Source organism: Pongo pygmaeus, chromosome 6, assembly GCF_028885625.2.
Source record: "Pongo pygmaeus isolate AG05252 chromosome 6, NHGRI_mPonPyg2-v2.0_pri, whole genome shotgun sequence".
NCBI lineage: Eukaryota > Metazoa > Chordata > Mammalia > Primates > Hominidae > Pongo > Pongo pygmaeus.
Genome location: NC_072379.2, coordinates 148,863,307 through 148,997,053, shown reverse-complemented (window position 1 = coordinate 148,997,053; position 133,747 = coordinate 148,863,307). Strand labels below are relative to the sequence as shown.

General features: G+C 44.3%; 1 protein-coding gene and 9 non-coding genes across 11 annotated transcripts; 4 read left to right on the top strand and 6 right to left on the bottom strand.

Annotated features, from left to right (window-relative positions):
* Positions 1–9,989: 9,989 nt before the first annotated feature.
* TRNAC-GCA (transfer RNA cysteine (anticodon GCA)) lies at positions 9,990–10,061 on the bottom strand. Its single transcript has one exon. It is a non-coding gene; the product is annotated as a tRNA-Cys (tRNA).
* An 18,097-nt stretch (positions 10,062–28,158) lies between these two features.
* TRNAC-GCA (transfer RNA cysteine (anticodon GCA)) lies at positions 28,159–28,230 on the top strand. The gene has a single exon. It is a non-coding gene; the product is annotated as a tRNA-Cys (tRNA).
* A 9,748-nt stretch (positions 28,231–37,978) lies between these two features.
* On the bottom strand, positions 37,979–38,050 carry TRNAC-GCA (transfer RNA cysteine (anticodon GCA)). Its single transcript has one exon. It is a non-coding gene; the product is annotated as a tRNA-Cys (tRNA).
* An 11,003-nt stretch (positions 38,051–49,053) lies between these two features.
* Positions 49,054–122,621, top strand: LOC129040104 (uncharacterized). Of its 2 annotated transcripts, XM_063667964.1 has the most exons (7): positions 49,054–49,284; positions 52,261–52,561; positions 52,649–52,775; positions 53,771–53,884; positions 105,992–106,220; positions 109,311–109,525; positions 118,373–122,621. In XM_063667964.1, exons 3-7 carry the CDS (start codon positions 52,742–52,744, stop codon positions 118,417–118,419), a joined length of 639 nt encoding a protein of 212 aa, XP_063524034.1. In that variant the 5' UTR covers positions 49,054–49,284; positions 52,261–52,561; positions 52,649–52,741; the 3' UTR covers positions 118,420–122,621. The 2 variants fall into 2 exon arrangements, 1 of the variants encoding a protein (XP_063524034.1); XR_010127014.1 differs by lacking the exons at positions 52,649–52,775; positions 109,311–109,525; positions 118,373–122,621 and having other exon boundaries at positions 105,992–106,003.
* Positions 60,634–60,705, top strand: TRNAC-GCA (transfer RNA cysteine (anticodon GCA)). Its single transcript has one exon. It is a non-coding gene; the product is annotated as a tRNA-Cys (tRNA).
* Positions 73,550–73,621, bottom strand: TRNAC-GCA (transfer RNA cysteine (anticodon GCA)). The gene has a single exon. It is a non-coding gene; the product is annotated as a tRNA-Cys (tRNA).
* Positions 81,741–81,812, top strand: TRNAC-GCA (transfer RNA cysteine (anticodon GCA)). Its single transcript has one exon. It is a non-coding gene; the product is annotated as a tRNA-Cys (tRNA).
* On the bottom strand, positions 83,373–83,444 carry TRNAY-GUA (transfer RNA tyrosine (anticodon GUA)). The gene has a single exon. It is a non-coding gene; the product is annotated as a tRNA-Tyr (tRNA).
* On the bottom strand, positions 108,050–108,121 carry TRNAC-GCA (transfer RNA cysteine (anticodon GCA)). Its single transcript has one exon. It is a non-coding gene; the product is annotated as a tRNA-Cys (tRNA).
* On the bottom strand, positions 115,736–115,807 carry TRNAC-GCA (transfer RNA cysteine (anticodon GCA)). Its single transcript has one exon. It is a non-coding gene; the product is annotated as a tRNA-Cys (tRNA).
* Positions 122,622–133,747: the final 11,126 nt, after the last annotated feature.

Sequence of the window (133,747 nt, the reverse complement as noted above, 5' to 3'; positions counted from 1 at the left end):
TTTCTTTCCCTGTGTTATAGTGGACATCATTGAGTAATTCATAGGCTTCTTCCTAGTTTTCCTCAGTCCTTCCAGCATGCAAGTTAGCAAATGTCTGCGGCACCAATCTCCATGTTCTGATTCTGCATCCCAGTGAGGGTCTACACTGGGAACTGCCTGCTGGCCTGTAGGGAATTGTTCTCTTTCCTGTGTTGTCATCTTATCCTTGACCTGACTGAGATACCAGAGATCGCCAAACTCTTGGGCTGCAGTTTTGGCGGCACTTTTCTCATTTGGGGTTAGTGTCTGATCTAGCAGTAACATTATATCTCGCCATGTCAGATCAAAGGATTGTCCTAACCCTTGTAAAACATCAATATAGCCATCAGGGTTATCTGAGAATTTACCTAGGTCTATTTTAATTTGCCTCAAGTCTGACAGGGAAAAAGTTACATGCACTCTGACTGGGCCGAATTCTCCAGAATGCATCTTAGGGGCGTTTTTCTTTTCAGGGGAATGTTTCCCATCTGAAAAAAGAACATAGGGATGCCAGCACCCCTAGTCATTTTCTGATGAGCATTAGTCCTATAGCATCCTCTGTGGTCCTAATGCTTATTCCTTTCCAGGGTGCGTAACCACCCATGGACCTCTGCTTATCAGATTAGTTACGCTCACTGATGTAGCAGTCTGCACCCCTTTTCTTGCCTTTCTTGACCACAAAGAAAGGGGTCCGGGCTGCTGGATTCTAGTGATCCTTAACCAGCGTGCCCAACGTTGCCTTTGTGCTCAGGGGTGAGTCCTAGAGCTGGGCTGGGTTCCTGAGTATTTTGTAACAACCCAGCTGCCCCATCAAGATGCATTCCCATAAACAACAGTTCTTATGCAAATTCATTTCAGGAGGATTTAGGTAACCTTTTGAGTCAGGATTGAGAGAGTTTTTTTGATTCTGTAAGTACTTTAAGGCTAGGCTGAGTGCAAACAGCTTGCACAGACCAATTATTGGGCAATTCTCCTAACTCTGCTTCCACAAGCATCTCCTTATCAATTACTGAATACCCATTGTGGTTTTTTTCTCAATCACCCGGGAGAAACCATCTATCATCCTGTCCTGAAGGGAGTTCCTCCTAGGTCTGGTTGGAGCTTTGTATGGTAATTAAGATTTAAATCCTCTGTTAGGAAATCTTCTGGGTTAAGGGAATTTTCAGTGGTTAGTGTTAAATCGCCTTTTTCTAACAGAATAGCCCCATACTTTAAGATTTTTGAGTTAGTAAGCTACCTTTTTGCTTTTTTGACTTAGGATAGCTCTGAACTGGTGAGGTGTGCTCACAATGAGGTTTCCTCTAAAGGTTATTTTTCTACTTTTAACAATGCAGTTGCCGCTACCAACTGAAAGCATTTGGCCCATCTGCGGGTTACTGGGTTAAGGATTTTTGATGGGAAGGCTACGGGTTGTCAGCGGCCTCAGTGCTTTTGAGCTATGCCCTTGTTTACACTGACAACAAGGTGGTATTGGAGTGTTATAGGGTCACCGAGAAGACCTTCAATTATTAACTATAGGTTTTAAATTTACCCTGGCTTTTAAAGGAATAGGGTACACTGGTTTTTTTTTCTTTACTACTTCTATTTTTCTCTTTGTTTCTCTCTTTGACTTTCTGTCTCTCTGACTTTCTGTCTCTCTCTTTGACTTTCTCTCTTTGACTCCCTCTCTCTTTCTTTGTCTCTCTCCTCTGTCTCTCTCTTCTCTTTCCTCTCTCTTTCTCTCCTCTCTGTCTTTGTAGATGGATTTTGGAAACACAGTGGAAGGACATTTGCTCATTGCCCCCATTTGCCACTATAGGAATATGTGCCTCCCTTTAATTTACTCAATTCATTTTCATCCTGATCTATTATGTTGTTGTAGATCCAGTTCCAGTTGTTAAAGTACTGGGTTATCAGTTCTAAGGCCCTGGAAAGGGTGGTGGGGAATGGGTCCCACATAACTGCCCATGTCAAGAGCTGTATGCCTAAATTGGGAGGGACACCAGGGACAAGACTCCCTGGGTTCATAGCGTAGGTTCCTAAGGACACAGCCTAGAGCTTCCTTGGATCCCTTTGGAGATAAAACCTGCTCTAATACTTGGGAGAGGAAGTGAAAGTCTGAAGCATTGGTATCTAGGAGGCAGGGATTGGAGGAAGTAGAATCAGAGGTAAGAAGAATTTTGGGGCTACACTTTCAAGAAAGTCATGGTCAGGACCCAGGAGGTATGGGTCAGAAGGAGAGATAGGGGCACATGCATGGGCAATTGTTGAGTAGAGACTTCTGGCTGCACCGTGATCTCGATTGGCCAATACCAGGAGTTTGGGATGACAGCTTTCTGCCTCTAGTCGACCCTCGGCTTCCCCAGGAAAATTGTGAAAGCAGAAGCTGGTTCCAGGCAGACCAATGCTCCCAACCCATAAGGGTTGGGGGTTGTTAGAAAGCCTTTTCCCAGGAAGCCTCACACCTGAGTCTTTAGTCTGGTGGCCACGCTAATTGTTTTTAACTGGCCAACAGGTGCCTGGCATTTTCCTCCAATTCTAAGGAAGGATAGGATGGAATAGCAAGCAAAAGTGGTCTGATATTACTCACCACTTTGGAGAATCCCCGTACAGGCCACCAAATGTTACCGGCGGATCTTTGTTCTTAGAGCTCCCAAGATGGGGCAGGCTGCTCCCAAGATGGCAGCAAGCCTTTTGTTCTCTGACCTGGGGTCCTTGGCCTCACAGATTCCAAGGAATGGAACCCTGGGCCATGTGATGAGTGTTATAGCTCTATTAGAAGCCATGGGTCACGGAGGAGAATGTGGAACCCAGCGAGTAATGTTCAGCTTGATTAGGATGAACCCGGGCACTTAGACATGAAGGAACAATGGCGAGCCTTTAGCCCAGTCGGGAGTGGCAATGGGTGCCTTGCTGGATCAGGAACGTAGCAGATACCCTGCCAGATCCGGAGGGGTGGAAGTCAGCAGCAGGTCTGCGATGGTGGCAAACAGCAGCGGTGGACGGCAAGTGGAAGCTCAGCTCGAGCCATAACAAACACGGACCAGAAGAGTGTGCAGTTGCAAGATTTAATAGGGTGAAAACAGAGCTCCTATATGATGGGAGGGGACCCAAAGGGGGTTGCCCCCCAAAGGGGTTTTGCCCTGGAGTGTTTTATTCTTGGGGGAATAATTTATTATTTGGATTATCAAGGAAATATACTTTCAATGTAAATACTAATAACATAACTTCTTTGAATCTCTCTAATGTGCCTCACAGGATTTAACAATATGTAAAATTACATATTACAAAGATTAAAAACTTAGGAAACACAAATAAGCATCAAGAAAAAAGTAAAATTACCTGTAATGCCACAAGCTAAACAAGTGTTTATATTTTGATGCCTATTCATCCAAACTTATAGTTAAGAACCAAATCTCTTCCTGGGGGAAAAGTTCAGCTAATCACTAGCTGCTTGGTGGTCTCCTGTCAGGCTTTCCATCTCTTTGTCCTCCTGTATTCACTTAGAAATAATCCTACTCCTTTCCTAAAAATAAAAAAGGAAATAGGAGCTAAGGAATTCAGTTTTATCATCAGACATTTTCACTTGTTGCTTTCCTATTTCTACCCAAAATAATTCTTAAAACCACATTTGTATAATTTTCTTTCAGGTTGGATGAAGGAGTTTGTGTCATGCCAAAGAAAGCTAGAAAAGCCAGTTTAAAAAGGCAATTCACATTTTAAAAGCATCAGAGAGTTGCAGAAGCAGCAAGGACTAGAAGAACTAAAATTCCAGAGAGGGGAGAACCTTTTGGAAGTGAGTTGTTGGACTGCAGTCACATTTTACCTGGGAACATTTTCCAATCTTGGGTGCAGGCTGATAATCTGCCTTAGTTCCAAGCATAGGGCTGCTGCTGAGGTACTGGAAACCCAATGAAACTTTTGTTGGTCACTCAGCGTTGCTGTGACAAGACTGTAGACTTGGGGGACATTAAACATATAGCTGTTTTTTTTTACCTCTAGACATTTTCAGAATTCTAAAACTATGTGGGACAAGGGGTTATAAAATTAAGGAAAATCTCTGGTAAAAAGAACAGAATTTATAACAATTTCATGGTACTAAGAAGATGAAAATTCCTGGGGTAGAGAAAGGGGAAAGAACACACCAGGAGAGAATGAAAGTCCTGAAGAAAGTAGTGAATTGACACTGAGGATCTGCAGCCACTGTTTTCTCTGGGACACTTGCCAATTCTAAGCCCAGCTAGAGGCTCAGCTCCCAATGTTGGCACCAGCATACAGGTATCAGGAAATAGGAACACCAAAGGAGCTTTTGAACAGATGTACAATGCTGGAGCATAAAAATGGAGACTTTAGAGTCCTTAAATACGTAGCTGGTTTCACTCCTCAAGAAAATTGCTGAGTTGTGAAGCTCCATGAAGCAAGAATCTAGAAATATAAGCCCAAACTCTCTAAAAACAAGAGTGGATTTCTCTCTATTTGAGGGTTGAGAAGACAAAGACCTGCCAGGTTTTTTATTGCAAACCTGGTAGGGCAACACTCAAAAAGTGGGACAAGTCACAGATAGAAGGAGCATTACCAAAATTACATATTCATTTTTCTTAGCAGGAGAGACCACCATTTCCTTACTGGTTTAAAATCATCAGCCCTCCACTCTACCTTCTTTCAGAAAAGAAGAAGCAGAAGCAGAAGAAGGAGGAGGAGGAGGGAGCAGGAGGAGCAGGAAGAGAAGGAGGAGGAGGAGGGTGAATTTTGTCTAGTAGACAATTTTATTGAGAGCCTTTATTCTTTTAATACACAATGTCTGGCATTCAATAAAGATTACTAGGTATATCAAGAGTCAGAGAAATATGAACAAAACCAAGAGAAAAACAGACAGTAGAAGCAAGTGATCTAGATATCATAGAATTTAAAATAACTTTGATAATATATTTAGGAAAACAAGAACATAGAAAAAATGTGAGAAAAGTGTGAATTTCATGTTCTAATCTGTAAAAAAAATATTCAAAGGAAATTCTAAAACAAAAATTACAATATTTAACATTAAAATTTTAATACGTGCATTTCACAGAAACTTAGTCACAGTGGACCACTGGATTAGTGAACAGAAAAACAAATCAACAGAAAAATATCTAAACTGAAGCACAGAAAGGTAAAGAATGGATGAAAAGAAAAGGAAAATAGGATATAAATGGGAAACAGTTAAAAGTTCTTACATGTCACTGAAATTCCAAAAGGAGGTAAGAAAGTGAATGAAGCAAAACCAAGATGTGAAAGGATAATTGACAAGCATTTTCCAAAACTAATGAAAAATATCAACACACTTATTTAAGAAATTCAGTTAGCCAAAAGGAAATAAAAACAAAGGAGAATATTAACACTGTCTGTAGGTGATGGAGGAAAAGACAGAAGACAAAACATACAAACAAAACCAAAAGAAACCATGTCTAGATATGTTTTAAAAACCGATTTTTAAAAAGAGAGGAAGACGCCAGGCGCGGTGGCTCACTTCTGTAATCCTAGCATTTTGGTAGGGCCGAGGTGGGCAGATCACTTGAGGTCAGGAGTTCAAGACCAGCCTGGCCAACATGGTGAAACCGCATCTCTACTAAAAATACAAAAATTAGCCAGGCCTAGCATTTTGGTAGGGCCGAGGTGGGCGGATCACTTGAGGTCAGGAGTTCAAGACCAGCCTGGCCAACATGGTGAAACCCCATCTCTACTAAAAATACAAAAATTAGCCAGGCCTGGTCGCACGTGCCTGTAATCCCTGCTACTTGAGAGGCTGAGGCAGGAGAATCACTCGAACACAGGAGGTGGAAGTTGCAGTGAGCCAAGATTGTGCCACTGCACTCCAGCCTGGGTGACAGAACGAGACTTCCTCTCAACGAAAAATTTAAAAAAAAAAAAAGAGAGAGAAGAAGAGAAATCTGAAAAAGCAGTCTGTAGGGAAAAAAAATCAAATTTTACAATTAACAGATGATTTGCCAAAAGAAATTATGGGAGCCAGGTGACATGAAACAATATTTTTACAGTGCTGAAAGTAAATAACCCAATTACTTTAAATAATATAAAAGTATTTAAAACTCCAATTAAAATATAAAATTTTCAGACTGAATGAGAAAACAAAACCACACTGTAAGTTGCTTAGATGAAGCTTAAGTGTAGGGTCACATATAGCAGAAAGTGAAAGTATAAATAAAAATATACCATAAAAACAATAACCAAAGAGGCTAGTATAGCAATATTAATATGATGCAAAATAGACTTTAACTTGATAAGAGTTTCTACAGACAAAGGGGATATTTAAAAATGATAAGGAGGTCAATCTAGCAGGAAGCTATTATAATCCCAAATCTGAATGCACCTAAAAATATAGTGTGAAAATAAATAAAACAAAAATGGATAGAACTAAAAATAGAAATAGACATATCCTTAATCATAGTGGCAGATTTTAATGCACCTTTTTCTGTAGCTAATAGGACAGGCAAATAGAATGTTGCTAAGCATATGAAGAATCTGAATAACACAACCAGAAAATATGACCTATTTGATATATAATGAACAGTGCACCATACAATAGCACATTTTATATTTTTTAATGCACACAGAACATTTATCAAAATTAACAATATTTGGTGATATAAAGTAAGTTGCCACAAATTTGAGGACTGAAATCATAGAGAATGTTTTCAGACCATATTGTAGCTGAATTAGGCTAAGTTATGAGAAACAGAAATAACTAGAAATCCCCAGCCTCTTGGAAGCCAAACAATACACTTCCAAATAACCTATAAACAAAAGAAGAGATCAAAATAGAAATTAGAAAGTATCTTGAACCAAATGTTAACAAAGATATAACAAATCAAAATTCATGTGGTACAGGTAAAGTCATGAATTCATGCTCTTTTTTGTTTGTTTGTTTGTTTGTTTTTTGAGATGGAGTCTCACTCCCATCGTGCAGTGGTGTGATCTTGGCTCACTGCAACCTCCACCTCCTGGGTTTAAGTGATTTTCCTTCCTCAGCCTCCTGAGTAGCTGGGATTACAGGCATGTGCCACCATGCCAGGCTAATTTTTGTATTTTTAGTAGAGACAGGGGTTTCGCCATGTTGGCCAGGATGGTCTCAAACTCCTGACCTCAGGTGATTCACCTGCCTCAGCCTCCCAAAGTGCTAGGATTACAGGCATGAGCCACCACACCCGGCCAAAACTCATACTCTTAACTGATCAGATTATCTGATATTTAGCCTTATTTTTCTTATATCAGATAACCGATAACTGAGTATCGGATATCTGATATTCAGCCTTTTTTCTTTTCTTATATCTTCAACTAATAGTATAATTTTTAACAAGCATTATATCTATGCTTATATCTAAATATCAAGAAGAAACCCAGCAATTTAACCTTAAATTAAAAAAAAATACATAGCAAACATCAGAGGAGACATCAATGGAATAAAAAACAATCATACAATCAGAGAAAAGCAACAAAGCCAAAAGTTGATTTATTGGAAATAATAAAACCAATAAACTCTAGAAACACTTAGTGCCAAGGCTGTTTCTCTTATCACAAAGTTCAACTTATTTTGGATAACAAGCAGAAAGGATAGGCCACCATAGGCACTCAAAATGAGAAATATGAAATGTGTGTGTGTGCACATGGGTTAAGTCTTAGAAAAAAACTTTCTGGATTATTGGAAATATAGAAATATATATATATATATACATGTAGGTAGAATTTGTTAAGTAGAACCCATTCCCTAGTGTTCTTGTTAACTAATCAGGGAGAACCATTGAACTTCAGCATTTTATCCTCCCTGGCACGATTATCTCAGGAACAGAAAAATATCCCAACAAAGGCTAATGTGAGAGTAGATTGTGGCAACTTCTTCCAAGTTTGAGAAGTTCTCCTGACATCTTCCAAAAATTCCCTGCAGCTATCACTGAAGTAGCAATTCATAACACAAGAGATGCGGAAATGTGAAACCAACAAGAATTGCAGATTGGCAATTCTGCCTTTTCATTTTTCAGCAATCTCAGTTACTCAGCAGCAAGAGCTGAGTGTTTTGGTGTAGTCGTGGGGACATCTGCACATTCCATCTGTGTCTGGAGAATGCTTTGTAGACATCTGAGCTTTCCATTGTATGTCTTTGAGCTTCCTAACGTTGTCAGACTTGGCTGGGCCCTTCTCACTGCTCTGTAACAACAGCTGGTCTCTAAAAGTTTTGTCCTTCAGTGGAACTTTATTCCAAGAAGAAATGACCCTTGAAATATTTAACAACAGCTACAGCAGAGACACTGACCAATCAGAATGAATGCCAGCCATAAGCAACCATTGAATGCCTACCAGGTGAGTAAGCAGCCTTGAATCCAGGTGATCAATTACTAAGTTACTTTATCCCTGAGACCCTTGGGCTCCCAGATTGTCAAACCTGAACAATCAACTAGGTTTCTACTTTCTGCAATCCCAATAATGACAGAAAGTCCATCCTACACTCACCCCATTTTCTTTAGGATCCTTTTTCTGCAACCCTCTCCAATTGCAATTTTTATATCTGTCTAGGTACATCGTTACAGAAACTGGTTCTGTCCAGTGAAACAGATGAGATGGCCATTGTCCATGTGTCAGGGAGCCTGGGCTTCTGAAGCAGGGGGGATCCAAGGGGACCCAGGCAGCCTGGCTCTCAGGAAGTCGCACTGGTTAGGAAACTGTCTGACTGTGCCTGAGCTCTGCCAGCCCAGGAATGAATGCTAAACTGTCTCTGCCTGTACAAGTCACTCAGTCTGCATGCATTGTGCCAGTTGGTGGCACTGGGTGGCCGGAAGTGCCAGGAAGACAGAGAGAAAGTGGCTTTTTCCTTCAGCTTCGGGTGCTGCAAGCAGAGCCATGTCTTCCACTGTGCCTCACACAACTGGGGATCCTCAAAATGTGGACAAAGGGTTCACAGGGTGGGGAAGAATAGGAAGAAAAAAAAGAAAACACAAGAGAAATGCTCACCAAAGAAAAGCAAGACAAGACTGATCAGGCCTGCAGAGCAGATCTGGGCAAGTCACATGGGGCAGCAGGAAAGTAGAGAGGAGCATGGGACAAACCGACCTCCTTACCCTCTTGTCCTCCTTGCAGGCAGAGTCAACTGCAGGGGCCTCAGGAGGTGAAAGGAAACTGTTTTTGAATACTCTGGTCAGTATGGGAAGAAATTAGTGTAGGTAGGGAACATATGAATTTGAGTCAGGGACCTGTGGATCATCAATCAAATTCTTTACTCAAAAACAACTACTGAAGCCTGAGTAAACTTCAATTCTGAACTTTAATGCAGGGAGTCGAGTAATCACTCATGGCCCGCCACCACCCCTAGCTGACTGTGCCACTGCAATTGGTCACCCTCCTACCATGCCCACAGCTTCATTCTGACTTCCCCCACCTTCCCACCCTCTCCCACCTCTACACACCTGGCCACTGCCTATGCCTGCAGCTCAGCAGCCCACATGCCCTCAGTGATGGGCTGAAGGCAGGCACTAGCTTGAACATCACTGATGCTTCCCACTGGGATGTGGTTTAGAATGATAAGTTGTTGTAAGTTCCAAAACAATTTTCCAGCCACTTAGAATTATTGGATGTTAGAACAGGTATTAACAGGGGATTATGGCCCAAATGACCCCCAAAAGTAGAAGTTCTCTGATTCCTCCTCAGTCCTACTAAATTGGAATTTCTAGGAAGTAATCTGTATTTTTGATATGTTCTGTCAGTAATTCTGATGCAAAGTCAGACTGGGTGACCTCTAATTCATGCTGTCCTGCCATAATATAAACTTGAAAGAAGAGCAGCTAATTAGAACTTCTGAAACACATGCAGATTATTAGTGACTTGAGCATGACTTGTGCCAGAAAAATGAAGTCACCTGAGAAAATGGACACAAGCTACACGAAGGACAGTGGTGAGGATAACAAGCAAGCCTAACATCAGGAAAAGAGAACCCACAGCTAAGTGGCAGCAGGGGGCACCCAGATTTGAACTGGGGACCTCTTGATCTGCAGTCAAATGCTCTACCCCTGAGCTATACCCCCTTGCCTGGTAGACATTCCTCCTTAGCATATTTCGCCTGTGTCACCACACCCAAGGATTCTGTAGTGCACTGTAAATTGTATTAATTCCTGGCCAGCTTATGGAAATTGGCAGCCCTACCACAAATGACTAGAGACTGCTCTTCAGGCCATGAGTTCACTCCACTCCCCAAAGAACCTCCTGTCACTTGTCTAATGGCATCTTTCTACCTTGTAGCCACAACCTGAACTCCTTCAACTGAGGTCTCCTCCCATTCCCTTACTCAGTACCTGATGGGAGTAGGGGTTGGGGGAGAGACAGGTGTAAGAATCAAGGCTATTTTCACAACAATATGTCATAATAAATCATCCCAAAATTGGCTGCATGAAACAATAAGCATGTATTCTCATGCTCATAGGTCAGCAGCATGGATGCCAATCAGCTGATATAGGCTGTGCTTGACCTGGTGTATCTGCTTCAAGCTGTGGGTCCATCTGTGCTTGGTTTCTGTCTGAGCTGGGCTCAGATCTGCTCCATGTGTGTTCCTTCTATGATCCCGGGTGGAGGAGTAGCAGCTAGCAAGGGGACACTTTTCTTATGATGACAGCAGAAATGCAAAGGGGTAGGCCCAACTATGAAAGCAGCTTTCAAGCCCCTATTTACATTACATGTGAGAACATCTCAATGATCAAGGCCAGTCACAAGACCAAGCTGTAACTCAAGAGCAAGAAAGCATCTTTCACCTCCAGTGGGAAGATCTGAAAAGAAGGTGAAGGCCACAGATGCAGAAATAAGTCAACATTCAGGGCCAACAGTTTCATCTACCATGAACTGCCCTCTTGGTCATAATTACTTACATCTCTCCCACATGCAAAATATACTCACCTCTATCCCAAGGTTCTCAAAGCCTCATTCAATTAGACAAAGTCCAAGCTCTTGTGATCTACATTAAATCAGATGAGGCTTCTCTTGACTCAAAGATCTATGAACTCAAAAGAGAAAATTTCTACCCATTGAACGCCTCAAGTACAATGATGGTAGAAGAACAGAATTATTGCAATAAACATTTACATTCAAAGATCGGACAAAATGGAAAGCATACACAGTCACAGAAACTGGTTCATGGAAACTAAAATGCTGAGAGTGTAGAAAATGGTGGATGGAAGACCAATGTGCAGCTCCCACTTGGACAAAGAGAACAGCATGTGGAAATTCACATCATGAACTTTTGCTCCAAGAACCACAATAGGATCACACCAGGAAAACCAAAAGAACTCACAGACCCTTTTAAAGAAGCAGCTTGCTGCTGAAAACTATGAGATAGACAAAAAACTGTGAGTTCCCAATATATGAGTGGGGAAGGTCTGCCTCTGAACACACATCTCCACTGTGGAACCTAAAAACGCAGATCATGGGAGTAGGATTTAACCTTACATAGAGCTGAAATGGATTTAGGGAGCTGAGCAAAATATAAAAGTAGAAGAAGCAGTAAGAAGGGCCCTGTAGGTACTCCCAGACTCCAGCTCAAGCCCAGGGAAGCCATTCTTGACTTTATCTTACAGGGGTCCTTGGGGAAGGCAGAGAGCAGAATTAGGGAGGGGCTACAGGGTGAAAGAAGCTTCTAGTTGAGCTTTGTAATAATTTCAACTGAGCACGAATTTTCCTGAGCAGAATCCAGTGGATGAATGAGATGTGTTGGTATGAGTACAGGAGCTGCAGCTGACATCATGGGCAGACAGGGAGGGATGAGGCCTGAAAGCCCTGCTTGCTTTCTCAGTGGGGAGGCGTGTAGCCTGAAGCAGGATCGCAGCCCTGTGTCAGCTGCCTGGATATAAACTCGGTGCTGTTGGCGGGGCATGGAGGGAGTGAGACTGGCCTTGCTGACTGCATGGGATCTGGGTGAGGCCTGTCACTGCTGACTTTCTCCCACTTCCCTGGCAACCTGTATAATGCAGCAGAGACAGCCATAATCCCCCTTGGAACATAACTCCGTAGGCCTGAGAACCACTCACCCTATGCCCTACAGTGACTGCAGCAAGCCCCGCCCAAGGAGTATCAGAGCTCAGACCCGCTTAACACTGCCCCCACCTGGTGGTTTTCCTTTACCCACCCTGGTAGCCGAAGACAAAAGACATAAGCTCTTGGGAGCTCTATAGTCCCACCAATCACTGGGAAACTTGAATACTTATCCTGGCCAATTTAGGGCAAGCTTATATTTGCCTTCTACTATCACAACTGGTGCTCTGTTGAAAGCACCACCTCCTGGCTAAATGCCAAACAACTCAAGCCATTACAGTAATGTATAACAGAGCATCCCTCACCAAAGGAGAAAACAACAGTTAATTCCACTGCCAGTAACACCCTGCCTAACCAGAGGTCCTGAGTCTGTCCACATGACAGCTTTACTGCTAGCACAACCAACATTTAAGAAAATCAGTGCATTAAATGAAACTACGACCAAGGACTCTCACAGAGTCCATTTCATTCCTCTGCCACCTCTACGAGAGCAGGGTGCTGGTATTTGCAGCTGGGAGACCTGAAGATGGCTCGCATCACAGGACTCTTTGCAGACATTCCTCAGCACCAGCCCAGAGCCTGGTAGCCCCACTGGGTGGCTAGACCCAGAAGGGCAATAACAATCACTGCAGTCCAGCTCTCAGGAAACCCCATCCGTAGGGAGAGGGGGAGAGCACCACATCAAGGGATCACCCCATGGGACAAAAAAATCTGGACAGAAGCCCTTGAATTCCAAATCTTTCCACTGAAACAGTCTATCCAAATGAAAAGTAATTCTGGGAATATGACAAAACAAGGTTGTATAACACCCTCCAAAGATCACACTAGCTCTCCAGCAATGGATCTAAACCAAGAATAAATCTATGAATTGCCAAGTAAAGAATTCAGAAGATTAATTATTAAGCTACTCAAGGAGGTACCAGAGAAAGGTAAAAACCAACTTAAAGAAATTAAAAAAAAAAAACCTACAGGATAAGAATGAAAAAGTCTCCAAGAGAAATAGGTATCATGAAGAAAAAATAATGACAACTTCTGAAAATGAAAGACACACTTAGAGAAATAGGTATGATGAAGAAAAAATAATGACAACTTCTGAAAATGAAAGACACACCTAGAGAAATACAAAATACCCTGGGAAGTTTCAACAGTAGACTAGAACAAGTAGAAGAAAGAACTTCAGAGGTCAAAGACAAGGCTTTGGAATTAACCCACTATGACAAAGACAAAGAAAAAAGTATTTTAAAATATGAACAGTCTAGGCATGGTGGTTCATGCCTGTAATCCCAGCACATTGGGAGGCTGAGGCAGGTGGATTACCTGAGGTCAGGAGTGAAACATGGTGAAACCCCACCTCTACTAAAAATACAAAAATTAGCTGGGTGTGGTGGTGTGCATCTGTAGACCCAGCTACTCAGGAGGCTGAGGAAGGAGAATCGCTTGAACCTGGGAGGCAGAGGTTGCAGTGAGCCAAGATCATGCCACTGCACTCCAGCCAGCCTGAGTGACAAAGTGAGACTCCATCTCAAAAAAAAAGGAAAGAAAAGAACAAAACTTCCAAGAAAGTTAGGATTATGTTAAACAACCAAGCTTAAGAATAATTGGTGTTCCTGAGGAAGAGAAATCTAAAAGATTGGAAAACTGATTTGAGGGAATAATCAGGGAAAACTTTCCTGGCCTTGCTAGAGATCTAGACATCCAAATACAAGAGGCTCAAGTAGCACCCAGGAAATTCATCACAGAAAAATCATCACCAAGGCACATATCTAAAGTCTTGACTTATCTAAAGTCAAGACAAAGGAAAGAATCTTAAGAGCTGTGAGGCAAAAGCATCAGGTAAACTGTAAAGGAAAGCCTATCAGATTAACAGCAGATTTCTCAGCAGGAACCTTGCAAAACAGAGGGATTGGGGTCCTATCTTTAGCCTCATTAAACAAAAGAAGAATTTTGTGGCCGGGTATGGTGGCTCACGCTTGTAATCCCAGCACTTTGGGAGGCCGAGGCGGGCGGATCATGAGGTCAGGAGATCGAGACCATGGTGAAACCCTGTCTCTACTAAAAATACAAAAAATTAGCTGGGTGTGGTGGTGGGTGCCTGTAGTCCCAGCTACTCGGGAGAGGCTGAGGCAGGAGAATGGCGTGAACCTGGTAGGCGGAGCTTGCAGTGAGCCGAGATTGCACCACTGCAATCCAGCCTGGGTGACAGAGCGAGACTCCGTCTCAAAAAAAAAAAAAAAAAAAAAATTTTGTATCCAGCAAAACTAAGCTCCATACATGAAGGAGTGATAAAGTCTTTTTCGGACAAACAAATGCTGAATGAATTTGTTGCTACCAAGCCAGCACTACAAGAAATGCTAAAAGGAGTTCTAAATCTTGAAACAAAACCTTGAAATACACATCAAAATAGAACCTCCTGAAAGCATACATCTCACAGGTCCTATAAAACAATAACACAATGAAAAAAAAAAGGTATTCAGGCAACAACTAACACAATGAATAGAACAGTACCTCACATCTCAGTACTAGTGTTGAATATAAATGACCTAAATGCTCCACTTAAAAGATACAGAATGGCAGAATGGATCAAAAATCCACAAACCAAGTATCTGCTGTCTTCAAGAGACTCGCCTGACACATAAGGATTCACATAAGCTTAAGGTAAAGGGTGGAATGGTCCATTCCATGCAAATGGACACCGAACGCAAGCAGGAGTGGCTGTTCTTATATCAGACAAAACAGACCTTAAAGAAACAATGGTTAAAAAAGACAAAGAAGGACATTATATAATGATAAAAGGACTAGTCCAACAGGAAAATATCACAATCCTAATTATATATGCACCTAACACCAGAGCTCCCAAATGTACAAAACATTACTACTAGACCTAAGAAATGAGATAGATGGTAACACAATAATAGTGGGGGACTTCAATACTCCACTGACAGCACTAGACCAGTCATCAAGAGAGAAAGTCAGCAAAGAAACAATAGACTTAAACTATACCCTACAACAAATGAACTTAACAGATATTTACAGAACATTCTACCCAACAACTGCAGAATATACATTCTTTTCATCAGCACATGGAACATTCTCCAAGATAGACCATATGATAGGCCACAAAACAAGTCTGAATAAATTTAAGAAAATTGAAATTGTATCAGTCAAGTACTCGCTCAGGTCACAGTGGAATAAAATTGGAAATTAACTCCAAAAGGAACCCCCAAAACTGTACAGATACATGGAAATTAAACATCTGCTCCTGAATGATCATTGGATGAACAATGAAATCAAGATAGAAATTAAAAATTCTTTGAATTGAATGATGATAGTGACTTATGAAATCCTCTGGAATACAGAAAAAGTGGTGCTAAGAAGAAAATTCATAGCATTAAATATCTACATCAAAAAGTCTGAAAGAGCACAAATAGACAATCTAAGGTCACGCCTCAAGGAACTAGAGAAACAAGAATAAACCAAAGACAAACCCAGCAGAAGAAAATAAATAACAAAGATCATAGCAGAACTAAATGAAATCAAAACAAACAAACAAAAAAATACAAAAGATAAATGAAGCTGGGTGCAGTGGCTCACATCTGTAATCCCAACACTTTGAAAGGCCAAGGTAGGTGGATCACATGAGGTCAAAAGTTCAAAGCCAGCCTGGCCAACATGGTGAATCTCCGTCTCTACTAAAAATACAAAAATTAGCTGGGCATGGTGGCACATGCCTGTAATCCCCGCCACACAGCAGGCTGAGGCATGAGAATCACTTGAACCTGAGAGGTAGAGAAGTCAGAGTGAGCTGAGATTGTGCCACTGCACTCTAGCCTGGGTAACACAGTGAGACTCTGTCTAAATAAATAAATAAATAAATAAATAAAATGAAACAAAAAGCTGGATCTTTGAAAAGGTAAACAAAATTGATAGACCGTTACTGAGATTAAACAAGAAAATAAGAGAGAAGATCCAAATAAGCTCAATTAGAAATGGAATGGAAGATATTACAACTGATACCACAGAAATACAAAAGACCATCCAAGGCTAATATGAACACCTTTATGTGCACAAACTGGAAAACCTAGAGGAATGTGGACAATCCTGAAAATATGTAGCCCTCCTAGATTATGTGAGGAGGAAATAGAAACTCTGAACAGACTAATAATGAGTAGTGAGATTGAAACAGTAATAAAAATAATTTCCAACAAAAAATGTCCAGGAATAGATGGATTTACAGCTGAATTCTATCAGACATTCAAAGAAGAGTTGGTACCAATCCTACTGAAACTATTCCAAAAGATATAAAAAGAGAGAATTTTCCCTAAATCATTGTACAAAGCCAGTATTACCGTAATGCCAAAATCAGGAAAGGGCATAACAAAAAAAGAAAACTACAGATCAATATCCGTGATGAACATAGATGCAAAAATTCTCAACAAAATACTAGCTAACTGAATCCAACAGCATATCAAAAAGATAATAAACCATGATCAAGTGGGTTTTATACCAGGGATGTAGGGATGGTTTAACATACACAAGTCAATAAATGTGATACCCCACATAAATAGAATTAAAAACAAAAATTGCATGATCATCTCAATAGATGCAGAAAAAGCATTTGACAAAATCCAGCATCTTTATGATTAAAATCCTCAGCAAAATCAGCATAGACACTTTGGGAGGCCAAGGTGGGTAGGTCACGAGGTCAGGAGATCGAGACCATCCTGGCTAACATGGTGAAACTTCATCTCTACTAAAAATACAAAAAATAAGCCAGATGTGGTGGCAGGCGCCCGTAGTCCCAGCTACTTGGGAGGCTGAGGCAGGAGAATGGTGTGAACCCGGGAGGTGGAGTTTGCAGTGAGCCAAGATCATGCCACTGCTCTCTAGCCTGAGCAACAGAGCAAGACTCCGTCTCAAAAAAAAAAAAAAAAAAAAAAATCAGCATAGAAGGGACTTCAAGGTAATAAAAGAAATCTATGACAAACCCACAGCCAACATTATACTGAATGGGGAAAAGTTGAAAGCATTTCCCTTGCAAACTTGAACAAGACAAGGATGCCCACTTTCACCACTTCTATTCAACATAGTACTGGAAGTCCTAGCCAGAGCAATCAGAGAAGAGAAGGAAATAAAGGGCATCAAAATCAGTAAAGAGGAAGTCAAAACATCACTGTTTACCGATAATATGATCATATAACTAGAAAACTCTAAAGACTCACCCAAAAAGCTCCCAGATCTAATAAATGAATTCAGTCAAGTTTTGGGATACAAAATCAATGTACACAAATCAGTAGCACTACTATACACCAACAGTGACCAAACTGAGAATCAAATCAAGAACTCAACCTCTTTTACAACAACTGCAAAATAAATAAATAAATAAATAACTTAGGAATATACCTAACCGAGGAAGTGAAATATCTCTACAAAACACTGCTGATTTTTTTTCTAGTTCTGTGAAAAATGATGATGGTATTTTCATGGGAATTGTATTGAATGTATAGATTGCTATTGGCAGTATGATCATTTTCACAATATTGACTCTACCCATCCATGAGCATGGGATGAGTTTCATTTGTTTGTGTCACCTGTGATTTGTTTCAGCAGTGTTTTGTAAAGATCTTTCACTTCCTTTGTTAGGAAGGAGGCGGAGGTTGCAGTGAGCCGAGATTGTACCACTGCACTTCAGCCTGGGTGACAGAGTGAGACCCTGTCTCAAAATATATATATAAAGAAAAAAAAAGAAGTAAAACCATAGCTTGAGAGCCAAATCCCACCTTCTACCTGGATTTGTAAATAAAGGTTTGAAAAGGGTTACTGAGATATAATTCACATCCTATGCAATTCACCCATTTAAAGTACACAATTTAATAGGTTTTTTGGTATATTCACAGGTATGCGCAACCATCACAACAATTTTAGAGTATTTTTATCACCTCAAAAAAATTTAAAAAATAACCAAAACCCATACTCTTCAGCTATAATCCTATCCTCCCATACTCCCCACCCCCAAGCCTAGGCCATCACATATCTACTTTCTGTCTCTATACATTTCCCTATTCTGTACATCTCCTATGAATGGGATAATAAAATACATGGTCTTTTGTGACTGCCTACTTTCACTTAAACGTAGTGTTTCCATGATTGATCCATATTGTAGTGTGTAGCAGGACTTCATTCTCCTTGTGGCCAAATAATATTCCATTGTGTGAATATATGGCTATATTACATTTGGTTTATCCATTCATCAGTTGATGAACATTTAGGATTTTTCCACCTTTTGGCTATTATGAATATTGCTGCCATAAACTTTTTTTGGGGAGTGGGGTACAGAGCCTTGCTCTGTTGCCCAGGCTGGAGTGCAGTGGTGCATTCTCGGCTCACTGCAACCTCCGTCTCCCGGGTTCAAGCAATTCTCCTGCCTCAGCCTCCTGAGTAGCTGAGACTACAGGCGCCCCCCCAACCACGGTTGGCTAATTTTTGTATTTTTAGTAGAGATGGGGTTTCAGCATATTGGCCAGGCTGGTCTTGAACTCCTGACCTTGTGATCTGCCCGCCGTGTTCTCCCAAAGTGGTAGGATTACAGGCGTGAGCCACCACACCCGGCCTGCTATAAACTTTTATGTACAGGTCTTTGTGTGAATATTTGTTTTCATTTCTCTTGAGTGTTACAAAATTGTTTTGGTTATTCTGGGTTCCTTGTAATTCCATACAAATTTCAGAATCAGCATGCCAATTTCTACAAAGTCAACTGAGATTCCAATAGCAATTGCACTGAATCTGTAGATCACTTTGATGAGTAGTATCATTATCTTAGTCCGTTGTGGCTGCTATAACAAACTAACACAGACTGGGTGGCTTATAAATAACAAAAAATTATTTCTAGCTGTTCTGGAGCCTGGGAAGTCCAAGATCAAGGCACTGGCAGATTTAATGTCTGATGAGGGCCCACTTCCTGGTTCATAGATGACTATCTTCTCACTGTGTTCTCATGCTGCAGAAGGGGCAAAAGAGGCAGAGGGAGCTCTTTGGGGTCTCTTATAAGGGCACTAATCCCCTTCATGAGGGTTCCATCCTCATGATCTAAGCACCTCCCAACTGTCCTACCTCAAATACCATCACACTAAGGATTTGGTTTCAACATATGATTTTTTTGGGGGGTGGGGAGGGGGACACAAACCTTCAGTCTATTGCATCATCTTAACAATATAAAGTCTTCCAATTCACAAACATGGAATGTTTTTCTTTTATTTAGATCCTATTTAATCTCTTTGAACAGTGTTTTAGCTCCAGATAATAGGTTTTTTGTAAAATTTATTCTTAAGTATTTTTTATTTTTGATGCTATTGTAAATGAAATTGTCTTGTTAATTTCATTTTTGGATTGTTCATTGTAAGTTTATATAAATAGACATTTTTGTATATTAACTTTATATCCCGCAACATTGTTGAACTCATTTATTAAACAGTTTTTAGTGAATTCCTTAGGATTTGCTATATATAAAATCATATTATCTGTGCATAGGTATAGTTTTACTTCTCCTCCATTGTGAATGACTTTTATTTTTCTTGCTTATTGCCCTGGCTAGAATTTACAGTAAAATGTTGAATAGAAATGGTAAGAGCAGACATCGTTGTTTTATTCCTGATCTTAGGAGGAAAGCATCCAGTCTTTCACCACTAAGTACAATGTTGGCTGTGGGGTTTTCCAAAGATGCCCTTTATCAGGTTGAGGAAGTTTTCTTATTCCTAGTTTTTGAATGTTTTTGCCACGAAAGGCAGTTTGATTTTGCTAAATGCTTTTTCTGCATCTATTGAGATGATCATGTGATATTTTTGTTTTGTTCTATGTATATGGTTTATTATATTGATTTTCTTTTTATTATTTTTTAATTTAAAAATTTGTAAGTACACGGTAGGTTTATATATTCATGAGATACATGAGATCTTGTGATACAGGCATTCAATGCACAATAATCACATCAGGGTAAATGGAATAAACATCACCTCAAGCATTTATTGTTTCTTTGTGTTTCAAACAATCCAATTATACTCTTCTAGTTATTTTAAAGTGTACAACAAATTAATGATTGCAGTCTGTTGTACTATCAAATACTAGATCTTATTCATTCCATCTAACTATATTTTTGTATCCATTAACTATCCCACTCCCCCTGCCCCACTATCATTCCTAGCCTCTGGTATCCATCACTTTACTCTCTATCTCCATGAATTTAATGATTTTAAATTTTTTTAGGTCTCACAAATAATTGAGAACATGCAAAGTTTGTCTTTCTGTGCCTGGCTTATTTCACTTAACATATTGACCTCCAGTTCCATCTGAGTTGTTGCAAATGACAGGATCTCATTCTTTTTCATGGCTGAATAGTACTCCATTGTGTATACATGCCACATTTTCTTTATCCATTCATCTGATGATGGACACCTAGGTTGCTTCCAATCTTGGCTATTGTGTATATTGCTGGATCATATAGTAGTTCTATTTTTGGCTTCCTGAGAAACCTCCAAACTGTTCTCCATAGTGGTTGTACAAGTGTGCCCTTTTCTCCACATCCTTGGAAGCATTTGTTATTGCCTGTCTTTTGTCTGTCAAAACTATAATGAGGTATTATCTTACCCCAGTTAAAATGGCTTATAGACATTTTAACTGGTGTAAGATAATACCTCATTGTAGTTTTGATTTTCATTTTTCTGATGATCAATGATGTTGAGCTGTATCTTTTCACATACCTGTTTGCCATTTGTATGTCTTCTTTAGAGAAATGACTATTCAGAACTTTTGCCCATTTTTCAATTGGATGATTAAATTTTTTAATTGAGTTGTTTTAGTTTCTTATAAGTTTTGGTTATTGATCACTTGTTAGATGGGTAGTTTGCAGATATTTTCTCCCATTCTGTGGGTTGTCTCTTCACTTGTTGATTTTTTCCTTTGCTGGCAGAAGCTTTTTAACCTGATGTGATCCCATTTGTCCATTTTTGCTTTGATTGCCTGTACTTGTGGAATGTTACTTAAGATGTCTTTGCCCAGTCCAATGTTCTGGAGAGTTTCCTCAATGTTTTCTTATAGTAGTTGCATAGTTTAAGGTCTTAGATTTAAGTCTTTATTCCATTTTGATTTGATTCTTGTATATGGCAAAAGATAGAGGTCTAGTTTTGTTCTTCTGCATGTGGACATCCAGTTTTCCCAGCATCATTTACTAAAGAGACTGTCCTTTCCCCGATATATGTTCTTGGCAACTTTGTCAAAAAAGAGCTCACTGTAGATGTATGGATTTATTTCTGGGTTGTCTATTCTGTTCCATTGGTCTGTGTGTCTGTTCTTATGCCAGTACCATGCTTTTTTGGTTACTATAGCTCTATAGTATAATTTGAAGTCAGATAATATGATTCCTTTAGTTTTGTTCCTTTTGCTCAGGACAGCTTTGGCTATTCTGGGTCTTCTGTGGTTCCATATCAATCTTGTAATTAATTTTTCTATTTCTGTGAAGAATGTCATTGGTATTTGGTAGGGATTGCATTAAATTTGTAGATTGCTTTGGGTAGCGTTGATATTTTAACAATATTGATTCATGAACATAGAATATCTTTCAAATTTTGTGTCTTTGTCCATTTCTTATATCAGTGTTTTAAATAGTTTTCATCATAGAGATCTTTCACTTCTTTAATTCATGTTATTCCTAGATATTTTATTTTACTTGTAGCTATTGTAAATGAGATTACTTTCTTAATTTCTTTTTCAGATTGTTCACTGTTGGCATATGGAAATGCTAATTTTCACATGTTGATTTTGTATCCTGCAACTTTACTGAATTTATCTGTTCTAATAGGTTTTGGTGGAGTCTTTAGGATTTTCAAAATACAAGATCATATCATCTACAAATAAGGATAATTTGACTTCTTCCTTTCTAATTTGTATGCCCTTTATTTCTTTCTCTTGTGTGATTGCTCTAGCTAGGACTTCCAGTACTATTTGAATAACAGTGTGGAAGTGGGCATCCTTTTCTTGTTCCAGATCTTAGAGGAAAGGCTTTCAGATTTCCTCATTCAGTATGATACTAGCTGTGGGTCTGTTGCGTATGGCTTTTATGGTGTTGAGGTATGTTCCTTCCATACTCAGTTTTTTGAGGGATTTTATCATGAAGAGATGTTAAATTTTATCAAATGCTTTTTCAGCATCAATTGAAATGATCATGTTTTTTGTCCTTCACTGTTGATATGATGTATCACATTGATTGATTTGCAATATGTTCAACCATCCTTGCATCCCTGAGATGAATTCCACTTGGCAGTAGTGCAGTGGCATGATCTCTGCTCACTGCAAACTAGGCTTCCCAGGCTCAAGTGATTCTCCAGCCTCAGCATCCCAAGTAGTTGGGACTACAGGCACATGCCACCAAAGCCCAACTAATTTTTATGTTGTTTTAGAGATAGGGTTTCACCATGTTGCCCAGGCTGGTCTCCAACTCCTGAGCTCAAAGTGATCCACTGACCTTGGCCTCCCAAAGTGCTGGGATTACAGGCATAAGTCATTACGCCTGGCCTGAATGATCTTTTTAATGTGTTGTTGAATTCGATTTGCAGTATTTTGTTGAAGATTTTTTAAATCAATGTTCATCAGAGATCTTGGCCTGTAGTTTTCTTTCTTTTTTTTTTTAATGTGCCTTTGATTTTGGTATCAGGGTAATTCTGGCCTCATAGAATTAGTTTGGATGTATTCCCTCCTCTATTTTTTTGAATAGTTTGAGCACGATTCATATTAATTCTTCTTTAAATGTTTGGTAAAATTCAGCAATGAAGCCATCAGGTCCTGAGATTTTTTTTCCTGGAAGATTTTATTACAGCTTCAATCTCGTTACTTATTATTGGTCTGTTCAGGTTTTGGATTTCTTCTTGGTTCAATCTTGGTATGTTGTATGTGTCTAGGAATTTATCCATTTCTTCTAGGTTTTCCAATTTATTGGCATATAGGGTTAGGTTAGGGTTAGGCTCATGTGAGCCTAAAGGCTCATAGTAGCCTTTATGATCCTTTGGAGTTCTACAGTATCAATTGCAATGTCTCCTTTTTCATCTCTGAGTTTATTTATTCAGATCTTCCCTATTATTTTTCTTAGTGTTGGCAACAGGCCCTCAAATCTGGCCATAAACTGGCCATAAACAAAGTCTCTGCAGCACTGTGACATGTTCGTGATGGCCATGACACCCACACTGAAGGTTGTCAGTTTACCAAAATGAGGGCAAGGAACACCTGGCCCACCCAGAATGGAAAACCACTTAAGGCATTCTTAAACCACAAACAATAGCATGAGCAATCTGTGCCTTAAGGACATGTTCCTACTGCAGATAACTAGCCAGAGCCCATCCCTTTATTTTGGCCCATCCCTTTATTTCCCATAAGAAATGCTTTTAGTTAATCTATAATCTATAGAAACAATGCTTATCACTGGCTTGCTGTCAATAAATATGTGGGTAGATCTCTGTTCGAGGCTCTCAGCTCTGAAGGCTGTGAGACCCCTAATTTCCCACCCTACAGCCTATATTTCTGTGTGTGCATCTTTAATTCCTCTAGAGCTGCTGGGTTAGGGTCTCCACAACCGAGCTGGTCTCAGCAAGTGGTGCCCATGTGTGGGGCTCAAACCCAGGTGGAAGGGTCACCAGAGCGATGGGTGGAGAACGTGGAACTAAGCTGGAGGACACCCAAGTACTCTTAAGCAATCACTGTGGTGAGTAAGAAGGGGAGCTTGGGAGCATCAGGGTAACAATGGGACAAGTGTGGGCTCTGGTTCATTCTACCTTGGAACCTTTCCACACTGATGATCAGGAGGAAGAAGAGTATAATGAAGCAACAGAGCAGGTTTGTTTGCCAGCTAAAGGTAAAGCGGCAAAGGAGGAAGAGGTTCACCCCTACCCTTCTGCACCCCCTCCTTATTTTGAAGAAAAAGAGTGGTGTGGCCCTCCAGATCTTTCTTTTCCAGAGGACACTGGTTGAAAAGTAGTTGCCCCAGTGACTGTTCAAGCAGCGCCTCGAGCAGCCGCTCTCAGTTCTATTCAGGCAGGAATTCAGCAAGCTAGAAGAGAGGGTGATATAGAGGCCTGGCAGTTCCCTGTTAGAATACACCCCCCAGATCAACAGGGAAATATTATAGCTACATTGAGCTTTTTCCTTTTAAATTACTCAAAGAATTTAAACAATATATTAATCAATATGGACCAGGTTCTCCTTTTGTAATGGGACTGTTAAAGAATGTTGCTGTTTCCAGTTGGATGATTCCTACTGACTGGGATGCTCTTACTTGAGCTTGTCTAACTCCTTCCCAGTTCTTACGATTTAAAAGTTGGTGGGTAGATGAAGCTTCCATTCAGGCTGTTCACAATGCCCAGGCCCAACCTCAAATTAATATAACTGCAGACCAACTTTTGGGTGTCAGTGGCTGGGCTGGTTTAGATGCACAAGTGGTTATGCAGGAGTGTGCATTAGAGCTTGGGAAAAAATCACTTCAGGTGGAGAACAATACCCTTCCTTTAGTGCTATAAAACAGGGACCAAAAGAACCATATGCGGATTTTATAGCTCGGTTACAGGAGTCTTTTAAAAAGGTGATTGCAGATTTGGCTGCTCAGGATATAGTATTGTGGTTATTAGCTTTTGACAATGCTAATACTGAGTGCCAGGCTGCTCTGCGACCTATTAGAGGGAAAGCACATTTAGTTGATTATACCAAGGCCTGTGACAGTATCAGAGGTAATCTGCATAAGGCTACTCTGCTAGCCCAGGCAATGGCAGGACTGAGAGTGGGTAAAGGAAATACTCCATTTCCTGGGGCTTGTTTTAACTGTGGGAAGCATGGTCATACTAAAAAAGAATGTAGAAAAAATCAGTGAGTCAGACCACCGGATAGGAGAAAAAAGAAAACTGCTGAGCCTGAAATATGTCCAAAATGTAAAAAAGGAAAACATTGGGCTAATCAGTGTTACTCTAAGTTTGATAAAGATGGGAACTCGATTTTGGGAAATGCCATGAGGGGCCCATCCCGAGCCCCATTCCAAACTGGGGCATTTCCGGCTCAGGCCATTTCCTCACCCCTGTACAATGTCTGTCCCCTGCCACAGCTGGTAATGCCACAGTGGATTTATGCTGCACAAAAGCTGTGAGCCTTCTGCCTGGGGAACCCCTGCAAAAGGTCCCAACAGGAGTCGGTGGACCCTTGCCAGTGAGGACGATGGGATTACTTCTAGGAAGGTCTAGTTTAAATTTAAAAGGAGTACAAATACAAACAGCAGTCATTGATTCAGATTACAATGGGGAAATTCAAATTGTTATATCTACTTCTGTTCCCTGGAAAGCAGAGCCAGGAAAGCTTATAGCACAGCTCCTAATTGTGCCATATGTGGAAATGGGGAAAAGTGAAATTAAACAAACAGGAGGATTTGGAAGCACAAGTAAACAAGGCAAAGCAGCTTATTGGGTGAATCAAATTACTGATAAACGTCTTACCTGTGAAATAACTATTCAGGGAAAGAAATTTAAAGGTTTGGTAGATACAGGAGCAGACATTTCAATCAATTCTCACTGGCCATCTGCATGGCCAATTCGATCTGCTCAATTTAACAGCTGGAGTTGGTAAAGCCCCTGACGTATATCAAAGTAGTTATATTTTGCATTGTGAAGGGCCCGATGGACAACCTGGGACTATTGAACCAATTCTAACTTCCGTACCTATAAATTTATGGGGAAGAGATTTATTACTACAACAATGGGAAGCACAAGTTCTAATTCCAGAGCAATTATACAGCCCTCAAAGTCAACATATGATGCATGAAATGGGGTATGTCCCTGGTATGGGACAAGGAAAAAATTTGCAAGGTTTGAAGGAACCGCTTCAAGCAGAAAGACAAAGTTCCCACCAAGGTTTAGGATATCATTTTTGATGGCGGCTATTGTTAAGCCTCCAGAACCTACACCTTTAAAATGGTTAACAGATAAGCCAATTTGGATAGAACAATGGCCGCTAAGTAAAGAGAAACTGGAGGCTTTAGAGGACTTAGTTAATGAACAATTAGAAAAAGTGAGAGACAAGACTAGCTGGATTTCCTAGGCTGACTAAGAATTCCTGAGCCTAGCTGGGGAAGGTGACCACACCTACCTTTAAACACAGGGCTTGTAACTCAGCTCACACCCGACCAATCAGGTAGTAAAGAGGGCTCACTAAAATACAAATTAGGCTAAAAGCAGGAGGTAAAGAAATAGTCAAATCATATATCACCTGAGACCACAGGGGGAGGGACAATGATTGGGATATAAACTCCAGGCATTCAAGCTGGGGGTGGCAAAACCCCGTTTGAGGGCAACCCCTTTTGGGTCCCCTCCCATTTTATGGGAGCTGTGTTTTCATCTATTAAATCTTGCAACTGCAAAAAAGAAAGAAAGAAAGAGGAAAGAAAGAAAAACAAAGAAAGAAAAACACTCCATAGTGCCGTGATGATCCTTTGCAGTCCCAGTGAATGTTTGGCTTCAGCCTCACTGTCATCACTCGCACAGTTCCTTGCCTTCATCTGCTACACCCTTTTAGATGACCGTCCTTTCCCTGCATCCTCAGGATCTGTGTGGTCTTTGGGCCTTATAGTAGAAACTTCCAGGGGAGAGGTCCACAGAGGCAGAGATCCTGGTCCTAATACAGAGGATACTGGAGGCCTGAGCTTTGGGGCTCATACAGCCAGCCTTTGTGCCTGGCTCTGGCTCTTCCAGTTGTGCAGAGCTACTAGTTTGTGGCCTGCATGAGGCTGGGACCCCTCTGGTAAGGTGTCTCCCTTTTAAAGACAAGGACTAGTAAATGAGGAGCTGGAAGAAGAGCCAAAAGTTAAAAAAATGTAGGACTAAGCCCAAAGCACCCCACTGTGCAGAGGATGAAAGTGAAGTTGAGAGAGAGTATGGGAAGTTTGTTAGAGAAGGTGAAACTTAGGAGAGAAAGAGACAGGAAGCTTCCGACTCTAAACAATTCTGCAAATGGTTGCCCCACACAGGGACTGAGGAGGAGGCTGCAGGATTCTAGGCAGGAAAGATTTCTAGAAGTCCTCTGATAGGTCCATGGGGAAGGACAGGGTAAATTCAAAGCCAGATAGAGGTCTGTATGAAGGAGGTCAGTTGCCAGTCGTTCACTGAAAATGATGACAAATTACAATGTGTGTTAGATCCTTGGGCGTGGGAACATAGGTGAAACAGTGTCAATCCGGAAAGTCTAAACAGTTGAGAGGGCACATTTTGGGGGCAGAGCATCTGGCTGCATATCAAGTAGTCCCTGGTTCAAGACGGTGTCACTTGTTGGCCCTTCCTTTCACTCTGCCCACGTGTTTGCAATCACTCCGTCCTGTGTCATGTCCCAGTGACCACAGATTGCTCTGATTCTCCACTTCTCCACTTTTCCATGGATTGGGTCCTGTCTTCTGGTCACTACTTTTATGTGACACATCGTGGGATTCAGCAAATAGAGGAGAAGAGGAAAGAAGAGTAAAGGAAAAGGCAGTTCAACTCCTGCCTCAGAGTGTTCAGTGCAAAGAGGCCCTTTATCATGAATGTGGATTCTAGTCATGACTTGGTCTTTAATCAGGTGTGTTTTGTTTGGGCACAATTTTAATTACTGTCAGTTTTTCCAGATCTGTACCATGGAAGTGAACAGTTTAAACCAGGAGCTTCAAACCATGTGTCAGAGTGGTATAGGAGGTTTGTTAGAATTATAAGTCATCCAAGTTCTCTTCCCAGAGAGTCTGGCTTAGGAGTCCTCAAGTGGGGCCCAATAACTTTTGCTTTTACCCAGCTCTGCCCAGCACAGCCTCACCTCCAAAGGGTCTGTTGAGCAACCAGTTCTTTGAGTCCTGCTTCTCTAGGTGAGTCTGAAGGATGTTCTGTCTGCAAACCTGTGATTTTAATAGAATTAAAGAAGGAAGAATGCTGGTTACAAGTAGAGCTGGCAGGCAGGTGTAAAATAGGAAAGGGGTATATGATGACAGAGCAAGTATGCATCTCATGATGGTGACAGCCAGGGGTGTGGCCATACAGGTTTATAGTGGTTAGTAGAGATGAGTAAGTGGGTGGGGGTGTAGCTCAGGGGTAGAGCATTTGACTGCAGATCAAAAGGTCCCTGGTTCAAATCCAGGTGCCCCTTCTCTATTTAACTTTTTTTTTTATTTTTGAGATAGAGTCTCACTCTGTTGCCCAGGCTGGAGTGCAGTGGTGCTATCTTGGCTCACTGCAACCTCCCCTCCCGGGTCCAAGTGATTCTCCTGCCCCAGCCTCCTGTGTAGTTGGGATTACAGGCGCATACCACCATGCTCAGCTAATTTTTGTATTTTTAGTAGAGATGGAGTTTCACCATGTTGGCCAGGCTGGTCTTGAACTCCTGACCTCAGGTGATCTGCCCCCGTTCACCCCCTCAAAATCATGAGATTACAGGCATGAACCACCACACCTGGCCCCCTATTTCCTTTTCACTCACTGAACATGATAGGATGTTCTACTCTTAGCTTTTCTTCAACACATGGATTCATTCTGCAAAGCAGGAGAGAGAGGAGGCAGGTCAGGTCTTCACTAGAAAGCTCCCCCTGACACCTGAAGCTCCAGAGAAACCCAGTTTCTTGAGAGCTAAATCAGTGCTCATAGGTCTGGGGTGAACTTTTTTTTTTTCTTGCATATCTCAACCCTCTTAATTTCATTTGGGGAATTCACAATTGTGTAACTCTTGGTGGAAGACAAGATCCTGTCTCTGGTTAAGGAAAACAATAAGATCAGATATTTCCTCCCCCTAAATGTTGGTGTGTGAGTTGGGGTTCTTCAGAGAAAATAGAACCAATAGGGTGCATGCATGTGTGTGTGTGTGTGTGTGTGTGTGTGTGTATGTGTGTATACATAGAGATTTTAAGGAGTTGGATCATGCAGTTGTGGGGGCTGGCAAGTCTGATACAGGACATGGCAGCAGGCTGGACTTGCAGGGAAGAGTTGAGGTTGCAGCTCGAGTCCGAAGACAGCGTGGGGGCAGAATTCCTTCTCAGCGGACAGCAGACGTTTCTTCGTAAGTCCTTTATCTGATTGGATGAGGCCCACCCACAATTTGGAGGGTAATCTGCTTTACTCAAAGTCTATGGATTTAATGTTAATCACCTCTAAAAAATACTTTCACAGCAGCATCTAGATTGGTTTGTACAAATATCTGGGAACCATGGCCTAGCCAAGTTGACACATTTAAAAACTTTTTTTTTTTTGAGACAGGGTCTTGCTCTGTCACCCAGGCTGGAGTGCAGTGGTATGATCTCTGCTCACTGCAACCTCTGCCTCCTGGGGCTCAAGAAATCCTCCCACCCCAGCCTCTGGAGTAGCTGGGACCACAGGTGTGCACCACCACACCCAGCTAATTTTTGTATTTTTTGTAGAGATGGAGTTTCTCAATGTTGTCCAGGCTGGTCTCAAACTTCTGGGCTCAAGCAATCTGCACACCTCGGCCTTCCAAACTGTTGGAATTACAGGCATGAACCACTGTGCCCTGCCAAGACATAAAATTAACCAGCACAATTGGTAATGGCTAATGTTTGGCCAACTGTATGCCCCTAAACATTAGACTATGAATGTTGAGTAAATTGCACATAAAAGGCAGGGCGAATTTGGAATCCATTCTGGAAATGGCAGAGCTCTGGCAATGGCAGTAGGGCCAGAGGCTGCAGCCAGCATCCATCATGGAGACAGTGGAGGCTCCTTAGCCAGGGTGGGCTGAGGTCCTGCTTACTTGATGAGCCTGGGTCTGCAGGCTTCTTTGAAGTGCATGAGCTTCTTGCCATCCTGTCGGCGATGTCCCTGTCTCCACTCACCTTAGATGGCCTTTTCTTTAATCAAAGTGCCCTGGCTGGTACCAGGGATGTGTAAAAAGTGATTTCAGGGAAATGAAGGGAATGTGGATTGGGAATCTGGCCTCATTAAACTTGAAGGTAATGAAAATCTAGGTAGTTTGGGGGGATAGAAATCCGAAGCCCATATCAGATTGTAGAAAAGTTGAGTAACTTTTGCCTGCAGTTCCCTCAGGACCAATTTGTAGTTCCCAGATTATAAGTGGCCTTTGGGCAGGATGGCTGGTCCTACCAGTTTAAACAAAGCAAGTAGTCAGCTCACCTGTCACCCTGTATGATCTGTTCCATGTGGACTGAAACACAGGCCTTTTTCTGACTGTATCACAAAACTCTCTGATCTCCTGCCACCAAATAAGTGAAACAGCTGAAAATGAGAGCCAGGGCTGATCCCTGTGGGTGCCAAACTTTGATGTCCATGGAATCAGCAGCTTCCCCCAGTCTCCCAGCTGAAAACAGGTCAGTGATTAAGAGGGTAGAACTTCAGGAATTGTAAGGTGGACTTATGGGAGCATTTGGAAAACTTGATTTATCCCAAATCACCAACTCTACCTAATGTCCAAGGCTGCCCCTTCTTCCTGCCTGAAAGCCAACCAGCCCAGAGGGAAGGGTTTTCACTGCAGGAGATCAATTTCCCCACCCCTCATTGTCTCTTGACCTACGGTGAGAGTAAGATCTCAGCTGAGTCTGGGCACCTGTTGCTGAGAGATGAAGATTCACACACCAAAATCATTTCTAACTGGCTAATGTTTGTCAGCATAAATCTCAAGAACATGTGTAGATGTGGATTCTTGGAGTATTTTATAAAGTAGAAAGAGTATAATTTTAAATGAGTCTGAATTTTTTATTAGGAGGGTACCCAATTAAAATTCTATTTGAAACACCATAGCTGGAACAGCTGGGATAAACCTGTTTGGTCAGTTGGTGGACCTAAGCCTGGATTCACAGGAGGCCAATTCTAAACGCATTTGAGATACTAGGGATTTCTTGCTATAATATAGAAAGAATCCGTAAACTTCAAGGGGTTGGTAAGCTGGAGTGGATTTATCACACGTGACTTGCCCTGGCTTGAAAAATACACAGATGTGTGGCACTTCTACATTTTTTTTTTTTGGGGGGGATGGAGTCTCGCTCTGTCACCCAGGCTGGAGTGCAGTGGCACAATCTTGGCTCACTGCAAGCTCCGCCTCCCGGGTTCACGCCATTCTCCTGCCTCAGCCTCCTAAGTAGCTAAGACTACAGGCACTGGCTACCATGCCTGGCTAATTTTTTGTATTTTTAGTAGAGACGGGGTTTCACCATGTTAGCCAGGATGGTCTCGATCTCCTGACCTCATGATCCGCCCGCCTCGGCCTCCCAAAGTGCTAGGATTACAGGCGTGAGCCACCACACCTGGCTGTGTACCCAAATTTTCTACCTGCTACATAAGTTGGTGTTAGGAGTGGGTTTCAGGCAACAGATCATTATGAAAATGGCATTGATTATCCAGACTGGCTGAGGCTGAATTTGGAGGCAATCCAGTTAATCTTTGGGCCTGGGAATATGGTATAACTTATAGCCCACACTGGCAAAATAACTAAGAAAATTACTGCTGGTGGTCGTCTGGAATGAAGTGCCCACTAGGGACCAGGCTTCCAGATACACATTTGCTTCTTGTCATTGAACTGGAAGCTGGCAGTGTAGCTGATGTACTGGGATAGCTTAGAGAAAGAAACAACAAAAAGTCCAATGAAAAGAACTAAAATCTCTCCTTTCTAGCAGCCATGAGGCTTAGCAGAGAGCCAAAGGCAGTGTTTGATTCTGCAGGATTGCTCAATTACAGCCTTCCTACTGTGAACATCTAGGACTCTGGGCCGGGTGCGGTGGCTCATGCCTGTAATCCCAGCACTTTAGGAGGCCAAGGCAGATGGATCCTTGAGGTCAGGAGTTTGAGATTAGCCTTAACAACATGGTGAAACTCCGTTTCTAGTAAAAATACAAAAATTAACTGAGTGTGGTGATGGACACCTGTAATCTCAGCTATTCAGGAGGCTGAGACAGGAGAATCGCTTGACCCCAGGAGGCAGAGGTTGCAGTGAGCCAAGATCATGCCATTGCACTCCAGCCTGGGTGACAGAGCAAGACTCTGTCTCAAATTAATTAATTAATTAAAAAGAAGAACATCTAGGGCTTTGACCTGGAAAGAGTGAGACCCCCAGGAATGGTCACGGGGATCCATGGAAGATTTGTAGAACCCAAACTATACCTAACTTGAAGTCTTCTGCACCTCCTCTGCCAGCTAAAGACAGCCCTGCTTCTCCTGCTGCCCCTGTTCCAGTGCTGCTCCGCCTCTTACCTCACCGCACCCTCCGTTTTTCTTTTGATCTATAATTTGAGAAAATCTTAGCATACCCACAGAGTCAATTACAAAGTCACATCTTGAAGGTAGAGGCTTCAACACAAAAATAATCACGACTATTCTGATTTATAGCACCAAAAATCTGGGGAATGTGTGCAGAAGTGATTTCTCAACAGCACTTGCCTAAGGAGGGTGGAAACAGTTAAATTCTACTGCATTTAGTGCTATTGAATTCTGCATTTGATGTCTTACTTGGAGCAGCTGGGGATTATTTTATTATTTGCTCAACTTGCTGATTAAAATCAGAAATCAAAATTGTTCAAAGACAGATGAAATTGAGATGCCAGAAAACCCCTGAACAGTAACTGTAGACTTTTTTTTTTTTTCTTTTTTTTTGAGATGGAGTCTTACCCTGTCGCCCAGGCTGGAGTGCAGTGGCGTGATCTCGGCTCACTACAACCTCCGCCTCCCAGGTTCAAGCGATTCTCCTGCCTCAGCCTCCCAAGTAACTGGGACTACAGGCGCACACCACCATGCCCGGCTAATTTTTGTATTTTTTAGTAGAGACAGGGTTTCACCCTATTGGCCAGGCTGGTCTCCAATTCCTGACCTCGTGATTCACCCGCCTCATCTTCCCAAAGTGTTGGGATTACAGCCGTGAGCCACTATGCCTAGCCAACTCTAGACTTGAAGAGACTGGAAAGGTCAAATGTACTAAATTCATGTGACATGCCGTCACTCCCAGCCCCATAGCTTCCACCAACAGAATGGTTAGGAGAAAACCCCTTCAATACATTATTTAGAAGCACTTTATTTATTGGAGCTCTGGCATCTTTGAAAACCATTTTAATTGCATGATTTTGTCAACCAGTGACAGACGCTACAGCTAAAATGAATTCTCTAATTCAAATTGAGGATGAAGGGGAAGAAGCTAGAAGTTGCCCTTGACCACCACATGTTGGGTGGCAGTGGCTGCCTTCATAGCTTGCAGAGCCACACACAGTGTCCATTCAAATGGTCTTCTCATGGAGTTCTCAGCACCTACACAGAATGTGTATCTATGCAGCTTTCTTTTTTTTTTTTGAGATGGAGTTTTGCTCTGTCTCCCAGGCTGGAGTGCAGTGGCGCGATCTCCGCTTAGTGCAAGCTCCGCCTCCCGGGTTCACACCATTCTCCTGCCTCAGCCTCCCGAGTAGCTGGGACTACAGGCGCATGCCGCCATGCCCGGCTAATTTTTTGTATTTTTAGTAGAGACGGGGTTTCACCGTGTTAGCCAGGATGGTCTCAATCTCCTGACCTCGTGATCCGCCCGCTTCGGCCTCCCAAAGTGCTGGGATTACAGGCATGAGCCACCACGCCCGGCGCAGCTTTTTTCGTTTTTACAAAGAGCACTACAATGACCAACCATGTATGTACATTTTTGCACACTCATATGAGACAAAGCAAATGCAGATATTTAAACATTTTTATTGTCAAGCAGCCTTCCAGAAAAGATACCCCAATTGCAATTCATCCCAGCAGCCCCGTATGAAAGTATCTACCACCTTTTCAAGAATTACAATAATTTTGATATAAAAGGAAGATAAATTCAGGGATATGCCTGCTGTTAAATTCGAAATTCTTATACTTACAGAACAGGACAGGGGACACTGCTAAGGGAGAAAGGCAGCTCCCAATAGAAAGGGAGTTGACGGGACAGCACCAAGGAGCTGGGCCTGGGTCAACCCTGTGGCAGCAAGCACTTCAGTCCTCTGCCCAGGGCTGTGCATTTTAAGTTTGGAAGAATAGAAACAGACCTCTGAACAGGAGTTATTTTGCTGGTGTGATTATAGGAGTATTTGTTTTCTTCCTGATTTTTATTTGTATTTCTTAAATGTTCTATGTATTTTTAAGTCAACAAGCATTTGTTGAGAATCTATAATGTACTCAAGAAGAGGCCAGGAGGTACCGACATGAGATTTTCAAGAAAAGTAGTATTTTTTCTTTTCTTCCTTCTGTCTTCTTTTCTTTTTCTTTTTTCTTTCTCTCTCTCTTCTTTCTTTCTCTTTTTCTCTTCTTTCTTTCATCTTTTCTTTCTTTTTCTCTCCTCTCTTCTTTCTTTTTCTTTCTCTCTCTCTCACTCTTTCTTTCTTTCTCACATGGAATTTGTCTGTGTAATAAGAATTATTGAATCCATTCCTAACAGATCTTTGCCACATCATCAGTAGCCCCCGGGGTGGCTGTGATCCTGGCATCCATCAGGCGTCTTAGGTGCTCGGATGGTCTGGGAGTGGCATCCCTCACTACAGGTTTGCCTGCTAGAGAAAAGGTGCACATTCTTCAGTGTGGTCTGTCCTGCTGCCAGGGAGGCCAGGGCTTGGGCAGGACAAAGAGAGAGTCCTTAGTCCTAGTTCAGAGGCCCTTAGGGCCTGGTCTTTAAGTCCTCCAGATATCCAGGCTTGGTGCCTCCCCAGCCATGCTGACCTGCCAGTGTGGGGCCTCCTGTGAGAGATGGGGCTGCATCTTGGCCTAGCATGGAGATGGCAGCCCTTCTGGACAAATGTCTCCTGCAGTGTCAAGCAAGTCTCTGCAGACCCTGCCAAGTCTTGGCCATAGGATGAGGGAAGAAGACCGCAGAGGAGTATATGGTAGAGAAACCCAAAAGCGCATCCAGTGGTCCTGGGGTGAGGGAAGTAGTGGTGACCCCAGATGGGTACTGAGGGAGGGAAACATCAGGTCAGGGCAGAGGAGACTTCTGGAGTTCACAATAAGCACAGGACAGGGTGAGCTCATGGCCCAAAGAGGCAGTGTGTAGTGAGATCAATCTGCCGGCTGCCAGGGGTAGAGTGAGAGCAGCAAGTGGAAGTTACAGTGTGCTGGAGTCTGTGGGCGAGGCCACAGTGACCAATATGCTAAACCTAAGTTACAGCAGAGAGAAAGTGTAGCTCAGGAGTAGAGTATTTGACTCAGATCAAGAGGTCCCTGGCTCAAATCCAGCTGTCCCCTAGCTCTTATGCTTTTATCCCCTGAGCCAGCTGTTGTTCTGAAAACTTAGGAGGAAGGCAACGGGCGCTGCCACCCAGCCCTCTGGTGCTGACTCAGTCCCTCTCTTGTGGCTTGAGGTGGATGTTTGTATTATTATATGACTTTAGGAACCCAAAATAATGTGAATCTTGGGGGAAAGCATAGCTCTGCAACGTGCTACATCAAATAGGTGTGCCAAATACTCCCGCCTTGACCTCGGGTGGTAAGGGCCTGCTCAGATGTTGAATGTGGACTGGACGATGTGCAGGGCAGGGCTGATAAACTGCATCCCAAGATGGCAGAGCTCTGGTCTAGCAGCAGGGCTAGCGGCTGCATCCAGCATCCGGCAGGGCTGCAGTGACCCCTGGCCAGCACACTCTCTGCTGTGACCTTGCCGTGATTCTAGGTTCACACCTTCCCGTCAGTGCTGTGAGCTCCTGGTACTGTCAGCGATGATTTCATCTGTTTCCATTAGACAAAGTCAGGTTCTAATCTTGTGCCTGTGTCTGTGACTAGAACGGAAGTTGGTACCAGGTGTGATTTGCAAGCAAGAGATCCTCAGAGAAGTGGGTATGTGGGAGGACACTGGAGTTGCCAGATCTAATTGTACTGAAGTCAATAAAAATCCAGCTGGTTCTTCCTGGATGGGAATCCAGCAGACCAGGGCTCACAACAGCAGAACAGCTACATACACTGGTGCCTGTGATTGGCTGAAATGGAGCCCATTGAGGGCAAGAGACCCAGCTGCCATAAAACAGGAGAAGCTGCAGGTAGGGAGCCGATTCTAGTGCATGGAGAAATACTAGGCTAGAGCAAAGGCCCAGCTTCTCCATGCAATGTGTGGAAGGGCTCCTAGAGCTTCCAGCATTATGCTGAGAGAATCTTCTCTAAGGCTCCCGCATGTCATAGCAGAAAACCAGAGGCAAAATTGGATCTTGCAGTTGCTGCATTCAGTTAAATGCACAGCCTCCCTGGGCTCTCATGTGAAGGCTGGGGCATTTTTCAGGAAACAACAGCAATCCAAGAACTATAGAGAGCATTTACGAAAAGATGTGGAGAATTCACAACAAACATCCAAACAAACTCCAAACTCTGCCAAATCTCCATGACAGCAAAAGCAGCCTCCTCTCCCAGCTGATGAAGCATCTCATAGAACGCCCAGCAGCCCTGGCCCCTGCCCACCAAATGCCAAAGCTGCCCACTCATTGTAGTAACAGAAAATACCTTGGGGCTTTCCCACCCATCAGGACCCCTGTGCCACAAGTCTGGAATCTACATGGCCTTTGACTATAGCAAGGGACAGACACCACGTGTCCCTGTGGATGTGTCTTGTCAGGGAAGGTGCCCAGTTTGCCTGTGTTCTCACGTGCCTGGGGCCGTGGCTCAGCCACTGTAGGGAGGGATTCCTCATCCCAGTTCAGAAGCCCCTTTGGGCCTGGGCTTTGGACCCCCAGAAAGACAGGCTTACGCCCAATCCCTATCCCTCATATGTGCTGACCTGCTGAGTGACGCCTTCTGAGACAACTGGGCTGCTCACCAGGAGGACAGCTTCCACCTCCCCTAGGGTCAGCCCTGCAGTCCAAGGCCTTGAATTTGGCCTTGGGATAAAAGAGAGGAAAAGGTAGAAAATGGAAAAAAAGGGCCAGGCGGGGTGGCTCGTGTCTGTAATCCCAGCACTTTGGGAGGCCGAGGCGGGCGGATCACCTGAGGTCAGGAGTTCGAGACCAGCCTGGCCAAGATGGCAAAACCCCGTCTCTACTAAAAATACAAAAATTAGCCAGGCATGGTGGTGCATGCCTGTAATCTCAGCTACTTGGGAGGCTAAGGCAGGAGAATAGCTTGAGCCCAGGAGGCGGAGGTTGCAGTGAGCAGAGATCGCGCCATTGCACTCCATCCTGGGCTACAGAATGAGCTCCATCAAAAAAAAAAAAAAAAAGAAAAAAGAAAAGCAAAATCCAGCCATCGTCTAAAGGGTGAGGGTGAGGGTGGGGTGGGGGTGGGGGTTGATTTTAGAATAAATGTGCATGAGGAAGAGGCAAAGGAAGGAGAGATGTAGTGGATGGTCATTCCAGCAAGAAGTGATGTCAAAGCTCATGCACTCAGCTTGAGACAGAAGGAAGAGAACGGACCACACAGTACAGAGGAGGCTCTGGGACTCAAATGAGGGGTCAGTGGGAGAGGGACAGAGCCAATGGCCAGAGAGCGTTGGTTGGTATGAGATAGGTCTGCCAGGACATGGGACCTGACCTGGAGTAAACAGAAACTACTGTGGGTTTCAGGAGGATCCCTCCCCTGAGCAGGCCACATCCTTAGGCAGTGTCCATTGGGAACTCATCTGAAGTGGGTTTCTAGCTCAGAGGAAGAGCATTTGCCTGCAGGTCAAGAGGTCCATGGTGCAAATTTAGTGCCTCTTAGTGCTAGACTTTCAACTGGAAGTCAGTTGGGTGATTTCTGGGGACCGGGTCGGGGGAGGGGGGGGGCAGGCGGGCATCTCGTTGGGCCTGTTGAGGGCTCAGCAGATGGGGAGCGGGAGCAGAGGGGGCAGCAGGCCTGGTCATGTCTTGCCCAGGGTGGGGTTAATAGAGAGAGCCCGAGACTGGCCATGTGGAATTTGGTTGTGACCAAATTGAGAGGAGCATGTGATCCAGGACCCACTTTGGTGGTTAAAAGTAAAACAGGGCAGGGGGCACCTGGATTTGAACCAGGGACCTCTTGATCTGCAGTCAAATGCTCTACCCTTGAGCTATACCCCCAGGCTCAGGATAGGGTGTAATTAACACCCTTTTCATGGGTTGACACACCAAGAACAAGACTCAGCTCTACAGGTTGGGATGTCCAGGCCAGTTCTGTCTCTCTGAATTCTGGCCTCCCTCCTGTCACTAACACTTCTTTTCCCATCACTTCTGTGTGGACCTGGCTGAGGACACCCTGGTGGCCTTGTTGACCTTTATGACTGGAAAGACCCTTCAAGTCATCCTGATAATTCTCTTTGACAGTAGCAGTTGTTGAGCATCATATGAGGTGTGCTAGACTGGGGACAGAACTCTAACTGGGTGACATCACCTTCCCATGCACTGCAAGGAGGCCCAGTGCCTGTGTCTGGGGCTTGTATTTGACATACAATACTGTTCATGATAATTTGCCAAGTGATAAGCAAATTGCTTTTGTAAAAGAAAGTTACTTAAATAATAATACTCAGTATTACAAAACTGTGGCACATATATACCATGGAATACTATGTGGCCATAAAAAAAGAATGATAATAGATCAATAGTTAATGGTAACCCCCTGGGAGCAGGTGAAGAGACCAGGGAGCGAGTGGGGGAATCTTCTCTTTTCCAATTTATGTGTGGTAAGTCAAATGTCCATGTTTCCAGCCTTCCAGGTACTGAGCCTTCTGGGTGGTTAAAAATAAAAGAGAGAAATTGATAAAATATTCCCCAGGAAGTCTTCTCTGCCTCCTGCAGCTGGCATTGTCCTAATTCCTCCTCCTTCTTCAGATCCTCCCAGGCTTTCTCTCATCCAGTTTCTCTGCCCCGTTCCTTCCAGGCCACTCTCATCCCTCCCGGTGTTCAGCCCCTCCCCTCTGATGCTGTCACTCTTTTTTCACACAGCAGTTGTCCACTGTCCACCTGGCTGGAACATCACAATGGGGGTGGTGAGTCTGAAGGCAGAAGGCACCCACAATGGGCCAGGGGCATCCCTGCTGCCTGTGTCCTGTGGCCAGCACCCAGGCCCTGACCCCCTGTCCCTCAGCCACGCTTGAGTTGAGTCCCACGGCACCTCCTTCCACACCTGCCTTCTCCACCCTGACCTACCCCCTCCCCAGAGGCCTCTCAGATGGTGAGGACCTAGTATAGTCAGGTAGTACCATGCCCAAGGAGGTGTATAAACTGTGCAGGAATCAGTGAAAATAAAAATGCCAATGCTGCCCTCCCGAGTCAGCTGGGGCTTACAATCGGGTCAAAATGATGGTGTCAGCATTATTAAAGGCAGAGAAAGGTCTTTCTAGTCATACCTGGAGGAAGACGATCAAGGAAGGGATAAGTCCCCTGCTCAGTGATAAAACCACATATACAGCAAGAGAAATAGACAAGTCGTTTTCCCTATATGAGGGAGATGGCTGAGTTGGGATGGGGGCAGCAGGGCAGTTGCTAGGAAGCCCTCCTGAAGAGCAAGAAAGAGAGCAACTGATGCAGCTCTTGTACGATTCCAATGGCCCCTGTATGAAGAAGGAGGAATCTGAAGGCCTCTCTGCCTGAAATGGTCCTACGACCCCAAGTACCAGGCGAGCTCCTGTCTTCTCAGTCTGGGTCTCACTGTGGTAACCCTAAAAAGAGTCAGTGACTATCCTTGGGGGATGGCTTCCTGCATTGAGTGTGCCCGTGGAAGTAGCCAGCCGTGTGCAGCTCGTGCTGGAGCGAACGTCAACAAGGAATCGACTGCACACCGTGGTCACCCTACCCCAGAGTCCCCTCTTCCTCCTACATTAGAATTCCCCTCGGAAACTGCCCTAAGCTTCCAATAGGGAAATTACATAAATTACTCAGACCAATGTGCTAACTGTAAGAAGACTAGAAGGTTAGCAATAGTTGGAGTCCTTATACCAGCATATAGACAATTGCACATGGCACGGGAACTCCAGGCATGACTGACCTTGCCAGGGGGTGGCTCTTCACAAAACCAGAGGTAGTAAGAAGACCTAAGAGGCCAAGGAAGTAAAAGTATAGATGAAAAGAAGGCAGTTGGGCAAATTTTCCTGTCAAATTTCCCTGCCTCACCTTCTGGAAACTATGCAGTATTGTCCTCAGCGAGGAAGAAGAGAGCGGACGGGCAAGCCTCTTTTGTGATGGCAAGTTCCACCTTCATAAAAGAGAACTTGTTTCCTCTGGTGGGCATGATGTGGTGAAGACTGGCTCCAGGTGTCCCAACGTGGCAGTCTAGGGCATATCTAGGACTATCTAGACTGTCTAGATAATAGAATCTCTAGAATGATCTTCTCTCAGGGGGTCCTAAAAGGGGTTGGGAGAGTGAAACACACACAAGGTACAGACAGAGGCAGCCCAAGGAGACCACAGGGATCAGTGAGAGTTTCCTGGGGCGGGAGTCACTACCTGCCTCATCTCACTGTGCAGAAGCCTTAGCTGGGCAAAGGAGGTGAACTCCAGCACCAGCTTCTATGGCTAAAAGCGACAGTAGGTGCCCTGGAAAAAGCCAGCAGAATGGCCACACTACCCGAGAGAGAATTTTTCACGTCAGCCCCAATGGGATACACAATACTTATGCATAATAACTACCACAAATATTTTACCTTACCAATACACCATGAATGAAACATCACTTCCTCAAGGAAAGCGTCCTTACCTCCTGCAATCACTTTGATATCCCAGTAATAGTCTTATAATACCCCTGCATCTTACCATCTAGTATTTCTCATATTTTCCATTTTTAACTTCTGTGAACATTTGTACATCTTGATCTACTCCTCTAGTTTCAAGAGCCCATGTCTGTTTCACTTGCCATTGGGATAGGTTGTGTACGGACATGGGCTTTCACTCTGGATTAGATGGGAGCTATTGGAGGATTTCTTGCAGAGGAATGACATAAGCTGATTTCATCCTCTGGCTGGCCTGAGGGCACTAGAGGACATGTATGGAAGCAGGGACACAAGTTCAGGAAGTTGTCACCATAACCTGGGTGAGAGATGATTGTAGCTTTGTCTGATGGTGGAGGCAATGAGAAGTGGTCAGATTTTGGATATATTTTGAAGCAGTGTGAACAGGATTTGCTGATGATTTGAGAGCAGGGTGTGAGAGAAAGGGAAAAGTCAAGGACAATGCCAAGGTTTTCTGTCCTGAGCACCCGGTGGGATGGGGTGGCCATTCTCTGAGATGGCCATTCTCATTGCAGCAGAAATGAAATTTGAGGGGGTGGTGGAAGTCAGGAGTTTAATCTGTGATGTATTAAATTGAATCCATCTGTTAAATGGTCTAATGGAGATATCAAAAATGAAGCTGGAGTTTGAAGGGGAGGTGTTGGCTAAAGGTATAAATTTGAGGGCCATCAACCCATTAAAGCCGCAGGATGGAATGAGAGCACTGAGGAAGTGTGAGTGAAAAGAAAAGTGGTCTAGGAACTAAGACCTGGGCCTTCGAATGTTTAAAAATGGGGACGTTAAGGAGAAACCAGCAAAAGAGATTGAGGAAAAGTGGCAGAGAAGTACAAAGAAAAAAACAGAAAAAGAGTGACAGCCCCAATGTCGATTGAAAAAAAATGCTACTGAGGGCTTGAATTAAAGATGAGAATCACCCATGACACATCGTCACCAAGGACTGTGACAAGCACAGTCTCAATGAAGTGGAGCACTTGGGTGGGTGTTCTCCTGGGAAGCCCTCCTGACCCTCCTGATGGGTGGGACCCCTGCCACATGCTCCATGGCACCTGTATGTCTATCAAAGCACACACAGTTTGCCATAATTGCTGCAAAGATGTGCCTGTAGGTTTCCCTGTATATCGTGAATGGCCAATACATATATGAATATGCTCAAATGTGTCAACAAAAAAGACAGGATATATTGATGAAATGAGATCCCAGGGAAAGCCAAAGGATAGTTAAAGAACACAGGATGTGCTCTAGAGAGGAGCAGGCAGGCTTTTCCTCTTAGCCTGGAGGGGATGAGGAGAAGGTGAAGATGCAGAGCAGCAGAGGATGCTGGGGGGCCTCCATGGCCTTGATCTTCTCAGATAGAAAACAAAGTCTTCCAAAGAGAATAAAGGAGGTAGGGTGGGAATCATTACTTGGGAAGAAGGGCAAAGCATGAACCAGGCACTGTGGGAATTGGAGAAGAGGTGAATTAGAAAGGAATAGAATCATTGCTCATTAGAGAGAGGCACTGGTTGAGGTCAAACTGGTGTAGATTTGCAGTGGGACCATTTGCCTGGCTCTACAATTTACTCCAGCAAAGACTGGCTCCGCCAGAGCAAAGATGGGAAAGGCCAAAGGCTTGTGTATCCCCAGAAGCAGAAGGGCTCATGAGAGAGGTAGATAGACCACAGGCCAAGCTCTCAAAGGAGCTGGAATCATGACTGACAGGCCAAACATGGGATCAATAATGGGCAGGCAGATAGCTGAGCCCCAAGGTGGCCCTGGGGTCATGGGAACAGAGAGAGGTAGACAAGATTAAGGTCAAAATGAGGATAATGAAACATTTTTGGTAACAGTAAGAACATGTAAACATCAGAAAACGTGTCATAAAAGGACTTCTGATTCTAAGATCTTGAAAGGGAATAGTCTAAGTGATGATCAGCTTTGGCTATGAATGCTGAACACCCAAAGTAACAAAGGATGGAAGCAAAACAAAAACAAGCAAACAAACCAGAAGCTTTCTTTTCTCCCACATAAAAGTCCATAGCTAGGTGGTCCAGGAATGGCTTTCCATAGGGTCAAGAACCCGATTTCTTCTTTGTGGCTGTCTGGCCGGCTTGGCTTTCATTCCAGCATGCCATCACCCAGATTAGCATCTCATTGACCTCCCAGCCAGTAGGAAGGAGGAAAGACAAGCCTCTCCATATAAGAACACCCATCACTTTCACCTGCATCTCATTGACCAGCCTTCTGCCTGTGGCCTCACAGCTCCAAGGGGGTCTAGGAAATGCAGTTTTTCTTCTGGGAAGCCATGTGCTCAGCTGATAACCAAAAGGCAGGGTAGAAGACACTGGTGGAAAATTCTGAACCTCTGCCTCACCACACACCTTGAGAGTCGCAGTGAACGGAGTTTGTGAACATTCCTAGAGCCAGGAAGATGAAAATCTCGGGAGGCCTTAGCATTGGAAGCACATTACCTTGGAGTTTGACATTCCCGAGGATGAAAGCAGGAGGAGGTGAGGAAAATACGATTGTTAGCCTAGTTCTAAAAATTTCCACTAAGTTTGTGGAGAAGACATGAATGTGGAGAGGAGAGCGTGGTGAAAGGAGACGGCTTTGAGAGAGAAGCAGGGAGGGATGGTGGAGGAGCTGGGGTTTGGGGGCAATGTGGAGAATGAGGCTGAGAAGATGACCCCACCCTCTCAGTTCTGGAGGTTGAAGGGGAGGGATGGCTTCACGGGAAAGCTGGCCTTCAGGTGTACAAGGAGGGATAAAAAGGCAGACTCGCAGGGCAAGGTTAAGGAGGAAGGAGACTGTTTATAGAGTAGCTGGAGGGCTGGCAGGCTTGGGTGGAGGAGCTAAAACAGTAATGGGGATACAGGAAGGAGGCTGCCCCGAGAGACCATTTTCACTATCAGAAGGCATTGGAGGGCAGGGATGGGAAAGGGGCAAGTACCCAAGTTCTACGCCAAAGCTCTAAGTGTTTGTGAAACTGGAACAGCAAAAGCCACTTCTTAAAAAATGTAAGTTTTTGTGAGTACAAAGTGGTATATATATTTACGGGGCACATGAGCTGTTTTGAAAGAGGCATGCGATGCAAAATAAGCTCATCATGGGGATTGAGGTGTCCATCCCCTCTAGCATTTCTTGTTTGAGTTACCAATGCCACTTTTTGGAGGGAAAAAAAGTACTAAGTAAAAAATTCGAATATCTTGTTAACAAAAGGAATCTGCTTTAAGGAAAAGAAAATTATGAAGCACGTCACCAAAGATAAAAGAAGTTTTGTTTTCAGGCTCCTACATCTTATACTAAAAAGAAAGGTCACAGGATACAGAATATTTTCAACTCAGAGGAGTAGAACAAAGCGCCATTTGCTAAATGATCAAATTAGACAGAGCCTCAAGTGACACTACACTTGACCAGGCTCTGTCTTCAATGCCTGCTTCTCTGTTGTGTTTTCCTGCCATTCAATGTAAAGATAGTAAGACTTTCTTGCTGTCACATAGTTTTATTACAAGAACCTGTTTTTAACCTATCTAAAGTAGAAACTTCTGTTGTTCATATAAATCAGAAGAATTAATAAACATATTTTAGGTAGTTCTGAAAAAGATTCATGAAATGTGATTAGTGTAAGGGATACTAAAAATCATGAATTGTGCTTCTGAATTCTATGCTGTATAGCTGAACCTCCATGAATTTTGAGATTTTGTACCAAAAAAGCTGTTTGTTCTCCAAAGCATAGAACGCCGTCACATCCTTTAGCTTTTGAGATGATTGATATAATTCAATAATCCCTTCAGCAGAAGTTTGCTTTTAAAGCTTAAATATGACATAAAATTGGCTTTGATAGTTACAAAATTTAAACACAACATGGAACTTTACTTATATTTTAACCTGTTGACATTTCATCCTCTGCAGACTCACTTGGCCTTATAAGGGCTCACTCACTGAGCTATAAATCCTCGTGGTTTGTCTTGGAATTAGAAGACCAATATCACCCCATCCCAGGGGGAATGCCTGGATGGAAAAGGGGGAAAAATTAAGACAACTAGGAAATGCTGAAACAGCCTTTGTTCCTGGAAGATGCTGTTCTGGTCCAGTTTTTTTTTTTTTTTTCTCTCCAAAACAGAGTCTCACTCTGTTGCCCAGGCTGGAGTGCAGTGGTGCGATCTCGGCTCACTGCAACCTCCGCCCCACTGCAACCTCTGCCTCCCAGATTCAAGAGATTCTCTTGCCTCAGCCTTCACAGTACCTGGCGTTACAGGCACGTGCCACCATGCCCGGCTAATTTTTGTATTCTTAGTAGAGATGAGGTTTCACCATGTTGTCCAGGCTGGTCTCGAACTCTTGACCTCGTGATCCACCCACCTTGGCTTCCCAAAGTGCTGGGATTACAGGTGTGAGCCACCGCACCCAGCCCCAGGTCCAGTTTCAAGTACTGTACACTTAAGTGTGAAAGGAAAATAAATCTTGGGGCCCCCAAATCACTAACCTGAAGGGAAAAGTCAAGCTGGGAACTGCTTAGGGCAAACCTGCCTCCCATTTTATTCAAAGTCGCCCCTCTGCTCACTGAGATAAATGCATATCTGATTGCCTCCTTTGGAGAGGCTCATCAGCAGCTCAAAAGAATGCAACCATTTGTCTCTTATATACCTGTGACCTGGAAGCCCCCTCCTTGCTTTCAGTTGTCCTGCCTTCACCTCAAGTTGTCCCACATTTCCAGAACTAACCAATGTACATCTTACACATATTGACTGATGCCTCATGTCTCCCTAAAATGTATAAAACCACCACATTCTGCCCTCACCATTTGCTGGTTCCAGAAAAAATGAAATCTTTACCCTAGTGTCTAATAGAAAAGAAGTTAAAATGTAGGCACTATTTAAAATGTCAAAATTGAAAAGCCAGAGGGGTTATCTGGATTTGAACTGGTGTCCTGTTGGATCTGCAGTCCAATACTCTACCCCTGAGCTATACTCTATCCTGCTATTGTGTGGGTTAATTAATATCTTTGACTTTTATAGTCATACCCAGATTACCAGGAACCTATGAGTTGCCACTTCAAAATAGAAGCTCATAGGAGCTGCCAGACCCACCTGAGTGAAAACTCATTGACCTTGTGCATAACAAGAGGCAGTCTCTCCTCCTCAGATACCCCGGATCCTGTGTCTTCCCTGCCTTGAGTCCCTGGGTTGTGGCAACAGCCTGGAAAAGCACTGCTAGAATGACCTTCAGAGTCAACCTCTAGTGCCTGTCATGGTGGGCACCTACAAAAGAAACTCCGTGGGACTGAGGTGTCTGTTCTAACACACTTAATGACAGAGTTGGGTCTGGCTCTCCTGGCCCAGTATTCCATTCAGGGCACTTTCAACACAACTGCAATCTAGGACAAAAGATGATTCTTCCAGCTCCACTTCTTCAGTTAATACACATGGAGAATGATGGAGAAGGAGCAACTCCAAGAAATAGTGAGAAGGTGGTAGCTGAGTAGATTTTGGAATCCCCAAAAGCCTTAAAAGGACCAATGTTAACCTAGTTTCAAGGACCAAAAAATGTTGCAGGAGAACAACCCCACTTGACTCTTTTCATTGTTTTTTTAAGCGACAGGGTATTATACTGTTACCCAGGCTGGAGTGCAGTGAAACAGTCATAGCTCACTGCAGCCTCCAACTCTTGGGCTCAAGCAATCCTCCCACCTCAGCCTCTCAACTAACTGGGACCACAGGTGTGTGCCACCATACCCAGTTAATACTTTTTATTTATTTTTTTTTTTGTAGAGCAGACGTCTCACTACGTTGCCCAGGCTGGTCTGAAACTCGGGGCCTCAAGCGAACCTCCTGCCTTGGCCTCCCAAAGCGCTGGGATGAGCCACTGCATCCAGCCTCCCATGTGACCTTTCTGATGGCAAGCAGAGCCCTGTCCCTCTTAGAAGGAACACGTGGAGTAACACTTGGGTTAGCTCGTTTTCACCTCCTCAGCTATACCAAGGCCCTGCCTCTTCTCTTGTCACAGGAGCTGGTAAACTGTCCCTTCTGTGAACTGTCTTTTCCTCCTACGGGAATTTTCTCCTTTACCCACAGGCCTTTTGCCTTGTAGCCCTGGCAACCTTCTCAGAAGGCAGCAAAGCCAACCACTCCTCTCCACTTCTGGTCCGAGGACCTGGGAGACACTGAATTCCACAGTGATTTCTATGATGATGTTAAATTCCTTCAAGGGACACACAGATGGTCACTTAAGTCCAGACTGCACTTTGCCCCACTGCTCACGTCCTCCAGGACACACCATGGGACACACCATGAAAGCCATATTGCCATGGAGATAACACCTCTGTCTCCTCAAACAGGAATAAGCCCCTTTTCCAAGGTAATCCGGGAGTAGCTCTTCCAGGCAACGTGGCAGGGACTTGCCAACACATTGTGTCTTGATACTAGAGGTAAATTATCATGCAGGGTGACCCGCAAAAACGCCACAGTGAGAGAGGAAGCAGTGGTCTTCTACTGGGTCCCGTATCAAGTGGTGAAAGGAAGGCTGGACTCAGGGACATTTGCAGAATGATCTACTCCAATCTCCTCACTTTACATGTGAGGCAAGGGCCGACTGAGTTGCCCAAGGATCTCGACTGGTTAATGACAACTGATTCCCAGCTCCCCCTATAATCTCCCTGGTGCGCATGTCCCAGCCTAGACAAGGCTTGTGTATGTTTGATGTCCCTGCTGGCTTTTTTTTTTTTTTTTTAATCCAGGACATTACAGTGAAGCTAAGGAAGCTTCAGAGTGCCTTTCCTGCACCAGCTCTGTGCCTCCTTCTAAATTTGTAATTTTATGAGGCTTTTTCTTAATAATGTTCTTCCTGATTACACAAGCTTCAGACCCATAAAACACGAGTCCACCCCTAGGAGAGGAGATGTGTTACTTGACAGGGGAAGGAATCATGTGGAAGAGCTGAAGGGGGAAAAAAAAAAAAAAGGAAAAACCGGGGGCAGGTCCAGGGACATTCTCCTACAGCTCATGGGGTGAGTAGGGTGATTTTACCCTTTGTGGGATTTACTCCAAAAGACAAAATGATGCCAAGGGCTCCAGGCAGGAAATCTCTAAACCCCTTCATTTGAGGGACAATCGCCCAGAGATGAGAGGCATCAGAGAATAGCTAGGTTGTGCCTGTGACCCGAAGAAGCAAGTCGGACACAGGAGCATTGGCAACACTATGAGTAAGGTCTTCCCCAACACGAGTCCTGGGGCAATTCCATTTTTATACACAAACAAGAATGCAACCCGGATGATGCCCGGGCTGTACTCACCGTACAGCCCACGCTGATGAAGAGAAACTAGGGGAGAATGTTCAGATCCCGGTCCCTAGGCCCGGCAAGCCCCATAGACTCCGCACCACATGTCGCAGGTTCCCCAAGCTGGAAAGATCCCCACTCAGCCCAGGAATCTGAAAGGCAATGCGCCTCTGTAACCACGTGGGGGCCCCCGTCCAAGGCGCCCTCCATCCCCAGCCTTTTAAGGAGTTTTAAATTTTTATTTTTCTCTCCTTGTTTAAAAACACTATCCTTGTTATTGAAAAATAAAAACATGAATTGGAAAAATAAAATGCGTAAAAACGGCCTGTGCTCTATTAAAGAAAACTACTTAGTCTATGTTGACACATGTATGCTTCCAAACTTTCAAAACTATAGATACACATATACACAGTATATAATGCTACATATGATGTCATATATTGTTTTAAAGTGTTAATTTTAAAACAAAGACAGGATCGTTCTGGACAGGCTTTTACTCTTAAAATATCATGAACATCTGTCCATACCAAGTTCTTCCCCAAAATAATGTTCAATGATGGTATTGCGTTCCATTGCTCACGCCATTAAAAAATATTTACTGTAATAAACACACGGTAGAAAATGCTAAGTGGCGTCTACTGGTATATTCCTATTGTTGGAAGTATTTATTCCACTTCAAACACATATGGGGATGAGTTGCAGCTGCCCCCCGAAAACAGCCCAAACCTCCAGGCCCAGGACCTCGGGCGGCAGAAGTGCCTGTTCGGCCGCGCCGGGGCCCAGCTGGGCGAGGGGGCCACACTGCCCGAGGTCACCGGGGAGGGCCCTGCCTGGAGGCCCCTGCTCGCCCGCGGGCGCGGCCAGGCGGGTCTTATGAGGGGAACTCTTTTGGTAACCGAGTCCCTCGGCCTGGGTCGCGGGGCCAGCGCAGTGACTGCGCACGCACACTCGGCAGTCGGGAAGGGGCGAGGGGTCGGCCAGGGGTCGCGGAGTCAGCTCCGGGTCGCCGGCCAGGCGGGGTCGCGCCTGCAGTTCGCCTCCGGAGCTGCAGGTGGGGCTGTGCGGCTGCCTGCCTCCAGGAAGCCTCATGTGCCTTCGTCGGCCGCGCCGGCTCCCAGGATACAGGGCGGACCGGCCGGGCGCTAAAGGCGTTCACGCGACTGCGGCGGCGCTGGGCAGGGGCAGCTTGGGAGGAGCGGCGGCGGAGGCAGGGCCGGGCGGGCGCCGCCTGCGGGGAGCACTGGGAGGCGGGCCCTGCGTGGGGCCGCGCGCAGCAGCGGCGACTTTATCCGGGCCGCGGGGGACAGCGCAGGGCCATGGAGGAGGCGGCCGCAGCTCCGGTAAGGGCGACCAGCGCGCGCACGAACTCGCAGTCTGGATTCCCCGGGCGACCCGGGCCCGGCACGCGGGGGCTCCGGGAGCCGGGTCGTACTGCCGCGCCTGGGGCTCCGGGGAACAGGGCCGCGGGGTCGGCCGGGGCCTACTGCGCTTGCCGGCCGGGCCCCCCACTCCCGGCCGAGCCCGAGCGCTGGCGGAATGGTTGTCCCCGCCCTGGGCCACCCCACGCCAAGTTCTTTGGCCCCTCCGGGGCTTCCTGCCCCCGCCCCAGCCGCTGAACCCTACATCTGCGTCCTCCCACTCGAGGCTCCTTTCTCTGCCTGGCGCTCGGCCTGTGGGTCCCTCCCCCAGCTCCCCCCAGCGGCTTAGCGGTATCTGGGAGTTGTGCGGCTTCGAATCAGCGTATACAGACACCCCTCATGTGCCCAGCTCCCCAGGGTCGGCGCGGAAGGGAATATAGAGTCAGATACTGCACGAAGCCCTGTTGAGGCCTTAGTCTGTCCTTCTGTCCTCACAGCAAGCCTGTGGGATGGGTACTGGTGTTATCTCCGTCAAGCAGAAGAAAAACCTGGGGCTTAGAGAAGTTAACTTGCCCAGGCTCGCACACCTGGAAGTGTGAAAAGACACACAGTGGCTGTGTGTTCAAGGACCAGGCAGACAGGTACGCGGGCAGTAATCGTGCAAAACAGAAAGGAGTGAGTGCTGGCGCCCAGGTGGAAGCTTGCGGTGGGCTCCGGGGGAAGGAGTGTCAGGGGGCCTCTTTGTACCGCTGCTCACCCCTCCTGGCCTGATGCTCTGCGCCTCTGTGATTTGAGCCGGGCTTTTAGGGAAGGCTAGGATTTCAGGCCCAGCTAGACCGGTGGTGCTTTCAGGGAGGGAGGAGTGCCTGGGCAAAGGCGCAGAGAGACGGGACAGTGCAGGGCGTGTTCAGGCACAGAAAGGAGTCCATGAGCCTGGAGAAGGTGGTTTTGGTTTGGAGGCAGTGAGAAAGGAGTCTGGAAAGAGAGACTAGGAAGGGGCTTGCATGCCCGGACTTCATCCTGCGGGTGGGCGGCCAGTGAGGGATCGGGCTCCTCTTACCATCAGCTCCTCTCAAGCAAAGAGTTTCGGCTTCCCGGCAGGAGTGTAAGGACAGCCCCACATATTCCAGCCACTAACAAGCTGGGCTGGAATGGGCAGCGTACAGTCGCCACCTCCCACCACATAGTGTGAAAGCCTTACACAGGGTTTCTTGGCCCCATCAGAATTGTAAGAAAACCATGTACCTTGTTATCCATCTGTAAAAGACTAATATTTTCTTAATAAAGTAGTTTATGCAGAGGTCCCCTTCATGCATATGAAAAGACTGTAATAATGCACGTGGAGGATGGGTAGGATTTCAGTGGATGGGGAGCTGGTGACCATTTGAAAGGAAGCTTCTGGAGTAAATTCTTGGCGTTTGACTTCACGTGGCAGGGATTGATCTAAGAAAGGAGAGGTGAGGGAACAGTGGCCTTAGGTGGAGGGCGGACTCAAACCCAGAACCAAGCGGGCCCACTCGGGTACTTGTAGGACCACCTACTCCTTGAGAGCAAGACTCCCACTCACATTGGGGTTTTCGCCTAGAAACAGTTCGGCTTGTCCAGAACCTCCCAGCCTTGAAGACCTCTTAGAGTCCTACCTTCTTTGGGTCCTGTTTGCCTCCAAACAGCCAGACAGGCCCTTGAGTACTGTCCTGGACAAGTTTTTTTTCTGCTTCTGCTCAAACTCTCCTTTTGTCTCTATTTTTTGAGGTATCTATTCACATTGTAGTTCTCAGTGACTTTCCCTAAGTGAATCCACACTGGTTTCTAGTAGCTACTTCTTCAGTTTGCAAATAATCGGCAACCTTTTGTTGAGGAATTATTTTGCAGAATGTTGTAAGGAGGCGTTGATCCTTGGGCGTGGATACCAGGAGCTCCTCTCTGCCCTGTAGGTTCCACTTTCAGATGTGGGTGGCTCAAATAGTCCAGCTCCCCACCCAAGGCAAAATGTGCTCGTTCTTCCTTGTCCCCAGCTGTCAGTCACTGATAGGCCATGTGAATGTTTCCAAGGACAGGGAAGCCCCTCATCTCGAATTAAGATGGCTTTTGCCCATATATAAGTGTAAGTTTGTGGCATATGTCCATTTTCCTCACCAGACTGTATGTCACCACTCCTGGTACAGCTACAAAAATGATTGAGGCCATCACTTTTACCTTGAGGGGGTGGGAATTGGGAAAGAGAAAGAATCTTGTAGGACTCATGCAGTGTCAAAAAACTCTGGACTGATGGAGATTTGCAGTCATGGGGATTTTAGCTTGTGGGGAGGGGCAGATGGGAAGGGGACAAAATGAGACTGTCCTGGGGGAAGAGGAACTGGCCATTAGATTTTTATGTTTATTAAAAGGGGACATAAGATGCTTTTAAAAAAAATGAGCAGTACTCTTGTTTGTGCCGTTTCAGTGAACGAGCTGTGGTGTTTTTTTTTTTTGCTGCGTCATCGTCAATAGACAGTTCCTGTGTAATCATGAGGGGAGGTGCAGGCTGGGCTCTAGTAAATCTGCAGTTTACCATTTCCCCACTAAAATACTGAGCAATGCTAAGTCACTGTTTACGTAGCAAAATTGCACTGAGTGCCAGGCAAGTGTCAAGGACCGTGGTGTGAAAAGATGCAATACCATGTTCAGGGAGCCCACAGTGTAGGCGTCGGTAGGAAATTACTGTGTAGGGTGATAAGCACCGTGATAAGGGTCTGCATTGTGCTGCAGAGGCCTGGAGTAAAGGCATCCACCCAGACATAGACCTAACATACCCAAGCAGGTGATTGCCAACCTGAGATCTGGCATGTGGTGCAGGATAGCCCCACTTGTCCACACATATGGACTCCCAGCCCAGCTCCCCCGTGCCTAGGGAGAGAGGGGCTCAATGAAGACGGTGGATGGGATGAATGATGCCAGTTTCTCTTTTGTTCCTGAAAGATTTCTCCGTGGACGATGGCAGCCACGATTCAGGCCATGGAGAGGAAGATTGAATCGCAGGCTGCTCGCCTGCTTTCCCTAGAAGGTTGAACCGGGATGGCCGAGAAGAAGCTGGCTGATTGCGAGAAGACAGCCGTGGAGTTCGGGAACCAGCTGGAGGGCAAGTGGGCCGTGCTGGGAACCCTGCTGCAGGAGTACGGGCTGCTGCAGAGGTGGCTGGAGAACGTGGAGAACCTGCTGCGCAACAGGAACTTCTGGATCCTGCGGCTGCGCCCGGGCAGCAAGGGCGGAGTCCCCTAAGGTAGCCCTGGGGCGCCCTGGGGTTGGGGAGGCTGCGGGCCAAGCCTGTGAGCGTGTGGGTGAGCGAGTGTGACACTTGTGGTTTCAGGTGCCTATAACATTTGATGATGTGGCTGTGTAGTTCTCTGAGCAAGTGTGGGGCAAGCTGGAGGACTGGCAGAAGGAGCTCTACAAGCACGTGATGAGGGGCAACTGCGAGACGCTGGTCTCTTTGGGTGAGGCCTGACACTCGTTATTGGATTTTGGAAGTCCCTGTACTTCTGTCTCCACGTGGTTGTTTTCATGACAGTGATATGTAAATCACCAGAAGTATTGACCTTGAGAGTTGTTACCTCCTGTGAAAGATGAGCCCTGGGTGATGGAGTTAAAAGCTCCCTTCGCCTTGTGCGCAGGGCCCCAGAATGCCAAGCTGGGAAAAGTGGTGGCTTCTCTCCTGCACTGGTCCTGGGTGTGGACCTTTCTATTGGTGCTGACTTGGGGCGGGGTGGACCCCTCCTGCTCTCAGATCCAGTAAGTAATCGACTCACATTTGAGGAAGACTCTTTCTAATTCAGCCTTCTTCTACAGATACGCGTGGCCCTTACGGCAACATGCCTTGAGTCAGTGGAGAACATGGGCCAACGGTGCTGCTTGCAGCTGACATTTTCTTCATGCCTCAAAACTTTACTTCCCTCATTTTCTTGGGCTACTGCTGCTCTCCTTGTTTGATCTTGCTCAGGAAGGGCCTGGATTCTGTTTCTTCCCAGGCTGATTTCCTCTTCCTGATGGTTTCTGTGTGACCCTGGAGCCAAGGGCAGTGAGACCTGTTAGGGCAGGAGCAGGTGCAGACATGAGGTTGTTTCATCAGCACAAATGCACTGCTGTTGAACGTGCATGCTCTGTGGCAGTTTCTTCACCCCGGCACTGTTGACATTTGGGACCAGGTGATTCTGTGTGTCGGGGGCATCCTCTGCATCGTAGGATGTTGAGCAGCAGCCCTGGCCTCTACCCTCCAGATGCCAGTCACCTCTCCCCCAGCCCTGAGCACGACACCCAGAATTGTCTCCAGACTTTGCCAAATGTCCCCGGGGAGCAAAGTTGCCTGTGGTTGAGAGCTACTGCTCTATGACAATCAGGAGATTTCGTTTCTAGACCATTGTTGGTTTTCCGGGCTGACTGTCCTCAGCTATGACTGGAACGTGACAAAAACTAACCTTCTGTCTTTCCTCAGACTACGCCATCTCCAAGCCCGAGGTCCTCTCCCAGATTGAACAAGAGAAGGAGCCCTGCAACTGGCGCCGCCCTGGCCCCAAGATTCCAGATGTTCCTGTGGACCCCAGTCCAGGTAAGGGCTAGGAGAAGGCCAGGGAGGCATCAGGTGATGTGCGGGAAACAGAGACGGAAAGGCCAGGAAGGGTGTGATCTTTCCAGAGAGAGTCGAGGAGAAACATGAAACTTACAGGTTTTATGTTGAGTTTTTTATAGTTGAGTTTTAATCTCTAACTTAGTCAGCTAACGCTCCAGAAACGAACACTTTCTATCAGGGAAACAGGTGGCAAACCTAATCTTTTAGGAAGAAACAAAGGCAAGGCACAGGTTGAGGGAAGGGAAAGGAGGACACTGAAAGGGAAGGCAGGAGCATAGTGGACCTTTGAACAACACAGGGGCCAGGGGCGCCAGCCCCCAGTCCCACGCAGCTGAAGATCTGCGTCTAACTTTTGACTCTCCAAAAAGTTAATGGATAGTCTCCTATTGACCAGAAGCCTTGATACTATGAACAGGGAATAACACATATTTTGTATGCTCTATGTGTTATGTATTGTATACCTACAATAAGCTAGACAAAAAATGTTATTAGGAAAATCATAAGGAAAAGAAAATATATTTACTACTCATTAAGTGGAGGTGGGTCATCATAAAGGTCATCCTCCTCATTGTCATCTTCAGATTGAGTAGACTGAGGAGGAGGAGGAGGGGTTGGTCTAGCTGTCTCGGGGGTGACAGAGGCAGAAGGAAATTCACTTACAGGTGGGCCTGCAGAGTTCAAACCCATGTTGTTCAAGGGGCAGCTGCGTATTGAAAACAAAATTAATTCAAAGCTTTGCAGAGTCAGCCTTGCTTCCGAAAACCAATGTCTATTTATTTATTCATTTATTTATTTTTGAGACGGAATCTTGCTCTGTCACCCAGGCTGGAGTGCAGTGGTACAATCTCAGCTCACTGCAACCTCCGCCTCCTGGGTTCAAGCATTTCTCCTGCCTCAGCTTCCCGAGTAGCTGGGATTGCGGGTACCTGCCATCATGCCCAGCTAATTTTTGTATTTTTGTAGAGGCAGGGTTTCACCCCCGATGTTAGCCAGGCAGGTCTTGAACTCCTGACCTTAGGCCATCTGCCCGCCTCGGCCACCCAAAGTGCTGGGATTGCAGATATGAGCCACCGCGTCCGAACTCAGCCTTAATTTAAGCCAGTAGCAGTTGTAGAACATAAACACATTGGCCAGCCTTATGGTTCAGTATGATTAGAAGCACACATTTATTTAAGTTGTCTCAGATTTCCCTGGAGCCAGTCAGCACCTTTGAAAGTTAAGGGAAGGACAGATGGACACAGGAGAAAAACCAAATTTCTGAATTGGAGACCTGCTGGGTCATTTGACCAGGGAGACCACATCTCTGCAAGGCTCGACCCCTGATTCCTCCAGAAGACCCGCCCTTGACCGTCCCACCTGCCTTGGTTTTGCCTTTCGTCTGACACTGAGAAAGGTGGTGGTCCACAGAGGCCCTCCTGTGCTCCACTTGTGTGAAAGTAAGTGCATCCCCCATGTTCGTCATCTCATCTCAGTCAGATTTGCACTTTCCTAAGGGCAGAAGCATGTTCCGAGCTGGCTGCTTTGCCAGTCGTCATCAGGACATTGACAGTTTAGTCCTACAGATGCATTTTGAGAATCTTCTAGATGTCAAGGACAGTGCTGAACACTAGAGGACAGAAAGATGGCCAAGGACAGATACTTTTGGGCTGGAAAAGAGGGTTAGAACCCGTGTGCGTCCCCAGCTTCCTAGCCTGGGTGGGAGGTTCTGGGTGGGTGGGTTTGGTTGTATTTACACCATGTGTGGAGGCTTCCCTCACTTCCACAGCATCATTAAATGAGAGGAAAGAGGGGCCTGGAAATATGCTGGTTGCTGGTAAGACCCCGTAACACACTCTGGCTGCATCGTATGATGTTCAGCAGCATCCGTGGCCTCTACCCACCAGTAGACAAGATGAGTAGACACGAACTCCACTGTCCATCCCGAGCCTGTCGGCAGGGATCTCTGTGGCCTTTATCCCTGTCCCCTTTGTCTGAGAAGCCAGGACTCCCAGCTCATCCCTTGCCACATTTGGCCTGACCCATCCCCTTGTGAGACCTCACCTCCCCTTCTCCTCACCTCCTGCACATCCCTCCACTGAGCCTTGTGGGACTCAGGGCTCAGCAGACCCGCCAGGTCCTGAGTGTTCCCTGCTTGGACTGAGCTCCAGGGGACTGCAGCCCTCTTGAGTGCTTGTCATCCTCTTCCCTGCCTCCATCTGAGCCCAGGCCCACCAGGGACAGGGTCCTCGCCTCTCATGATTGCGTCTCTGCCAGCCTCACTCCCTCTGTAGGGACCCTGCCTTTGGGTCTCAGGCCTCGTCTTTTTTGCTGCTTCTGCAGACCTTCCCTCTCTTCTCATCGCTCTTCCTGCCCTCAGTCTTGGCCATGGCAGCCTTCTTGTGGATGGTCCTGTGCCACCTCCACCCATCCCACAGCCATCCATGACTATGATGACAGTGACTGCACCACAACCACCATCTCCATCTCCAGCACACCACTCCTCAGCCGCTTCCTGCCGTCCCTTCAATTCCCTCTCTGGTGTCTTGATTCCAGCAGTTTCCAGTCTTTTAAGACCTGCAAGCCATCAACCCTGCTGCCTTTTCACTGCCCTCTCTCCTCATTTCCCTCCATACCCACCATTGTGGTCCCCCTTGCACACAGCCCCAGCACTCTCGCCCTGTGTAGTTCATTGTATCCACCTGGCGAAATCCATCGGTGTTCTGCACCTGCAGCCAAGCAGCTGCACATGGCTGCAGAGAACCAGGTAAGCTGGCTGCTGGGGTCACGTGACATCCACGCCCAGCGACTTCAGTGGGCGCTCTGCCACGCAGCCACACTGTGTTTCCCTAGCCTAGGGGCCAGCATACTGTGGCTGACGGCCAAATTTAGCTCATCTGTTTCTGTATAGGCCACAGCTGAGATCGATTTTTATATTTTAACCCCCTTTTTTTAAAGAGAAATACACCACTCACTCGCACAGCCCTCCTCATGCCATCTGCCTGCACCTGTGCCCCCTTCTCTGCCTTCAGTCCTGTGACTGCTAAACTGTCGACTCTCCAGCCAAAGCCCCACTTCCACCTGGCGCTGCATCCCACCCCATGCCAGCTTCTCAAGGGCAACACAGTCAGTCCTGCCTTGACCTCTACCCCTACAGCCACGGCCCACTTCTCTGCTCCGCTTCGTGGCAGAGCCCCTTGGGGACATCTGTGCTTGCCGTCTCTTGCCTCTTCCCTCCTTCCACCAAAACCTCTCCAACCTTGGTTACCAGGGCCCTCCATGGTGCTGAACGGTCTGTCTTCTTACTTGGCCTGTTCGTAACACTTGCCATGTTGCTCACTTTCCTCTCACCTGCCACCCACCTTCACTGCTCTTTCTTCACAGGTTCCTGTTGCCCTGTGGAACCTCTCAGCCCCAGAGTGCCCTTGGTTCTCACACCCCCTCTCTACTTGCATTTCCTCACTCCCATCGTCCCCTGGGGTCTTGGGGCCACATGTACCATCTAGGAATGTGTGCATTAAACCTGGGTTTTTGCCCCAAATTCCACACATCTAGCTGCTTGGCCTGCATCTCCACCTGAGTGTCTCATAGACTTCCCCGTAAACATTCCCAGAGCTGAGCTCCTGTCTTCTCTGAATAGCCTACTCCTCCCACATTCTCCCCAACCCAGTAAATGGCAGCTCCACTCTTCCATTTGCAGGCAAAACCCCAGGAGTCCTCTCTGACCTCCTCCTCCACATCCCCATCCACTCCACCAGAAACCCTACTGGCCCTCCCTGCCAGGTTTGCTCAGAGTCTGTCCGCACCTTGTCCCCTCCAGTCTGACACCCAGGCTTATCATCTCTTGCTGAGGTTGTTGCCAGCCCCTGCCGTGATCCCCCGGAGTCTCGTCTCAGCCCAGCGGAGTAATCCCTTTTAGACCCAAGTCCTGGCTTTCCATCTGACCCACACCGTCGGCTCACCTCCACTTTTCTCTCACTCTCTGCCCAGCTGCACCATCCCTGGTGGTGTCCCCTCCGCCCTGTGCCAATACCTTCGCAGTGCCCTCTGCTGGGAATGCTCCTCAGGCAGGTCCCACCTGCAGGCCTTTCCTGTCATCAGCACTGCAGTCCCTCCCGACCCAGGACTCCGGGCCTCGTTTCCTGCTTTGGGTCTTCCGTGTCAGACAGCGTCACGTAATATATACATTTCCTATTTATAGATTCATCGTATGTCAGGTCTCCCTCATTAGAATGTCAGTTTCAGAGTACAAAGACTTTCTAACTGTTTTCTTCGTATATTAATTCTAGGCACCTGGAATATTGCTGAGCATAGAGTAGGAATTCAATAACTATTTGCTGAATGTATGCCGTGCTTTGTAATTCAAAACGTGTGTGTGTGTGTATGTGTGTGATGTGTGTGTGCGAAATAATGGATTTCTGATACCATTTAGGTCTCCCAGACCTCCCTAGGGCAGCCGCTTGTCCTGAATTGTCTGTTTATCCTTTCTATCCACATTTTTTTTTTTTTTTGAGCCGGAGTCTCTCTTTGTTGCCCAGGCTAGAGTGCAGTGGCACGATCTTGGCTCACTGCAACCTCCACCTCCCAGGTTCAAGCAATCCTCCTGCCTCAGCCTCTGGAGTAGCTGAGACTACAGGCGCATGCCACCAAACCTGGCTAATTTTTTGTATTTTTATTAGAGACAGGGTTTCACCATGTTAGCCAGGATGGTCTTGATCTCGTAACCTCATGATCCACCTGCCTTGGCCTCCCAAAGTGCTGGATTACAGGCGTGAGCCACCGCGCTCACCCTCTATCCACATTTTAAAACGTCTGCTGTGTGCATTGGTAATTGTGAACAATATATGGATTTTTGTGTTTTGAAACATTACATAGATGTCATTATATTTATCGCTCATTCTGTATTTCAGACTTATCCATGTTGATACATGTAGATCAAGTTTATTCCTTTTAACAGATGCTTAATATTCCAGAAGCAACTATATTATAACTTATTTTCCATTCCTCCACTGATTGGCACTTAAGCTTTTTTTGATTTTTCACGCTCACAAGCGATACTGTAGTGATCATTCTTGGGCCTGTCTCTTTGTGCCCCTGTGGGGATGCTACTCCAGAAAACAGACCCAGCGGTGGCCTCACCATATCGTAGGCTTGCTTGATTTTGTCTCTGCCGTTTCCATATTGCTGTCCCCAGAAGTACCCCAGTGCCACCGGGTGCTCCTAGCAGCAGCTAGCTATGAAGAACCTGTTTCTTTACGTCTTTGCCCAGTTTCTATAATTACATTTCTGCCAACCTGATGGGGAGAGATCCTTGTCTTAATTCAGGATACTGGAGGCCTGAGCTTTAGGGCTCAAATAGCCTTCATGCCTGGTCCTGGCTCTGCCAGTTGTGCTGAGCTAATGGTTTGGGGCCAGCATGGGGCTGGGTCCCCTCTGTTAAGGCGTCTCCCTTTTAAAGGGAAGGACTAGTAAGTGTGGAGAGGGAAGAAAAGACAGTCGAAACAGTGTAGGCAAAGGCCCAAAGTACCCCACTGTGCAGAGGGTGAAAGTGAAGTGGAGAGAGAGTATGGGATGTAGGTAAGAGAAGATAAAACTAAAGCAGTAGAGAAGGAGAGAGGAAGCTTCCAGCTCTAAACAGCAGTTCTCTAAATTGTTGCCCCACACAGGGACTGAGGAGGAGGCTGCAGGATTCTAGGCAGGAAGGATTTCTAGAAGTCCTTTGATAGGTCCGTGGGGAAGGACAGGGTAAGTTCAAAGCCAGATAGAGGTCTGTATGAAGGAGGTCAGTTGCCAGTGGTTCAGTGAAAATGATGAGAAATTACAATGTATATTAGATCCTTGGGCATGAGAACATAGGTGAAACAGTGTCAATCAGGAAAATCTAAACAGTTGAGAGGGCACATTTTGGGGCCAGAGCATCTGGCTGCATATCAAGTAGTCCCTGGTTCAAGACGGTGTCACTTGTTGGCCCTTCCTTTCACTCTGCCCACGTATTTGCAATCACTCCATCCTGTGTCATGTCCCAGTGACCACAGATTGCTCTGATTCTCCACTTCTCCACTTTTCCATGGATTGGATCCTGTCTTCTGGTCACTACTTTTATCTGACACATTGTGGGATTCAGCAAATGGAGGAGAAGAGGAAAGAAGAGGAAAAGAAAAGGCAGTTCAACTCCTGCCTCAGAGTGTTCAGTGCAAAGAGGCCCTTTATCATGAATGTGGATTCTAGTCATGACTTGGTCTTTAATCAGGTGTGTTTTGTTTGGGCATGATTTTAAATACTGTCATTTTTTCTAGATCTGTACCATGTGAGGGAACACGTTAAACCAGTGTCTCCAAACCATGAGTCAGAATGGTGCAGGGAGTTGGTTAGAAGCACACATTGTCCCTAGGTCCTTTCCCAGAGAGTGTGGCTTAGGAGTTCTCAAGTGGGGCTCAAGAACTTTTGCTTTTACCCAGCTCTGCCCAGCCCAACCTCACCTTTAAAGGGTCTGTTGAGCAACCATTTCTTTGAGTCCCGCCCTTCTAGGCGAGTTTAAAGGATGTCCTGGCTGCAAACCTCAGTGATTTTAATGTCCCTGCCTTCAGTCAGACACTGGAGGAGGAAGGATGCTGGTTATAAGTAGAGCTGGCAGGCAGGTGTGGAGTAGGAAGGGGGTGTATCGTGACGAAGCAAGTACGCATCTTATAATGGTGACAGTCAGGGTGTGGCCATACAGGTTTATAGTTCTTATTGGAGACAGGCAATTAAATGGGGGTATAGCTCAGGGGTAGAGCATTTGACTGCAGATCAAGAGGTCCCTGGTTCAAATCCAGGTGCCCCCTTCCTATTTTCTTTTGTTGGGGTGATCAGACCCAACACCAGGTCATGGGGGTGACGCAGTCCAGCGGAGTCAGAGGAATGAGAAAAAGACAGTTTGAGAGAGAAAGTGGGACCAGAGGGCCATGGCAAGTCTGGAGGCTGCGAAGGCCCCAAGCTCTGGGAGCACATGCTATTTATTGGTGCTCAAACAAACAGGTGGTGAGGATGTGGGGATTGAAAGGAAACAGTGTATCAAGTGAATGAGAAACATACGAATAGTGGGAGGGCTAGAAGCAAGGAGCCAGCAAGTCTAGCCAGACGTGCAAGCCCTGCCTCAACTTCTCTCCCAACACTCAGCTTTTCTCCCGACATCTTTTCACTCACTGATCATGATAGGATGTTCTACTCTTAGCTTTTCTTCAACACACATGGATTCATTCTGCAAAGCAGGAGAGAGAGGAAGCAGGTCAGGTCCTCACTAGAAAGCCTCGCCTGGCACCGGAAGCTCTAGAGAAACCCAATTTCTTGAAGGCTAAGTGCTCACAGGTCTGGGGAGAACTCTTTTTTTTCCTTGCACATCTCAAGCCTCATTTGGGGAATTCACAATTGTGTAAGTCTTGGTGGAAGAGGATCCTGTCTCTGGTTAAGGAAAAAATGAGGTCAGATATGTCCTCCCTCTGAATGTTGGTGTGTGAATGAGGGTTCTTCAGAGAAAACAGAATCAATAGGGGCTGTGTGTGTGTGTGCACATAGAGATTTTAAGGAATTGGATCATGCCATTGTGGGGGCTCACAAGTCTGATGTCTGCAGGGCATGGCAGCAATCTGGAGACGCAGGGAAGAGTTGAGGTTGCAGCTCGAGCCTGAAGATAGCGTGGAGGCAAAGTTCCTTTCTTGGAAGATAGCAGACATTTCCTCATAAGGTTTTCATCTGATTGGATGAGGCCCACCCACATTTTGGAGGGTAATCTGCTTTACTCAAAGTCTATAGATTGAATGTTAATCACATCTAAAAGATACTTTCACAGCAGCATCCAGATTGCTATGGACAAACATCTGGCCACCATGGCCTAGCCAAGTTGACACATTTAAGGAAAAAAAATTTTTTTTGAGACAAACAGGGTCTCCCTCTGTCACTCAAGCTAGAGTGTCGTGGTGTGATCTCAACTCACTGCAGTCTCCATCTCCTGGGCTCACAGCTTCCTGAGTAGCTGGGACCACAGGTGCGCACCACCACGCCCAGCTAATTTTTGTATTTTTTGTAGAGATGGGGTTTCGCCATGTTGTCTAGGCTGGTCTCAATCTTCTGACCTCAAGTGATCCACATGCCTCAGCCTACCAAACTGCTGGAATTACAGGCGTGAGCCACTGTGCCTAGCTGACACATAAAACTAACCAGCACAATTGGTAATGGCTTCAGTTTGGCCAACTATATTCTCCTAAACAAGACTGTGAATGTTGAATAAATCCTACATAGAGGCAGGGTGAATTTGGAATTCATTCTGGAGGTGGCAGAGCTCTGGCAATGGCAGTAGGGCCAGAGGCTGCAGCCAGCGTCTGTTGTGGTGGCAGTGGCGGCTCCCAAGCCAGGGTGGGCTGAGGTCCTGCCTGGTTTTTGTTTGTTTGTTTTGAGACAGAGTCTCGCTCTCTTGCCCAGGATGGAGTGCAGCAGCACGATCTTGGCTCACTGTAACCTCCGCTTCTGGGGTTCAAGCGATGCTCCTGCCTCAGCCTCCCGAGTAGTTGGGACTACAGACACCCACCACCACACCCAGCTAATTTTTGTATTTTTAGTAGAGACGAGGTTTCGCCGTCTTGGCCAGGCTGGTCTGAAACACCTGACCTCGTGATCCGCCCTCATTGGCCTCTCAAAGTGCTGGGATTACAGGCATGAGCCACCGCACCCAGCCGGTCCTGCCTATTTGACGAGCCTGGCTCTGCAGGCTTCTCTGAGGTGCATGAGCTTCTTGCCATCCTGTGAGCAATTGCCCTCTGTGTCTGCAGTAACCTTAGATGACGTCTTCTTTAATCAAAGTGCCCTTGCTGGTACCAGGGATGTGTAACAAGTGATTACAGAAACGTGAAAGGAATGTGAATTGGAAATCTGTCCTCATTAAACTTGAAGGTAATGACAGTCTAGGTAGTTTATGGGGATAGAAATCCAGAATCCCATATCAGACTGTAGAAAAGTTGAGTAACTTTTGCCTGCAGTTCCATCAGGACCAATTTGTAGTTCCCAGATTATAAGTGGCCTCTGGGCAGGAAGGCTGGTCCTACCAGTTTTAAGGCAAATAGCTCACGTGTCACCCTGTATGATGTGTTCTACATGGACAAAAACACAGGCCTTTTTCTGACTGTATAACAAAACTCTCCGATCTCCTGCCACCAAATAAGCGAAACAGCTGAAAATGAGAGCCAGGGCTGATCCCTGTGGGCGCCAAACTTTGATGTCCATGGAATCGGCAGCTTCCCCCAGTCTCCCAGCTGAAAACAGGTCAGTGATTAAGAGGGTAGAACTTCAGGAATTGTAAGATGGATTTATGGGACCATTTGGAAAACTTGATTTATCCCAAATCACCAACCCTACCTAGTCTCCAAGCCTGCCGCTTCTTCCTGCCTGAAAGCCAACCAGCCCAGATGGAAGGGTTTTCACTGCAAGAGATTGGGTTCCCCACCCTCATGGTCTCTTGACCTACGGTGAGAGTAAGATCTCAGTTGAGCTTGGGCACCAGTTGCTGGGAGGCGAAGACTCAGATACCAAAATCATTTCCAACTGGCTAATGTATGTCAGCAAAAACTTCAAGACCATGTGTGGATACAGATTGTTGGAGTACTTCATAAAGTAGAAAGACTAATTTTAAATGAGCCTGAATTTTTTATTAGGAGCGTACTCAATTAAAATTCTATTTAAGATACCATAGCTAGAGCAGCTGGGATAAAACTGTTTGCTCCGTTGGTGGACCTAAGTCTGGATTCACAGGAGGCCAATTCTAAATGCATTTGAGATACTAGGGATTTCTTGCTATAATGTAGAAAGAATCCATAGGCTTCAGGGGGTAGGTAAGTTAGAGTGGATTTATCACGTGTGACTTAACCTGGCTTGAAAAATACGTAGGTGTGTGGAGCTTCTACATTCGTAGAAAGAGTTCTCGTAGCTGTTGTCTGTGGACAGAGATGCTGGTGGGAGGGATGATAGTGGAAAGGGAGCCTCTGATTTCAGTGGGGCTGGGAGGATCCTAGGGTGTCAGAGGCCAAGCACTGTGATACTTTATCCCGAAGTGAAGTTTGGGTGTTACTATGTGGTCTGTGCCACACAGGTCTTGGCTGTGACTCATCAGTGGTGAAGATTTTCGGCCTGAGAATGGGGAGCCCATCGTGGTCCCCTAGACGTGTAGACCTGAACTACCACCATAGCTGACACAATGGAAGTTCCTGACCTCTGACCCATTCCCCAGGTCTGAATCTGCTCAAAGAACCTGCCTGCCTTGATGATAAGGGAACCCAAGCTTGAGAAAAGGACTCTGCCAAAATATCCAGTCGTGGACAGTGAATCCTTCTGCCCGATTTCCCATGTTAGGCCCTTCAGCTGTTTGCCTGGAAACTACATGGAGGAGTGGGAAATATCCACATAATTTGGGATTATTGGTGGCTCTGCTGCATCTTGTGAAGCTTCTGGAGATCCAGTAATTTGGGTAACATCAGAATATCCCAGAAAAGAACACATCCTGCATCTTGCTTTGTTTAGCTACCACCATCAGAGGGGGCTCGAGAGACCACAGTTACTACCCATGGTGTGCTCCTCTCACGCAAAAGGTTACAGACTACAAGGTTTTCATCATATAATAATGAGATGAGCCTTAGAGGACTGATCAAAAGGTTCCAATCAGCTTGCCCTTTACCTATTCTTATTTTTATTTACTGATTTTGGAATCTGACTCCAGCTTCCTTTCCCTTGCTGGAGCCCGTGATCTGTATCTGTCTGCATGGAGGAGAGAGAAGAGGTTGATGGGATCAGGTCAGTCCTCTGGGAAGTCCCAGCTGACTTCCTCCATCATCTCGCTCCTTGCCCACCGTCTCACAGATCCTCCCAGAATCCTGCTTTTCCCCAATCCTTGGTCTGAGTAGGCCAGGGTGTGAGTCTGCAGCAGCCCCAGATGGGAAATCCAGAACCTGAGGGCACAGAGCCAAAGTCCAGGGTGCAGCAGACTAAGCTCAGAAATCTAAGCTCATTAGATTTCTCATGCCCATTGAAGGTGGGCATGAGACTGTGGCTGTTTCAGGTTCTCCTGTGCCACAGTGGAAGCTGGGTGCTGTGGAGAATACAGCAGGACTTAGAGACATGGCCCAGCCCTCTTGGGGATCACGTGGATGTCCCTGGGGAGATTTTGGACTACTCTGCAGAAGTGCTGGAGTGGTACCCAGAGGGCTGCAGGAGGCAGGGGTCTGTGCCTTACAAACTTTTAAAGTCCATAAAATCATTTGAGGACTATTGAGTCTGCACTTCAGAGATGTTGTGCATCAGGGATTAGATAGGTTGTGTCATTTTTCCCCAAGTGGGTGGATTGGGTGGAGCTTATGACCCAGGACCCACTTTGGTGATTAAAAGTAAAACAGGGTAGGGGGCACCTGGATTTGAACCAGGGACCTCTTGATCTCTACTCAAATGCTCTACCCCTGAGCCGTACACCCAGTCATAGGAGGATAGTGTAATTAACACCATTTTCGTGTGTCGACACACCAAGACCCAGCTCTGCCAGTTTGGATGTCCAGGCCAGTTCTGTTTCTCTGAACTCTGGCCTCCCTCCTGTCCCTAATACTTCTTTCTCCATCATCACTTCTGGCTAAGGACACCCTGGTGGCCTTGTTGACCTTTATAAATGGAGAGACCCTTCAGGTCATCCAGATAATTCTCTTAGTAGCAATTGTTGAGCATCATGTGAGGTGTGCTAGGCTGGGGACAGAACTGTAACTAGGTGACACCACCTTTCCCTGCACTGAAAGGAGACCCAGTGGCCATGTCTGGAGACTTGTATTTGACATAGAATACTGTTCGTGATAATTTGTCAAGTGAAAAGCAAATTTCTTTTGTATATAAAAAAAAAAGATACTCAAAAAATAATAGTCTTTTAAAAATGTGGCACAGGTACACCATGGAATACTATGCATCCATAAAAAAGAACGAGATCATGTCCTTTGGAGCAACATGGATGGAGCTGCAGGGCGTTATCCTTAGCAAACTAACACAAGAACAGAAAACCAAATACTGCATGTTCTCACAAGTGGAAGCTAAATGATGACAACACATGGACACAGAAGGGGAACACTACACACTTGCACTTAGGGGGACAGGAGAGAAGATCGAAAAAATACATATGCATAGTACATGCCTGACGAAATAATCTGTACACCCAATCTCCAAGACATGAGTTTACCTATATGACAAACCTGCACATGTACACCTGAACCTAAAATAAAGTTAGAAAAAAAGATTCTTTACAGATTACCACTTGTAGGAATTTATCCTTCAAAAATATTCCTATAATTGCATGAAGACACATATATGTGGAGATTCATGGACAGTGGTTTTTAAATTCCTCACAGCAAACACTGGAGACCATCTAAATATCCATTGGCAGGGAATTGGTTAAAACCAGGCTTTGTCTCTTAACCTGGAGGGGATGAGGAGAAGGTGAAGATGCAGAGAAGCAGAGGATGCTGAGGGGACTCTATACCTTGGTCTTCTCAGTCAGGTAGAAAACAGGTCTTTCAAAGAGAATAAAGGAGGTAGGGTGGGACTCATTACTTGGCAAGAAGGGCAAAGCGTGAACCAGGCACTGTGGGAAATGGAGAATAGGTGAATTAGAAAGGAATAAAATCATTGCTCATTAGGAGGGAGGCACTGGTTGAGGTCAGACTGGCATAGATTTGCAGTGGGACCATTTGTCTGGCTGTACAATTTAATCCAGCAAAGACTGGCTCCTCCAGAGCAAAGGTGGGAAAGGCCAATGGCAAAAGTGTATCCGCAGAAGCAGAAGGGCTCATGAGGGAGGTATACAGACCACAGGCCAAGCCCTCAAAGGAGCTGGACTCATGACTGAGAGGCCAAACATGGGGTCCATAATAGGCAGGAAGATAGGTGAGCCCCAAGGTGGCTCTGCGGTCATGGGAACAGAGGGAGGTAGACAAGATTAAGGTCAAAATGAGGATAATGAACCATTTTCTATAACAGTAAGTACATGTAAACATCAGAAAAGGCGTCATTGAAGGAGTTTTCTGATTCTGAGATCTCGAAGGGGAATAAGTGATGATCAAGTTTGGCAATGAATGCTGAACAACCAAAATAACGAAGGATTATAGCAAAATGGAAAGAAGCAAACAAACCAGAAGCTTAAAAGCTGCCACTTAAAAGTCCACAGCTAGGTGGTCCAGGCATGGCTTTCCATAGGGTCAAGAACCCGAGTTCTCCTTTCTGACTGTCTGGCGGGCTTGGCTTTCATTCCAGCATGCCATCACCCACATTGGCATCTCATCGACCTCCCAGGCAGCAGGAAGATGGAAAAGACAAGTCTTTGCTGTAAGGACACCCATAACTTTCACCTGCATCTCATTGACCAGCCTTCTGTCTGTGGCCTCACAGCTCCAAGAGGGTCTGGGAAATGCAGATTTCCTTCTGGGAAGCGATGTGCCCAGCTGATAACCAAGAAGCAGGGTAGAAGACACTAGTGGAAAATGCTGAATCTGTGCCTCACCACACCCCTTGAGAGCCGCAGTGAGTGGAGTTTGAACATTTGTAGAGGCAGCAGGATGGAAATCTCGGGAGGCCTTAGCATTGGAAGCACATTGCCATGGCGTTTGACATTCCTGAGGACAGAAGGAGAGGGCGGTGAGGAAAATAAGATTGTTAGCCTGGTTCTAAAAGTGTCCACTGTTTGTGGAGTCCCATATATCAGAGAAGGCATGAATGGTGAGAGGAGAGAGTGGTGAAAGAAGATGGCTTTGAAAGAAGGGAAGCATGGAGAGTTGGTAGAGGAGCTGGGGTTTGCGGGCAATGTGGAGAATGAGGCTGAGAAGGTGACCCCACCCTCTCCATTCCAGAGGTTGAAGGGGTGGGATGGCTTCAGGGGAAAGCTGCCCTTCAGGTGTACAAGGATGGATAAAAAGGCAGACTTGCAGGGAAAGGCTAAGGAGGAAGGAGACTGTTTACAGAGTAGCTGGAGGGCTGGCGGGCTTGGGTGGAGGAGCTGAAACAGTAATGGGGATACAGGAAGGAGACTGCCCTGAGAGACCGTTTCCACTAATAGAAGGCATTGGAGGGCAGGGACGGGAAAAGGGCAAGTACCCAAGTTCTAGGCCAAAGCTCTAAGTGTTCGTGAAACTGGAACAGCAAAAGCTACTTCTTAAAAACCTGAAGATTTTGTGGGTATCTAGTGAGCGTATATATTTACAGGGTATATGAACTCGTGAAACAGGCATGCAATGTGAAATAAGCTCGTCATGGGGAATGGGGTGTCCATCCCCTCTAGCATTTATCCTTTGAGTTACCAATACCACTTTTTTTTTGGGTGGGGGGGAGCTAAATAAAAAGTTCGCATCTCTTGTTAACAAAAGGAATCTAATGAATAGGAAATTATGCAGCACATCATTGAAAATAAAAGATTTTTCTTTTATTTATTGAAAAACAGTGGCTCTGTTTTTCAGGCCACTACATCTTGTACTAATAAGGAGAGTCACAGGATGCAGAATATTTTCAACTCAGAGGAGTAGAGCAAAGCGCCATTTGCTAAATGATCAAATTAGACAGAGCCTCAAATGACACTACACTTGACCAGGCTCTGTCTTCAATGCCTGCTTCTCTGTTGTGTTTTCCTGCCATTCAATGTAAAGATAGTAAGACTTTCTTGCTTTCAGATAATTACAGGAACATGTTTTTAACCAACTAAAATATAAACTTCTGTTGTGTACATAAATCTGAATTATTAAATGTATTTTAGGTACTTTTTAAAAAGGTTCATAAACCATGATTAGTAAAAGGGATACTAAAAATCATGAATTGTGCTTCTGAATTCTATGCTGTGTAGCTGAACCTCCACGAATTTTAAGATTTGTGTCAAAAAAGCTGTTTGTTCTCTAAAGCATAGAACGCCATGACATCGTCTAGTTTTTGAGATGGTTGATACAATTCAGTGATCCCTTCTGCAGAAGTTCGCCTTTAAAGCTTAACTATGACATAAAATTGCCATTGAGAATTGGAACATGTGAACACAACGTAGAACTTACTTATATTTTAACATGTTGACATTTCATCTTCTGCAAACTGTCTTGGCCTTCTAAGGGCTTACTCATTGAGCAATAGATCCTGGTGGTTTGTCTTGGAAATAGAAGACCAGTACCACCCCAACCCAGGCAGAATGACTGGATCCAGAAGGGGTACAATTAAGACAACTAGGAAATGCTGAAAGAGCCTTTGTTTCTGGAAGATGCTGTTCTGGTCTAGTTTTAAGTACTGTCCACATAAGCGTGAAATGAAAATCAATCTTGGGGCCCCCAAATCACTAAGCTAAAGGCAGAAGTCAAGCTGGGAACTGCTTAGGGCAAACCTGATTTTATTCAGAGTCACCCGTCTGCTTACGAGATAAATCTGTATCAGATTGCCTCTTTTAGAGAGGCTCATTAGAAACCCAAAAGAATGCAACCTTTTGTCTCTACCTATGACCTGGAAGCCCCCTCCCAGCTTCCAGTTGTCCCACCTTCGCCTGGCATTGTCCCACCTTTCCAGATGGAACGAGTATGCATCTTATACATATTGATTGATAGCTTATTTGTCCCTAAAATGTATAAAACCAAGCTGTGCCCCTACCACCTTGGGCACAGGTCGTCAGGACTCGCCTGAGGCAGTGTCACAGACGCGCATCTGCAGCCTTGGCAAAATTCACTTTCTTAATTAACTGAGACCTTTCTCTAGATATTTGGGGTTCAAATAAGGATGAATAAGAAGAGGCAGAGTGGGAACAATGCAGTCTTGGGCTAAGGAGCCTTCTTGGAAGCTCTGCTAAAGCAGGGTCTTGCCCTTAGCTGCAGTCTAGAGCCCCCTGGGAAGCTTTCACCAGCCTGGGGCCCCACTCTAGATGTTCCGATTTAATTGGTCTGGGGTGGGGCCCGGGAAATGGCACTTTTATGGACTCTTCAGGTGATTCTAGTTTATACCTGGGGTTAAGAACCACCACATTCTAGCCTCACCATTGCTGGTTTCAGAAAAAAAAAAAAAAAATGAAACATTTACCCTAGTGTCTGAGTGTCTAATAAGGAAGAAGTTAAAATGTGGGCACCTATGTAAAAATGTCAAAATTAAAAATGCGGAGGGGGTATCCAGAATCGAACTGGTGGCCTCTTGGTTCACAGTCTAATGCTCTAACCCTGAGCTATACCCCTTCCTGTTGCTGTGGGGGTCAATTAATGTCTTTGACTTGTGCAGTCACACCCAGATGACCAGTCACCTATGCGTTGCCACTTCACAATGGAAGCTCCTAGGAGCTGCCAGGTCTACCTCAGTGAAAACTCATTCACCTTGTGTATAACAAGAGGCAGTCCCCGCTCCTCAAATACCCCCGTGCCTGTGTCTTCCCTGCCTTGAGTCCTTGGTTGCGGGCAGCAGCCTGGAAAAGCACTGCCAGTGGCCGCTAGAACGGCCTTGAGAGTCAACCTCCTGTACCTGTTATGGTGGGCACGTACAAGAGAAACTTTGTGTGACTGAGGTGTCTGTTCTAAAACACTTAATGACAGAGTTAGGCCTGGCTCTCCTGGTCCAGTGTTCCAACACAACTGCAATCTAGGACAGAAGGTGATTCTTCCAACTTTCACTTCTTCAATTAATATTAATGGAGAATGATAGAGAAGGAGCGACTCCAAGAAATAGTGAGAAGGCGGTAGCTGAGTAGATTTTAGAATCCACAAAAGCCTTAAGAGGGCCAACGTTAAACATAGTTTCAAGGACCAAAATATGTTGCTAGACAACAACCCCACTTGACTCATTTTTGTCTTTAAATGACAGGGTGTTTTCCTGTCATCCAGGCTGGAGTGCAGTGAAACAATTATAGCTCACTTCAGCCTCCCAAGTAGGTGGGACCACAGGTGTGTACCGTCATACCCAGCTAATATATTTTATTTTTTTGTAGAGGTGAAGTCTCACTATGTTGCCCAGGCTGGTCTTAAACTCCTGGCCTCAAGCGATCCTCTTGCCTTGGCCTCCCAAAGTGCTGGGATGAGAGACATGAGGCACTGTGTCCAGCCTCCCACGTGACCTTCCTGATGGCCGGCAGAACCCTGTCCTTTCTAGAAGGAAGACTTGGAGGAACACTTGGGTTAACTCCTTTTCACCTCCTCAGCTGTGCCAAGGCCCCGCCTCTACTCTTGTCATAGGAGCTGGTAAACTGTCTCTTCTTCAAACTGCCTTTCTTTCCTGCTGGAATTTTCTCCTTTACCCACAGGCCTTTGCCTTGTAGCCCTGGGCACCTTCTCAGAAGGCAGCTGGCAGTCAGCCACTCCTCTCTGCTCCTGGCCCGACAGCCTCGGGAAACACTGACTTCTGCAGTGATTTCTATGATAACGTTAAGATCCTCTGGGCTTCCCTTTTCGGCAGTAGGGTGGACTGCCGAGGAAGATGTGGAGGATTGGTGAGCCTGCAAGAGCACAGAACTCCCCACTGGCAGGGCCTGGGCAGTAGCCTGGCGGGCGGATCACCTGAGGTCGGGAGTTTGAGACCGGCCTGAGCAACATGGAGAAACTCCATCTCTACTAAAAGTACAAAATTAGGCGGGCCTGGTGACTCTTGCCTGTAATCCCAGCTACTCGGGAGGCTGAGGCAGGAGAATTGCTTAAACCTGCGAGGCAGAAGTTGCGGTGAGCCAAGATCGCGCCATCGCACTCCAGCCTGGGCAACAAGAGCGAAGTCCAGGAAGTCGCAGAAGACCCTGGACATCGCTGGATTCTGGAGGCCCAGATGTCAGTAGTACAATGATGGATGGGCATTTCCAAGAAGAAGTCTTAGGGCCCACCCATGATGAGGAATCAGGAAGGAGAGACAGTCTTGCACAAAGGCAGGATACAAGAAGTGCTAAGCAGTGGCCGGGCGCATGGCTCACTCCTGTAATCCCAGCACTTTGGGTGGCTGAGGTGGTCAGATCACCAGGTCAGGAGTTGGAGACCAGCCCGGCCAATGTGGTGAAACCCCGTCTCTACTAAAAATACAAAAATTAGCCGGGTGTGGTGGCGGGCACCTGTAATCTCAGCTACTCGCAAGGCTGAGGCAGGAGAATCACTTAAAATGAGAAGGCGGAGGTTGCAGTGAGTCGAGATCGCGCTGCTGCACTCCAGCCTGGGCAACAGATCGAGATTCTGTCTCAAAAAAAAAAAAAAAGAAAAGAAAAAAGTGTGTATTTCATGGATTGTTATGTAGATTGAATGAGTTAATCTGCGTAAAGCACATAAAACAAGACTGGCACGTAGTAACTTCTGTATACCGTTTGCTGAACAGATAAAAAGCTCACAGAGAAATCAGCTAACATTCATGAGAGCCAATAAACACAAGAGAATAAAAACCCACATGGCAGGAGAAGGTATCTGTTGCACATAACTGATGAAGGGCTTATTCCCAAAATATATAAAGTATTGCACAAGACAATTAAAAAATGGACAACTTAGTAGAAAAATGAAGAAGAGACTTGAGCAGTCACTTCACAGAAGAGGACATCCAAGCGACCAATAAGCCTATGAAAAGATGCTCAAATCTCATGAGTCTAGAAAGGTGCAAATTAGGCTGGGCGCGATGGCTGACACCTGTAATCCCAGCACTTGGGGAGGCCGAGGTGGCCGGATCACCTGAGGTCGGGAGTTCATGACCAGCCTGACCAACATGGAGAAACTCCATCTCTACTAAAATACAAAATTAGCCAGGCTTGGTGGCTAATGATGATAAACTGCCTAGCATGATATTATCACATAGTAGGGCATAGTAAGCATTCAAAAAATAACACCAGTTCCTGTTCTTGTCTTTTGGCAAACTCCAAACCAGTATCTGTAATGTCTCCTAAATGACCTCCTTAGACAAAGGACCTGACCTGGTTCTTCATTGCAGCACACAGGTCTCCCTGTGGCCCACAGAACAAAGTTGGAATTCCAAATCATCTCATACGAAGACTCTTGAGTCTAATCCCCCACCTCCAAGCCTTGGGCCCCAGTCACAGAGTGGGCTGTAATTCACATGTAGCCGCAGAGCTACAGGAGTTTGGTCGTAGGGGCAGCACTGCAGAGCCTCTGTCTCCCTTGTTAGAGGAGCTGAGCCAGGCTTTTGGCCTACAAGGTTGAAGCAAGGGTGTGAGTGAGCTCTGGCGTGGGAGAAACCAATTCTCCAGGGGAAACATCTGCCTTCCATGGGAATGCCGTGTGCTGTGATGTGTCTCCCCAGGTCTGGCCACCACTCCAGTGCACCAAACTGCTGCTGTGGGAAGGAGCCAGGAGAGTGATAACTTGGGGTACCATTCCCTGTCTGTTTCTGGGAAGCCTGCTGTAGTACTACTCTCTGGTCTGCCCTGGAAAAACCCAGAAGCATACTGCATCACAGCTTGAGAAATTACATATGTAGGGGGAGCAGGGAGCTAGATACCACGAATACCAAGAACATGAGGGATACCCGTGGAACTCGTGCTGGAAGAGATGAGAAGAAGTTATCCAGCCAGGTTGCAGCTGGGTAGGCCTGAGCTGTAGCTTCCAGTTCCAGGGAAAATCATAGGTGGAACGGATGTAAAGAAACTGGAATATGACCAACAGCTTCTGTGAAGAACATAACAGCTTGTATGAATAGAAAAAGTACAGTAGGGGGCACCCAGATTTGAACTGGGGACCTCTTGATCTGCAGTCAAATGCTCTACCCCTGAGCTATACCCCCTGCTTGTCATAAGTGTCTAATAAGCACCTTTCATGTTGGTAATCACACCCAGCAGTCCTACAGCACATTGAAAGTTCCTTCTTGCTTTTAGAGAGTAAGACCAGCAACTGATTTTACCACAAACTCACCCCAGAAAAGTCCATCCCCAGTTGCCAAACCCTGGTCCCTGCTCAAATGCCTGCACATCTCCCCGCTTTCTGTCAGTCCGTGGTGACAGGAGCAGCTGGGAGGAGTGTTTCCGTTTACTGCTGGAACAGCCTTTAGGTCTACATGTTTGATGTCTTCTTGTTTACACTACAAAATAGCAGTTTGGAGACGCAAATTGAGACACATGCAGTGCTGACATATAAAGATATCTCTCAGTCTGGGATCTTTGCATTAAATCCAGTTTATGAAACAGTTGGTGAAGTTGGGGAAGTTCCCAGGCCCTGACATGGATCAGCATAGTCCTGGGAAGCATCATGGGGACAACATAGCATGAGGACCACACAGCTCCTCCAGGTTTTGGCCAGAAAACTCCGCTGCTAGTGTGGAAAGCTCTACTCTGAACTACACCTCCATTCCCAGTGCATGGCTGTTTTTATCAGAAGTTTGGACTGGTTGGAGCCCACCACAGCACCAGAAAGCCTCTGTAGCCAGACTGCCTTTCTAGATTCCTCCTCTCTGGGCAAGGTATCTCTGAAAGAAAGGCAGTAGCCTCATTCAGGGCCTTGTAGATAAAACTCCAATATCCCTGGGACAGAGCACCTCGGGGAAAGGGGTGGCTGTGGGCACAGCTTCATCAGACTTAAACTTTTCTGCCTGCTGGCTCTGAAGAGAGCCGTGGATCTCCCAGCACAGTGCTCGAGCTCTGCTAAAGGACAGACTGCCTCCTCAGATGGGTTCCTGACCCCCGTGCCTCCTGACCAGGAGACACCTCCCAGCAGGGATCAACAGACATCTCATACAGGAGAGCTTTGGCTGGCATCTGGCGTGTGCCCCTCTGGGACGAAGCTTCCAGAGGAAGGAGCAGTCAGCAGTCTTTGCTGTTCTGCAGCCTCTGCTGGTGATACCCAGGAAAACAGCGTCTGGAGTGGACCACCAGCAAACTCTTAGCGGACCTGCTGAAGAGGGGCCTGACTGTTAGAAGGAAAACTAACAAACAGAAAGCAATAGCATCAAATAAATGAAAAGGACGACCGCACAAAAACCCCATCCAAAGGTTACCAACATCAAAGACCAAAGGCATTTCTCTTTCTATTTCTCTTTCTTTCCCTTCCTTCACTCCCTCCCTCCTTCCCTTCTTCCTTCTCTCCTTTTTTTTTCTTTTGAGACAAGGTGTTGCTCTGTCATGCAGGCTGAAGTGCAGTGGCATGATCATAGCTCACTACAGTCTCAAGCCATCCCACCTTAGCCTGCTCTATAGCTGGGACTCCAGGTACATGCCATGACATTTCACAGGACATATCCACAGAAAATGGTGGCATTAGCATGATTTGAGGGTGAGGTTTTTGGCCCTCTGATGTCAAAAGGCCGCCTCTCAGGCACTTGCTCAGACCAGTTGAAGAGTCAGTTGTCGAAACCAGTTTTAGCTGGACAGGAGCTGGCCCAAGTGCCTGAAAAACAACTGAAGTGACCATCACCATGTGACCTACGTATGTTATCTATAAAGCCTCCCATGAAAGTTAAGTTTCTGCATTCAGCATTGAGGCTTTCAGGTATGGTGGCCTTCAGCTTCATGGAAAAAGGAAAATAATAACAACAAAAAGCAAGCAACAAAAAGCAAGCAGGGCAGGTGGGCCTGATCAGATTAATCCCTCCGTTTCAAGGCAAGCAGGAAGCAACCTGCCTTGGGGGCTCAGGGGTTACAAGGCACAAGTGACCACTTGGAAGTGGCCCTGGATCTTCACTTATTTTTGTATCTGTGACCTTCACCATGAGACTTTGCAGATCTTCCCACTAGAGGTGGAACATGCTTTCCTGCTCTTGAGTTAGGGCTTGCTTCTCTGACTTGCTTTGATCAATGAGATGTTAGCACATGTGATGCAAACAGAGGCTTGAAAGCTGCTTGCATAGTTGGGCCTCCCCCTTTGCATTTCTGCTGTCACCACCAGAAGAGTGTCCCCTTGCTAGCTGCTACTCCTCCAGCTGGGATTATAGAAGGAACACACATGGAGCAGACTTGAGCCCAGCTCAGACAGAAACCAAGCACAGATGGACCCACAGCTTGAAGCAGACACCAGGTCAAGCCTAGCCTGCATCAGCTGATTGGCATTCATGCTGCTGACCTATCAGCACGAGACATGCTTATGGTTTCATACAGCCTAATTTTGGGATGATTTGTTGTGACACATTGTTGTGGAAATAGCTGACTAATACAGCCTTGATTCTTACACCTGCCTCTCCCCCAACCCCCATCCCGTATGCCCATCAGGTACTGAGTAAGGGAATGGGAGGAGACAGTTGAAGGAGTTCAGGTTGTGGCTACAGAGTAGAAAAGTACCAGTAGACCAGTGAAGGGTCTCTGGGAAATGGAGGGGTGAACTCATGACCAGAAGAGCAGTCTCTAGTCAGTTGTGGTAGAGTTGCCAATTTCCATAAGCTAACTGGGAATGAATACAATTTACAGTGCACTATAGAATCCTTGGGTGTGGCAACACAGGTGAAATATGCTAAGGAGGAATGTCCACCAGGCAAGGGGGTATAGCTCACAGGTAGAGCATTTGACTGCAGATCAAGAGGTCCGCGGTTCAAATCCGGGTACCCCTGCTGCCACTTACCTGTGGGTTCTCTTTTCCTGATGTTGAGCTTACTAGTCATCCTCACCACTGTTCTTCCTATAGTTCGTGTCAGTTTTCTCATGACTTCATTTTTCTGGCACAAGTCATGATCAAGTCACTAATAATCTGCATGTACTTCAAAAGTTCTAATTAGCTGCTCTTCTTTGAAGTTTATATTATGGCAGGACAGGCTGAATTAGAGGTTATGTAGTCTGACTTTGCATCAGCATTACTGACAGAACATGTCAAAGATATAGATTACTTCCTAGAAATTCCAATTTAGTAGGACTGAGGAGGAATCAGAGAACTTCTACTTTTGGGGGTCATTTGGGCCATAATCCCCTGTTAATACCTGTTCTAACATCCAATAATTCTAAGTGGCTGGAAAATTGTTTTGGAACTTACAACAACTTATCATTCTAAACCACATCCCAGTGGGAAGCATCAGTGATGTTCAAGCTAGTGCCTGCCTTCAGCCCATCACTGAGGGCATGTGGGCTGCTGAGCTGCAGGCATAGGCAGTGGCCAGGTGTGTAGAGGTGGGAGAGGGTGGGAAGGTGGGGGAAGTCAGAATGAAGCTGTGGGAATGGTAGGAGGGTGACCAATTGCAGTGGCACAGTCAGCTAGGGGTGGTGGCGGGCCATGAGTGATTACTCGACTCCCTGCATTAAAGTTCAGAATTGAAGTTTACTCAGGCTTCAGTAGTTGTTTTTGAGTAAAGCATTTGATTGATGATCCACAGGTCCCTGACTCAAATTCATATGTTCCCTACCTACACTAATTTCTTCCCATACTGACCAGAGTATTCAAAAACAGTTTCCTTTCACCTCCTGAGGCCCCTGTAGCTGATTCTTCCTGCAAGGAGGACGAGAGGGTAAGGAGGTCGGTTTGTCCCATGCTCCTCTCTACTTTCCTGCTGCCCCATGTGACCTGCCCAGATCTGCTCTGCAGGCCTGATCAGTCTTGTCTTGCTTTGCTTTGGTGAGCATTTCTCTTGTGTTTTCTTTTTTGTTTTTCTTCCTATTCTTCCCCACCCTGTGAACCCTCTGTCCACATTTTGAGGATCCCCAGTTGGGTGAGGCACAGTGGAAGACATGGCTCTGCTTGTAGCCCTCGAAGCTGCAAGGAAGGAAAAAGCCTCTTTCTCTCTTTGTCTTCCTGGCAATTCTGGCCACTCAAGTGGCCCTGACTGATACTTACTCAGCTAATGCTCCAGAACCAAACACTTTCTATCAGGGAAACAAGTGGCAAACCTAATCTTTTAGGAACAGACAAAGGCAGGGCACAGGATGAGGGGAGGGAGAGGAGGACACTGAGAAGGAAGGCGGGAGTATAGTTGACCCTTGAACAACACAGGGGCCAGGGGCACCAGCCCCCAATCCCACGCAGCCGAAGGTCTACATCTAACTTTTGACTCTCCAAAAAGTTAACTAGTGATAGTCTCCTATTGACTAGAAGCCTTATTGACAATACGAACAGTCAATAACACGTATTTTGTATGCTCTATGTATTATATATTATATACTTAAAATAAGCTAGAGAAACTTTTTATTAAGAAAATCATAAGGAAAAGAAAATATGTTTATTACTCTTTAAGTGGAAGTGGGTCATAGTAAAGGTCATCATCCTCATCATTAGCTTCAGATTGAGTAGGCTGAGGAAGAGGATGAGGGGTTGTTCTTGCTGTCTCAGGTGGTAGAGGAGAAGGACAGGTGGACACGAGAAAAACCAAATTTCTGAATTGGAGACCTGCTGGGTCATTTGACCACAGAGACCACATCTCTGCAAGGCTCGACCCCTGATTCCTCCAGAAGACCCACCCTTGACTGTCCTACCTGTTTTGGTTTTCCCTTTTGTCTGACACTGAGAAAGGTGGTGGTCCGCAGAGGCCCTCCTGTGCTCCACTTGTGTGAAATTAAATGCATCCCCCATGTTTGTCATCTCATCTCAGTCAGATTTGCACTTTCCTAAGGGCAGAAGCATGTTCTGGGCTGGCCGCTTTGCCAGTCATCATCAGGACATTGACAGTTTAGTTCTACGGATGCATTTTGAGAATCTTCTAGGTGTCAAGGACAGTGCTGTGTGCTAGAGGACATAAAGATGGCTGAGAACAGATATTTTTGGGCTGCAGTAGATGGTTACAATCCAGGTGCATCCAGCTTCCTATGCTGGGTGGGAAGTTGTGGGTGACTGGGTTTCATTGTATTCACATTGTATATGGAGGCTTCCCTCGCATTCACACCAACGTTAAGTTAGGGTAAAGAGGGGTCTGGAAATATGGTAGTAGATGGTAAGACTCCACAGCACTCTGTCTGCATCGTACGATGTTCAGCAGCATCCTTGGCCTCTACCCACCAGTAGACAAGATGAGTAGACACAAACTGCACTGTCCACTTTGAGCCCGTTGGCAGGGATCCTGTGTGGCCTTTATCTCTGTCCTTTTTGTCTGAGAAGCCAGGACTCCCAGCTTATCCCTCACCACATCTGGCCTGGCCCATCCCCTTGTGAGACCTCACCTCCCCTTCTCCTCACCTCCTGCACATCCCTCCACTGAGCCCTGTGGGACTCAGGACTCAGCAGACCTGCCAGGTCCTGAGTGTTCCCTGCTCAGACTGAGCTCCAGGGGACTGCAGCCCTCTGAGAGCTTGTCATCCTCTTCCCTCACTCCCTCTCTAGAGACCCTGCCTTTGGGTCTCAGGCCTCGTCTTTTTGCTGCTGCTGCAGATATTGCCTATCTTCTCGTCACCCAGGACACTGGACCTGCTTTCCTGCTTTGGGTCTTGCCTGTCAGACAGCATCATGTATATGTATGTTTCCTATTCACAGATTCATCGTATGTCAGATCTTCCCCATTAGAATGTCGATTTCAAAAGTACAAAACTTTTAAGTCTGTTTTCTTCATATAATCATTCTAGGCACCTAGAATATTGCCTAGCACAGTAGGAATTCAATAACTATTTGCTGAATGTATGCCATGCTTCATAATTTAAAAAGTGTGTGTGATGTGTGTGTGTGAAATAATGGATTTCTGATACCATTTAAATTTCTTTTAAGGTCTCCGATGCCTCCCTGGAGCAACCACTTGTCCTGAATTGTCTATGTTTATCCTTTCTATCCACTTTTTTTTTTTTTTTAATTTGACACAGAGTCTCACTCTGTCACCCAGGCTGGAGTGCAGTGGCGTGATCTCAGCTCAACCTCAACCTCTGCCTCCCGGGTTCAAGTGATCCTCCTAGCTCAGCCTCCTGAGTAGCTGGGACTACAGGCGTGTGCCACCACGACTGGCAAATATTTGTATTTTTAGTACAGACGGGGTTTTACCGTGTTAGCCAGGATAGTCTCGATCTCCTGACCTCATGATCCGCCTGCATCAGCCTCCCAAAATGCTGGATTACAGGCATTGAATCACTGCACCTGGCCTCTATCCACATTTTAAAACATCTGCCATGTGCATTCGTAGTTGTAAACAGTATATTATGTGGTTTTTTGTGTTTTGAAAAATTACATAGATGTTATTATATTTATCACTCATTATTCTGTATTTCAGACTTATCCATGATACATGTAGATCAAGTTCATTCCTTTTAACAGATGGTTCATATTCCAGAAGCAACTATATTGTAACTTATTTTCCGTTCCTCCACTGATTGGCACTTAAGCTTTTTCTAATTTTTCACGCTCACAAGCGATACTGTAGTGATCATTCTTGGGCCTGTCTCTTTGTGCCCCTGTGGGGATGCTACTCTAGAAAACAGACCCAGCGGTGGCCTCCCACGTCATAGGCTTGCTTGATTTCATCTCTGCCATTGCCATATTGCTGTCCCCAGAAGTACCCCAGTGCCACCGGGTGCTCCCAGCAGCTGTGAGGAACCTGTATCCGTACATCTTTGCCCAGTTTCTATAATTACATTTCTGCCAACCTGATGGGGAGAGATCCTGGTCCTAATTCAGGGGACACTGGAGGCCTGAGCTTCAGGGCTCAAATAGCCTTCGTGCCTGGTCCTGGCTCTTCCAGTTGTGCTGAGCTAATGGTTTGGGGCCAGCATGGGGCTAGGTCCCCTCTGTTAAGGCGTCTCCCTTTTAAAGGGAAGGACTAGTAAGTGAGGAGAGGGAAGAAGAGAAGACAGTCGAAAAAATGTAGGCCAAGGCCCAAAGTAACCCCACTGTGCAGAGGGTGAAAGTGAAGTGGAAAGAGAGTACGGGATGTAGGTAAGAGAAGATAAAACTAAAGCAGTAGAGAAGGAGAGAGGAAGCTTCCAGCTCTAAACAGCAGTTCTCTAAATTGTTGCCCCACACAGGGACAGGAGGAGGCTGCAGGATTCTAGGCAGGAAGGATTTCTAGAAGTCCTCTGATAGGTCCATGGGGAAGGACAGGGTAAGTTCAAAGCCAGATAGAGGTCTGTCTGAAGGAGGTCAGTTGCCAGTGGTTCAGTGAAAATGATGAGAAATTACAATGTATATTAGATCCTTGGGCATGAGAACATAGGTGAAACAGTGTCAATCAGGAAAATCTAAACAGTTGAGAGGGCACATTTTGGGGCCAGAGCATCTGGCTGCATATCAAGTAGTCCCTGGTTCAAGATGGTGTCGCTTGTTGGCCCTTCCTTTCACTCTGCCCACATGTTTGCAATCACTCCATCCTGTGTCATGTCCCAGTGACCACATATTTCTCTGATTCTCCACTTTTCCATGGATTGGATCCTGTCTTCTGGTCACTACTTTTATGTGACACATCATGGGATTCAGCAAATGGAGAAGAGGAAAGGAAAAGGCAGTTCAACTCCTGCCTCAGAGTGTTCAGTGCAAAGAGGCCCTTTATCATGAATGTGGATTCTAGTCATGACTTGGTCATTAATCAGGTGTGTTTTGTTTGGGCATGATTTTAATTACTGTCATTTTTTCCAGGTCTATACCATAGAAGGGAACAGATTAAACCAGTATCTCCAAACCATGAGTCAGAATGTTGCAGGTTTTTTAGAAGCATACATGTTCCCTAGGTCCCGTCCCAGAGAGTCTGACTTAGGAGTCCTCAAGTGGGGCCCAAGAACTTTTGCTTTTACCCAGCTCTGCCCTGCCCAGCCCATCCTCACCTCCAGCTGGTCTGCTGAACAACCAATTCTTTTGAGTCCCTCTGTTCTAGGCGACTCTGAAGGATGTTCTGGCTGCAAACCTTAGTGATATTAATGTCACTGCCTTCAGTCAGACACTGGAGAAGGAAGAATGCTGGTTGTAAGTAGAGCTGGCAGGCAGGTGTGGAGTAGGAAGGGAGTGTATCGTGACAAAGCAAGTACACATCTCATGATGGTGACAGGATGTGGCCATACAGGTTTATAGTACTTATTAGAGACAGGTAGTCAAATGGGGGTATAGCTCAGGGGTAGAGCATTTGACTGCAGATCAAGAGGTCCCTGGTTCAAATCCAGGTGCCCCCTACCTGTTTTCACTCACTGAACATGATAGGATGTTCTATTCCTAGCCTTTCTTCAACACATGGATTCATTCTGCAAAGCAGGAGAGAGAGGAGGCAGGTCAGGTCTTCACTAGAAAGCCTCCCCTGACAGCGGAAGCTGTAGAGAAACCCAATTTCTTGAAGGCTGTCATTGTCCACAGGTCTGGGGAGAACTCTTTTTTTCTTGCACATCTCAACCCTCTTCATTTGGGGAATTCACAATTGTGTAAGTCTTGGTGGAAGACAGGATCTTGTCTCTGGTCAAGGAAAATACAAGGTCAGATATGTCCTCTCCCTGAATGTTGGTATGTGAATCAGGGTTCCTCAGAGAAAATAGAACCAGTAGGGGCTTGTGTGTGTGTGCACGTGTACACATGTGTGTGTACATAGACAGATTTTTAGGAACTGGATCATGCCATTGTGGGGGCTGGCAAGTGTGATGTCTTCAGGGCATGGCAGCAATCTGGAGAAGCAGGGAACAGTTGAGGTTGCAGCTTCAGCCTGAAGACAGCATGGAGGCAAAATTCCTTTCTTGGGGGACAGTAGATATTTCCTCATAAAGTTTTCATCTGATTGGATGAGGCCCACCCACATTTTGGAGGGTAATCTGCTTTACTCAAAGTCTATAGATTGAGTGTTAATCACATCTAAAAAATACTTTCACAGCAGCATCCAGATTACTATGGACAAACATCTGGCCACCATGGCCTAGCCAAGTTGACACATTTAAAGAAAAAAAAAATTGTTGAGGCAGACAGAAGCTCCCTCTATCACCCAAGCTGGAGTGCAGTGGCACTATCTCCACTCACTGCAGCCTTCGTCTTCTGGGCTCAAGAAATCCTCCTACCCCAACCTCCAGAGTAGCTGAGACCACAGGTGTGCACCACCATGCCCAGCTAATTTTTGTATTTTTTGTAGAGATGGGATTCTGCCATGTTGCCCAGGCTGGTCTCAAACGTCTGGGCTTAAGCGATCTGCGTGCCTCAGCCTACCAAACTGCTGGAATTACAGGCATGAGCCACTGTGCCCTGCCAACATGTAAAATTAACCAGCACAATTGGTAATGGCTTCAGTTTAGCCAATTATATTCCCCTAAACAAGACTATGAATTTTGATTAAATCCTACATAGAGGCAGGGTGAATTTGGAATTCATTCTGGAGGTGGCAGAGCTCTGGCAATGGCAGTAGGGCCAGAGGCTGCATCTAGTGTCTGTTGTGGTGGCAGTGGCGGCTCCCTAGCCAGAGTGGGCTGAGGTCCTGCCTGTTTGACGAGCCTGGCTCTGCAGGCTTCTCTGAAGTGCATGAGCTCCTCGCCATCCTGTCAGCAATTGCCCTCTGTGTCTCCACTCACCTTAGATGATGTCTTCTTTAATCAAAGTGCCCTTGCTGGTACCAGGGATGTATAATAAATGATTGCAGAAACATAAAGGGAATGTCATTGGGAATCTGGCCTCATTAAACTTGAAGGTAATGAAAATCTACGCAGTTTGAGGGGATAGAAATCCAGAAGCCCATTTCAGGCTGTAGAAAAGTAGAACAGTGTAAGGGGCACCTGGATTTGAACCAGAGACCTCTTGATCTACAGTCAAATGCTCTACCCCTGAGTTATACCCCCAGTCATAGGTAGACAGTGTAATTAACACCCTTTTCATGTGTCAGCACCGCAAGAACAAGACCGAGCTCTGCCAGATCGGATGTCTACGCCGGTTCTGTTTCTCTGAATTCTGGCCTCCCTCTTGTCACTGATACTTCTTTCTCCATCACTTCTGTGTGTACCTGGCTGAGGACACCCTGATGGCCTTGTTGACCTTTATAAATGGAGAGACCCTTCAAGTCATCCAGATAATTCTCTTAGACAGTAGCAATTGTTGAGCATCATGTGAGGTGTGCTAGGCCAGGGATGGAACTCTAACTAAGTGACACCACCCTCCCCCACACTGAAAGGAAACCAGAGCCTGTGTCTGGAGACTTGTATTTGATGTAGAATACTGTTCATGATAATTTGTCAAGTGAAAAGCAAATTGCTTTTGTAAAAAAAAAAAAAGAAAAAAAGATACTCAAAAAATACTACTTAGTCTTCTAAAAATGTGGCACATATTCACATATTCTCCTGACCTCGTGATCCGCCCGCCTCGGCCTCCCAAAGTGCTGGAATTACAGGCGTGAGCCACCACGCCCGGCCTCTGGTCCTGTTTTAAGTGCTGTCTACATAAGTGTGAAATGAAATTCAATCTTGGGGGCCCCAAATCACTAAGCTAAATGGAAAAGTCCAGCTGAGAACTGCTTAGGGCAAACCTGCCTCCCATTTTATTCAAAGTCACCCCTCTGATTATGAGATAAATCTCTGTCAGATTGCCTCCTTTAGAGGGGCTCATCAGAAATGCAAAAGCGTGCAACCTTTTGTCTCTTCTCTACCTATAACCTGGAAGCTCCCTCCCAGCTTCCAGTTGTCCCACCTTCGCCTGGCATTGTCCCACCTTTCTGGATGGAACGAGTGTACATCTTACACATATTGATTAATAGCTCATGTGTCCCTAAAATGTATAAAACCAAGCTGTGCCCCTACCACCTTTGGAACAGGTTGTCAGGACCCCCTGAGTCAGTGTCACAGACATGCATCTGCATCCTTGGCAAAATACACTTTCGTAATTAACTGAGACCTTTCTCTAGATAGTTGGGGTTCACCTAAGGATGAATAAGAAGAGGCAGAGTGGGAACAGGGAGACTTGGGCTACGGAGGCTTCTTGGAAGCTCTGCTAAAGTGGGGTCTTGCCCTTTGCTACAGTCTAGAGCCTCCTGGGAGCTTTTACCATGCCTGGGCCCTACCCTAGATGCTCTGATTTAATTGGTCTGGGGTGAGGCCTGGGAAATGGCACTTTCACAGACTCTTCAAGTGATTCTAATTTATATCTGGGATTAAGAACCACCACTTTCTAGCCTCAGCATTTGCTGATTTCAGAAAAAAACGAAACCTTTACCCTAGTGTCTAATAAGGAAGAAGTTAAAACGTAGACACCTATTTAAAATGTTGTTGAGGGGGGCGGTTCCAAGATGGCCAAATAGGAACAGCTCCAGTCTATAGCTCCCAGCATGAGCAACACAGAAGACAGGTGATTTCTGTATTTCCATCTAAGGTACCAGGTTCATCTCACTGGGGCTTGTCGGACAGTGGGGGCAGGACAGTGGGTGCATCCCACCGAGCATGAGCTGAAGCAGGGTGAGGCATCACCTTACCTGGGAAGCTCAAGGGGTCAGGGAATTCCCTTTCCTAGCCAAGGGAAGTGGTGACGGATGCCACCTGGAAAATCGGGTCACTCCCACCCCAATACTGCTCTTTTCCAATGGTCTTAGCAAATGGCACACCAGGAGATTATATCCCACACTTGGCTCGGAGGGCCCCATGCCCACGGAGCCTCACTCATTGCTAGCACAGCAGTCCGAGATTGATCTGCAAGGCGGCAGCGAGGCTGGGGGAGGGGCGCCCGCCATTGCTGAGGCTTGAGTAGGTAAACAAAGCAGCCAGGAAGCTCGAATTGGGTGGAGCCCACCTCAGCTCAAGGAGCCTGCCTGCCTCTGTAGACTCCACCTCTGGGGGCAGGGCATAGCCAAACAAAAGGCAGCAAAAACCTCTGCAGACTTAAATGTCCCTGTCTGACAGCTTTGAAGTGAGTAGTGGTTCTCCCAGCACGGAGTTTGAGATCTGAGAACAGACAGACTGCCCCCTCAAGTAGGTCCCTGACCCCTGAGTAGCCTAACTGGGAGGCACCCTTCAGTAGGGGCTGACTGACACCTCACACGGCCAGGTACCCCTCTGAGACAAAGCTTCCAGAGGAACGATCAGGCAGCAATATTTGCTCTTCTGCAGCCTCTGCTGGTGATACCCAGGCAAACAGGGTCTGGAGTGGACCTCCAGCAAACTCCAACAGACCTGCAGCTGAGGGTCCTGACTGTTAGAAGAAAAACTAACAAACAGAAAGGACATCCACACCAAAACCCCATCTGTACGTCACCATCAACAAAGACCAAAAGTAGATAAAATAACAAAGATGGGGAAAAAACAGAGCAGAAAAGCTGAAAATTCTAAAAATCAGAACGCTTCTCCCCCTCGAAAGGAACGCAGCTTCTCGCCAGCAACAGAACAAAGCTGGATGGAGAATGACTTTGACAGGTTGAGAGAAGAAGGCTTCAGATGATCAAACTTTTCCAAGCTAAAGGAGGAAGTTCAAACCCATCGCAAAGAAGCTAAAAACCTTGAAAAAAGATTAGACGAATGGCTAACTAGAATAACCAGGGTGGAGAAGTCCATCAATGACCTGATGGAGCTTAAAACCGTGGCACAAGAACTACGTGACGAATGCACAAGCTTCAGTAGCCGATTCAGTCAACTGGAAGAAAGGGTATCAGTGATTAAAGATCAAATGAATGAAATGAAGTGAGAAGAGAAGTTTAGAGAAGAAAGAGTAAAAAGAAATGAACAAAGCCCCCAAGAAATATGGGACTATGTGAAAAGACCAAATCTACGTCTGATTGGTGTACCCGAAAGTGACAGAGAGAATGGTACCAAGTTGGAAAACACACTGCAGAATATTATCCAGGAGAATTTCCCCAGCCTAGCAAGGCAGGCCAACATTCAAAATCAGGAAATACAGAGAATGCCACAAAGATACTCCTTGAGGAGAACAACTTCAAGACACATAATTGTCAGATTCACCAAAGTTGAAATGAAGGAAAAAATGTTAAGGGCAGCCAGAGAGAAAGGTCGGGTTACCCACAAAGGGAAGCCCATCAGACTAACAGCAGATCTCTCGGCAGAAACTCTGCAAGCCAGAAGAGAGTGGGGGCCAATATTCAACATTCTTAAAGAAAAGACTTTTCAACCCAGAATTTCATATCCAGCCAAACTCAGCTTCATAAGTGAAGGAGAAATAAAATCCTTTACAGACAAGCAAATGCTAAGAGATTTTGTCACCACCAGGCCTACCCTACAAGAGCTCCTGAAGGAAGCAATAAACATGGAAAGGAACAACCGGTACCAGCCACTGCAAAAACATGCCAAATTGTAAAGACCATCGATGCTGGGAAGAAATTGCATCAACTAACGAGCAAAATAACCAAGTAACATCATAATGACAGGATCAAATTCACACATAACAATATTAATCTTAAATGTAAATGGGCTAAATGTTCCAATTAAAAGACACAGACTGGCAAATTGGATAAAGAGTCAAGACCCATCAGTGTGCTGTATTCAAGAGACCCATCTCATGTGCAGAGACACACGTAGGCTCAAAATAAAGGGATGGAGGAAGATCTACCAAGCAAATGGAAAACAAAAAAAGGCAGGGGTTGCAATCCTAGTCTGTGATAAAACAGACTTTAAACCAACAAAGATCAAAAGAGACAAAGAAGGCCATTACATAATGGTAAAGGGATCAATTCAACAAGAAGAGCTAACTATCCTAAACATATGCACCCAATACAGGAGCACCCAGATTCATAAAGCAAGTCCTTAGAGACCTACAAAGAGACTTAGACTCTCACACAATAGTAACGGGAGACTTTAACACCCCACTGTCAACATTAGATCAATGAGACAGAAATTTAACAAGGATATCCAGGAATTGAACTCAGCTCTGCACCAAGCGGACCTAATAGACATCTACAGAACTCTCCACCCCAAATCAACAGAATATATACATTCTTCTCAGCACCACATGACACTTATTCCAAAATTGACCACATAGTTGGAAGTAAAGCACTCAGCAAATGTAAAAGAACAGAAATTATAACAAACTGTCTCTCAGACCACAGTGCAATCAAACTAGAACTCAGGATTAAGAAACTCACTCAAAACTGCTCAACTACATGGAAACTGAACAACCTGCTCCTGAATGACTACTGGGTACATAACGAAATGAAGGGAGAAATAAAGATGTTCTTTGAAACTAATGAGACCAAAGACACAACATACCAGAATCTCTGGGACACATTTAAAGCAGTGTGTAGAGGGAAATTTATAGTACTAAATGCTCACAAGAGAAAGCAGGAAAGATCAAAAATTGACACCCTAACATCACAATTAAAAGAACTAGAGAAGCAAAAGCAAACACATTCAAAAGCTAGCAGAAGGCAGGAAATAACTAAGATCAGAGCAGAACTGAGGGAGATAGAGACACAAAAAACCCTTCAAAAAATCAATGAATCCAGGAGCTGGTTTTTTGAAAAGATCAACAAAATGGATAGACCGCTGGCAAGACTAATAAAGAAGAAAAGAGAGAAGAATCAAATAGATGCAATAAAAAATGATAAAGGGGATATCACCACCAATCCCACAGAAATACAAACTACCATCAGAGCATACTATAAACATCTCTACGAAAATAAACTAGAAAATCTAGAAGAAATGGATAAATTCCTGGATACATACACCCTCCCAAGACTAAACCAGGAAGAAGTTGAATCTCTGAATAGACCAATAACAGCCTCTGAAATTGAGGCAATAATCAATAGCCTACCAACCCAAAAAAGCCCAGGACCAGATGGATTCACAGCGGAATTCTACCAGATGTACAAGGAGGAGCTGGTACCATTCTTTCTGAAACTATTCCAATCAATAGAAAAAGAGGGAGTCCTCCCTAACTCATTTTATGAGGCCAGGATCATCCTGATATAAAAGCCTGACAGAGACACAACAAAAAAAGAGAATTTTAGACTAATATCCCTGATGAACACTGATGCAAAAATCCTCAATAAAATACTGACAAACTGAATCCAGCAGCACATCAAAAGGCTTATCCACCATGATCAAGTGGGCTTCATCCCTGCGATGCAAGGCTGGTTCAACATACGCAAAACAATAAACGTAATCCAGCATATAAACAAAATCAAAGACAAAAACCACATGATTATCTCAATAGATGCAGAAAAGGCCTTTGACAAAATTCAACAGCCCTTCATGGTAAAAACTCTCAATAAATTAGGTATTGATGGGACATATCTCAAAATAATAAGAGCTATCTATGACAAACCCACAGCAAATATCATACTGAATGGGCAAAAACTGGAAGCATTCCCTTTGAAAACTGGCACAAGACAGGGATGCCCTCTCTCACCACTCCTATTCAACATAGTGTTGGAAGTTCTGGCCAGGGCAATCAGGCAGGAGAAAGAAATAAAGGGTATTCAATTAGGAAAAGAGGAAGTCAAATTGTCCCTGTTTGCAGATGACATGATTGTATATCTAGAAAACCCCATCATCTCAGCCCAAAATCTCCTTATACTGATAAGCAACTTCAGCAAAGTCTCAGGATACAAAATCAATGTGCAATAATCACAAGCATTCTTATACACCAATAACAGAGAGCCAAATCATGAGTGAACTCCCATTCACTATTGCTTCAAAGAGAATAAAGTACCTAGGAATCCCGCTTACAAGGGATGTGAAGGACCTCTTCAAGGAGAACTGCAAACCACTGCTCAATGAAATAAAAGAGGACACAAACAATTGGAAGAACATTCCATGCTCATGGATAGGAAGAATCAATATGGTGAAAATGGCCATACTGCCCAAAGTAATTTGTAGATTCAATGCCATCCCCATCAAGCTACCAATGACTTTCTTCACAGAATTGGAAAAAACTACTTTAAAGTTCATATGGAACCAAAAAAGAGCCCGCATCGCCAAGTCAATCCTAAGCCAAAAGAACAAAGATGGAGGCATCACACTACCTGACTTCAAACTATACTACAAGGCTACAGTAACCAAAACAGCATGGTACTGGTACCAAAACAGAGATATAGATCAATGGAACAGAACAGAGCCCTCAGAAATAACGCCACATATCTACAACTATCTGATCTTTGACAAACAAACCTGAGAAAAACAAGCAATGGGGAAAGGATTCCCTATTTAATAAATGGTGCTGGGAAAACTGGCTAGCCATATGTAGAAAGCTGAAACTGGATCCCTTCCTTACACTTTATACAAAAATTAATTCAAGATGGATTAAAGACTTAAACGTTAGACCTAAAACCATAAAAACCCTAGAAGAAAACCTCAGCATTACCATTCAGGACATAGGCATAGGCAAGGACTTCATGTCTAAAACACCAAAAGCAATGGCAACAAAAGCCAAAATTGACAAATGGGATCTAATTAAACTAAAGAGCTTCTGCACAGCAAAAGAAACTACCATCAGAGTGAACAGGCAACCTACAAAATGGGAAAAATTTTCACAACCTACTCATCTGACAAAGGGCTAATATCCAGAATCTACAATGAACTCCAACAAATTTGCAAGAAAAAAACAACCCCATCAAAAAGTGGGCAAAGGATATGAACAGACACTTCTCAAAAGAAGACATTTATGCAGCCAAAAGACACATGAAAAAATGCTCATCATCACTGGCCATCAGAGAAATGCAAATCAAAACCACAATGAGATACCATCTTACACCAGTTAGAATGGCGATCATTAAAAAGTCAGGAAACAACAGGTGCTGGAGAGGATGTGGAGAAATAGGAACACTTTTACACTGTTGGTGGCACTGTAAACTAGTTCAACCATTGTGGAAGACAGTGTGGCAATTCCTCAGGGATCTAGAACCAGAAATACCATTTGACCCAGCCATCCCATTACTGGGTATATACCCAAAGTATTATGGATCATGCTATTATAAAGACACATGCACGTGTATGTTTATTGCAGCACTATTCACAATAGCAAAGACTTGGAACCAACCCTAATGTCCATCAGTGATACACTGGATTAAGAAAATGTGGCATATATACACCATGGAATACGATGCAGCCCTAAAAAAGGATGAGTTTGTGTCCTTTGTAAGGACGTGGATGAAGCTGGAAACCATCATTTTCAGCAAACTATTGCAAGGACAAAAAACCAAACACCACATGTTCTCACTCATAGGTGGGAATGGAACAATGAGAACACATGGACACAGGAAGGGGAACATCACACATTGGGGCCTGTCATGGGGTGGGGGGAGGGGGGAGGGATAGCATTAGGAGATATACCTAATGTAAATGACGAGTTAATGGGTGCAGCACACCAACATGGCACGTGTATACGTATGTAACAAACCTGCACGTTTTACACATGTACCGTAGAACTTAAAGTATAATAAAAAAAAAAGTTGTTATAAGTAAAATGTTTATTTAGAAATAGAATGTTTTTTGGTACTGCAAGCAAAAATTTGCATGTAGACAAAAAGTATTCTCAGCAAGGCAATTTTACTTTGTGTAGAAAGGGTGCTCTTTGCAGATGGAATAATGGCCAGAGCACACTTGAACAATGGAGGGAAGCAATTTTTATCTTTTACGTAGCTTGTCTTTGCTACTGTGTCTTGTCTCTATTGGCTGGAGCTAGACTTTGTAATTTAAACTAAACTTGATTGGCTTACAATTTAAAACTTTTTTAAATAGGTAAAAGTACTGGAGAAGAAAGGAAAAGAGGAAGTTGCTTATGAAATATTAGAAAATAACAACATTCTTTTTTTAATTTTATTATTATACTTTAAGTTTTAGGGTACATGTGCACAACGTGCAGGTGTGTTACATATGGATACATGTGCCATGTTGGTGTGCTGCACCCATTAACTCATCATTTAGCATTAGGTATATCTCCTAATGCTATCCTTCCCCCCTACCCCCCACCCCACAACAGTCCCTGGTGTGTGATGTTCCCCTTCCTGTGTCCATGTGTTCTCATTGTTCAATTCCCACCTATGAGTGAGAACATGCGGTGTTTGGTTTTTTGTCCTTGCGATAGTTTGCTGAGAATGATGGTTTCCAGTTTCATCCATGTCCCTACAAAGGACATGAACTCATCATTTTTTATGGCTGCATAGTATTCCATGGTGTATATGTGCCACATTTTCTTAATCCCGTCTATCATTGTCGGACATTTGGGTTGGTTCCAAGTCTTTGCTATCGTGAATAGTGCTGCAATAAACATACGTGTGCATGTGTCTTTATAGCAGCATGATTTTATAAGGAAGGGGCATAGGCTGTGAGCTGGAACATGCTTGTAAGCAAGTTTAGCACAAATATCTTGGTTAAAGTACAAGGACATAGAATGTACTTATTCTTTTTTATCTAACCACTACATAGGATTAGGCTGAATGAAGAGTTACTAGCACAAAGCAAGGAGGCTTGAAGGAAGTTAGGTTTTAAAAGAAACTATTATTTTTAACACTTATGATTTATTCTTTAATAAGGAGGGAAACTTTGAAGAGGGAACTTTTTACTTTCTACAATTTGCTCCTCTTGATTTTATAGTTTTTTCTCTTTAAACTTTCTTAACATGTCTTGGCTTAGCTGTTTTGCTTGAGTTTTTAAAAGAAAAAGTTTTTTTGGTTGATGAAATACCAGGGTAAAAGGATAGCTAATTGAACTAGAGCACAAGTACTGCTCTAATTATTTGTCAGGGTGTCTAGTAAAGGTGTTCTACAATACTACTGTACATCTGCTTCGGGATGAATAAGGGCATAGTGATGCGTCAGCTCTTGGAAGTGCTTCACCTCACTGCCTCCTGTTTAGTCTCTAAGGAACACCAAATTATTCTCTTGTTGGAGACACGAGGTAAAATTGGTCTTGGAATATGGAGGCTGGATGGCCCTCGGTGGCTGACCCACAGGGTACTGCACTTCAGGAAATAGCAGAGAGAGAGTTTGGCACAGTTCACTATCCCAGGCTGTAGGATTTTGAAAAGGAGCTACCATGCAGTCGATGTCTTGTAGAGGACCATCTGAGTGGAAAGGGGTCTACCTGGACCTTTGGCCTACCATGCACACAAGCATGACCATTGCTTCTATTTAGAGTTCAGATAGAATATTTAATCTATTTTAGCCAGGCATTTATATCCTGATACCCTGTTTTAATTGCTATTGTTTGATTTAGATTTTCTTTTACTATAGAGACTTTGGATTTGTCACTGTGTTTGGGAGGAGTGATTGATGGAGAAGTTGAAGTAGCAATAAAGTGCATTTCAAAAATTTCTCTAGGATTTTTTTTTTTTTGAAATGTTGGCTTTTATACTATAAATACTTACAGGAACTCATTATGTCTTCCCAATCTGAGGAAGTCAAAGAGGGACAGAGATATTTTTTTGAAGTAGTAAGCTGTCTTTGGTTATGTAAATCTCTATAAGGTATAACTAAACAGGCATCAAAAGTAATAACTTGAGATGAGTTAGATCTAGTTACATTAATAATAAGATGGGGAGTAAAGGGAAGAAAAGAAAAAGAAAAGATAGATTGAGTTTTTCTTAGCTTTAATTTGATAGGGCTTAACCTTGGAACAATGGCTCATGATTCCGATGGTGATGATGCTTTCTTGACTTGGGTGTGATGTGTCTGTCTTTTTTCTGGTGTGCGAATGGCAGTCTCAGTGGTTAGCAGCATGAGGCAGGGTCCTCCCGAGACTGGCTTGAGTTTTTTTTTTTTCTTTTTTCTTTTTGTCTTTCGATGATGACATGGTCTCCAGGCTGGTGCTGGTTTACCAGAAATTTTAGGGGTGGTACTTGTGTTAAAAGACTTTTAGTTCTGAGGGAAGGGAAAGTGGAAGATAAACTCAGTATATAATTTCTGAGAAACTGCTTTTTTTGTTTTAAATGTGGGGACATTAGCAGTGGAATGTAAGTAAGGCAATTTGTAGGTGTCTCTGATTTTATAGTCTCTACTGCCTTTTTGCTGAGAAATTTTCTTTTTTTATTTTTACTTACGTTGTCTCTGAGGGACTCTCTGGGGCTCCGTATTTTGTCAGAACTCTGCATGTCTTGGGGCTCAAGGCCCCATGGTGACACCCCTTGCTCCATCCCCGCTTAGCGTCGCCTAGGGGAATCGACAGCCCCGTCCCCTGTTAAGGTCTCCAGCTCCCTGTGGCCTTCACTGCTCTTGTGCGTGCAGCTTTGGGAATGAGGGGCTTTGTGCCTCACCTGGCCGCCTTCAGACTTTGCTCCTGTCCGAGCCCTCGCTGTCTGTCTCCTGGCCTGGGGCTGGGCTGTGCTGTCTAATGGCCACTTGGCCCCCTCCCCTGCACAGGAAGTGTCTGTTCAAGGTTAGGTTCCCCCATCGGCTTGTGCTGCAGCCTCTCTAGGAGCCGCTGGAGGTGGAAACTTGTTGTTAATAACTTTGTGCTTGAGGGCCCTTAATGGGTTTTTTGATGCAGTTGGAGCAAGATTTCCTTTATAAGGGGTTTGGATAATATTTCTCTTTGGTTTAGCAATATTTATTTTCTTTTTGAATTTTCATTAGCACCTATTTGTTTAACCTTTTAATGTAGGTAAAAATCCATATTTTTATGCCTCCTTAGAATTCTTTTAGTAAAAGTATATTTTACTTTCCTTACATGCTTTGCACATAAACTGTTTCTTTAATAGCTTTACATTTAGGACACCTAATTACTTTTAAATTATACAATATTTCTTGCATAAATTCCCTATTACAACATTTTTTACAACTTTTGTAGGCCATCTTTGACATGCCTCAACTTTCTGACTTCTTTTTACACTATTTCTTTCCCCAGTCACACCTTCTGTGTCTTTCTCTAATCTCTGTCTCTTTCAGCCTCTCTCTGACTTATTCTCTCCCTCTGTCTCTCTCTCATTTGCGTGCACGTTCTCTCTCTCTCTCTGTCATCCCATTTCCTTTTTCTTTTCTACTTAGTCTTTTGGGCTGGGTGGGATTTGCATGGCTGCAGTCTGGGCCCAGGCTGCACCAGCCCAGAGGCTCAGCAGATGCCCGGCCCAAATTGCACAAGTCATTGACCCTGGGCTAGAGGGCCCCTTTGTCTTTCCTCCTTACCTTCACATCCATAGCCCTTACACACTTACTTTGACCTTCTCCTTTAAAGTACTGACTCTGCTTTCTTTCTCTTTGCATTCCTGAGTTCCCTTTCTTCTTTCACCTCTTCTAGAAAACTTTAAAACTTTGCCAAAAGATTTTTGCTTTCTGTCTCTGCCTTTCTCTTTCTCTCTCTGCTGGTCTTTCCATGCCTCTGCCAGCCACCCATGCTGCTGTTCTCCCCCTCCTTCCCCTCCCTCTAGGGAGTGGCCGGCGGGAGTGGAGCTTAGCCTCTTTCTTCCCCTGAGAAGACGGGAAAGGGAAGTTCTAAATATTTTTTCCTACTACCAGAGGTTTGTGTGCAGTTCAGTCTCCCCCTAATGGGGATTTTTCACCTCTTTTTAACCTCCAAGATACCCCGACTAAGGAATACTTCACTCGCATCCTGCAGCTTTTCTTTCCTTTGTCCTGACTAAGGAATGCTTTATTGCCCCTGCGGTTTCTCTTTCCTTGGTATGTCTTAACCAAGGAATGCTTCACTGCCCTGCAGCTTTTCTTTCCTTAGTCTTGACCACCAATGAAATTCTTTACCAGCTCTTCTGGTGTTGCCTTCCTTGGCTCATGCATGAGATTACCTGGTCCATGTGGTATGTGAAGATCTTTTACTCTAGGTCGCCGGCTGGTTTCTTTCTGCCTTGCTGAGAGTCTAGGTTTATTTGTCGCACTGGGTGTGACTCCATTCCTTACCCTGAGGCCACTGCAGTGAGGCAGTGGGGCACATCTTCATGAGAGAGGAAGAGAATGTATCCCCGTATGGGCCACCATTTTGTTATAAGTAAAATGTTTATTTAGAAATAAAATGTTTGCTTTTTGGTACTGCAAGGAAAAATTTGCATTTAGACAAAAGTTTTCTCAGCAAGGCAATTTTACTTTCTGTGGAAAGGGTGCTCTTTGCAGATGGAATAATGGCCAGAGTACATTTATCTTTTTATGTAGCTTGTCTTTGCTACTGTGTCTTGTCTCTATTGGCTGGAGCTAGACTTTATAATTTAAACTAAACTTGATTAGCTTACAATTTAAAACTTTTTAAAATAGGTAAAAGTAATGGAGAAGAAAGGAAAAGAGGAAGTTGCTTATGAAAAGACTTAGAAAAGTAATAACATTCTTTAATGAGGAAGGGACATAGGATGCGAGCTAGAACGTGCTTGTAAGCATGTTTAGCACAAATATCTTGGTTAAAGTACAAAACATAGAATGTACTTATTCTTTTGTATATAACAGCTACATAAGATAAGGCTTAATAAAGAGTTATCAGCACAAAGCAAAGAGGCTTGAAAGAAGTTAGTTTTTTAAAAGAAACTATTACTTTTAACACTTATGATTTATTCTTTAATAAAAAGAGAAACTTTGAAAACAAAACTTTTTACTTTCTACAAATGTCAAAATAGAAAATGCGGAGGGGGCATCTGGAATCGAACTGGTGACCTCTTGGTTTGCAGTCCAACACTCCACCCCTGAGCTATGCCCCCTCCTGCTATTGTGGGGTTCAATTAATGTCTTTGACATGTACAGTCACACCCAGATGAACTATGCGTTGCCACTTCACAATGGAAGCTCCTAGGAGCTGCCAGGCCTACCTCAGTGAAAACTCATTGACCTTGTGCATAACAAGAGGCAGTGCCCCCTTCTCAAATACCCCGGATCTTGTGTCTTCCCTGCCTTGAGTCCTTGGTTGCGGGCAGCAGCCTGGAAAAGCACTGCCAGTGGCTGCTAGAATGGCCTTCAGAGTCAACCTCCAGTACCTGTTATGGTGGGCACGTACAAGAGAAACTGTGTGACTGAGGTGTCTGTCCTAACACACTTAATGACAGAGTTAGGTCTGGCTCTCCTAGCCCAGTATTCCATTCGGGGCAGATTCAACACAACTGCAGTCTAGGACAAAAGATGATTCTTCCAACTTTTACTTCTTCAGTTAATACAGATGGAGAATGATAGAGAAGGAGCAACTCCAAGAAATAGTGAGAAGTGTGTAGCTGAGTAGATTTCCCAGAAGCATTAATAGGGCCAATGTTACCATAGTTTCATGACCAGAAACTGTTGCTACAGAACAACCCCACTTGGCTCGCATTGTTTTTCTTAAGTGACAGGGTATTTTTCTGTCATCCAGGCTGGAGTGCAGTGAAACAATCATAGCTTACTGCAGCCTCTAACTCCTGGGCTGAAGCAATCCTCCCACCTCAACCTCCTAAGTAGCTGGGACCACAGGTGGGTGCCCCCATACCCAGCTAATATTTTTTATTTTTTTGTAGAGATGAAGTCTCACTATGTTGCCCAGGCTGGTCTGAAACTCCTGGCCTCAAGTGACCCTTCTTCCTTGGCCTCCCAAAGTGCTGGGGTGACAGGCATGAGCCACTGCCTCCAGCCTCCCATGTGACCTTTTCTGATGACAGACAGAGCCCCATCCCACCTAGAAAGAACACTTGGAGTAACACTTGGGTTACACCTTTACACCTCCTCAGCTGTGCCAAGGCCCCACTTCTGCTCTTGTCACAGGAGCTGGTAAACTCTTCTTCTGCAAACTGCCTTTCCCTGCTACTGGAATTTTCTCCTTTACCCACAGGCCTTTGCCCTGTAGTCCTGGCAACCTTCTCAGAAGGCAGTCAACAGCCAGCCACTCCTCTCTGCTGCAGGCCCAAGAGCCTGGGGAAGCACTGACTTCCACCGTGATTTCTATGATAATGTTAAAATCCTCTTGCTTTTCCTTTTTGGCAGTAAGGTGGACTGCCAGGGAAGATGCAAAGGATTGATGAGCCTGCAGGAGCACAAAACGCTGTGCTGGCAGGGCTGGGCAGCAGCCTGAGTCTAGGAAGGCTGGGACTTGTCTGGATTCCGGAGGCCAGGTGTCAGTAGTACAGTGATGAATGGGCATTTCTAGGAAGAAGTCTTAGGCCCCACACATGGTGAGGAATCAGGAAGGAGACTGCCTTGCACAAAGACAGGATACAAGAAGGGCTGAGCTCTTTCAGAAGGAGTGAAGAGAAGACAGGAAAAGAAAACCAGTCCCGAGAATCCCTAGCCGTGGGCTGAGTGACTGGGGTTTAATGGGCCCTGAATTCACAGTCTTTATTGGGTCTGAAAAACTACAGGCAACTTATTTCAAGTTGGAGTTGGATGTGTAGTGCTATAGGCTCCTGGCCAAATGAAAATCCTCCCCAGACTGCATCAGGAACTATGCTTCAAAGAATGCCTATCGATAGAGTTTGGACAAGTACAATAAGCCTGGGAGAAACAGTGCAGCGTGGATACCAATGGTGTGGATTCTGAAGTCAGACAGCCTGGCTTCAAGGCCTACCCCACTAGAAGACCTTGGGCAGATTACTGCCCTTCCCTTTCTTCAACTGTGTTATCTGTGAAATGTGGGTAATAAGAGTGTCTACTTGATGGATTGTTGTGTAGATTGAATGAGTTAATCTATGTAAAGCACTGAAGGACAGGACTGGCACGTAGTAACTTCTGTATACTGTTTGCTGAACAGTTAAAAAGTTCGCAGGGAAATCAGCTGACATTCATGAGAGCCAATAAACACAAGTAAGAAAATAAACCCATACAGCAGGAGAAGGTATCTATTGCACATAACTGGTGAAGGGTTTATACCCAAAATATATAAAGAATTGCACAAGACAGTTTAAAAATACACAACTCAGTAGAAAAATGACGAAGAGACTCGAGCAGTTACTTCATACAATTGGACATCAAGCAACCAATAAGCCTATTAAAAGATGCTCAAACCTCATGAGTCTAGAAAGGTGCAAGTGAAACCACAGTGAACTATCGCTAGAATTGTTGCTAGGTTGGTTAAAATGAAAGAGACTGATGTTACTCAGTGATGGTATGTGGAGCCACAGTAACTCTCATCCCCTGCTAGTGGTAGTGTCATTTGCTGTATCCACTTTAGAAAACTGTCTGGCATTATTGGCTAAAACTAAAACTAGAAACACCCTCTTCCTCAACAGTTATATTCCTTGATAGAGACATCAGAGAATGTATATGTACATGCAAGAATGTTCATGGCAGCATTTCTTTTAATAGTCCCAAACTGGAAACAAATGTCCATGAACAGTAGGATAGGTAAATAAGTCATGGTCTAGTCATACAATGGAATCCCAAACAGAGTTTTAAAAAGGACAGAGTACCACTACAGTGGAAAAACACAGATAAATCCTATAGACATAAGATTGAGTGAAAGAAGATAGTTTCAAAGGAGTAACTATGTATAATTCCAGTATATAAAATCAAGAACAGGCAAAACTAGTCCGTGGTGATAGAGTAGTGTTACCTTTTCGGGAGAGAGGGTAATTGGGAAGGGGAACCAGGGGGCCCTCTGAGGTGCTAGAAATTTTCTGTATCTTGATTTGGGAGGTGGGTACATAGGTATGTATGTGTACAAATTAATTGAGCTGTACGTTGAAGATTTCTGTACCTTACTGTGAGTTGTATTTCAATTAAAAGTAAATAAAAAGGAAGACATTGATACTTTTCATTTCTGGAATGTCTTAGTTGATTTATTTAAAAAATATATTTGGTGATTTTTGATAGTCTTTTGCTCCTCAATTCAGTTTCCATTTCTCCTTCAAGAACACTTTTGTCTTGCTTTCAGTTTTCAATTGAAAGCTTTCACCATTCCACCATTAAATAAGATTTCTTTTTATGTTTTAGGTAGACACATCATGAAGATGTGTTGAATTTGATTGGATGTTTTTCTTCATCTATTTTAATGACTTGATTTTTTTCCTTTAATCTGTTGTCTTAGCTTGGATTTCTTTAGAAGCAGACCCTGAAACTAGAATTTAAGAGCAAGTAGTTTATTTGGGAGATAAGTTCAGGAAACACCAGTAAGGAGTGGGAAGTCAGAGAAAGGAAAGAAGCCAATAAAAGGTGGTGTCAACCTAAATAACAGACAGAAGCTCTCTGAAAGGAAATTATATTTATTTAGGGAATGAGCATTGGCAATGGGAATACAGGTGTCACAGTAAACTATGTGTGTTTTTGAGAAGGTCATGGTAAGGGAAAGTTTTTAAAGGCAAAATGAGAAGGATTATATAAATTGTTTTGGAGAAATAATTCCTGGCTACAGCAATCGGTAACAAGGGTGGCAACAGTCCAAGGCTGGTCAGGCTTTTGCTGGGCGGATGTCCTTGCAGAAGTATTTTTTGTGAGTGTGTAAGGTTACAATAGCCTTTGTGCAAGGTTGTGGTTTTTACAGAGTCTTTTGTGATAGTTCTTGTTATCAGGAATTCATATATAAAAGGTCTACCTTTGTGGCCTTCCCTGGCTCCATTTGTCGGGTTTTAACACAGTGACTCCATTTTCATTCTGACAGCTTTCACAGTGGGATATTGGAAAAGTTACCATTATAGGCATCTGGAGCTTAATACCGTTGGGGACTTTGTAAGATGTATAACATGCTTGAGGGTTACCCTCTCCAAAAGAACAAGGCAACTTGTGTATTTCTCCATCTACTTCTATCAGTCATCAGTAGAGGGTTGCTTTCGAAGGTTGGGTCCTAATGATTTGGTACTTTCAGCCTGTTATATGTTTGGGCAGCCTGAGAATGCCCTCAGACATAAAGTTACAGGTGCTGACAGTTGAAATTGGGGCCTGCATGCACAGAACTGATAAGTTCTAAAGGAATATCAGTGGGGCAGCAACAGCATTTACTATATCCTATAGTGTGGTGAATTACAGTAATAGATTTTTCTAATGTTAAGTCAAGCTTACATTCTGAAATGATCTTAATTTGGTTATTATGTGTTATTCTTTTTTATGTAATGCTGGCTTTGATTTATTAATAGTTTTGCTTATGGTTTTTAAAGTCTATTCTATATTAATTTGTGAGATTGGCCTGTTTTCTTATATTGTCTTTGTTATTTTTTATAATAAGTTTAGCCTCATAAAATGAGTTGGGAAAGGTACTGCTGTTTTTAGTTTTCTATTGTCCAGAAGTGTCTGTGTAAGACTTACATCATTTCTTTCTGAAGTGATTGGTATAACAAGTGTTTGGTATAACAAGTGTTTAAACTATCTGTGCCTGGAAGTTTTTTGTTACTTTTTTAATGGCAAAATGTTTCATTATAAATTCAAATTCCTTAATTGTTCCATGGTTAGTCATGATTTTTAGTTCTTCTTGTGTTAATTTTGATAAAATTAAACCAGATGTTGAGGACAAATACCACTAGTATAAGCATAAAGTAAGATTTATTTGGGAAAAGTTACAAACAATGCATCAGAATGTCTGCAACTTCCCAAACTCTCTTTATTTCAAGGAAACATGTTCTTGAGCTGGACACAGTTAGACTCACGGTAGCAAGTACTCCAGAAAAGACATTCTTTCTCTGTGCCACATCAGATATTTACAGGGAAGTTTGGAGGGAATACTTAACAGTAGAAGCTTCTTGGCAAAAGAATCAGCCTTGCTGGTAGACAGGGGAATGTGGAGCATTGCCACCAAGTGCTTATGAGGTTGGCATAATGGCACCTGTATCAGCTAAAAAATTGTATTTTTTTCCTTTGAACCAGCTTAGTACTGCTAAACTAAAGTGGCTTAATGAGAAGGGAGAGAGAGCCGAGACCATCAGGGAGACAAAGAATTTCTCTCTTCATGTAAGTTCTATTTTTCTAGAAACTTTTCCATGCCATGTAAATATTACATTTCATTGGCATAAAATTGCTCATAATATCATCTTACAATCTTTTTAATTTTGGGGGAACTATAGTAATGCATCCTTTTCTCTCCTGATATTGGTTATTAGTGTTACTTTGTCAATCTTGTCTGGATTATTACTTTTATTGTTTGTTTCAAAGAACTTTAGCTTCATTGACCCTCTCTCTTGTGTGTTTTCTACTCAATTACTTTGTGCTTAATTACTTTGTGCTTTCATTAATTAATGTATTACTTTCTCCCTTATTTTTTCCTTGGAGTCATTTTACTATTACTTTCATGCCTTTTGGGAGAGATGCTTAGTTTGTTCATTTTAACCTTTTCTTTCTATAATACTAGAGATGCATTAAGGCTGTAAATTGCCATCTAAGTACTCTAGAGCTGCAACTGATAAATTTTAATATCTAGTATTTTCATCATTTAGTTCAAAATATTTTATAATTCCTATTACAATTTATTCTTTGACGCATGGGTTATTTAGAAGTAGAATTTTCAGTTTCTAAACACAAAGATTTTCTAATATTTGTTGGATTTGTTAGTTATTTGATGTTATTAATTTCTAGCTTAATTTTATTTTGGTCAGAAAACATGCTCTTTATGATTTCAATACTTTGGAATTTGTTAAGACTGGCTTTGTGGTTCAGTATACAATTCATGTTTGTCAGTGTTCCACGTGCGCTTGGAAAAAATGCATATTCTGCATTTAAGTGCAAGATTCTTTACATGTTAAACAGGTCAGTTTTGTTAGTCATGTTGTCCAAATCGTCTGTGTCCTTTTGATACTATGTGTCCTTGTTTACAAATTCACAAGGATTTTTAAGATCTCTCACATGAAAGATCCAGCGGAGGTTTATCCATTTCTCATTTTCAATTTTGTTTATTTTTGCTTATTATGTTTTGAGGCTATGTTATTAGGTATACCAAATTTAGAATTACTCTTTTTGGTGAATTGAACTTTCTGTCAATACAAAATGACTCTCTTTATTCCTGGTAATGCGTTGGGCCTCAAAAACTATTTTCTCTATTACTTACTATAGCTACATTATATGTAGTTGTTATAGATACAGATATCTTTTCCCGTTCTTTTATTTTTAACATTTCTGTATCCTCTCTCATGAACAAGATACAATTTTTTTTAATCCAGTCAGTTTTTTTGTGTTTTAAGTGGGGAATTTAATGGATTATATTCCATGTTCATACTTGTAACACTTTTGATTAAATTTCCTGTCTTTGTCCGGCAAGTTCTAGTTTCTTTTTATCTCCTTTACGGTCTTCTTATGGACACCATAGAAAGAGATCCTCATAGTTTAGAGGTGAGATTCCTACCACAACCAAGCCTGGAATGAACTGGTAAAAATCTGCAAGAGTCCCCTGAGCGAATGGATTCCTCTACTGAGGGGATCACCCAAAAGATGGTTAATGTGTGACTGACAGAAGGTAGAACTGGGCTGTACACAAGGAAACCAGTAACCTGGTCTACTCCTGAGAGTGACCTAGACACCTTGGGCCAGGATCTGCATAGAATTAAAACACAAAGAGCTGGAGAGTACAATCATTGGCACTCTCTTTGTGTTAACCTAGGCAGGGACAGGTGTATCTGGGGACATCAGTGTTCTCAGTGCCTATTGAGAGGTGGACTCCAGAGAGGAGCGGCACCCAGTTCCAGCTCCAACAAAATGACACCCCTCCTCTTCGCACTGTCCAAGTCCCTCTGCTCAGACTGCAGGCTCATCAGTGACCTGCTGTCTCCCCACACTCTGTCCTTGCGATGTGTTCCCTCTGCTTTACAGGGAGAATCAAAGCTGCCAGACCTCAGCTCCTCGGCTTCCCACCCTACCACGGAGACATCTCTCTTCATCTGTTCTCAGTCCCTTCCCTTCTGTCTCAGAGAAAACATTCTCCTCTTTCCTTCCAAAGCAAATCACCCCATCTGTACTGTTGTCTCTATAACTGAATTGATTGAGTTCTTTCTCAATCTCCTTGCTTCCCCCACCCAAAGAATGCTCAGTCTCTATCCTAAGTTAGATTAGATTACCCACTTTCCCTTGTAGCTACTGCTATATTTCTCTCTGGAAAAAAGAAATTTTTATTTCTCGACTCTTCTTTCTTACATTTTCCTCAGCCTTTACATCTGATCAGTCACCAAGTCCTATATATTTTATCTTGAAAGTTTCTCTGGAATCCCTTTTTCTCCTCTGCATTCCTTTCCTTACTCTGTGTCACTGGGCAGGGTATTTAACTCTATAAGCTTCAGTTTCTTCTTCTTAAACACAGATAACATTTCTTATGACAAATATAACTTATGATAAACTGCCTAGTGTGATATGAGCACATAATAGGGGTTCCGAAAATAACACCAGTTCCTGTCCTTGTCTTTTGGGAAACTCCAAATCATTCTCTGTAATGTCTCCGAAATGACCTCCTGAAACAAATGACCTGACCTGGTTGCTTCATTTTAGGGCACAGGACTCCTGTAGCCCACAGAACAAACTCAGAATTCAGCCGGTCATGGTGGTTCACGCCTGTAATCCCAGCACTTTGGAGGCCGAGGTGGGTAGATCACCTGAGGTCAGGAGTTCGAGACCAACCTGGCCAACGTGGTGAAACCCCGTCTCTACTAAAAATATAAAAATTTGCTGGGTGTGGTGGCACAAGCCTGTGATCCCAGCTACTCGGGAGGCTGAGGCGGGAGAATCACTTGAACCCTGGAGGTGGAGGTTGCAGTGAGTTGAGAACGCGCCAGTGAACTCCGGCCTGGGTGACAGAGTGAGACTCCATCTCACAAAAAGAATGGTTGGAATTCCAAAACATCTCATACGTGCAGAGTTTTGAGTCTAGTCACCCGCTTCCAAGCCTTAGGCTGCAGTCACAGTCTTCCCACCCCCTGCTCTGCACACTCATCACACAGACACTTCCAGTCTACTCCATATGCAAGCAGGCACACCTGCAAGCACAAACACACACAGGTGCACACACACCCAGGCACACACACCTGGGTCTTTCTTTTAGACCCAGAAAGCACTGCAACAACGTTGCATCTTTGTTCCTCTGCGTTTTCTGTCTGGCATGCCCTTCCCACACACTCACCTTCAAGACCCCACTGACGCTCACTGTCTCTGCAGAGCTGTCACGAAGTCCACACCCGGAGGTATCCCGGCTGTCATCCACACTGCTTTCTGTCGCAGCTAATATCATCTTTTGTTGCACATCACTTTTCCTCACTAGATCAAGAGCTTCTAAGAGAGAACAGGGATGATTTGTGCTAGATTTCACTCATCTCTGTATCCTCCCACAAAGGCTGGCCTCTTGATTACTAAATATTTGAGAAATGTAATTGAGGGGATTGACTGCTGACTCTGTATAGGTCAATAGCTCTCTGGAGTTTTGTTCTCACCCAGAGGGAGAAGGATGAGGGAGAGGAGGCTGCAGGGCTGGCTGAGGGCTCCGTGGCCTCGGTGGAAGGGGAGTAGGCAGCAGGAAGAGAGACACATTTTCAGTGGGGTGGGTCAACCCTGCTTATGTAAGATGGCAATGTCATAGCTATGGTTTCAACACTGAAGAAATACTAGTTATGGCTGGGCATGGTTTCTCATGCCTGTAATCCCAGCTCTTGGGAAGCTGAGATGGGAGGATTGCTTGAGATGGCTAGGTCTAGACTAGCCTGGGAAACATAGCAGGACCCCATCTCTATGAATTAAAAAATAAAAAAATGAGCTGGACATGTGGCACGGGCTTGTAGTCCTACCTACTAGGGAGACTGAGGCAGGAGGATTGCTTGAGCCCAAAAGTTTAAGGGTACAGTAAGCTGTGACCTATACCACTGCACTGTAGTCTGGGTGACAGAGTGAGACCTCTGTCTCTATAAAAAATTAAAAATTAAAAACAATTCGCTGGGCATGGTTGCTCGTGCCTGTGGTCCTAGCTATTCAGGAGGCTGAAGTGGGAGGATTGCTGGAGCCCAGGAGTTGGAGGCTGCAGTGAGCTATGATCATGGCACTGTACTCCAGTCTGAGCTGGACCTGAGCTGAGTGAGAAACTCTTGAAAGAAGAAAAGGAGAGGTAAGGAAAAAGGAAAGGGAAGAAAAGGGAGAGGAGGGGAAGGGAGGGAAGGGACTAGTCAGAAAAATACAGTCATTCACCTGTTGAGTGACAAGTCAAATAACGGCTTGGATCTAGTGCATGAGACTACAGACTAAAAAATCTCTCTGTTTCAAATCTCCATGCCGACTCCTTACTGTTTTTTTAGTGGTGTTTTTTGTTTGTTTGTTTGTTTGTTTTGTTTTTGAGACAGAGTCTCCCTCTGTCAACCAGGCTGGAGGGCAGTGGCACAGTCTTGGCTCACTGCAACCTCCGCCTCCTGGGTTTGAGTGATTCTCGTGCCTCAGCCTCCTGAGTAGCTGTTATTACAGGTACCCGCCACCATGCCTGGCTAATTTTTGTATTTTTATTAGAGACGGGGTTTCGCCATGTTGGCCAGGCTGGTCTCAAACTCCTGGCCTCAGGTGATCCGCCTGCCTCGGCCTTCCAAAGTGCTGGGATTACAGGCATGAGCCACCAGACACAGCCAGGCATTGTTCTATGTGCTTTAAACCCTCACCAAGAAAACCTGTGAGGTGGTACGATTATTGTCTTCTATTTGACAGATGCAGAAACTGAGGCCCAGCAGAGATTGAGTAACTTATTCGAGTTGTCACTCACCTCACATGCTCCAGCAAGCATCCAGGAGGGCCTGCCTCTTGGAATAGAAATCAGACATCCCACAGGAACTTCTGAGGTTTTCCCACTGCTGCCAGATGTATGCAAGGAACACGTGATCTTCGTAATTCCAGAGCGGGGCAAACTGCTTGGCACCTCTTCAATAGGTGACATTCAGTGAGTAAATGACTGTGACTCAACTGTGACTCTCCTGACAGCCTCGGCCTCCTCAAGTATTCCCCTCCAGGTTGTACTTGTCCTTGTTAGCACAGTCTCATGAGACTGAAGTCCCTACCCCTCAAACCTTAGCCTGCCAATTCTAAGAATTCAGAAATGCAGCCCTGCACTCTGTGGCTGGCTCTGGACCAAAACGAGCACCATTTCTCCTTGACCAGGAGTATGGGATGGAAGGTAGAGAGAGGGGCTGGAGAGGAGGAGCATGGAGGGAGTGGCTAGGGAGGTCGGCAGTGCTATCTACTGAGGAATTCCTGAGACCTGCTTTGAGTGCATTGTGCTAATGAGGTGGGGGATTCCAAGACGAGGCAGCCTTCAGGGCATCTGGATGATAATAATGGATTGAGGAGGTAAACCCCATACAGATAGAAGGAACATCAGTGTGGCCCATGCCAATCTAAGATGTATGTGGATAAAGTTCACTACCAAAATTAAACTTAACAGAAAGGAGAACCTGGATTTGAACCAGGGACCTCTTGCTCTACAGTCAAAAAGCTCTAGCCCTGAGCTATACCCCGATGGCACACTGAGGTTACCTAGTTAATACCTTTCATCAGTGGGGGAGCACTCAGCTTTGTAAAATTAAATGATGGCTTCCCTCCAGGACTGACTTTCTGGAAGCTGCCAGACCTGATTCACAGCTAGACACCTTCCCTCAGCTCTGCAGCTCACCAGGCCTGTCTCTGGGTGGAGCTATGAGCAGGAGAAAAGGATGGAGGCTGCTCGTGGAACCCCTAGCCATTTCCCATTGTTTTTTGGGGTTAACCCAAGAGCCGGTCACTGGTCTCCAAAACAGTCCACAGATTCCGATCTGACCTCCCAGCCCGAATTCCTTTTTCCTGCAGTAAAGACAGAGTGGACAAATATGATAACTGATGATAAACTGCCTAGCATGATATTAGCACATAGTAGGGCATAGTAAGCATTCAAAAAATAACACCAGTTCCTGTTCTTGTCTTTTGGCAAATTCCAAACCAGTATCTGTAATGTCTCCTAAATGACCTCCTTAGACAAAGGACCTGACCTGGTTCTTCATTGCAGCACACAGGTCTCCCTGTGGCCCACAGAACAAAGTTGGAATTCCAAATCATCTCATACGAAGACTCTTGAGTCTAATCCCCCACCTCCAAGCCTTGGGCCCCAGTCACAGAGTGGGCTGTAATTCACATGTAGCCGCAGAGCTACAGGAGTTTGGTCGTAGGGGCAGCACTGCAGAGCCTCTGTCTCCCTTGTTAGAGGAGCTGAGCCAGGCTTTTGGCCTACAAGGTTGAAGCAAGGGTGTGAGTGAGCTCTGGCGTGAGAGAAACCAGTTCTCCAGGGGAAACATCTGCCCTCCATGGGAATGCCGTGTGCTGTGATGTGTCTCCCCAGGTCTGGCCACCACTCCAGTACACCAAACTGCTGCTGTGGGAAGGAGCCGGGAGAGTGATAACTTGGGGTACCATTCCCTGTCTGTTTCTGGGGAGCCTGCTGTAGTACTACTCTCTGGTCTGTCCTGGAAAAACCCAGAAGCATACTGCATCACAGCTTGAGAAATTACATATGTAGGGGGAGCAGGGAGCTAGATACCAAGAATATGAGGGATACCTGTGGAACTGGTCCTGGAAGAGATGAGAAGAAGTTATCCATGGAGCCAGGTTGCAGCTGGGTAGGCCTGAGCTGTAGCTTCCAGTTCCAGGGAAAATCAGGTGGAATGGATGAAAAGAAACTGGAATATGACCAACAGCTTCTGTGAAGAACATAACAGCTTGTATGAATAGAAAAAGTACAGTAGGGGGCACCCAGATTTGAACTGGGGACCTCTTGATCTGCAGTCAAATGCTCTACCCCTGAGCTATACCCCCTGCTTGTCGTAAGTGTCTAATAAGCACCTTTCATGTTGGTAATCACACCCAGCAGTCCTACAGCACATTGAAAGTCCCTTCTTGCTTTTAGAGAGTAAGACCAGCAACTGATTTTACCACAAACTTACCCCAGAAAAGTCCATCCTCAATTCCCAAACCCTAGCCCCTGCTCAAATGCCTGCACATCTCCCCGCCCTCCCTGAGTTTGTGGTGACAGGAGCAGCTGGGAGGAGTGTTTCCGTTTACTGCTGGAACAGCCTTTAGGTCTACATGTCTGATTTCTTCTTGTTTACACTACAAAATAGCAGTTTGGAGACACAAATTGAGACATGTGCAATACCGACATCTGAAGATCTCTCAATCTGGAATCTGTCCATTAAATCCAGTTCATGAAACAGGGAAGTTCCCAGGCCCTGACATGGATCAGCGTAGTCCTGGGAAGCATCATGGAGACAACATAGCATGAGGACGACACAGCTCCTCCAGGTTTGGGCCAGAAAACTCCACTGCTAGTGTGGAAAGCTCTACTCTGAACTACACCCCCATTCTCAGTGCAAGGCTGTTTTAAACCTTACATATATTTTTGTTTTCATCTAAGTATCTTGTGCAACTATTTTTGAAAGTCATATATTGCTTTTAAAGCTTATAATAAAAGAAACCTCAGTCCTTTGTATTTTCCTCTTGCCACCCAGAGGCAGCCACTCACCACCCTTTTGGCTGTTTCTTCTAGTCTGTTTGCCTCTATAATTTTAAGTAATGTAAATATGTCATAATATGGTATGTCTAATTTAATCACATTTAGACATCATTAGCTGACTTATTTTTGTAGGTGAGGATTATCACTCATGTGCCTTCTTTTCTGTTTTCCAGTATACCTACTATATATCAACTTCTTAGATAAAATGCTATATATTTACTTTCTGTTCAATTTTATCTTCCATGTTTTAATTATTATGATTAGTTAATAGTGTTTATGGTCAATATACATAATCCTAAGCTGAACTAAGAGTTCTGATGGAACTTTATTTTCCTCAAGTTACTGATAGCCTCACATTTTCAACTGCTTGGTTTTCTTGGAATATCTACAATTTTCCACAACCTTTCATTGCTCCATGAAATGCCTGTCAAATCAATTTACCACATTGTAAAAGCTGTTAGATAATTAACATTTTCACTTCTTGTTTTCCAGTAGCTCTCCAGCTTCCTGCTCTGTTTGTTCTGGCTGCCCTGGAAAGCCTGCTGCTCAGCCCATGCCCCGGGACTTCCTCCACCCTCACCAGGACATTCTTTCCATCTCTGTCTCCTGTGTGCAAGTCCCTTTTTCCTGGATTCCGTGTCTTGAATGTTTCTTAATTTACTTCCTCATTTTGGCAGAGGATGTCCTCCAGTTGTTTTCTGCGAATGGTGAGTAGAGGTGAATTTTTTAAGACCGTGCATGCCTCAAAATGTCCATAATTCCACCTACACACTTGATTAGCAGTCTGGACAGACATAGGTTTCTAGTTTCAACTTATAATCCTTCATATTGTGAAGGCTTGTTTCTGTTGTCTTCTGGTGTCTAGTATTGCTGTAGAAAAGTCAAGTGCCATTGTGATCCTCTGTCTTTTGTATATCACCTGTTGCTTTCACTCTTGAAGTTTTGAAGATCTTCCCTTTCGTCCTGGTATTCTGTAATCACACTGTGATGTACTTGATGAAGACAGTTTTTTATTCATTTTGTTGGGCATTTGGAGAATCTTTTCTAATGCAAAGCCAAGTCCTTTCATTATGAGTAATGTTCTTGTATAATGTCCTTTCCATCATGTTCTCTTTCTGGGACTTTTATTAGTTTTTGTTTGTTTTGAGACAGTGTCTTGCTCACCATAAACTTGAACCTCTGACCTCAAGCAATCCTCCCACCTTAGCCTCCTGAATGGCTAGGCTTACTGACACACCCCACGATGACCAGCTGATTTTTTTTTTTCTTTGTAGAAACAGGGATCTCACCATGTTGTCCAGGCTGGTCTTCAACTCTTGGCCTCAAGTGATCCTCCTACCTGGGCCTCCCAAAGTGCTGGGATTATAGGTGTGAGCCACAGCGCCAAGCCTGTTAGTTGGTTTTTACACATCTTGGTTTTAACCTCTAACTTTCTTATTTTTATCTCTCTTACTGTCTTTTCCTTTGTCTTTTTGTTTTATTTTACTTTCTGGGAAACTGCCTCAACTTTATTTTTCAAACTTTCTATTTAATTTTTTATGTCTTCTATCCTTTTTTCTTACTTTCTAAGTTATCTGTTCTATAATTGACCCTTTTATGTGTCTTGTTTAACAGATGGAATATTTTCTCATATTTCTCTCAGAATATTTATTAGTTTCTTTGACGTTTTCCTCTCCTTCCAGCTAATATACAAGTGAACCAGTGACCTGCAGCTCTGCCCACACGGGGTTAATGACCAATCAGATTCTCTCTTTTCAAGATGGTTAACATAACAGACACCAAGAAAGGGAAGAGGAGCTGACAGCAGAGGGGGAAGCTGAAAAGAGGCACAAAGAATGGCCATAAAAGATATGAGTATGTTGAGTGGTTAGTGATCGGAAACTATGAGTGATATGGTACAGGTGTTTGTAGAAGAGCAGTAAAGCCATTGATCAGGTCAGCTATCAATGAACTCCTGCTAGAGAAGGGGTGGTCTAGGCCTGAGTCCTAAAGCTTTGTTAGTGATGTCAAAAGTCATCACTTTTGAGGCTTCAAAGGCCTCAGTTGTCTGATTATTTCTGTATCTCCATGCAAAGCCCATGACTCCTGTTTTATTCTCACCCCTACCTGTGATGAGCCTGAGACACTCCATGCCTTGTAACCCAGTGGCAATATGATCAGGGTGGGGGCCGGCTGGCTGCTCAGGTGGGCCCCCCAAGCAGAGTCTCAGCATAAGTACCATGTTTAGGTCTCACCTTTTTGCATTGTTTGAATTTTACCCAAAGCCACAATTTCAAAAAATGAACATTATTTCACAACTCTAGATCTTCCCAATTATAGGACTATTCACACTCCCTAATCAGGACCCCTTCCCACATCAGCACAGGCAGGGGGGTCTGCAGCAAGGCTGATGTTAGAGTGGAGGTGGCCTGCAGACCCTGGAGAGTTTGCTGCACTGGGCCAGAGCATCCTGTCCTCTGCCTGCCCAACAGCAGAGCCCCCTCTCCAGGGATTATTCAGGTCCTGCTGGGAGGAACAAACACCAAGTCACAGTACCTTTCCCCTTCATATATGTTTCTGGGCAACCCCAGCTTTCCAGACGGTGACTTTTCCCAGTGGTCATATCTGGTCTGGAAGATTCCCTATCGTCTCGAATAAAGGTAAGCACTTCCTAAGTCCCCTTCAGCAACACATGCACAAACCGCCTCTTAGAGCACGTACCTTCTGCAGAGAGACACGCCCAGAGGGTGAGCTGATTTTTAAATTACAGTAGCTCCCTAGCTACCAGAAAAGCCCAAGTGAGATCTGAGGAAGTGGTTCTAGCTTCTCTATCCACCCGCCCTCCAAGGAGCTGAAGACTTCAGGCTGAGGAGGGCCGGCTGAAATGGCCAGAAGAGGGGACTGAAAGGGAAGCAAGGTGTCCTCTTAGCAGGGGAGCAGGCCTGCCAGTGAATCAGAGCCACTCTGGGTGTAAAGAAAGAGCCGCAGGCAACAAGAGCGTGGGGCTCAGCTCCCAGAGTCAGAGATACTGGTCAGCCAGCCCAGGTGCCAGTGCCAGGGCCAGGGTGCAGTAGCTGAGTGCAGACCAGGAGGCCTTGCTTCCAGTTCAAGCGCCCTTCATCTGGGCTTGCATTTAGTCAGCAGAGATGGTTCTGCACTTCTCATTACTTTGACCCAGGAAGCCTGGTCCTGAATCTGTAAAGTCTATAAGTGAAACTACAGTTGACTTTGAACAACACAGGTTTGAACTGTGGGTCCACTTAACAGGCAGATTGTCTTCTGTCTTTGCTGGCCCCAAGACAGTAAGACCAACCCCTCCTCTTTTCTTCTTCAGCCTACTCTGTGAAAATGACAAAGATTAGGACCTCTGTGATGATTCACTTCACTTCTACTTATTCTATAGGAAATAAATTTTCCCTTCCTTATGATTTTCTTAATATTTTCTTTTCTCTAGCTTTCTTTATTGTAAGAATACAGTATATAACACATAGAACATACAAAATATGTGTTCATTGACTGTTTCTGCTATCAGAAAGGCTTCCAGTCAACAATAGGCTATTCGTAGTTACATTTCAGGGGAGTCAAAAGTTATATCCGCATTTCTGATGGCAAGTTGGTGGGCAGAGGTCATAGGGGAAAAAGCAGTCTGGAGAGCTGAAAAACGATGGAGGGTAACTCTGAGCTGCATTGCATGGAACCAAATTCTGTGTGGTGACTGTAAAGCCCTTCCATCTTTAGCATCGTGTTCCCCTGCTACTCCCTGCCCCATCTTCCCTGCTCCACTCCCCAGGCTCCCCGTCCTCAGGCACTCCAGGGCCCGCACTTGATGCTGGCCTCTGCTGAGGCTCCTTCTGCCTGCACAGCTCCTGCCTGTAGCTCTGCAAGAGCAAGGCCAGGCTTCCTACATGAGGCTCCAACTTCTGCACTCTTCAAAACTTGAAAAGAAATTGACTTGCACCTTAGAAAGTGGCAGTGTTTGTCTCTTAGGCTAATATATTATGGGAGTAAGCAGATTGCAGCTACAATTATGTTATTATAGACTATTATACTCTTGTTCAGGGAGAAAAAATCTGCTAGGGATTAAGCAGAATTGGGTTCAGATCTTTGCTTTTTTTTTCTTTGTTTAAAAAGTAATTATTATTTTTTGTTTGTTTCGGATCTTTGCTTTTAGCTGTTGTTGCTTTTAACTCCATGGAGAGACCGAATGGAGTGAGCCCAGCAGGGCATGCTGGGCAAGAGAGGTCTCCCGAGTCCCAAATAAGAATTTCAAGCAGTATAAAACAAGGCAGCGAACCCACACGTGGAAGTCTGATACCACTTGCAGAAGGGAATTGAATAGATGTCTCCCTATTGGTAAGGATGTGGTTTTATTGACTTGAAATAACAAAGCCCGCAAGCAACAACTGATCATCTGCGGGATACTGCCACAAGGAATAATTGAGCACTCACTCAGACACAGGGGAAACCACTGCCTCTTTCAGTCTTTCTCCCAGATTCCAGCAGTCAGTGTTAAAGCATTTCACCTTGTTCACCTCCCTGAGAAGACGTTGCAGCTCACTCACCCCAGTGGGCACTGGGAGCCTCTGCTCAGGTGGGAAACAGATGCCCCCCACATGCACATCTGGTGTTTATGAAGCAGATACTGGGGCGTCATAAACACACAAGGGGCAAGGAAGTAGCCCCAGGGTATAGTGTGGGGCCTCCTGACTGAAAGTAGCTTGCAAACCCCTGCCTATAACAGCCACTTCCTGGCAGTCATTGTGCCACTTAGGAGCCCTCCTCACCGCTCTTCCTTTAGTTCCTTCACTCTGTATAGACCCTGCCAGAGCAGCTCAGGGTGGAGCAGCTGCAGCCATGGGACCTGCTCCAGGCAAGGCCCTATGCTACACAGTCCCTGGGGGTGAGGATTCCAGAGGAGTCAGTTCCCTACCGCCCTTCCAGGGGATGGCCCTGGGTGGTGGAGATGAGCGTTCCCACAGGGAAAGTGAAAGTTGCAAGGCTGTTGCGGAAACACCAGGGGTTCCATCTAGGTCTTGCTGCTCATCTCACAGAAAGCCAGTCACTGAGACGAGTATTGTCAGGGAAGAAGGCTTTATCCAGGTGCTACAGACAGGGTGAACAGGAGATCAGTCTCAGATCCATCGTCATCGACTGACTAAAATTAGGGGTTTATATAGCAGGGAAGAAATGTAACTACATGTGGAAAAACAGGGATTAAGGAGGGGCAAGGAAGAGGAGTTGGCCAACATGCAGCAGGTGGTCACCTGGGGAATCATGATGGGTGAGGGGTCTGGCTTCTCACTTTCCAGATGTGGGGATCTGGTAAATTTCAGTTTCTTGATACTGTCTGGGAGGATTGCTGGCTGGTTTCCTGAGAAAGGAATTCAGATAACACAAATGTAAATTTCTCCTTGGGTTTCAAGACTGAGAGGGTCAATTTCTAGGTTTATTCAAGAGAAACCATAAACATCAGTTCTATGGGACAATTGGGCCCATTTCAAGGCTCTGAGGATAAGGGTTATTGAGGGGACAGAGTCGCCTGGAGAAGTTCACTGAGGCCTACAAGAAACTAGAGAGGCTTCCTGGCAAAGCTCTATGCCATCTATGCTCTATTCTCTCCTTGCAGGAAGATTCCAGTATAATAGACCCCAGAGGTGAAAAGGCTTTTGTTCAATAAGTAGAAAACTGAAGCGGGGCGGGAGGTACATGGATTTGAACCAGAGACTGCTTGGCCTGCAGGCAAATGCTGTAACTTCAGTTGCACCCCTCACTTGTTACAACTGTTTCTGATAAGCACTTGTGCAGCCCCATCAGCACCTCCATTTCTTCTTGGTGAGTCCATGGGAACAGCCCCACTGCAAATAACCCATTCCTGCTCTCCTCTTTCCTCTAAACCCCAACCTCCTCCCACCTGGCAGTCCACAGGCCTACAGCTTCTCCTCAGTGGGAAACACATCAGCTTGGAAAGCCAACATTATCCTAGAAAAGCTTTTTAAATGACCCAGCAGGACAAGTCCCCGGATGGCCTTGGCCAACCCAGTGCTTCCCTCTTTTCTTGGTTGTAGTTCTCAGAATAACTAGAGAATGTACTGGGAGTGTTGTCCTGAGATAAGGAGGAACTGTCCTACACCCAGACTCTGTTCCCATCACACCTAGAACAGGATGTCCTGCAACACTTTAGTCCAGTGATCCAAATTGCCCTTGGGGTATAAAACTGAGAGCAGAGGGTGTTCAGGGTCCCTCAGCTGCAGTGTGAAGTAGGACACACAGGTGAGACTCCATCTGCCCTGGGCAGCTTCCTGAGCCTTGTGGGACCAGTTCACCCTAAATCCCAGGCTTCTGTTGTCCCTTGCCTGCCTGTAAGGAATGAAGTTGCTTTGCTTAACTTGCTGTGTGAGTGTTCTGCGTCACTGGACTCGAGCAAGTGGTACAAACTGCAGGTTAATAACTGGTACGTGGTGAATCTGCTTCATAAGTGTTTGCTGAATTTTGCGGCCCAGGAGATCTTCTGGTGTTTCTGTGATGTGGGAGGATGAAATGAAAGAAAAATGAAACTTCTCACACCTAACAAATCAGAATCTCAAGGTGGGACCCAGGGCATCTGTATACTTGACCACCCTCCCAGGTCATTCTGATTCTCAGACGTGTTTGGCAACTTTGATTTTAGTCTATACTTGCATGTTATATGCCTGAAAGAAAAAACAAAGACTAATTAAAGGACTGCCTGAGTTCACACATCACCTTAATAACAAGATCATAGCTAGAACAACATTCCTGGCTTTGGGACTTTCCATTGCCCCAGCCCAAAAGATGACTAGATTCCTTTCCATCTCTTCTCCCTCCACTTCCTTCCCAGGAACCTCCCGTCAACCTGCCATAGGACCTGGGGCAACCTGAAGATACCAATTGGTATGTGGTACTAAAAGGAGACTCTTTCCAGGGGGCACCTGGATTTGAACCAGGGACTTCTTGATCTGCAGTCAAGTGCTCTACCCCTGAGCTATACCCCCTCAGCTTCTAGAAGCCTCTACTAAATACCTTTTCACCTGTGTTGCAACACTCACATCTATGCACTGAAATTTACATTGACTCTTAGAAAGTTTTAGACATTTGGACATTTTGCCTCACAGCAAATTAGCCCTTTTGGCCGTCTTCTTCCTTATTAACCCCTCCCTACTTGGTCCCCTAGAAGCCTCCTCAGCTCACTTCCATCTCGTCTTAGGACCACTTCCAAGACACCTGCTTGAAGAATCATTGCCAAGAGCAGGGCCACTCCTTTCTTCCTTCATCTCCTCCTTAAAGTCCACTAACCTGAATGTGTCCCCACATCCTTTCTTTCCACCCTCACCCCTACCCCAGTGGATGGATTTCGGGGTTTTTCTGCTCATCTCCTCTCTTTTTATTCTCATCTAAGCTATTGGTTTTTTGCACGGTCTTGACTGAACCCAGGAAAGCCCATACCAATAATTCGAATTATTTGAATCCCATCATGGAGCTCAGGAAGCTCCCCCAGCTGTCCCAAGGGGCCTCAGGCTAGAAGCACAACTGAAGCAGCAAGGACCAGAAATGTCTCCTCTGCTGGGCAGACCCCTGCCCTGAGGCACAGCACCACAGGTCCTGCAAAGTGAACCTGGCCCTTGGCCAACATCCTGCATTAAGGCCACTTCTGGCCGGGCACGGTGGCTCACGCCTGTAATCCCAGCACTTTGGGAGGCCGAGGCGGGCAGATCACGAGGTCAGGAGATCGAGACCATCTTGGTTAACACGGTGAAACCCCGTCTCTGTTAAAAATACAAAAAATTAGCAGGGTGCAGTGGCGGGCGCCTGTAATCCCAGCTACTCGGGAGGCTGAGGCACAAGAATGGCATGAACCCGGGAGGCGGAGCTTGCAGTGAGCCGAGAGTGCCACTGCAGTCCGGCCTGGGCGAAAGAGCGAGACACCGTCTCTTAAAAAAAAAAAAAAAAAAAAAAAAGGCCACTTCTGACATTAAAAGGCCATACAGATCTCAAAAATGTAGAGAAAGGACACCCACCCAAAGGGTCACATGAGATGGTGGCAGTGCCTGTGATAACTGTCACGGAGACCAAAGCTCATAATGCACAGAGGCTCACAAAGGAAAATGCAATCTCTTTGTGTCTTTCTACAGTGCCAAACACAATATTGAGCATAAAAGTTGGGATGCAAGAAATATTTATTGGGGGGAAGTAAAGACAGCAAAATTGGCAAGGTTAATAACTAAGAATAGAGTTAATATAAATTACTTGAGGTAGCACCAGTCAAATGAACTCTGTTGCTATTTTTGTGTTCAGTTTTCCAAACCTGAGCATGCATACACTTCTGAGCTCAGATTCCATCTTTCTTGCTGGAGGAGATGAGCCAATTCACAGACACGTGGAGCTCTGTCACTGGCTACTCTTGTTGGTCTTCTGGCTCCCCCAGCAATGGTCCTCTCACTGAAAAGGGAAAAGGCAAGGAAGGAATTAAAGAAATCCTCATGTTAAAATTCTTCTTGTTAAACAGTAAGACTCTAAAAAGTCCAAAAGTCTACAACCAGCAACCGTCATACTTAATGGTGCAACGTTAGAAGCATTCTCTTAAAAACTGGAAACAACAAAGATGCGTGGTGCTTTGTTTCTATTTAAAACCACCAAAAGCTAGAGGTAGTGCATTTAAGACCAAAAAAGTAGGGTTTTTCAGTGAAATAGAAGAAACAAAACACCCATTATTTCAGTGACACTGTGATTATATAGAAAACACAAAGTAGTCTACAAATTATCTGAATTATTAATTTTAATAAATTCAAATAAGTTATATAATAAACTTATTTTAAATCAAATATATTTCCACACACCAGTAACAGAAATGAAATTTCTTAACAGAGTAACAAAAATACAGGCTCCCTAGGAATAAATACAAGTTGTACAAGACCTTTGTTTAGACTACTTTAAAGCTTCATTGAAAGATATTTAAAGGGCACTTAAATAAGTAGAGAAGTATGCTTTGTTTTTGGATAGGACAAGACAGTTCTGTAAAGATACTGGTCTCCAAATTTACAGATTTAATGCAATTGCAATCAAAATCCTAATAGTGATTTTTATAGTAATTGACACACTAATGTTAAAAATTATGTGGGAAAAGAGAGTTGGGAATAGGTAGAGTTTATTTGAAGAAAAATAACTAGGCAAGGAAACTAGCTCTACCATATATAAAGACTATTATAATGCTATAAGACCGCGTAGTATTGGCACAAGGGTACATAAACAAAAGTAATGAAGAGAATGGGGATTCTAAAAATTGACCTATCCATAGATAGAAACCTGATATATGAGAGGCAGCATTGTAGACCAGTGAAGAAAGGGTGTACTTTCTGATAAAAGGGTGCTAGGACAATTAGATATTCGTTCACAAAATAAATTCCAAGAGGATTCAAGACCTAAATATAAAAAAACTTTAAAAAATTTAGAAAATATGAGAAAATTCCTATGATATTGGAGTAGAAGGATTTTCAAATTAAGACACAATATAAAAGAAGATTTATTAATCTTATGTATTAATCCATTCTGGTTCATTGCAGTTAAGAAACGTCTGTGTTCTAAAAGTCCTCAGAGAGTGAAAAGGTGAGTCACATAGCAGGAGGAAGAGGTTTGTGAATCATTGTATCAGCCAAGGTAGAGTAAGAAATCAGAAACTACACTCGGCATTTCAACAGAAAGAATTGATTATAAAGTATTGGTTAAATAGGCATTCATGAAATGGAAAGGCGAAGAGAACCCCAAGGTGATGCAGAGATAATAACGCCTGGAAGCAGCTTTCTCCTTCTAGTTTTGAGAGAAAAAGTGAAGAGGCTGCAGTTATCAGAATAGAGAAGTGTGGAGCAGGGGCTCTGAAGAGTTGGACCTCACACTTGTGAGGACGGGGTGCTGCCCAGCTGGTGCCAGTGACTCAGGAGCTCAGAGGGTGGGCCTTCCAAGGTAGAGCACTGCCAATGAGGGTGGTTCCAGGAATGCCATAAGAAAGCTGGTACTAGACCCAGTGCTTCCAGCATTAAGGGTCATTGCTGGAGCTGTGCTGATGGGAACAACAAATGGAACAAAAGCGTGTCCCATTCTTCTCTTTCTGCCTTCCCATCCTCATCTATTGCTTCAATCAGCAGAACCTGCAGGAAGCCAGCAGGTACATGAGAAATGTAGTTTGCAGAGTGCCACAGCCTCAGTAAGCAGGGTCAAGAAGGGTGGGTTCAGAGCTAAGAGACAATATAGTTTAATTTCTGGCACAACCAGGTAATCAACAAAGGACTTCTATCCAGAATACAGACTATATTGATAAGAAAATAGCCAAAAGGAGAGGAGAAGAATAAGCAAAGAACTTGACGAGCATTTCTTAGAAGTAACAGGAAAGACCACTAGACATATACAAAATGCTTAACCTCAGTGGTAATCAGGTAAATGCAATTTAAAATGGAATACCATGTTACAGCCGTCACCAAATTGGTAAGAAATTAAATTTCCTGGCACTCCATGGTGTCAGAGTACATTTTCTACTCCAATGATGTAAACCAATGAGAGCTCTTCTACACTGCTGGTAAGAGCATGCACCTGTATAACTTCTTTGAAAAACAGTTTAGCATTATTTAGTAAAGCTACTCATACATATACCATCATTTCTCTCTTGGGCATATGCCCTATAGAAACTCTTCTACATGTGCAGCAGGAGACACATTCATAGATGTTCATACTCTGTATGATTTAAAGCTTTTAAAACATTCAGACTTTTTTATGGCCCAACATATGGTCTATGTTGGTAAATATTCGATATGCACTTGAAAAAAATGTGTAGTTGTTGGATGTTGTGTTACATAAGTGCAATTTAAATAAGTTGGTTAATAGTGTGGTTTAAATCTATATTCTTACTGACTTTTTTGCTTGTTTGTGTTACTTGTTACTAAGGAAAGTACTAAAATCTCCAGTTATAATTGTGAATTTGTCAATTTTCTTTATGCTTCCCTTGGTTTTTGCTTTATGTGTTTTGGAACTCTGTAATTAGGCATGTACACATTTAAGATTCTTACATCTTCTTAATGAATTAACCCTTTTGTTATTATGAAATATCCATCTTTATCACTGGAAATATTTCTTTTTTCTTTTTTTTTTTTGAGACAGAATCTTGCTGTGTTACCCAGGCTGGAGTGCAGTGGCGTGATCTTGGCTCACTGCAAGCTCTGCCTCCTGGGTTCATGCCATTCTCCTGCCTCAGCCTCCCGAGTAGCTAGGACTACAGGCGCCCGCCACCACACCTGGCTAATTTTTTTTTTTTTTTTTTTTTTTTTTTTTTTGTATTTTTGGTAGAGACTGGGTTTCACCGTGTTAGCCAGGATGGTCTCAATCTCCTGACCTTGTGATCCACCCGCCTCGGCCTCCCAAAGTGCTGGGATTACAGGTGTGAGCCACCACAGCCAGCCAATATTTCTTATTATAAAGTCTACTTTGTCTGATAATATAGCCTCTCTAGCTTTCTTATAATTAGTGTTTGCATAGTCTTTATTTTTGTATTTGTTTACTTTTAACTTATCTGTATTTTTATGTTTAAAATGCATCTCAGCCTGGACAACATAGTGAGACCTTGTCTCTTAAAAAAAAAAAATACAAAAATTAGGCCGGGAGCGGTGGCTCACGCCTGTAATCCCAGCACTTTAGGAGGCTGAGGCGGGCAGATCACGAGGTCAGGAGATCGAGACCATCCTGGCTAACACGGTGAAACCCCGTCTTTACTAAAAATACAAAAAAATTAGCCAGACGTGGTGGCAGGCACCTGTAGTCCCACCTACTCAGGCAGCTGAGGCAGGAGAATGGTGTGAGCCCAGGAGGCAGAGCTTGCAGTGAGCCGAGATTGCGCCACTGCACTCCAGCCTGGGCGACAGAGCAAGACTCCATCTCAAGAAAAAAAAAAAAAAAAAAAAAAAGCCAGATGTGGTGGCATGCCCCTGTAGTCCCAGCTACTCAGGAGGGTGATACAGGAGGATTGCTTGAGCCTGGGAGATTGAGGCTGCAGTGAGCTATGATCATGCCACTGCACTCCAGCTTGAGTGACAGAGCGAGACCTTGTCTTAAATAAATAAAATGCATTTCTTGAAAGTAGCCTATTTAACAAAGAAATGGAATCAACATAGGTGTTCATCAGTGGTGGATTGGATGAAGGAAATGTGGTACATACACAACATGAAATACTACACAGCCATAAAAAGACTAAAATCTAGTCCTTTGCAGCAACATGGATGCAGCTGGAGGCCATTATCCTAATCAAATTAATACAGAAACTTTCCTACTGCATGTATTTAGAATCTCTGTTAATAAGGGGCATCAACTTTTAGGATTGTTATGTTCTCTTGATCAATTGACTCCTTATCAATATGGAATTACTGTCTTCATCTATGGTAATATTTGTTCATCTAAAAACCAATTTTTGTAATGCTAATGTAGATAATCCAGCTTTCTTTTGATTACTGTTAGCATGCTATATATTTTTATTTATGTTTTTATATTAAAAGTGTATTTCTTTGGGGCAGCATGTAGATGTTTGATTTTTTAAAATCAAATCTGACAATCTGTCATTTATATGAGTGTTTAGACCATTTACATTTAATGAGATTTATGACATAGTTAAATTTAAATATATTATCTTTGTACTGTCTGTGTGTTTCATGTGTTTTTTAATTCTGCTTTTCCTCATTTCTACCTTCTTTTATATTTATTGAGTGTTTTTAAATGATTTCATGTTCCCTCCTTTGTTATCTTTTTAGCTACAACTTTTTGTTGTGTTATTTTAGTATTGTTTTATGGTTTATACTATACGCCTTTAACTTATCTCAGACTGTCTTCCAGTGATATGATACCATTGCATGTTTGGGAACTTCACAATGTTATACTTCAATTTCTCCCCTCCCAAACTTTGTGTTATTGTTATTGTGTATTATACTTTGATATGTGCTACAAATATTACACTACATTGTTATTATTTTTGCTTAAACAATTGGTTATCTTTCAACAGATCTAAAGTTTAAGAAAAAGTATATAGATGTACCCACATAGTTACCATTTCTGATGCTCTTTATTTCTTTTTTAGATTCATATTTCCACCTGGTATCTTTTTTTTTTAGATGGAATCTTGCTCTGTCACCCAGGCTGGAGTGCAGTGGTGTGATCTTGGCTCACTGCAACCTCCACGTCCTGGATTCAAGAGATTCTCCTGGCTCAGCCATTCTAGCAAAAGACCAAATATGCTGGGATTACAGGTGTGAGCCACTGTGCCTGGCATGGTATCGTTTTTATTCTGCCTAAAGAACTTCTTTAACATTTGTCTCACTGTGAGTCTCCTGGTGGTGAATTCTTTCAACTTTATTATGTCTAACATGCTTTTATTTCACATTTGTCTTGAAAAGGTGTCATTTTGGGAGGCCGAGGCAGGCAGATCATGAGGTCAGGAGATTGAGACCATCCTGGCTAACATGGTGAAACCCCATCTCTACTAAAAGAAATACAAAAAATTAGCTGGGTATGGTGGCAGGCGCCTGTAGTCCCAGCTACTTGGGAGGCTGAGGCAGGAGAATGGCATGAACCTGGGAGGTGGAGGTTGCAGTGAGCCGAGATCATGCCACTGCACTCCAGCCTGGGCCACAGAGCGAGACAACACAAAAAAAGAAAAAAAAGAAAAGAAAAGGTGTTTCTGCTCAGTATAGAATGAGGTTGAGAGTTCTTTTTCTTTTACTATAAAGATGTTGCTCTACTGTTTTCTTGCTTGCATTGTTTCCAATAAAATATTTGTCATTATCTTGGTTCTTCCGTACATAGCATTTTTCCCCCCTCTGGCTGCTTTTAAGATTTGCTTTATTACTGGTTTTGAGTAATTTGACTATGATGTAATTTGGTGGTGTTTTCTTCACATCTCTTGTGCCCAGGTTTCATTAAGCTTCTCGAATATGTGGGTGTAGAGTTGGTCTAAAATTTGGAATTTGGGGGGCATTATTTTTTCAGATATTTTTCTGCCCTACACCCCAACTTTCAGAAATTCTTTTCTGCTCACTATGCTGTGTTCTTTTTTCTTTCTTTTAAAATTCTCTTTTCTCTAGGTATTTCACTTTGAATAGTTCTGTTGCTATGGTTTCAAGCTAATGATTCTTCTACAATGTCTAATCTTTTGTTAATCAGTGTCTTTTTTACTCACCATTGTAGTTTTCATCTCTTTCATTCACTTTTAGTCTTTGTGACATAATAAAAAAAATACATATTTGGTTTCTGCCTCCATTTCCTGGCACACAGCTCCTAAAATCCTTGGGATCTCTGAAGTGATGAGTGTCTGATGAATATGGTAGTAAGAGGACTGATGGCTGGGGGGTCCTGGATAGCCTCAGGATCGGGGAAAGTTGCCAGGAGAATCAACTGTGATTAAAGGGTTGGAAATTTTAGCCCCATACCCCTACCTCCAGGGAGGGGAGAGGGACTGAAGGTTGAGTAGATTACTATTGACCAATGATTTAACAATGAAGCCTCTTTAAATATACCTGCATAAAACCCCAAAAGGATGGCCTTCAAAGAGTTTTCAGATTGCTGAACATGTGAAGGTGCTGGAAAGGTGGCATGCCTGGAGAAGGCACGGAAATCCCATGCCAATTCCCATGTACCTTGCTCCATGTACCTCTTCATCTGGCTGTTTATCCACATCCCTTGTAATGTCCCTTAAAATAAAGTGGTAAGTTTAAGTAAGTACTTCCCTGAGTTTTGTGAGCCATTCTAGCAAAAGACCAAATATGAGAAGGAGGTCATAGGAACTCCCAATTTATAGCCAGCCTGTCAGAAGTACTGGAAGCTTGCACTCAAAATTGGCAACTGAAGTGAGGTCAGACGTGTGACTAAGCCCTTAACCTGTGGCATCTCATTCTAACACCATTTAAATAGAGTCAGATTAGTTGAATTGTACAACACCTAGCTGGTGTTTGTAGAAAATTGGAGAATTGCTTTATGGGGAAAAAGAGCCCCACATTTTCCTAACCAGAAGTGTTTTATGTGGAGTGTTGAGAGTATAGTAGAAGAAAATATTTTGTTTTTTTCCCCTATTATATACTATTTTTTGAAGCTTCAATGAAACTGCTTGGTTTCTACAACAAACTACTAGAGACAGAGTAGTTTATAAAGAAATTTATTTCTCACGGTTCTGGAGGCTGGGAAGTTCAAGATCAAGTCACCAGCAGATTCCATGTCTGGTGAGGGCCCATTCCCTGGTTCATAGACAGCCATCTTCTTGCTGTAACCTTACATCACAGAAGGCACAAGGGTCCTCTCTCAGGCTTCTTCTATAAGGGCATAAATTCTGTTCACGAGGGCTCTGCCCTCATGATCTAATCACCTCCCAAAATTCCCACCTCCTAATACCATCACCTTTGGGTTTAAAATTTCAACATACGAATTTGAGGGGGATGCAAATATTTAGTCGATACCACTACTTAACTTTTTGAACATATAGAATGCACTTATAATGACTTTAAATGTTCTTCCCTCTAATTCTAACATCTGTGTCACTTCTGGGTCAGTTTCTATTGGTTGACTTTTCTCCTAATTATAGGTGGTGTTTTCCTACTTCTTTCATACCTAGTAATTTTTGGCTGCAGACATTGTGAATTTTATCTTGTTGGCAGCTGGATATTTTAATACTTGCATAGATATTCTTGAGCTTTGTTCTGGAATTCAATCAAGCTGCTTGAAAACAGGGCAAGGCACTTCTGTATTCTCTACCCAGTGCCCCATGAATCATGAGGTTTTCCAGTCTGGCTAGTGAAAATAGGTACTATTTCCGGTTTGAACACCATGCATTGTTACCACTTATCCTTTCAGATGGTTCTTTCCTTGGCCCTGGAGAGTTTCCTCGTGTGCATGTGCTGATCAGTGCCTAGCTGAGCATTTGAGCATGATCCTCTGCAGAGCTCCAGAGTTCTCTATCTCTGGGCATCTCTCTTCTCTCCGGTATTCTCTTTAGCAAACTCTGACTGCCTTTATATCGCAAGGCTCAGAGCTCCATCTTTTTAATTGCTGGAGTCCACAGGGCTTGGCCTGGGTTTCTCTTCTCTGTGCTGTATCCTAGAAGCTTTCCCAAGGCAGTCAACTGCAGCATTCATAGGATTTATTTTCCATTGCTCAGGGATCACTGTCCCTTGCTGCTTGATGTCCAATGTCTTGAAACTGTTGTTTCCTATATTTTTCAGTTTTTTTGGCTATTTTAGATAGGAGGATAAATCCAGTCACAATGAGGATAAATCGTCATCATAAGCAAAGCCCATTTAAAAAATATAGTAATATCTTTGGGTCCTAAGGCATATCTTCACTTGGAAGCCCCACCACCTTCTCAGAATCAACATGGGCAAAACTAAATGCCCTATCTCCCTGCAGCCATCATCTCCACGTTCTACATCTGGAGTCTTTGCCTCAGTCAGTGGCATCATCACCCACACAGGTGTCTAAGTTAGAGCCTGAGAGTCATTTTAGATTTTGCTTTCCCTCTTTATTCACATCTAGTTTATTAACTAATTTGATCAATTCTAACTCATATACATCTCCCTAATCTTTCTCCTTTTCTCCATGTCAACAATCACTGCCCTAAGACTGTTATCATCTCTCTGGTGGCAGTTTGTCCCATGTCAATTTGGTATAGCTAAAACTACTTTCCCAGAATTATTTCCTCATCGAAATTCAGGTTAGAGTTGGACAAAAGAATTTGAGTGATATTTGGGAGGTAGAAGAGAAGCCACAGCCATTACTCTCTGACAGCTGTTGTTGTTAGTTGTCGTAACATACAGACAGATATCAGTGGATTCCAGCTCATTCTGCTCTCCCTCACTCTGTGTTCAGCCCTTCCCAATGGCCAGCCCTGTCCATTAGCAGTAGCCCCAATGCCACCACCAGATACTTGTCTGAGGACCTACAGAAGTGGTAGCTAATTTCTTTGGAGTTTTTCTCTAGACACTTTGTAGCCCCACTCTAGCAGCTGAATGTGCTTGGATTCTCAGGGCCCCCTGCAATCTCAATTTGTCCACCTTGCCATGCTTTAGGAAGGTTGGATAGTGACTGCTCTTTGATCCTCCATCTTCCCTAACTCATCCTATAATTGTGCATGGTCTTAGTCCTATAACAGTTCCTCATTCAATAATACTTAAGTGATTCTGCTTCCCTAATTGAATACTGACTGACACATCTCATTGGTATTTTTAAACTTTTCCACTGTGAAGCATACAAAAAAGCACAAATAATAATTGATCAGCTCTAAGAATAAGAAGAAATAAATATACCTGTGTAATCTCACATCCAGATCAAGAAATAGAGTATTACTCATGGGTAGATGCAAATGAAATGCAAGGAATGGAGCAGGGAATGACTATTCTCTTAAGTATACATTTTTATATAGCCTTGACAGTTGAATCATTTTAATATTTTACATTTCCAAAAAATAAGTATGAGGAGATACACCTAAAAATAAATATAAATAAAACCAATAAATCTAATGATATATTACATTGATTCAATGCCTACAAAGAATTAAAAGACTCTCAATGGTGTATATTCTAAGGAAAAAAGTGAGATATGGAAAAAAGTGAGATATTGAACTTTACTTAGTTAAGTTCATTTGGTATAGCTTACAAAACCTATATGTTGATATTTGGGGGTGCTAGTGTTCCATTTGTGGAAGACAGGAAATATAAACATGAGATGGAGGTGTTGCAGTCTTGTTTTCTGAGGTATTACCTGAGCTCTTTCTCTAATGACCAAGAAAATTAAGGACCATGGACACCAAAGGTGAAGCTGGGGCAAAGGTTTAATAAGCAAAATAGGAAAGCTCTTCACAGTAGAAGGGAGACCTGAGAAGGTTGCCTTTTTTTCGGTTGAATACAGGTGCTTTTATTAAAAAAAAAAAAAAACTTCCCCTATCTGTGTAGCTGTCTGTGTAATTGCCCTTACCTGTACAGCTGCAGGCATGTCTCAGGCAAGCCTCCTTCCCATGCAAGTTTCCATGGATCCCACTGTGTGCATGTTCATAGAAGAGGAGGAAACTTTTCCCTGGGAGCCCACCAATTACATAAAGAACAAAGGTGTTTCTATATTGGGCCTTGCTCCCTTATCTGTGCAGCTGCAGCTTGATTTTTCAGGTTTTTTCTCTGTTTAAAAGAATTCTACTGAGGACTGGCCTTTACTGTCTGCTTACATGGGTTTTTTTTTCCTTTTTCTGCTCTCATTTACCCACTCAGGACTGGAGACCCCAACTGCTGTTAGAGAGGTTGGGTGATGATCTTTCTAGCTAATTCTGGCTAAATAGTGGCATCGTGTGGAGGACTATAACAGTCAAGGCTCCTCCTGAGGTTAATTTAAGGGTCCCCAGAAGAATGGTGTGGCCATGTGTGGTTCCATTTGCATTACCATTTGAAGTTCAATGGCCTCTAAGTGAGAAGAAACAGTTTGGATTATTAGAGGACATGTATCACAACAAAACAAGGTGGGGGTAAGGACAGCTCAAAAATCCCAAGGCTGTCAACACTCCCCAGTAACTGGTGGCTATAGTTAAGCCTGCTAAGATTTGGGTGCATGGGACTTGACTTTGGTTAGGTTTCTTGGTCTTATTCTCCCAAACAAACCTCTGAGTTATTGGCACCCTATCTATTCCCGTCACCTGGTAGGATTTGCAGGATAATTGCTCGGAATTAAAATATTGATCCAGATTATTTATATTACCTATCCCTTTTGTTTCTTTTCAGCTGCAGCTATAGATCACTGGTTGGTTTACAGGAATAAACAAGGTGAATCTATAATGTAGACAAAAACTTAAAAACAACTGAGATTAGAATTCATTGACAAGTGTGTATGCCTTGAAACGTAATTTTTCTCTGTTCAGTCCTCATTTTTTCTAAAACGAATCATGATAAGACTTAGTTGTTTGCAAAATAAACTTTAGTTTTATACTTGGCCTGATTATTTGTGTAAAGTGCAGCAAGAATACCAATCCTTCACAGAGGCTTTTAAATTGGCCTTGATGGGACTCTGCTCCACAAAAAAATCTAAGATGAGACCTTTTAAACCTGAGCTCACCCATGAGTTTGTACCCTTAAATATCTATGAGTTGGGTAAATTCCTCTCTTCTTGAGGTCCCAAGAATATGGGGCTCCTGGGCCTGTTAGAAAGTGACATTCTTTACTCACCACAGGTTAGGAACCCTGTATGGGGACTGTGTAGACAAGGTATGAGGTTAGTTTTTCCAAGGGGCTTTTATTGACTCTGCAAGTGAAGCTTGATTCCTTAAAGGGAAGCACACCATTCTGGTCAAAGCCTTGGTAAAATGACCGGTATCTCCAGTTGTGTCCTGTTGCAAAAGAAAATGGATTCTTACTGCACTGATGCAAATAAGTATATTGCCATAATTTAGGAATACTCACAAATAGTTTCCAAATTCTGGAGATGCCAGGCAGAGATAAACAAACATGCTTCAAATTTTGTTTACAGGAATATACCTTACTCAATTATTAAAGGCTGTAAATAGCTCAAGATAAGTTTTCTTGACTGAAAAACAAAACAAGGATCGGTAACGTTTTAAGCAAAAAGGCTAAAAAGGTTACTTCAGTTTTTTGTTAGTTCATTCCATTCTGTTAACTCTTGTTTTGCTTAATATTCATGAACATTCAGCTCATCATGAGTCCTGTACATTTTTACCTTATTCCAATGTTATAATCTCCAAAGTTATCAGATACTTGCATTTGAGAGCACCTGTCAAAGTCCTGTAGCTGATTATAACCATCTTTTGAAGAGGATCAAAACAAGACATCATTTGTCTGTGAAATGATGAAATGTCCAGGTTATTTACAGTCAAGAACATGATTGACAAAGAAATTTGGTTATTTCTGTGGTTTTCAATAACTTAACATAATATCCTTAATTATAGTTGGTAGCATATATTCAGACATTATAATTTTTAAAATCCCATACAATGTTGGAATATATATTGATATTATTTACTAAAATATAACCTGAAGAATACTAAAATCATTTTGACAATCCCGGCTGGGCACGGTGGCTCATGCCTGTAATCCCAGCACTTTGGGAGGCCAAGGCAGATGAATCACCTGAGGTCAGGAGTTCAAGACCAGCCTGACCAACATGGAGAAACCCTGTCTCTACTAAAAACACAAAATTAGCCAGGAGTGGTGGCGCATGCCTGTAATTCCAGCTGCTTGGGAGGCTGAGGCAGGAGAATCACTTGAACCTGGGAGGCGGAGGTTGCGGTGAGCCGAGGTCACGCCATTGCACTCCAGCCTGGGCAACGAGTGAAACTGTGTCTCAAAAAAAAAAAAAAGACAATTCCATGTACCCAAACATGACAAATAATCCTGTTTACCTCCCTGTTGGGTGCTCCAGGGGCCCTCTGTAGCATCCAAAAGCTAGGGGTTAGAAAAGACAACCTTGAAACTGAAGTTTGATTTTGGGAAGCCTGTTAAATATGTTAGAGGTTCAAAGCACTTGACATTACAAAATACAGTTCCAGATGACTATAAGCTATTTATTTTAGTCAAAATGATGACTCTAATCTAAAACAACCCTTTAACCCTAGACAGAAATTTACATTTCCATGCCTTCTTATAATCTTTTACTAAAAACATTTTACTGTTTTTGCATACCTTGCATGTAAATCTATTTTCAGTAATCTCAATTACATGTTATAATGGTAACTCTTAGCAATTTTTAACTTTAATGTAAAACCTGGCAAGTTGTTTTAATTATATACTAGGCACAGATAAAGTCTGACACCTTCCAGCATAGTTAAGGGCATGGTAAATTTGATATGTACTCAGGGCTTATCAATTGTGAAGCAGCCAAGTCAAATAGTTCTCAAAGACCAAAGAAGCAGTTTATAACCTTAAAACATTTAGCAAACCTAGTATCTGACCTGCATAATTTAAACCACATATTTACATATGAAAACATTTGTATTTTACTAATAATCTTTAAGACTGGTCTTATTTCTTAAAGATTAAAGTGACATGAACTAAATGCATTATAGCTTTTATTTTTCCTTCAAAAAATATTTGATCTAACTGCTTATTAAGCCAATTGATTAGAGCTTTTTAAATATAAACATTACACACATAATACATATGACTACACAGACAGACAGAAGATGCAGCCATTATAAGGGTTTTTTTTTGTTTGTTTATCAATCTCCATATTGGATTACCAGCCTCAGGGTGCAGCCCTTAAAGAGAAGGACTAGCAAAGCATGCAGTTTCTAGGGCCTAGTAAACAGGCATACCTGGTATACAAAAACAGATTTTGAGAGGAATCTATTTACCTCCAATTCCTGGTGTTCCATGAAGAAAACAGAGATTTCTCCCAAAATGGAATCCATGGCATCTTTTCTTTCTTCTAAGGAGTCCCAGGCCATTAGAAGTTGTCCTAGGGCTTTTTATGCATGCATTAAGAGTGGCAAGAAAAAGTAGAGAAAAGTAATTTAGTTGACTGAGGGAAAAAAAAAAAAAGAAAACCTTTCCAGAAAAACAAGATCCAGGAAGAAAAAACATAAAGGCCTTTTTTTTTTTTGACAGAAAGTCTTGCTCTCTCACCTAGGTTGGAGGGCAGTGGTGCAATCTTAGCTCAGTGCAATCCCCCCTCCCAAGTTCAAGTGATTCTCCTGCCTCAGCATCCTGAGTAGCTGGGACTACAGGCACACGTTACCATGCCCAGCTAATTTTTTGGCATTTTTGGTAGAGATAAGGTTTTGTCATGTTGGCCAGGGTAATCTCAGACTCCTGGCCTCAGGCAATCCACCTGCCTTGGCCTCTCAGTGTGTTGGGATTACAGGCATGAGCCACCATGCCCAGCCAAGGCTTTTTAAAATATACCTATAACTTGGATATCTACTTTTTTGGAGGGGGGCGGGCGGGGGGCAGAGTCTCGTTCTGTCTCCCAGGCTGGAGTGCAATGGCTTGATCTTGGCTCACTGCAAGCTCCACCTCCCAGGTTCATGTCATTCTCCTGCCTCAGCCTCCTGAGTAGCTGGGACTACAGGCTCCCACCACTATGCCCGGCTAATTTTTTTGTGTTTTTTTTTTAGTAGAGATGGAGTTTCACCGTGTTAGCCAGGGTGGTCTCATTCTCCTCACCTCATGATCTGGCCACCTCAGCCTCCCAAGGATATCCACTTTTAATTAAGCTGAGTATTCTTTAAGAACATCCTTTTTCATTAATTAAAACTTTGCAGAGAATGTAAACAGTGATCCTTATCATTCCTTTTACCAGTTTGCACAGGGAGAAAGAAGACAACAGTCTGACTGGTTAAAAAAAAACAAAAAAACTTTTATCCTTTTGCTGGCATGTCCGGCTTCTGGATTTTCTAGGGGAGTTTCTTTGAGGTCCTCCTTGGCTGCATAAGTTTGCACCACTACCTGTTCACAGTCATGTTCAGGTTCTCCAGTTTCCTTTGGGGGGAAAGTGGCTGGGTTCAGACAAGGACAGGTTATTAACTGGACTGTGATCCCTCTAATAGCAGAGCCTGATATTTGGGGAGGCAATTATTTGTTAGCCAGAGACTTCCCTTAGAGAACAGCAGTTCTAACCACATTATGTGGGGTATATACACTTATTCCCAATGGTTAACTTGGTGACTTCTGGCACCAGCAAAGCCACCACAGCAACTGGCCATCCTTTAGCCACCAAGTCTAGATCCTTGCTTAGGTAACCTACTGGCTGTTGAGCTGGACCTCAAGCCTGAGTCAAAACTTCCAGGGCCATTCCCTTCCTTTTTGATACATAGAGACTGAATGCCTTCCCTATGGGAAGACTATGGGCTGATGGTTTAACTAAGGTTTGTTTTAACTGATTAAAGGCTTCTTTAGCCCCAAGTTCCCAAGTCAGGTAGTAAATCTTAGCTGCTTGAGTTTCTTTTATAAGGCAGTATAAAAGGTGAGCTATCTCACCATACCCAGGTATCCATAGTTTGCAAAATCCAGGAATGCCTAAGAATCCCCCCAGCTGTTTAAGAGTTTGGGGTAGGGGAAAGGAGAAAATGGGCCTAATCTTTTCCTCACCTAGTGCTCTGGTCCCTTCTGATAAGACTAGTCCTAAGGACTTTACTGAAGTCTGAGTCTTAGATATTGAAACCCTATATCTCCTTTTAGCTAAGAAATTGAGGACAGCCTCAGTGCCTTCCTGAGACTTTCTTGATTGGGGCACAGAGGAGAATATTATTGACATACTGCAACACTTCAAATTGACGGTCAGAAAAGTCAGAGAGATCTTTGGACAGGGCCTGTTTTTGCAATTTCCTTGTGATATCAGGGGCTGCCTGAGTAATAAACATGTTATTTAAGATTAGGTGTCCTTCAATTGAATTGGGAGACAGGGAGGTGTGTTTCACTAATGTTTCTCTCAGCTTTTCCAGACAGGCTGAGGGATTTTCATCTAGTTTTTGATCTATTATGGAAAGCTTGAGGTAGTTAAGAGGTTTGGCTCTAGTCTTTTGCAAGCCTTCCAAAATACACATTTGAAAGAACTTCCCTCTCCATCTCTGATGCTATTATCATGGTCCCATTTAGGGTCCTCCAAGGGCATTACTACTATCCCAATTGATTAAGGCTCTTCCCCTTCCCTGGCACTGTATGAGACAGAAAGTTTATCTCCAAATTTCTCTGTTGCTTGCAGGGCTTCCTGTTTCACAGCAGCAGTTAGTTAGGGTTTGATTTAGAGTAATATAACATCCTTCCAGGAGAGTGTAAATACTTGGGTTAAATCCTAGAAGACCCTATATATGAGTGAACTTGGGGCTTTCCCAGAGCGAACTTCAGGGTCTGAGGGTTAGAGGAGATCCAGGCTACACTCAAGTGGAGTGAAGGCTTGAAGATCTAGAAAGGGAGGTGGGGAAAGGTGTCCCTTAGTCTTCTCCCTCCTATTAGAGTGACCCAGGGTAGAGAGAAAGATAGAAAGAGTGTACCCTTCTCCTCTTTCCTTTTTTCTCCTCTGGGTCCCAGCAACCATCATAGGTGCTGCCCATGGATGCAAGCATGACCTTCACCCATGGATCTGTAAGAGCTAGTCAGCAGGAGTAGTCATGCTTACCTACTTGATGCCTTAGCTCTCTGTCTGTCTCTGGGTTTCCCAAACCTACTCGACCCAAAAGGCTTCCAAGGTACCCCATGAGCCCAGGAGAGATTGTGCAGTAACTGGATTTGGGCAAGACCCTTTAATGGAGGGAGTGTCCTGACTCTATACCTGGCTTCTCTTACTATGGCTCTAATAAAGTACTGAATTCCCAGAGAATGGAACCAATGGATTTCTAAGCAAAAAATCCCCTTTTCGTTTAAATGGCAATGTAGCTGGATGTAGAACAGGTGCCTCAAAAGAACATAAGGATTAAATGGCTGTCATCCCTTCTATGGGGACAGTACTAAGCTAGAATTTGTCTCTTTAGGGTGGTTTCCTCCCAACTATTGAAAGTGGAGTTTACCTGCCTATAAATAGGGCATGGGGTCTGACTACTGATAGAGGGATGTAGGAGGGAAAGGATTTGGGGAACTAGAGGTTTGGGACAAAGGGCCGATAAAGCCCTCTATGAAGAAAAATTCCATTTCACTAGGTGGTGTGCAGGGACTGAAATGTTTGGTTAAAACTTTGACTCCAAATTATTTCCAGGCAGAGGTTAGAGAGGTGTGAGGCTGGTAGGCTGTCCCCACAATATGCCTACTGGCAGGAAGAAAATTGATTTGTCTCATGGAGGAACTTTTTGAATTCACTGGGCAGGGCTGAGTTCTTATGTGGAGGAAAAAAAACAACCCAAATGGAAAAGAGGGTATTCATTCACGGTGAAATATCCCCCTATACAGTGCCATGAATGACTACCACTGGTGGACAAAAAGGCCCTTACTAGGTGAAAGTTT

What these genes read in the sequence shown, in the direction of transcription:
- LOC129040104 (XM_063667964.1), top strand. Translation starts at nt 52,742, where the DNA reads ATGAGGGGCAACTGCGAGACGCTGGTCTCTTTGG. An exon ending in CGAGACGCTGGTCTCTTTGG is followed by an intron (nt 52,776 to 53,770) that starts GTGAGGCCTGAC and finishes GTCTTTCCTCAG; the next exon opens with ACTACGCCATCTCCAAGCCC. An exon ending in TCTTCAATAGGTGACATTCA is followed by an intron (nt 106,221 to 109,310) that starts GTGAGTAAATGA and finishes CTTGTTTTCCAG; the next exon opens with TAGCTCTCCAGCTTCCTGCT.